The sequence below is a fragment of the Polypterus senegalus genome, chromosome 11, assembly GCF_016835505.1.
Source record: "Polypterus senegalus isolate Bchr_013 chromosome 11, ASM1683550v1, whole genome shotgun sequence".
In the NCBI taxonomy this organism is placed as follows: Eukaryota; Metazoa; Chordata; class Cladistia; order Polypteriformes; family Polypteridae; genus Polypterus; species Polypterus senegalus.
Genome location: NC_053164.1, coordinates 151,432,732 through 151,554,627, shown reverse-complemented (window position 1 = coordinate 151,554,627; position 121,896 = coordinate 151,432,732). Strand labels below are relative to the sequence as shown.

The 121,896-nt window shown below is 37.8% G+C and overlaps 1 protein-coding gene across 2 annotated transcripts; it reads left to right on the top strand.

Moving 5' to 3' along the window:
* The first annotated feature begins 2,283 nt into the window (after nucleotides 1-2,283).
* si:ch211-102c2.8 (trichohyalin) lies at nucleotides 2,284-85,738 on the top strand. 2 transcript variants are annotated; one of them, XM_039769909.1, is made up of 22 exons: nucleotides 2,284-2,330; nucleotides 10,799-10,906; nucleotides 16,662-16,728; nucleotides 17,919-18,087; nucleotides 21,919-22,011; nucleotides 24,969-25,081; nucleotides 25,524-25,659; nucleotides 28,666-28,836; nucleotides 29,936-30,046; nucleotides 40,583-40,864; nucleotides 43,090-43,152; nucleotides 43,589-43,684; nucleotides 47,589-47,690; nucleotides 51,812-51,994; nucleotides 58,685-58,816; nucleotides 61,995-62,233; nucleotides 72,302-72,440; nucleotides 73,242-73,325; nucleotides 77,135-77,337; nucleotides 78,192-78,267; nucleotides 81,766-81,981; nucleotides 84,355-85,738. In XM_039769909.1, exons 1-22 carry the CDS (start codon nucleotides 2,309-2,311, stop codon nucleotides 84,418-84,420), a joined length of 2,871 nt encoding a protein of 956 aa, XP_039625843.1. In that variant the 5' UTR covers nucleotides 2,284-2,308; the 3' UTR covers nucleotides 84,421-85,738. The 2 variants fall into 2 exon arrangements, with proteins under 2 accessions (XP_039625843.1, XP_039625844.1); XM_039769910.1 differs by lacking the exon at nucleotides 21,919-22,011.
* The last annotated feature ends 36,158 nt before the right edge of the window (nucleotides 85,739-121,896 follow it).

Here is a 121,896-nt window from a genome sequence, read left to right as displayed (position 1 = left end):
TCTCAGACTGCTGGGGGAGGCACTTGCTTCTCTGACTATACTATGGATGTTTTAAGAACAGGTAAGTTTGTTTTTATGAAATTCCAAAGAGTTTTCTTTTTTTATCCAAGTGCTGTTTAGGAGTTTCATGTTCAATGAATGAATCAGTCAAACCTTATAGACCCTTTCACATAGCAGAATGTTAAGTCAATATAGATGGCACATAACAGTAGAATTCAAGTAATAAAGTACATTGCAAAATTATCCAATTTGGGAGTAAAGGACATGGAAACAAACTCAAGACAGAGCATTGAAAACCAGATTAAAAAAGCAGTAGAGCAAACTGTCAAGTGACGAGAAACAGAGGAGTGGAATTATATGGTGGGCCTGTAGGTCACATATGCTTTTTCCAAATTTCTTAGTCAAACAAAACAGAATGAGGTTGTGTTTATGTTAGTAAGTATTGATTTGTGTTGTAGAGCATCACTTATTTCATTAATACATAGGGTCACTTCTATTTATTTTGAAGTTGTTTTTTGATAAATAAAGCATAAGCCTGCTAACCTCATAAATATTCTAATTAATAAAAGAGATAATTGCACATAATAGAGATATGAGGACCCAGCCCTGGAGCCATGCTGAGGGATTGGTGTTTGCTAGTAAGAGCCTGGGGGCCAGGTGACCCACATCTCTCAGTTTGGCTCAGCCTCAAAGTTCTACATTGAGCTGCAGCACCCACAAGACAAAGGGTGAGGGTTAGGTACAGTGCAAGTTATGAGACCAGCAACTGCAGGATTGACCTAACTATATAAGAACTTGGAATTAGAAATCTTTTCTGGTTTGAAGTGGTAAAATGCTCTGTTTTTATTTTAGGGTCATTAAGCCCAAATCATTCTGTTTGCAAGGAAAATGAACTTTGTAGCAGCCACAGCATTCCAGAGGGTAGTGTCCTGTTTGAAAGAGAACTAACAAATACTCTTTCAGAAGATGAACTGACAGGTATTTATTTATTTATTTATTTAAAAGCTTAGCGCTTACTCTTTTCTTTTTCAGTGCTTTTAAACTGAGAAGTGAGGCTAAAGCAAAATTACTTTGGCAAATATTAATTTGTCTTCATTGTAATTCACCAAACATTTCCGATAACTCAGTCACTGTACCCCATATTATTTAGTCCCTTGGAGTAATTATGGTAAGAGTGCTTATTAATATTATATTAACTATTATCACTTGGTGATAATTGACCCTCAGCTCTGTGGCAAGCCACTTTACCATTTAGAGCTATCTTTTAGTGATTTAAAGATATTTTTAAATATTATAACATATCTTGTCCAGATTTTGTAGGCCCTGCCCCTGTCTTCAGACAGTTTCTTTACTCTGCATTTGCAGTGTTAAGCAGAAACCCCTTTAATACTTTAATTATTGGTTAATAATTATTCTAAACGACTGAGAAAAGCTATTCTTATTATTTGCAACACGTAAAACTGGAATACTTTGTAAAGTTGGCCAAAGCATTGTATTCAGAAATGCCCTATGGTTAGAGCAAACACACATTTAATAGCAACAGGATAAATGTCTCGTGCTGATCCCAACTGAAGTCTTACCTTTGTCAGTGAGAGAATGACCAACACTACATACTATCCAGAGAGTAAGATGTAATTAAACAGAGGAATTAAAAATATTATACATTTTATTGTAATAAGAAGAAATAAAACTTCAGTCTGACTAAGCTGTGGACTTACTTACCTGGGTTTTGTGAACTAACTTGGCAGCATCAGGAGCAAAGAAGCAATTCTGGACATAAGAGTCTCAAAATCCAAAAAGTCTTCTATTAGAATATACAGTACTGCATACATTTGTGGGATAATTTTATATACAGTATATATACAGTGTGGTATATACATGGGTGTACAGAATAAAATTATATTTATTATTAATTGATCATTTATATTTTTATATCATTTAACACATGATATGTAACCCAGCAATTGAAATTAGGTGGGAAATGGGGACCAGGGAGAGTTTTTACAATTCCTAGCAAACTGTTATTTATCTTGCATATGTTGTAATTCAGTGAAATTAACCACAGAGAAAAGAAAAGAATCCAAAATGAAGAGGAACAAAAAGCTTGAACCTGAATTTGATTTTTTTTTTTGATGAGCATAAACATATAAATCAATAGATCATTCTATTGAAAGAGTACATTTTTGTCTTATTGATTTGTATAAATATTTTCAGATAATAAAATGAACAGAAAACAAAGCAATAATTATGGATCCCAGTCTAGTGTAAATACCATTGAACAGAAGACTATGTTGACACATTTCAGGATATGATTGTTAAACATGTTGCAGGTAAGTGGACATTTATGTGTTTTGTAATACTATAATTACAGTGAAGTTTATCTAATAAATTGTTAAGTCATGTAGTAAAAAATAAGGTCACATGTAGTCCAAAATCTATATTTCCATAGACATATCCTGATAACTATCTTAAATATGGAAACTTTTAAAATGTTATCAGTTAATAGTCTTCAGTTGCCAAGGCAGTTAAACTAATAACTTGATTTATTAATTTAGCAGGCACTTTTACATGGGGGATTGCTTAAATAAAGCTTAAGATATATAGTACCAGCACAGTCACTCATGACAAAAAATGCTGGACAACACTTTTAGTGTGCTTATGGCGAAAAAAAACAGAAGACAAAACCTCTGTGACTTTTAAATAAAGAGAATAGTTGGGCACAAATTTGCAGGAGCTCCATTAATGAAAACGGATTAACTTGCTGAAGCTTTCATGAAAGAGTAGTGTCTGTGAAGATGTTGATGCGACACATGGCAAGAAGAACATTATCAGCAAAAAACAACTTTGGTCTGAAGTGTATGCTTTTGTATCGTGGTGCACATGCTATATTTTAAAGTGCAAGAATAAACACACACTTGACAGCTAATTTATTCCTGAAGTATTATCAAGCAGTTTATTCAAGAGTAGTCTTTTAAAAACTAAACAGTGCAGTAAACTGTATTTAGATTGTACTACAAACTACTCATTATACCTGGAAATACATATTTATGCATAAAATGTGTGAAAAATAAGGCACAAGTATAAAACTGATTGATGCAATGCAAACGCAATGATGCAATAAATGTCACTATGATCTTAACAAATAGGCAAATGTACATATGGTGGACACCAAAAAATATTCTGGTTTTACTCAAAAATTTACATATTATAGTCATTTCATTGTGGCTGGTATTGTATATGTTTAATCTGTTCAAACTCACGGTCAATTCTAATTGCTACTGAATGACCAGCTTCACCCATTGGTGCAGCATTTCTTTAAAGCAGTGAAAGGCAACCTTTTTCGAGATGCGGCGCACTATGTCCAAAAGTTTTCTTTCGCAGCGCACCTGAGGGACTGCCCATAAATAAAGTCGTGACGACACAATCTGGACAATCGGCAATTAAAAACAGTTAATTTTACAAGTTTGAAAGACATTTTATTAGTGATGGGACGCTCGATACTCAGGTTTCGACACTGTGTCGAGCTTTCGAAGCGCTGGAGATCGAAGCACCGCTTCGAGGCTTGCTTCAAATGCGCCCGTCACGTGATTTTGAGCACGCTAGCGTAATGACGTCATTATATCCGCGCAGTCAGCAGTCGATTTGGTCAGTCACTAGTCTGCTGAAGTGCTTTGGCTCAAAGCGTAAAAGCGGTTGTCTGTGCTATATTGATAAAATACGCTAACCGAGTTCAAATCCTAGTTGGGGCTCGCATATGTTGAAATAAGGATTTTGTATAAAACAGTTAAGTAGTACTTGTTTGAAAGTTAACAAATATATTTTGGAGACATTATGAACGATTTACATGGGGCACCTTTTTCCTCGGTGTGGAATTGTGTCCACCAAGAATCTGTAACAAATCGATGAGCATATTTTGCGTAAGGTAGCACGTATTGTAACAATCCAGAATCTATTCTACCCCATGTCGATCATATCACAGAGGCTAAGAAATGCTTCACTAAAGCCGACGTGGTCATTACACCAGTATATGCGCAAGACATTCCTCATTAAACGTTTTTACTATTCAGTGATTCCCAGATCTGTTGCTGATTTGTATTATTGATTTCCAAAAGCAATGTGAGTAAAAGCGTGTTCTGCATAACTAATCACAACTGTCTTTAAAACAGAATCAGCGCCATCAACAGTGTCTTCTGCAATTTTAGGAAAGCCTCAGGATTTCTGCGTTAATGAGACAAAAAAGTTGTAAAGAAACTTTGCAAATTCATCCAAAGGTGAACGTAAAGATCACTCAAGTACTGAGAAGAAGGAGCAGCTGGATAAGCACATCTGGAGCCAAACTTTCAAAAAAGCACCTGACTTTGTCATGAACATTCCTTTAGTTGTGAATTCATCTTATCAAAGGCTGCGCTGGGGGGTAAATAAGTAATCTTCCGAAGTGCAGCACAACAGAGTAAATAATTGATGTAAATAGAAATACTGAAAGACTAAGTTTTTGCCGTTTCTGTATTCTTAAACCATCTTCCAGTTACACAATCCCCCGCAGTCTCTGTCACATTCAATGTTCTCTGCTCCTTAACCTGTCTTGTTACCCAAAGCATCAACACTCAGTTTCATTCAAGGCTTTACCGTCCTTCCTTTCATAGACATAAAATAAAACACATTTCCTCTACATGTCCAATAATAATAGTAAACTTGCAGGAACGAGAAAAGCACAAGATGGGAATATTTATGACAAGAGCCTGGACATCAGGATGAGAATGTGCCTTGTCACCCATTACGTGAGCTCGTCTGCCATCCCTCGGTTACACTGGCACACGTTACACTCTGGAGCAAATGCAATGGAGAATATCAATCAATCAATCAACATTTATTTATATAGCACATATTCATACAAAAAAATGTAGCTCAAAGTGCTTTACAAAATGAATAGAAAAATAGAAGACACAATAAAAATAAACATAAGTCAACATTAATTAACATAGAATAAGTAAGGTCCGATGGCCAGGGTGGACAGAAAAAAAAAAAAAACTCCAAAGGCTGGAGAAAAAAATAAAATCTGTAGGGGTTCCAGACCACGAGACCGCCCAGTCCCCTCTGGGCAATCTACCTAACATAAGTCAAACAGTCCTCTTTGTATTTAGGGTTTTCATGGAAGGACCTGATGATGATGGTCACGTAGACTTCTGGCTTTCAGTCCATCAATGTTGGTGCATCATGATGCTTTGAGTAGGTGGTGGTGGCGCAGGCCACCGGAAAAAGAAACAGAAGAGAGAGTAGGGGTCAGTATGGATTTTAGAGCCACTGTGAATAGTTATTATGAAGAATTGAACATACAGAGTATCAGGATTAAGTTAAAGTGAAGTTATAAAAAGGCCATGTTAAAGTAATAACATGTAATAAAGTAATACCGACAATGTACACCTTCAGAAGTGGAATAAATCGACTGTATACGTAGAACATTTCAGATAAACGATGAATTTTGTTAATCATAAACAATGCAACATAACTATTATATGTGTTGTTACTTTTTATTTATACTCACCAAACGTTACAGATCTACATGGGAAATGAACACAGGTAATATGTTTATAATCATTCTCACTAAAAGACACTGTCAAAATATACTAATGAGAAAATTGAGACACATTGGCCTTTAGGAAATATAAAAAAGTGTGTGCGCTGTCACTTAGGACAGAATGCATTGTTAACGTGACGCACTCTCTACTGACACGATGTCACGAAAAAAAGAAACAGCGCAGTCCATGCAAACTCAAATCCTCCTTGATGTTTGATCTTATGATTAATTGTCAATATCAAATCAATAAAGTCATTTTAAGAAGATAACAAGTCTGCTATAGTCAGTTTAATCAACGCTACTTTTAAAAAGTTTCCTTATACAGAATATAAAACAGAATCTCAATGATACGGGACTCGCGAGTAGTAACGAATAATATGTGACACTGAGAAATTATAATTCCTAATAACGGGAACAAGTAAAACTACGACTTCCTAAAACGGACACTGTAAATGTAGGCATTTCAATAAATAATTTAGGAGACTTGTGTGTGCATTTCAATATCGATTTAAGAACTACGTAGGCCACCTGTTGTACTATAAACGGTAGCTCAAGCAGCACTTAACAGTAAATAGTCTAACAGGACAATGACTGACTGAAACGAAGATGCTGCGCCGCAACAATTAAGGTTCACACTGTCGTTCTGCATGTTTAGAAGGCGCTGGTTGGCTGAAACTGTTTATAGCGAATTGTCCCAAGTTGGAAGTGCCATATAGCGATCAGACACGAAAAGACACATTTAGGCATAATGGACAGTAGTTTATTTTTCTACAATACAAATTCAGTACGACACCTGGGTCTCCAAACACACAAATATGAAGCTTATTACATTTTACAGTGAAACTCTTTACATACACAATATAATTAGGGACGTGTGCCACCTGCCCGACTACGGTGGCCCAACCTTCCCTCGATAGCTCGATTCGCTCGCTATCCGTCCAAGCTTGTTAAATGGAGGAATAGAAAAAAAACTTTCACAAGAGGAGGATCAGCGACACGAACCTGAGCAACAACACCACTGAGCCACCTAATCCGGATAATTAACGAGCTCTGCACAACTGAACTACTACTACTGTTCTTACTGCGGCGGATGAAATATGTTGTTTGACATATGCACGTTAAAATGGTTTAATTGATACGAGAGTATCATTGTTGTATTCTCCTAATGAAGACGAAAAAATTATATGTATAGATGTATACTATATGACGACGGTTTGAACAAAATTAAGTGTTCCATAAAAGGTTGAACGATTTACCTAATCTTTTCATATATATATAAAGTTAATATATGACAATATATCTTTGACACTATGTATCAGACAAAGGAAATCACAGCAATCCACAAGAACAATAATTAATTCTCAGCAACTACCTGAATTGTAGCTTAACCATATCAACTGAAATGTGTAATGTCAATACGAATTACAAAATATAACTAGAGAGTTAAGTGTCAGATAGACTCTCAAAATTAAGAGGTCAATGCCTTTCAGTGTGCTGAGGCTTTACAAAGATTCAGTAACCAGTGACCATGTCTGCTCGAAGCCCTATCATGATCCAATCTCGGTACTACGCATGTCTGAGGCTTCTGTAGCCGCGTCATCATCTCAGTAGTACGCATGTCTGAGGCCTCGGTGCCCGTTCAAAGCCTGTCATGACGCAATCTCATTTGTACGCATGTCTGAGGCTTCAGTAGCCGCGTCATCATCTCAGTAGTACGCATGTCTGAGGCTTCGGTGCCCTGTTCAAAGCCTGTCATGACGCAATCTCATTTGTACGCATGTCTGAGGCTTCAGTAGCCTCGTCATCATCTCAGTAGTACGCATGTCTGAGGCTTCGTAGCTCCGTCATCATCTCACTAGTACGCATGTCTGAGGCTTCAGAGACTCGTTCAAAGCCCGTATGACGCAATCTCAGTACTTTGCGCAAAGCTTCCACTCATTATTTATTCAACGAGCTCCCGTTTGAAGTACATATGGCATCAACAGAGTTAAAAAACTCAACAGAATTCCCATTGAAATGAAAGTTTGTAGATGATCAATACATGTTAAATGATCGTGCCCGATAATACGTTGTGGCAAAAAATACAATTATAAATTATACATCATACAAACGCCGACTTGTTGAATGCATAATGCTGCAAAGAAGAGCTTTAGCAATACGGGTGACGACACATCTCTCACTATAATACTCTCCTAAATATCCATTCTTCGCCTCATGCAACGTTTTCATGCAACACTGAAGGTATGTCATATAGTATACATCTATATATAATTGTTTTCGTCTTCAGTACATACATACATGTATACATTAAAAAACATACATTATATACCACCCTCCTGAAAATAGTAGTAGTGCGCGGTAGCGTTACGCTTCATACTAAAGCATACGTGGGTTCGGGTCCCACGTCCACCCTCTGTAAATTATGACCCAAAAGAGTCTGATTTTCTTTTATTTTTTTTTATTAAACAGCAAATTTCAGCGTGGACCGGAAGCGAGCAAGGCGAGAACACTAGTAAAGATATATCAAATGGAAATGTGAATCTTGTTTTATGTCTATAACAAAAAAAATATTTGAGTAACGATTTCAACTGTTTTTGTAGTTGTTGATGGCGGGTTTAAATTTTAAATATTAAATTAATAAGGTGGAATGTGTTCTTGCTTTGAGTGTTAATGTGTTAGTAACTGGGATTGCGCCTCTATTACTGGAAGATTGCTTAGGAATGATACAGACTGGACAACTATGTGTTTTAGGAAATGTTTTATTATTGCACTGTGCTGTGACAAAAACTTTTACTGATCACCTGTCCGGACCTTGAAGATGTGTTCACGAGGGAGGGATGCTGTTGTTAAAAGCAAATGTTTTTCAACAGCAGGTCCAGATGTGTTTATCCGCTGCTTTTGTTGCCTCAGCACTCAATCTTTAATGCCGACCTTGATATGTGCACTGCTCACATTGGAGTGTCCCGTGTGTGTCGGTGTGCCGGTGACTGATCTGCGCCGTGTCTCTCAGCCTCTCTGATGTGCTCCGGATTGACGCCTTTGAATGTTTGGTGCAGCAGAGCAAATTCAACCTGATCTACCACAGTGGCTTTGTTATCACCTTATTCCAGCGTTTCTCAACCTTTAAGTATTTGCGACCCGAGTTTTCATAGCAGTTTTAATCGCGCCCCCAACATTTTTGAAATGTAGATGCATATTTGATTATACCTACTTAAGTTTTATCGACATTTATCTAACTCTATACAGTATTTATTGTTCTATTATCAGAATGTAGTTTAAGTTAATTTGTTTTGGTTCCAACAGATGTTTTCTTTTTTTCACATCTTCGCGCCCCCCTTTTTGTTACTTCGCGCCCCACAGGTTGAGAACCACTGCCTTATTCAATGGAGGGGTTCATGGACGTCAAATGGCAATGAATAGAAATGGATTAATATAAATACGTGAGCTGCCATCCGCAATTAGACATCACATTTTGATGATTCCCGAACAGATCTCTTATGTGATCCTTCCACAGTATCTCTCAAAATTATTTAGTTCAAATTGGTTATAAAGATTTCAATTCTGATCCTTTTTTATTATTGTTAATTTTGATGAGTCTTTAAGTGGGATCGAACTCGGGCTAGCACTACGTTCAGAATTTGAAAAGCAACCATCTTAGTTAATTGTGCCATTGACGGCGTCATTTCGTTGTAGCTAATTCGTTATTTTCGTGCTCCACAAAATATTGTAAAGTACTAATAAATGAAATATTTCAATACTTGATCGAATAATAACAACTGATTTAAGGATTTCACCTTTTCTTTCTCAAATGTGCTTACCTATATCATGGCAAAGTACAGGGATAAACCATTATTTTCCGTCTACTCCATTTTAATTAAGTCAAACCAAGGAAAACATTTAAGGCTATTAAATGTGATCTCAAGAAAAGATGAGGGTTAATTCTAATACTAATAACAGGAGCGATTATAATGATACAGTGCAAAGGTAAATACTAATTGAAAGAGCCGGGAATCCATGCGTGAGGCGTCTTATTTTAACTCTTGCTAGCGTATAGTGCATTCTGCTTGTCGGCGTTAGTTATTTATATATTGATATTTTTAGACATCAGACACTAGAAGTTGCTGACGAACCCTTCTCTTCGTTGTCAGTCTGTAGCAGCGAAAAAATAAAAGCAATAAGAGTTATAACAGACGTCATTGAAGTGGATCATGAGTTTGTGTAATGTTAATGAAAATGGCCAGGAGGGGTCACTAAAGAGGTGAGTGTCAAATGCTTCGAAGCTTCGATACGATTTCCGACACAATTGCTTCAAACGTTTTGATGCTTCATGAGGCTTCACTCCGCCCATCACTACATTTTATTAATAAAGGAATCAAAGGATAAATCTTAAATTTAATTAATGTGAACGTTGAGATTGTTTTTCAGCACATATGAGATTGATGCGAGGATCAATTTTCAAAAGACAGACGCGCATTTCCTTGTCGATCATTTGAAGTCTCTCGCGTTTCTTAGACTTAATTTCCGTAAGTGTTCTGTTATCTGTTTTTCCAACATAAAATATATATTTTTTAAACATTATCTTTTCAATCAACCAAAAATTCAAAAACACTAGCAATTTTTAAATATTTTACAAAAGTATTCGCGGCGCCCCTACAAAATTCCACGGCGCAGCGGTTGCTCGACAACGCTTTAAAGTATGGAAGAGTATCTTCCTTGATGTAAATGGCCCATACAAAGTCTCTGGAGTGCTGGTACTCATCTCATGGTTTCACTGAACGTAAAAATGCAGTAAACCTTATGTCATTGCTTCCTCAGTGAAAAGATCTGAAGTCAATTAAGCTTTTATTTTTGGCTTTAACTATGTTCACCACATCAGCTGAATGGTGGTTATTTGAGAGAATGATGTCAAAACTCTCAATACTGGTTGAATTCTGTGATCTATCTATTATTTCTCTATCTATTTATTATCTGTTAATAGATCTATTATGTGGCTGAATTTTGATGTTTTCTTGTTTTTGATTGCTAACTGAAAATGGCCATACTGTATATATGGATACATAATGTGTATGTGTGTACTGTGTGTGCGTACACACACACACACATACAGTATACTATTTTATGTATGTGTGTATAGTAGTAGTAAAAGTCATTGTTGTATATGGGTTTATAGTCTCCTATCAGTGGCATTTTTCCTGAGCATTTTAACTAATATTTTAATTTAAGGAGTGCCTTTGTTGCACTTTGACGATGTGACTATAGACAGTGACTTGGATTCAGTGAGGACAGAAAAAGTCCAGAAGCAGTTTCAGAAAGCTCTTACCACCAGAAATGGTAAAATATTTTCAATCTCTTGAATCTTGTTTTTATTTTTTCTTTGAATTTCTATTTTTCTATTGTTTTCTCTTTGATTTTGAAGTAAAAGAATGTATCTGTTATGCTATATTTGTTTGATTGAGTAGTATGCCTTTTTATTGTTCTGCTTTTTGAAAATAAAATAAAATGTATCATATATTTCTATACTGTATGTAAGATTATTATAAAAGGTTTTAATTATAATGTTAATTAATAAAACATTCTCATTATTTGGTGATATTATTGTACTTTCCCTATTGGTCCAAGATGCAGCCTTATCAGTCCCCTTCAGACTAGGATGGAATGTCCAAAGAAGCAATGTATTTTTTTCTCTAGGGTGTATTTTTAAAGTAAAAGTCGCAAAAGCAAACATAATTTATACACTTCTAATCCATGGTAAAGACTGTCAAGCTAACAGATTGTTTTGACTAGCCAGATTCAGAAGTTCACTCTATAACCCATGCCATTTCACATTTATCAGACCAAGATGGCCATATCAAAGATATACTGAGTAGGAAAAGTGATATTAAAGAGCTTTTAAACATTTAGACACATGCAAAAGGATTTGCTAAAATGATCAAACATAAAAATAGTTATTTATCTCTACTGTATAGAATTTAATTTGCTGTGACTGGTCAGCATTATTTAATTAGTCATGTGTACATGCTAATTGGTTATTAGAGAAACCTTTCCAATTGCAATAGCACCTCTGAAACCTTTTATTCTATTTTCTTGTGTTGAAAGGTACTGGCATTCTTAAAGTTCAGTTCTGGGTTCAAAACAGCCAAAATGAAACAGCCATTTCAGACTTTTTTTTGCAGAATAAATGCTATTGTATGTGACATAATGGCAAGAAATTGAAGATTGTATAACAGGTGTCTATTGGTGACTTCAGAGAAGAGGGTGAACTAGACCAGTATAGAAGAGATTGAGGAAGGCCAAGATGGACAACTGCATAAGAGGATAAGAACATTAGAACATGTTGTTTGAGAAACAAACACCATGGTGGTCTTCAGTTGACTTCTTCTTTAAGTACATAACAAATACAAAAAGACAATTCTGGAATGCTGGCCTTAGATGCAGAATTTCAAAGAAAAAAACATTTGTGAAAATGTCAGATAAAAAGAAAAGGTTAAAAGAACACAGATATCGGTCAGAAGATGACTGGAAAAGTGCATCATGCTCAACATCCTGGAGTCATTTTTTTCTCATTTGCCAACAACACTGATATTTGGTATGTATTTAGTGATAAAGAGAATGAGAGAGGGAAAGTCACTGACCAGTGGAGGTGTGCTGAGGGAGTTTGGGTCCCTAAAGAGGAGAATTCCAGGAACATCGACCAGTTCCGAAAGATCTACCTACTGTGTGTAGAAGGAAAGGTGTTTTTCTGCATCGTATCCAAAAGACTGACAGAGTTCCACCTCAAGAATAACTACATCGACCCCTCTGTCCAGAAAGGTAGGGGATTCCTGGAGTCCCTGGCTGCCTGGAGCACATAGGTGTGGTAACTCGGCTGATCAGAGAGGCTCATGAGAACAGAGGCGACCTTGCTGTGTTGTGGTTGGACCTGGCCAATGCCTATGGGTCTATACCACACAAGCTGATTGAGCTTGCACTACATAGCCACCATGTTCCCAGGAAAATCAAGGATCTGATCCTGGATTACTATAACAACTTCAGGATAAGGGTCACTTCTGGGTCAGAAATATCAGACTGCCATTGGCTTGGCAAGGGAATAATAACAGGGTGCACCATCTCCGCTATTCTTTTTGCCCTTGCCATGAATATGGTGGTCAAAGCAGCCGAGGTAGAATGCAGAGGGCCCCTGAATAAGTCGGTGTACGACAGCCCCCAATAAGAGCCTATATGGATGATTTACTGTAACCATCACAACAATATCGGTCCCAGGGAGCAGGTGGATCCTACAAGGACTTGAGAGACTCATCACGTGGGCAAGGATGAGTTTTAAACCTTCCAAGTCAAGGTCCATGGTGCTAAAGAAGAGGAAGGTGACTGATAAGTACCGATTTGCTATTGCGGAAACAGTCATCCAATCCATCACAGGGCAGCCAGTCAAGAGTTTGGGGAAAGTCTTTGACTCAAGTCTGAAAGACACAGCTGCTATTCAAAAATCCACCCAGGTGCTTGGGACTTGGCTCACCAAGGTTGATAGGTCTGGCCTGCCTGGTAGGTTTAAAGCCTGGATCTATCAGCACTCAATCCTGCCCAGAGTCCTATGGCCTCTGCTGGTATATGCAGTCCCGTTTTCAACAGTTGAGTCCCTTGAAAAGAAGATCAGCAGCTTTCTTCGGTGGTGGCTGGGACTCCCACACAGCCTCACCAGCACAGCACTGTATGGAACAAGGAACATCCTGCAGCTACCATTTAGCGGCCTCACAGAAGAATTCATGGTAGCACGCACCAGAGAAGCCCTACAGTACAGGGACTCCAAGGATCGTAAGGTGTTAGCAGCTGGCATTGAAGTGAGGACAGGCAGGAAATGGAGGGTGGAGGTGGCAGAGTCACGCCTGAGACAGAAGGCTCTGGTGGGCACTGTGGCAACAAGTAGAGCAGGTCTGGGCTACTTCCCAAAGACCCAGGTCGGCAAGGCCCAGGGCAAGGAGAGAATCCATCAACTCCAGGAAGAGGTCCGAGCAGGGTTGGAGGAAGAGAGAGTGAGCAGGGCAGTAGGACTCCGGCATCAAGGTGTGTAGACAAGGTGGGAGAGTACTCTCTAGTGAAGGATCACCTGGTTTGACATCAGTCAGGGAGATTTCTTTTGTGTCCGGTTCCTGGTGCAGGCGGTCTACGATACCCTGCCAAGCCCAGCAAACCTCCACGTCTGGGGAAAGAGCGAAACACCATCCTATCCACCTTGTTCAGGAAGAGGCTCTCTAGAACATCTACTAAGCAGCTGGCCTAAGGCACTAGCAGACGGCCGCTACCGGTGTCGCCATGACAAGGTGCTCAAGGCAGTTGCTGAAAGCTTGGCTGCAGCCATCAAAACAAGCAAACTCCTCCATGGCCCAAAGAAGGCAGTTACCTTTGTTAAAGCAGGAGAGCAATCCCAGGCAAAGGCAGTAATAACAGACCTCTTCCACACAGCCTCTGACTGGCAGCTGCAAGCTGACTTATGAAACCAACTTAAGTTTCCCACAGCAAATTATAACAACACTCCAGCCAGACATGATCATTACATTTGAGGCCTCAAAACAGCTGATCATGCTGGAACTGACAGTGCCCTGGGAAGAGTGTATCAAGGAAGCTAGCGAGAGAAAACGTGCCAAGTACCAGGAGCTGGTGGAGGAGTGCAAGGACAGAGGCTGGAGGGTACTCTATGAGCCCAACGAAATTGGCTGCAGAGGATTTGCAGGATGCTCAATCTGCAGAGTCCTCAAACGGTTGGGCATCACAGGAGCTGCCAAGAAGAGGGCCATTAAATCCGCAAGTGAAGCTGCAGAGAAAGTCTCGAGGTGGCTTTGGATGAAGAGGGTTGATCCGTGGATCGCTACTGGGATACAAGTTGGGGATTGATCAACCCCAGCTGGGTCGCCTGAGTGAGGGTGTATGTTTGCGAGACCCGAAACGCCCAATGACCTCAGGATACATCACTGATGATGTGTCCAGGTGATGTTTCTTATATATTACATGCTAGTTTTTCTGTGGTTTTCACAGAACACCTAGGTTGGGCCCAAACGATGGTTCAAGCCCAGGGCCCCCACCCTTGTTAGTCCTCCGCTGACTGCCTTACAGCTCAGGTCACTATTCGGCCACAATAATTGGTCTACTATAGTTGGCAGTTGCTTCCCTAGCCCAAAGGACACTTAAAGCACCATTATTATCCACTCAAAACTAGTTCAGTTTCACTGGGTTCGACAAAGTATCTAGAACATTTCCACAGCTTTGCTGAAGTCAAGGTGAAGCAACTTCAGTGGTGTTCACTCATCACAAATTGGTTATCGTTGGTTGAGAAGCATGCACTGGTAAAGCACATTGCTGCACCCACCACATGACAAAACAACTTAGGATCCTGGTTGGCAACCCCCCAGGCAAACTCGTGGTCCAGTCCCACCCTCTTGAAATGACCCTCTATCTGCCGCAGCCAGGTGTTAAGTGGGCGTCACCTTGTCCTGGTCAAGCCACTCGGGTCCTCAACAATAAGGATCATGTGAGCTAGGTCACCTGCGGGGAACTTCACTACTTGGCACTAGTGCCGTAATTTACACTTCCTGACAATGCAGGTAATGTGCCTCATTCAGGACTCCATAAGCAACCGCTCATTCGACACAAAGTCAAACCACCGGTACCCAAGGATTCTCTGAAGACACACAGTACCAAAGGAGGCCAGTCTTCATCTCAGACAACTGGATAGCGTCCATGTCTTGCAACCATTTAGCAAGACAGGAAACACCAGGACTCTAAAGACTTCGACCTCCGCACACCCCTTTCTAGTGACCTCATGAACCCCCATGCTCTCCCAAGCCGTCTACTGACTTCATAGGAAGAGTCTCAAGAGATATGAATGTCACTGCCGAGATAAGTAAACCTCTCAACAAGGTTGACACTCTCTCTGCAGACAGACACACTGCTGATGGCTGTGCCTAAGAGTTCATTAAAGCCCTGAATCTTAGTTTTTCTCCAGGACACTCACAAGCTCAGACACTAAGACTTCTCTCTCAAAAGAGCCCCGATCAGAGCCTCCATTGGCTCTGCAAAGATCACAGCATCCTTAGCAAAGTCAAGATCAGTAAATCTTTCTTTGCCAACAGATGCCAACACCCAGTCCATGCAAGCATGGAAAAGAGTAGGAACAAGAACACACCCCTGATGAACCCCAAAGTCAACTGGGAAAAATGCAGAGGTTCTGCCTCCAGTCTGCACGGCATTCACAGTACCAGTCTTCAGGCTGGCCATGATATCCAGCAACCTTGAGGGGATCCCATGAAGTCTCAGGATGTCCCACAGGACAGATTGATCAGCTGAGTCAAACACTTTATGAAAATCAACAAAGAAACTCTACCAATATTCGTGTTTGCGCAAATACCCTCAGTGCCAGAATATGGTTTATGGTAGACTTCTTAGGCGTAAAACCAGACTGCATCGGTTGCCGGTAGGTGAGCAAGTGATCACAGATCTTATTGAGAACAGTCCTCGCAAGGACCTTACCTGGTACCTGTAGTTGCTGCAGTCCAGGTGATCACCCTTCCCTTTCCAGATAGGAACGACAAGTCCCATTTTCTAGTCAGGTGTGACCCACTGAGCTGGCAGCATTGAGCAGCTATTTAAAGCTGATCCTCCAGGCTAGGTATGTTGGACATCTCTGGGTCCACGGTTCTTGAGACTGATCCTCCAATTAGTGGTAAAACACCCAGTATCACTGAGATTGCACAGGTGGTTAACTAGCTGAAGATAGGGAAAGCTGCAGGGATCTGTGGTATCTGGGGTGAACTTTTCCAGTCTGGTGGTAAGGCTGTCCTCCTGAAACTGCAAGCAATCTTTGCTTCCATTTGGGAGACTGGTGTCATCCCAACCAACTAATGTGTTATGAAAATAAAGTATTACAAGTTTGGTGATATTCATGCCTTCCATTACTTTGATTTAAAGCTTATATTTGCATGAATGCAGTATAATTATCTTTTTTACTTATTATATAAGTTTTGCTCATGTTTATATTGAACAGTGTTTTATTTATATTCATGGTATAAAATTGACAAAAATGTTTCGTCATTTAAAGGTGCAGTAAATTGCAGTGGCAGTTTGACCAGTCAATGGGCTCAAAGTCCTATGAGGGAAACGTCAAGGTAAGCATACTTATGTCTAAAATAGATTGCTTTTTGAAATCTTGCTCAGTTTTATGATGTATTTTGCTCTGTAGAGGTTGTGTTATTAAGCTTTTTTATATGTACTGTATAGTGTAACAGATTGCCTTGGATAGGTAGACATTGTCAGGGGCAGAAAGACGCACAGACTGGTCAATAATAGATACCGGACATGTTCTTCACACTGGTAACTAGAGAAACTGTCAAAGTGCCCTCCACCAAGGGGTAGTATAAGACATTTTGAAAAGGAAGTTACTACAAGAAAGAGGCAATGAGGAATTAGCAGTAGGCCAGGGGAATCACCCAACCCAAATGGTGACAGCAGTCATTCCATCTGGGAGTATATATGTTTTCCAACTGCATATTATGGAAGGAAGATAGTATAGGAATTGCATGATATTTAGTTATGAAATGGGTCCCAAGGATGCTTGAATATTTAGGGCTGCCAGAGGGAGCTCTGGGAGACCAGCTTCAGAGCAAGCTGAGGGTATTCCTAAACCTGGGCAACTTTAGAGATGATAGTATCTGTTTAACTTTTCAGCTCTGCAGTAATTGGTGCTCAGTTTAATTCAGTCTAGTTTGCTTACACTATAGCTCTTGTCCGTTTATGACAAATCCTCATCAGTTTTTGATATCATTGTTTGAAGAGCGAGGAAAGAATAGTTAGCAAAACTTTCACTCTTTCCAGTAAATCTGTATGATATTTGTGGTACATTCAGGGTAGTGTGATTTTTAAAACACTTGTATGTCACATTGCACTTGCCTGTTTCTCAAATTCGAGCTCAGATTTTTTTGCTACATCTACGCAGTATACTTGTGTAAAACCTTACATTTCGCTCAAAGACTAGTGTCAGTTGTACAAAACTAACAACAGACATTAAAAACAATACCAAGAATTAAAAGCAACATCAAATGATAGCTATAAGACAAACTGATGAAGACTGCATTCACAGTCTTGGCTTACCTTCAATTCTGAGTGTTCTCCTTACAACAAATTAAACAGTTATAGTGGACAGGCAATGAGCCTTGCACCAGTTTTCTATATTTGATCACAGACAGTTGCATATCATAAGGATCTCTCTTGATATAATACTGTACATTATAACTAGTAAAAAAAGATGTTGCCTTTCAGTCATAATACTACAGTTAAGTCCCCTTGTCAATCATTTTAGGTATGATTGTTCAGAAAAGACAATGACAGATGATGAAGGTGATGATATGTCTGTGAAAAACAGCTGCACATTGAGGATTCATAGCCCAACAAGGTGGAGCAAGAGCCAAATGCAAACTAATCAGCTGTGCCAAAATGAAGATTTACAAAATGTTACTCAGGCAAAGCAAGTAAGTGCTTAACAAAAATTGCAGAACTGTGGGATACAACTTGTTGTCTAGATTAGAAGTTATTTTTGCTGTGTACTTTTATGTACATTAATGTATATAGCATATTCTCATACAAAAATGATAACTCAAGGTGCCTTACAAGGTTTAAAATAGAAATAATTATAATTTGCAAAGAAAATAAATAAACAAAGGTTAAATAAACAGTACAAACAAACACATTATTATAAATGAAAATGAAATACATGGGATTGTGCTTAACTTAGATTGCTGTTAACTGTGCTCAGTTTTTATGTCTCTCATAGTTATAACTGTAAAAGTCAGAGTTAAATACAGTGGTCAAATGGGCAAGGAGAAGAGGAAAACAAAAACTCCAGCTGACAAGATGCCAGAAAAGATAAATCTGTAGGAGTTGTGGTCCCAAGGGGCTGCATCTTCCAAACTTCCAGCACAACAGGCTCGGACACAAGTTCTAGTGAAGTCATGAGATTTATTATGTGAAACTCTTATAAGTAATAGCTTCACACACCACAACCACAACTCTGCTTCTCAGTCTCCTTCTTCTCCGCTCCTCTCGGAAGCTTTGTCCTCCTCCTCCTGACTCTGCCTCTCTGAGTTGAGGCAGGCTAATCCTTTTATCCAAAATTCTGAAGTACTTCCTGAAACCTGAGACTGTGGTTTCGGAGTACTTCCAGGTGAGGCTGGACCCCACCAAAGCAGGGCTTGCTTGTCCCCTCAGTGCCCCCTGGCAGCACCAATGGAACCCAATAGGGCTGAACTCCAGTTCCCAACGTGCCCTGTGGGAATCCATGGTGGTACCATAACCCAGGAGGGCTGCCACCTAGCATGGCAAGACAATGGCCTGCACAAATTGTCTTACCCTGATACTTCAATGCCATGGGCATCCTGGCCAGGTTAGTATCTTATTACTGCTCTGGCTGGGATGCCAGTTCTCACCTGGCACCCCTCACAGGTTTCAAAGGCCAAATGACCACAAAACCCTACTGGGTCCTATACATTACATACATGTGGTAAAGGTTTTTTTTAATTATTGTTATAAAGCACAATCCCAGAAGATCAGATACTGCAAGTTTCATTAGTAATTGGAGCATCCTCATCCCTTCCAGCATCAGAGGTGACTGCATAGTACTTTAATTGAGTGGCAGTGGCCTTATCAGCACATGCAATATTACGTTATTTTCAGAAAACCCTTAGATGGAAAAAAATTATAAAAATATGTCCAAAAGTGATGCTTAAGGTTAATTTGTCAGGATGTGGGAACTAAAATGGGAAACTGCACAGCAAGAGGAAATGTTTGCATAAGCTAGTGAAATGTGGCTAGTGGAGAGTTACATTTAAAAAATTTTCCACTGGTTTATTAACTAATTATTGGACAGCACCTGGGTCAGTTCTTAGCATCGCTGCCCCGACATGTTCTCCTAATTGGTAACTCACAGCGATTGAGAGTTAGTTTGCCTTGCAGTAGACTACTCATGTGTCTAGGGATAATTCTCATCTTACACACGATATTATTAGGATCCACATACTGTAGCTTTTCATTACACTGAACATAAAAAACAGAAAAACTATAAACAATACAGAAATGCAATATTTTGTGCACGGTATCTCACCATTTTAGTGTTTCAAAGCTAACTGGAAAGGTATTCCACTTTATAGTATTACTCTGTTACCTTAGCATAGACACGGGAACTGTCTTGTCTGAAACTCTTCCTCCACCATATTTGTTCTATTTATTCTTAGTTCTAGCCATACTTTCAAGTCAAAGTCACAGTTCTGGGTGATGACCAGTAATTCTTTTTTTTTTGCAAAATGTAAACAAATATTATTTTAATATTGGACATTTAACCATAATTTTGAGTTAACCCAGCTGTAATCATTTATTTATTTACTTTTAGCTCTAAATCTGAGTGCTATTGTTAGATTAACAGTACTTTAATTGTGAGTCTTTTATGTTGCAGTGATGATATCAGTTTTGCTAACAAGAATGTTGCTTGACTCTGTGCTAAAGAATACTTTTTTATTAGATCAGCCAATTATTTCACTTCAGTGATTCCATGTGAATGACAAGCTTTAGCAGGTGCTGAAGGCAAATCTGATCTGATTCTCCTTTCATGCACAAAATTATTTTTTTGAAGTGTAATTTTAATTTACCCATACTTACAAAATAAACTGCTCAAAAAAATTAAAGGAACACTTTGAAAACACATCAGATCTCAATGGGAAAAAGAAATCCTCCTGGATATCTATACTGATATAGACTGGGTAATGTGTTAGGAACGAAAGGATGCCACATCGTTTGATGGAAATGAAAATGATCAACCTACAGAGCCCTGAATTCAAAGACGCCCCAAAAATCAGAGTGAAAAAATTATGTGGCAGGCTAGTCCATTTTGCCAAAATTTAATTGCAGCAACTCAAAATTATACGCAGCACTTTGTATGGCCCCTGTGTTCTTGTATACATGCCTGGCAACATTGGTGCATGCTTCTAATGAGATGACAGATGGTGTTGTGGGGGATCTCCTCCCAGATCTGGACCAGGGCATCACTGAGCTCCTGGACAGTCTGAGGTGCAACCTGGTGGCATTTGATGGGCCAAAACATAATGTCCCAGAGGTGTTCTATTGGATTTAGGTCAGGAAAGTGTGGTGGCCAGTCAATGGTATCAATTCCTTCATCCTCCAGGAACTGCTTGCATACTCTCACCACATGAGGCCAGGAATTGTCGTGCACCAGGAGCCACTGTACCAGCATAGGGTCTGACAATGGGTCCAAGGATTTCATCCTGATACCTAATGGCAGCCAAGGTGCCTTTGTCAAGCCTGTAGCGGTCTGTGTGACCCTCCATGGATATGCCTCCCCAGACAATCATTAACCCACCACCAAACTGCTCATGCTGAATGATGTTACAGGCAGCATAATGTTCTCCATGGCTTCTCCAGATCCTTTCACTTCTGTCACGTGCTCAGGGTGAACCTGCTCTCATCTGTAAAAAGCACAGGGCACCAGTGGTGCATCTGCCAATTCTGGTATTCTATGGCGAATGCCAATCGAGCTGCATGCTGCTGGGCAGTGAGCTCAGGGCACATTAGGGGACATGGGGCCCTTGGGTCACCCTCATGAAGTCTTTCTGGTTGTTTGGTCAGAGACATTCACACCAGTCATTTTGTAGGGCTCTGGCAGTGCTCATCCTGTTCCTCCTTGCCCAAAGGAGCAGATACTGGTCCTGCTGATGGGTTATGGACTTTCTATGGCCCTCTCCAGCTCTCCTAGAGTAACTGCTTGTCTCCTAGAATCTCCTCCATGCCCTTGAGACTGTGCAGGGAGACACAGCAAACCTTCTGGCAATGACACATATTGATGTGCCATCCTGGAGAAGTTGGACTACCTGTGCAACCTCTGTAGGGTCCAGGTATCGCCTCATGCTACCAGTAGTGACACTGACTGTAGCCAAATGCAAAACTAGTGAAGAAACAGTCAGAAAAGATGAGGAGGGAAAAATGTCAGTGGCCTCCACCTGTTAAACCATTCCTGTTTTGGGGTCATCTCATTGTTGCCCCTCTAGTGCATCTGTTGTTAATTTCATTAACACCACAGCAGCTGAAACTGATTAACAACCCCCTCTGCTACTTAACTGACCAGATTAATATCCTATAAGTTTCATTGACTTCATGCTATACTCTGATTAAAAAGTGTTCCTTTAATTCTTTTGAGCAGTATATTTAACTCAGCTGTTCAATATTAGATATTCAGTACTATTTTCTGTAAACTGTATTAAGTGTCTTATACACATTTATTAATATCTAATCGACAGGATCTTACTGTGATGGAAGACAGTCTGTTACAGAAGAAATACGAGTTACGAGATGCTGATAAAGCATTGAGCAGTGTTCTTCAGTTGAGAAAGGTCTGACAGAAAATAAGATTAATTTCTTTACTCTATTTGACAAATCTCCATATTTGGTCTCCAGAAAATTAATGTTGAACAATCAGTTTTGACTGCCCATGTTTTTTTATATTTTATAAACAAAATTATAATTTTGCTGGGATTAAATTATTTTCTACCTTTACTGGTATACTGTATACATATTTAAAGTAAATAGATTATTTTTGAAAAGTAATATTGCCATAAAGACATTTTATATATCTATGCATTTATTATCAATTCCAATTAATCAAGTTCAGAGTTATTGTGAGCCAGTCTTTAAGTAGGTAGCCTCTCCACTTCCAGTCAAATGTACTTTTAGGATATGAGAGGAAATAGAGTACCAGTAGCTAAACCGCTGTGGTGCCTATTAAAAATGTATAAAACAATTTTTACAATAATTAAAATGATAACTTCTAAGTTTTAAACTATTACGTATTTACTCGTATTTACAAATTTGTTTTTTGGAGTAGTAGGTACTAATCTTTTGAGATTTTATTCATTTGTAGAGTGCATGAGTATGTTTGTGTGCTTTTGTTATAGGGAAGAAAAATTGTGGCCACTCATAAATAAGGGTCATACATAGTTTTGGGGAGAGCACATAATATCTGAGAGTGCAATATTGTGTTGCTTCCTGGCAGCCCTAGCCATCACTATACAGCAGACCATTTAAAGAGTTAGGTACACATAAGCCACTGCCTTTATTTCCAAATGCAAATTTCACTCTTTCCCATTTTCACAAAGTCTAGATCTCACCAAAACACAAATAGTCAAAACACAAATAGTCAATTGTGTTTTGAAAACACTACCCCTTTGTTGCAGGTATGCATTACTCACAGTGAAAATGCTACCAAGCTTTTTGTAAAACGTCTATTGATAAACCGTCCAGGATTGGCTCTCCACCATTGGCCTCACCTTATTAAACACATTTATCAGGTTACACTTTACCCAGCAGCATTTAGAAGCCAAAAGTAAATAAACATTATGCAATTTTACCAAAGTAAATGCATTTACTTAATACTTTTAGTGTTACAGAATAAAAAATAAAATAATTTAGAACATTTTCATAAAAAATTTTGACCAGATATACCTTTAATTTATTTATCTTTATATTCTGTATAGGTAATATCTTAAAATATAACCTAAACATTGCAATGTATGTTTATAAACAAAGGTCAATGATTAAAAAAAGGGAAACCGCTTACCCTGTTAGCTGTGTATCAGTCTCCATTTAAGTATAAAAATGGCCATTTCTTGATAATATTTAATGCAATTATATTTCTGCTGGTTTTTGATTCATTTACAAATACTGCAACCACTAAATCATCAATTGCTTTAATTCCTAAATAAAAATTAATTTGTACCATTGACAAGATAAAAATTGAACATAAATGGACATACATTTTTGAGATATAAGCATATAATACACTGTAAGTATAATTCTGTTTGGTTTAGTATGTATCTGTTGGATAACAAGCAATATGTTTTACTTGTAGAATCCTAGTAGGAAACAAAGTTCTTCCAGACTCTTTAAAAGAAGAGATTATTAAGCCCACTTAGACCAAATTATATTTTAATCAGAATATTCTAAGAACTGGGAGCACAGTGCCCTGATACACTGTCCAACTTGCCTCAAAAAAAGTTTTCCAAAAGAGAACATTTATATACAATACAGTACAATACAATTAATTTTTTGTATAGCCCAAAATCACACAAGAAGTGCCGCAATGGGCTTTAACAGGCCCTGCATCTTTACAGCCCCCAGCCTTGACTCTCTAAGAAGACAAGAAAAAACTCACAAAAAAACCCTTGTAGGGAAAAAAATGGAAGAAACCTTGGAAAAGTCTGTTCAAAGAGAGACCCCTTTCCAGGTCGGTTGGGCATGCAGTGGGTGTCAAAAAGAAGGGGGTCAATACAATACAGTACAATACACAGAACAGAACAAATCCTCAATACGGTATAAAGATAAACATTTTAGAAGTACGGAGTAGAATTTAACAGTAGATGATATCACATAATATGATTTGGATTTGTTTAAAGTCCTGGAGACCTCATCCATTAAGCTTCCTCCCCCATTTGGCCATTCAACAGCTGAAATAGCGCTAATCCAATGAAAGGACCCCTCTTTCCCACGATTCCTGCGATCCTCCATTAGGGATGACTTTACCTTAGGCTGGCAAAACAACTTGGCAGGTCGGCCGTGGCACCAAGTGCCACATTTGAGTGCCGAGAAGAGAAACAGAATAGGTGAGGGTTAGTATCCAATTATAACTATCATGTTACTTATGTTTTAGTGCTAATGACTAACAATAGAGATGCAGTCTGTACAGTTAATCAGCAGCTCTAGTCAGGATACGCTAAACTGAAATAGTGAATCTTCAGCTGGGATTTAAAAGCTGAGACTGAAGGGGCATCTCTTATAGTAGCAGGCAGACCATTCCACAGTTTAGGGGCCCTGTAACTAAAAGCTCAACCTCCCCACTGTTATTTTATTAATCCTTGGAATCCTAAGCAGACCGGCATCTTGAGATCTTAATGTGCGCTCAGGTTTGTAAGTCATGATAAGTTCAGACAAGTAAGCCGGACCAGAGTAAAACAATTTGTCTAGATAAACAAGCTATTTTGTTTATCTAAATTTCTTATTGGTGCATCATCAGAGTATAGTCTTCCATTATAAATATTCTGAACAGTTTTTTAGTGGCTGCATTGGAAATATTTAATAAATAATTGTTTACAAAAAAAAAGTTCACCATGTTAATTAATGGTATTGAGAATGAAAAGGATTCTAGAATGATCTAGGGTGTATTGGATGCTTACTATGAATATGCAATGAAACAGAACGTTTATGTCTGCAAGAATTTCAAAAAAATGTAAAGTGGTTAAAAAGTGGTAGTTCAACATACATAATTTATAAATTTTAATAATATGTTTTTCTTCAGTATGCTGTCCAGGAGTTGGATTCTGTGAAAACAGCCATCGAGAGGAGTAAAAAAGAGGCAAGAATTCTTGAATCACAGTTGAGAGAAAGTAAAAGCCAAGTAGAAGAAACAAGGTATTTAATGTAAAGTGGTTAGTGTAATGCATTATTTGACTTTAGTGATGAGATGTATGTGTAAGAAAAACTGCATGTATAGTATATGTTTATGTCTGTTTTTTTTTCTTGAATTCCCATTCTTGATCAAACCCCTTCACCACCTTGCAATAGAATTGTTTAGCATCAGAAAGCACAAGCAAATAAGTATTACTGATATAGTTCTAGCAATAACCACTGGTTAAATGAAACTTGAACAACGAGGCTGGCAGACAAAAGGAGTACACAACAAGTGTGTTCCTTCAGATTTTTCTAAAAACTCAGCCCTCTCCAGTGATTGGCTGGGCTTACTGTGATTTAGAGTCTTTCAGAGAGAAAAGCAAATGTAGCAATTTGTAGCCATTTTCACACTAGAATGTCAGCAGAGGCACAACTGAATAATTTGACGATACATTTTCCAAAGAACAGAGCTGGTGTTCCTGGAATACAGACGGGACACATATCTAAAAGAGGTACAGGCTCTAGAAGAAGAACTGAAACTGCTCAGAAGAAAGTGTTCAGCTGCCCAGAAAAGCCAAATGGGTACCCATCAATATGAAGTGAGTATTTTTATGTGCATTTCCTTTATAAAGCAATGACAATTATTTATTTATTTTGAGCCTGAGCTTTCAAATATGTTTTAGCGTCTTCGCACTTAATATTACATTTAATATATGGTAAATATTATAATAATTTACTTTTTATTTTTGGATTTTGCATAGTTCAATAAAGAAGAAGAAATAATAATTACTCATGAGGCATATTATTTGTTAACTTTATCATTATGCAAAATAAAAGCAACACTTTATCCTTAACCTCTTTAGACTGAACTTGTAACAAGGAAGGGGCAAAAACCTCAAATTGTTTTAAGTTTCTTTACTTGTGCCCTAAATATAATTTGAATTTACAAATAACTATTTTTGTTCATAGGTTTAATTTCTGAGAAAAGATTATTATTTAGGAGGTAGATGGGGTGATGACACACAATTATATCTTTTTGGAGCATCAGCCTCTCATTTTTCCCTCTGATACATAATTAGGTTTTTTAGTTCTCAGAGCATCTGAGTTTTGTTGTTGAGTTATTGTCATAGTCAAAATTGCTTAATGTGCTGAAAGAGTTTACCAGCAAAGAACAACACTGTCACTGAGTTTGTGAGTTTCTGTGAATGTGTGTATTCATATGCATGTCCCTCTTGTGGTAGACAACATGGATCTACTGTAATTTGTTTATCAGACAAAGACTGTTCCACAAGGCTAATTCTAACCTGGACAAAGAAAATAGCACTGTGAAGGTTATGTTTTTTGATTTCTCCAGTGCCTTCAGTATCATCCAGCCATCCCTGTTAAGGGGTAAACTCAGATATGCAGTTGAATAAGCCTTTGGTTTTCTGAATAATGGACTATCTGTTGAGCAGACTGAAATTTGTGAGACTTAAGGACTCGGATATGAATGTGAGAAACACTGGAGCACCACAAGAAACAGTCCTGTCTCCTTTTCTCTTCACTCTGTACACCTCAACTTCTGGGCCAAATCCTAAATGATGGCAGCCCATTCTTGCATAATCAGTGCTTGCAGTTTGTCAGAATTTGTGGGTTTTTGTTTGACCACCCACCTCTTCAGGTCTGACTACAATTTCTCAGTGGGATTAAAGTCTGAGGAGTTTCCTGGCCATGGACCCAAAATTTCGATGTTTTGTTCCCCAAGCCACTTAGTTATCAATTTTACCTTATGGCAAGGTGCTCCATCACACTGGAAAAGGCATTGTTCATCACCAAACTGTTCTTGGATCGTTGGGAGAAGTTGCCCTCGGTGGATTTTTTGGTACCAGAAAACTTTGTGAAAACCAATACTTGTGTCATTCTCAAAACCTTTGGCTACAAATGTACTTTCAGGCAATTAATTATTCAGCAGAAGCGTGTCAAGAAACGCTGCTGGGGCTCCTTTATATCAATAGCAATACCCCTGCATAATGCTTCACTGTAATTTTCTTCCATTTTAGTAATTCTGGTATATGTTCAGAACATAGTGTGAGTATGTATGATTATCTATCTATCTATCTATCTATCTATCTATCTATCTATCTATCTATCTATCTATCATACATGTTGGGGCACTGTTGCACCCATGTAAGGCTGGTTTTGGTGCTAAGCAGTGTGGTGCATGATGTGACTACCAAAGTATCTACTAGTGAAAAAAGATAATTCAGGAAATGAATGGATGAATGATTGAATGCCATTGTTGTCTTTACCAATGTATTGTCGTTATAGCCTACTGTAAAATGATTAGTATTTGTCTCTAGTTCTACTTTGAAGAAACATAAAACAAAAATGAATGTTCTAAAATGACATAGTAGATACAAATTACTAAAAGAAATAGTATAGTGATAGTAAAGAAAATATCACTAAAACCTGCATAAAATAAAAATAATAAAAACTATAACATATAAATAATTTTTTTTACATTTGCTTTGCTAAATTGGCCCCAGTGTGTTCACACTATGATGGACTGGCATCCTGTCCATGATTTGCCTTCATCATTGCCTTGTATCTGATGCTTTCTGAAATAGACCCTGCTCAGCATAAGTGGGTTTGGAAAATGGGTGGATATAAACAGGCAACATTTATTACAGTAAACATGTGGTGATCACACAACACAAGTAAATGAGCTATTGACAGTCAGTAAAATTTAATTGACAGTATGTGTGCTTACATAATGAAGTCTAAGTCAAGTCACTGGTCAAGCAAACAACTGTCAGCAAATTAAGTTTAATGACCCAGTGGTAAAAAACTATTTCTGAATATGCTGGTATGACAATGAATGCTATAGTATCATTTTGTATGGGGTATGTGATGATGTAAAATGCTTTCTTTATGATTTATATGGTGTATCATATATATCTCAGCTTGAATTATATCAAAATAGTGACACATTGTTTTCACAGTGACAGTGCTTACACAAGAACACATACTGCATTGTTCATTATGGGACTTTTATTGTTCTACAAATGGACAAATAGGGGTTTGCTCTTTGTTAGTCCTTAGATACAGCGTCTAATACAAGGTTACTCTGTAAGCAAGAGGCCTGCTAAAACTGGATGAAACCATTAAGTTGTAGTAACACATCACTAGAAACTTTGCGGTTTGCTTTGTAGTTGTTGGTGTTTCTTTTATGGATAGTGCAATGTGTGGCAAAAGATTCAATTTTTAAATATTCAGTAAAAGGTGGGAGGTTGGCATTGTACACTGATGTCTAAGGAAATGTAAAAATCCATATAGAGTAGTCACTTTAGACTCCAGTTTGTGAGACAAAATGTGAAGTGTATATACCAGTTTACAATACCTAAACTGTACTGCAGTTAGCATAGTGTGAACATCACAAAATTATTCTGGCAGTGTGAACTGCTTTCGTCATAAAACTAACTATCAAAAACAAAAGGTAATTTGACGAGTGCCTTTAATTGGTTTATTTCTTGCAGCCAATTGTCGTGTAACCTTCATTAAATGAGTTATTGTACTGTATAGTGGTGCTTCTGGCTTGTATGTCATTGACTTTGTTATTAATGCAGGCAACAGCTTTCAGCCCAGAATGGAAAGAATCTAAGTTCTGTGGCCGGCAAAATGAAGTCAAGCAGACAATGCTTGAGATGCAAGAGTTGGAGCGCCAGCTGAACAATGCCAAGAGTGATCTTTTTGCTGAGCAACGCCGCTCCCGTGAAAAAATTGACCTACTACAAGAGGTAAAGCTTACACCAAAATATGTTGGAATACAAAACATGTTACAACTGTTAAAAATAAAATACCAATTCAGTAAATGTATGTTGTGCTTTCATTTACTGTTACTTAAAATAAAGGATTGTGGGATTGTGCTGTTCTGAAATGTTCATATTTCTGTATACTGAACACTAACTGATGCTTGTGCCTAACATATTTGAACACTATGACTATATCATATGATCACCATATGTATCATATAACCAATCATATGGTTAGACAGCATCTCTGTTAAAAATATTTCCTTTGAGATGTGTGCAGTTTACATGTTCTCTTTTTTTCCTGCATAGTTTTCTTTTTTTATCCAAAAAAATTTACAAATTGGGTTATTAGATGACTTTAAATTGATCTTGTGTGTGTGCAAGTGTGCCCTTTAATGAAATGATCATTAGTTCAGAGCTACTTTCTGTCTTATGGAGTATGTTTTAGGGATGGGGTTAATGGGTTGTCACAGAGTACAGTGAAATTCTTACCATGCAACATATTGGTACTCTTATCGGTACTCTGGTACTGATACTGTTTTTTGTCATGATTAGTGAGTATAAATTACTTTAAAGCTTCTGTCTTCTTTAACTGAAAAATCTCAGATCACATTTCACATCACGGCAGCATAACAAATGTACAGTATTAGTAAATGAAACACATTGTACATACATATAAAATATTAAATAGCAAGTTTTGAATTTTTGAAGTCAAATCAAAGCTGAGAAATGCCTGTCCTAAGGAAAACTGGGCCACAAGCTAAGAGAATCAGATCAGCAACAGGCTAATGGATATCTTTTTAACTGGGCAGTAGAAGTGATTTAATACTATTGACTTTGCTACCATCCTAACTTGAAGACTCATTCAGCCACCTTGTATTACATAAAATATGGCAGACCTTTGGAGCCCCAGAACAAAGTGATTAAGTAAAGAGATCGATGAAAGAATGTTACAGTCAATGTGACTGTTGCATAAAATTATATCACTACTTATGAAATTAGAAAGTTGACTTTTCTTTTTTTTAATATATTCATATATGTTGTTTTGTAAGGCACTCAGTAATGTGGTTCATTGTTTAAATAGCAATTGGAGGAGTGTCAGATTCAGCTTGAAGAACGAGTAGCTGAGGTTTCTGCTCTGCAAGAGGAAAACTGCAGAATGCAGACAAAACAGCAGCAAGAGAAGCAGACACAGGTTAGTTTGTCTTACCTTATTTTTCTTTAGTGGAAACACATAAGATAAGTGTACTGCTGCTCAAATTAAATTTATCTTTTGTTTTCTCTTGACTCTTGATTTTACTGATTATAAGTACCATAGGAAACTACCATCATCGGTGCTGATAGTGGTTTGTCATCATACATTCTACATGGGTATATTGCTATTTTTATCTCTACAATATTCACATCATATATGTGACAAAAGATGTACCAGTAAAACATACTGTGTATAACAACAGTTTGAATGTAACTAATAATACAATTTACATGAATGTGCTATATTTAAGGAATTCTAAAACCCTTTATGTGCCCAGTACCAGATGCAGGAATTTTGTTGTCTCACAGATTGGTGCAACTCAGCCCATGTAGTGGTATTCAGCAATGTTATTACAATGATTCAAATGTGATTTGTTCCAAGTTCATTTCAAATTGCTACAAATCGTGATGCTGTATTGGCACAAAACTCTAAAATTAGATATGATTCATTAAATGGATTTGAATAAATGTTTACCAACAAGAAACTAGAAGTTACTATTACTTTTACTCACCCAAACATTGTGTCCTCAGTTGTTTTCTTCCTACTGTCTTCTGAACAAATTAAGTGACTCGTCATGCATTATAGAAAAAAATATATATCGCTGTTTTATCATGGCTTGCCCATAGAGCATATTCTGCCTTTTCTTATCATGCACACGAACAAAATGGTACAAAAAGTGCATAACACTGAATGTTGGTTGATATTGTGAGCTTGCAATGTATGATGCCCATGCAGAAGGACAATGGCACTGTCTTTTTAGAATAATGTAAGGCACTGTTCATATACATTTGGTGAACACCTGTGCCAACTGGTAGTATCTCAGCTGTTTAATAGCCCATTTGATCCCTGGAGCCTTACTCTCTAGTATTGCATACATGGTCTTTCCAGCTCAGGGACAATACAGGGTGGTCAACACCATTGATACCTTGGCTTAGTACACCATCCAACTCTGTTTCTGAAGTATAAATCTGGAGAAAAAACTGGTAAAGAGAAATCAAGATAAATAAGGACTAATACTGACATAAAGGCTGGCCTCATCTGGTGGATCCAAATGAATAGCATTTGGAGTCAGGTTTCAAATCAAATTAGTCAAGGGAGCTGCTCTCCCAGAGAAACGAGTCAAAAACCAACAGTAGTACCCCGCAAGCCCTAGTAAAGCTTGTAACTGCCACTTGGAAACAACCTTAATGGGCTGTGGCCAGGCAACTCCTCCACCCAGCATTTTTTCAGATTAATTTGAAGTCCAGCTTCACAAAGTGAGTACAGGACTGTCATCCTGTACATCACCCATTCCTTCCAGGTGCTGTAGTAGATGACAATATCATCTAGGTAGGCAGAACTATAGGTATTATGGGATCTTTGGTCTTTATCAAGTAGGCATTGGAAGGTTGCCAGTGCCCTGTGTAAACCAAATAAGAGGACATGAAAATGCTAATGCCTGCTAAAGATGCTAAACATATTTTGTTTTCCTTGGGGGATTCTGTTAAGAGATTTTGCAAATACTGTACCCTTATGTCATATCCAGTGTGGTTAGCAAGAATGCTTTACCCAAATGACTGAGGAGTTCATCTACTAGCAGTATGTGGTATGCTTTAAAACGAGAGCCTTAGTTAAGCTGATAGAAATCATTGCAAAAGAGCCAACTTCCATCAGGCTTTGGTATTAACACATTTGAACTAGACCAGGGATTAAATGTTTTCTCTATAGCATTTAAGTCTAGCATTCTTTTAACTTTGACCTCCATCTCTGCTTTCTTTGTCTTTGGCAGTTGGTAGGAGCACTCTCTAACAATTACCCCAGGCTCACTAATAATGTCATGTGCAATCAATGTGATTTGATGGGTTTCTCATCCACTATATTTTTAACTGACAGTGTGGTACTTTTAAGCTCCTTCCTCTTGACTTATGTTAAATTGTCACTAAAATTTAATTTTCAGTGAGTCACAATAAAGGACCAAGTGAAGTTAGAGTTGGGAGATAGCTCCCTGTCCTTCCACAACATTAATACATTTACATGGTAGACACACTTTTGTGGTCTACTGAGTTGGCTGTTTTACTAAGTAATCTACAAGCCCTTTGCATTGTTTTAATTTATAGCAGGCATTTCAAACACGCGGCCCGCATGACAGATCCTAGTTATCACTAAACTTGTACAAAATGATTACTATCATTTGTGATTGAATCATTCTGCATCTTCAGCATTATTTATTGACTTTTCTTACTTCTGCCTTCTGACAAAAGCACGTTTTCCCATGGCATTACGGTACCGGAAACATCATCTGCTAGTATAGTTGCAGCCGTGAAGTTGCAACTTAAGTGCTAGGCTGTGATCTCGGCCCACTACTGAGCCGCGAGAGAACTGCCAGCAACGGGGACTCACTCAGTGAAGGGCTACAGCAAAAAGGCTACCCCCTTCACTGAGGACATTTTTCAGAACGCTAGGCAGACGGGGCTTTGCAGTGGCACAGAGAGAGGAGAGGCCGCGGTGAGAGAGTATTACAACAAAGTATTTTTATGTTTCTGGCAGTTTCTCCATATGACACGAGTCCACAGAAATCTCGTTACTACGAAGTACATTCAGCAGCAGATACTTTCATTACAACGAAGTGACCATGAAATGCTTAATTGAATCATCCACAGAGCAGTTAGTTCTGTGGTCACAGCTCAGTTGTGTACATTTGCTCAATGATCCCCAAACAGAAACATTGTAAAAAATGTTCTTTCTTCGAACATTCCTTGTACTGTTTTTTTGCTGTTTATGTTTTGTGTGGTTGTAAGTGATACCTTTTCCTTATTGCTCGTCAACATTTGAAAAACATCCATTGGAATTTAACTCATTGTCACCTTCTATAGAAACAGCATACTTGCTATATGCAAAAAAGAAGAAAAATCTCGGGTTGCAAACGTATGCGAACTGCTGCATTTGAAGACGCCAAAAAAGCCGTTTTTATGTGATTGCAGTGATGCTTGTTCAAGAAACATTCCAATTAATGCGGAACTCTTTCAAGAAAATATGAGGTTTTTAAACTCTCTTGGGACCCGTACAAACAATCTCACACGTGGCAATAGCGCTTCGGGATGCACTTCAGCGTGTCGTTCCCGTTGGGTGGGGTGGATCACAGATTCCAAAAGAGTTCAGAAACCTCATAATATGAAGAAGAAGAAGAAAAGGATAACTGTGCTGACCACAACCTGCTTCCACATTCAGATAATGTTCGCGTTGAATTCCTCCTGCCCAATTGCACGGCAGTGCTTCAGCCATTCGATTTGGGCATCATTTGCACCCTGAAAGTGTATTATCGCAAGGAAATGCTGAGAAAAATTCTAGTCAGCATAACTTGTAGATAGGAGAAGATTAAACTAACGCAAAAGAAGCTATTGAAGCTGCTTCCATTTCCAACATCCTATCTTTGTGATGCACGTTTTCTGCAGTGACAGCAACCAAAATGAGATTACGGAGTAGACTGAACATAAGCAACACACTTCGCGTGTCACTGTCTTCCATCCTCCCCAGATGGGATCGTCTGGTTGCAGGAAAACAAGCTCAGGGCTCTCACTGATTCTGCATTATGGTAAGCTGTATAATTTCTATTACTATGTTATAACTTAACAATAATAGAAATGTAATGTAAATTGTGTATAAAACTGCCCTACGAACCCTCCTATAATCACCCCACAAACTCCAACCTCCAACAACCCATCCGTCCTTGGAAAAATTTGCTTCCAGTAAAGCGGTCCTTGGTGTCAAAAAGGTTGCGGACCACTGGCCTACACTACTGGCTGGGCTGCTGAGACTGGCCACTGGACAGAACTGACCATCACGAGTAGTAATAGCTTGCATATTTTCACTTTTTTTTTTGCTATAGTTTTATGTAATTTTGTGCTAGTATTGTAACAAACAGTTAGTGCAGACTACAGCTGAAGATCTCAAGTGGACGTGAGAAGTTGGGGAGTTGTTTATTAACAGATTTTTGTGATTTTGAGTTTGTATAATTAGTGTAGGTCAGTGGGATTTTTGCATATTGGCTTATTTTACAATATTAACTTTGTAAAACTTAGTAAAGTAAAATTTGAATTTTAGAGGATTTGTTTTCCAACATGTATTACTGAGCAATGAATTCAGTGAGCGTTTTCGCAATTTCAGTTCACATGAAGAGGACTTTGTGCTGTTTACGTCACCATATTCTTACAGCGTTGAGAATGCGCCTGAGAATATCCAAATGGAATTGATTGAACTGCAGTCAGATTCTATTCTGATGGCAAAATACAACGAAGTTGGTGTGCCAGGCTTGTATGCTTACCTGTCCCCCTCGTATGTGCAGATCCATAAGTTGGCATCGAGAGTATTGTCTATGTTTGGAAGCACTTACCTTTGTGAGCAATTGTTTTCGTTAATGAAAGCTACCAAAACACCCTTCGCTCAAGACCTTTCATCCCTCATAAAAGTTGCAGCTGCAAAATATTTCAAGCCTGATATTGACGAATTGGTTACTAACAAGAGATGCCAAGTGTTGGGACAAAAGAAATAGATCTCACACTGTAAGACTCCTATATAAGCAATGAATATAATATAATGAATATAATATAATAATATCAGGACTTAGCTAAGAGGCTAAGACTCTAATTGCACACTGTTGTACAGAGATTGTATGGAAATAAATTGCTTTTCTTTAAACTTTAAACTTTAAGTGTTACATTTTTTAAAGTTTTCAGTATTGGAAAGAAAGCTACAGTAACTTTGTATAATAGTATAATAGTATTTGTTACAGTGCGGCCCGCTGACGCACATATGGCAGTCGAAGCGGCCCACCAATGATAGTGAGTTTGACATGCCAGATTTATAGAGTCTTTGGCAATAGCCTAACAATTGTTGTATAATTGAGTTTGCATAGCTTGTGCAGGCCCTTAATGTTCTTTTAGAAAAGATTGGATTTTGACATCTCAATTGTGTAACTGCTTGATTTATTCTAATATATTCACGGAGGGAAGGGTCTTTTCCTCCTACCACTCCATACAGCAGTTAAAAAAAACACATAGAGGCTTGCAGGACTTTCCGGTATGCAAAAAGGACAAGATCCCGGTCTCCCACGTATTCACTAACCACTTTCTGCGACATCTGTTTAAGGATTTAAATGAACCTACACAACCAAACCATCAGTTTGACCATGATACACTGTGTTTTTTAAGTGTTTTCTTTTGAGTATCTTGGCAACTTCACTGAATGTATCCAAGGTAAAGGGTGTTCCATGGTCAGTAAAGATTTTTTAAAGAATGTTAAGCCATGCAAAACTCCTACAAGTTCCTGTGTAATGTTCATAGAGTTGGCCGGTGTCGATGGGAACGCCACGGGATATCAGGAGGCATAATCTACAAGGAACAGAATCTATTCAAGTATTTTAGCCATGAGTTCAAGCAGCCTGATGTTGTCAACGCTGATACACTCAAAAATGGGCAGTAAAATCAGAGACTGATTCTTTTGAGTGCTTTTTCAGTTCTGCAATGGGCAACTAAGAGGTGGGAGTGTGCTATCTTGGAAACCTCCAAAGTGCAACTGAGTCATAGGACCTGGCATGATCTCCGTAGGTGGCACCTCCTCCTGTTATGTCTCATTGGAGGGTTTTGATGTAGATTCCAGGTGATCGTCAGCATCATACTATGTAGGAGCATTCCATTCCAGAGCCAGGGCAGTGTTTTCAACAGGTACAAGTTGTGCTTTTTCGACAGATCAGTTCTGCCCCAGAATAACTGAATGTGGACTGCAAATTACAGATTTCTCCTAAGTATTTAATTATGTAGGAGGCAGACCTATACCAATGGGTTTCCCTGTAGATACAGGTAAGACTGGTCTTTCCAGAGGTCCATTGTTGCAGAGAAAGATAATGGCAAGGGACAATAGAATTATTGCTGCTGGGAGTGTGAGAGGTTTGGTGACTGTCATATTGCAATACTTCAAACCTTTGGTCCATCCATATTCCGTAGGCAATTCCAGTCGAGTGCAGTGTGGCACGAAGTGTCCTAGTTCCACACACTTGTAACAATGTATGGGAGGAGGAAACATTTCCAGTTTCAAGGCATATTTTGTTTTCAGCATTCCAGGGCTTCAAGCAGGCTGTGCATATTCTTCCAACTTTGCCTTTGGACCTATTGGATGAGAGTCTCAGGCAATGATCTCAACTATTTTCTCAGCAATGTTTCCCCCCCAGCTCTACCCAACAGGCTAGCTTACACTATAGGTTGTATGTCTGGGCACATGATTGTCACTCTTTTTGAATTTCCACTCCCTACATGTCCATGCTTGTTGTTCAGCCATTACACTGTACCTTGCAGGCACCTTTGTCTTTAGCTGATCATAGTTAGAGAAGGCCTGCTCATCTACTGTAGTTTAAACTAAGCCTTTTGAGCTTCTGCCATCAGAAAAGAGGCAGTAACGTGAGTCCAGTCTGATGTGACCAGTGGTGTGTAACTGCTGTCCTTTCAAAGATGAGCAAAAAGATTTCAATATTGACTTTTGGACATAATGGCATTAGCACTTGGGAGGGGCCAAGAGCCCTTTCTACTCAGACTGCCTCCTGAGCTGTCCTTTTTTCCTCCACTTCACCAAATGAGTTCCCTGATTAGCAACTTGTACTTTAAGGGTCTGTAGCTGTTCTGTGAGAGCTCAAACTACTGTGATGAGGTTGATGTATTCAATCACCTTCCATTACAAATCCTGCCGACTACTCCACTGTAAATAAAAAGACACAACACCGATACATAGTTAGAGTATCAGCCAGCTTTCACAAGACATCTTTGCAGACAGGAGTCCATAAGTTAGACTGCAGAATGGAACTGGAAGTGGATCCTCAACTTTTGGAGCCTCTGATCTGCAGATGAAAAAGGTGAAGATGTCAATAACTGCACCTCTCTTTGACCCGAGTTGGAATTACTGTCACTTCAGCAGCTCATATTTATTCAGTAATTGTAGAAACTCTTCAGGTCAAGTTATACAGGTATTAGTGCTTAATAAATCTGTGGACCCTCTGATAGCCTGAAAATCAAAATTGGATGGTGGTTAAAGAGAAAAAGAAATTCTATAGTAGAAAAAAGTACTCATTGCCCACTCTGCATTTGCAATAATATATTATAACAGTGTACATAGAGTTGTTTATAGGCAGGAGTAGATGGCAGCTGTCTGTCACAGGCTGGATGGGGTGAGATATGTGTGTGGCAGCAGGTTGGGTATGACTAGACGTTTGACTGGCAGCAAATCACTGGTAAGGTAGGAAAACAAATCTTTTAAATAAGAAGAGTCTGACAAAGAGAGCAGAGACAGCCTTAGAAAACGAATAAATCAGAACCCCACTGAGGCATTAGTGTATCTTGTTTCCGGTTTGTATCCATTTTAGATTAGATTCCAGTGACCTTTAAAAATGGAAAATTTTGTTAGCCTACCATTGTGTAATTTGACTGTATTTTGTTGTTCAATAAAAAATCTGTTATTTGGATGAACCTGTGGTAGCACTACTGAGAGTACTTCAGTTCCCAACAGTTAGCAGAAGTAGGCAGGGACTGACAGAAGTACAGCATGCACTTCAAGAGTGTTAATATTAAGAGGGACATGAGAGTCAAAATTAAGCTAAAATGGTCTTTGACAGTTGCTTGTGAGTGCAAATACTGTATGTCATGAAAAGTAACTTTTTTGCCTAATGCAGGTGTGGGTTTTATTTGAACCTTTTACTAAAGTGAATTTCACACACTCCTTACACGTATGGGGAAAAGTGCCATAATGTATAATGTCAGTCTTGGTTTTGATTAACCTGTGTCAGAAGGAGAGTGGGTAGATGATGTACATCATGCAATGGGTTGGATAATCTCTTAGTGAATTAACATTTTTATCTATAACTGTAGAGTATATCTACAGAAGGATGGTGGTAACCAATAATTTTAAAAGTGGTACACTGCACTCTCTGCAACTGCTTCCTGTATTTGGTATTAACCTGTGATGTATGAAGTTAAAGCTCTTTTATTAACTGACCTGAAGAATATGGTCATTGAAGCTTTTTAAAGTCTCAGAAAAAGCAGTCTTTGGCAGATTTTCTTAGCAGTGACTTATGTGTTGTTCACCTCAAAATTTTACATACTGGTGATTGTGATGTCCAGGGGCCTCATGTATAACGGCGTGCGTAGAACTCACACTATAACATTGCGTAAGCACAAAAGCCGAAATGTGCTTACGCACAGAAAAATCCAGATGCAGGAATCTGTGCGTACTCCAACTTCCACATTCTTCCGCTAGATAAATCCCGATCAGCGTGAAAACTAACGCTCGTGCGCGCTTTATGTAACGCCCCAACTCCTCCCAGAATTACGCCTCTTTGAATATGCAAATGAATATAAGTCGCCCTTAAACTCAGCCTTCTGTGAAAAGACAATGGGAAAAGCACAGGGGAAAATATAAGAATTTCAGCGAATACCAAGTGGAGGCAAAGGAAAAACATACTATTTGTTCAAATAAACCGTGGTATAATCAACAAAAGGAAGTTGATCGAGTGACATAGCGTGTTGGAGAAACTTGAAAGCTCACGTTCACAAAATCGCACAGTGCCGGAAATAAAAAGAAGTCACATATCAAAGATGCCTTGAAAAGCCGAGTTGTAGCCCACTGTCTGAGTGTCATATGAAAGCTTATTAGGGTACAGAGAAAAAAAGGCACACAGTAGGGAAAAAGCACGAAATGTCAACTTCAATCTCGACATTTCCACTTTAATCATGTAGTTTATTTTGTCATTAAAGTAGAACATCATAAACTTCATCTAAAAATCATTTAATTAACCAGTTTCTCAAATCACATCATAATTTAAGTAGCACATTAAATGCTTTGTTTTGTATTTGATCTTCTATGTGCCTATGTGTGTGAATCACTACTTGCTTCTTAAACCGGCTCTCTTCTTCCACCTGGACACAGAATCCATTACATTCGTGATATTACAGCTCTCTGAATAACTAAAATACTGAGATGTATACGTGATATCCTTTTCATGATGATAGGAGTTAAAGCACGTTATTAAACATGTGTTTCACTTCGATGAAATAATTTATTGCAGCAGTACTCAGCGGCGGCTCTAGGCTTGTGGTGGCACTGGGCAGAGGAAGAATCAGTGGCTCCTTCGCCCGCCAATGTCAGTAAGGTAGCTTATGCACGGTGGATGGCCACGTCCGTTGCAGACCCTGCATAGCCGCCTCGTCCTCATGACACAAGCATTTAACTTTTGCTGAAATTTGTCACTGCGTTTTTAGCTGTGTTGTTATTTTCTCTTTCTGTTTTATATTCAATATATATTGGCGTAGCCGTCACTGTAGTCAGTGCTTTTCTTTCCCCAAGTAACCGATCGCCATACAATCAGCTCTGTAACAGAAGTTAAGCCATCTGTAAGCTTAGCGCTGATTCTTCAAAACGTTTAAGGAACATTGAAATATCTTCGTAGTACATGTTTAATTATTCTATCCTTAACGACACTCCCAGTGAAGAATATAGATTATTTAAATGAAGTTAAAGTTTTATCTATATAATTTAATAAACCTATTTTGCTGCATTTCACCTTAAAAATGATATCGTAATCATATGTAAATACGCGCTTTATAAAGTGGCTCAGGTTGTGCGATATTATAACTATAGTGCAAGTTTACAGTGGGGTGATTGTACTTATAAGTACAAACAGTTCTACAAGGTGCAATTGATTGAGTGCATTTAAAGTTCTTGGGATGAAACTGTTTCTGAACCGCGAGGTCTGTACAGGAAAGGCTTTAAAACGTTTTGCAGTGGCTGAGATCTGGGAACTGTATACCGATAATTCTCTTTCCGATCAGCTGCTGCTGTGATTCACACTCAGATACAGTGATATAAATACTCCGAGTGGTGCAGTGAGAGTAATATGGAAAAAGATGATCCACTGTGGCAACTCCTAACGGGAGGAGCTGAAAGAAGAAGAAGAAGAAGAAGGAGAAGTGAGAGTAACAACACTAAAGCAGTTATGGTATTTGGAATACTATGGCTATTCCCTGGACCATTATATTGTTACAAGTTAATTACAATCAGATGCGTTACACTAATAAACAATATGCGGTTAGTTTCAGTGTATTTATAAAGCCACGTCAGGAAAATAATGAGTTACCACACAGGAACAGTACCATTGCTTTGACGTGGGGTGCCGCCAGTCTGCAAAACCGAGCGGAGAACTTGTGAACGACAAGGCATGAGGTACCGTGGAAAAGTGTGTGGCTTTACACCAAGTGTAGGTTTTATACATCGTGATTTGAACATGGAAAAGTTTTTACGCAACATTTCTGTGCGTACGCACCATTTATACATGAGGCCCCGGGAATTTCAAATTATCTGAAATCTGCCATTGCTTTATTGATATATAAAATGGGAATGATGCCTCAAGCGAAGCTTGGTTTTGATCTTCTGTTCTCTATTTTGTTTGCTACTTTTCTATAGAAGACAACTGAGCATATAAGTGCCCTGGAAAGCAAGAATGAACATTCCCTTAGTAGCCAGGATCAAGATAAACAGTTTCAATTTCAACTGGATGAGCGTGATAGTAAGATTGCTGGCCTGGAGAAGATTTTATCAGAAAAGGAACTTAAAATGCTCAAACTACGGGAAAACCTATCAGCCATGCAGACTGATCAGGAGACCCTGAAGGCTGCCACTGAGAAAATTAAACAGGATTATGAGAAACAGCTCCAGCAACTTCAGCATGATAAAGACAATGAGAAGGTATTCCTAATAAACTCCTTAATATTTCAGAATTTAGAAAATCTGGTTGGCTCTGCTGATCACTGCCCAGTTGGCCTACTGTACATCACAATTAACTCTTAGGAATAAAAAATTGTAGAGTGATGCCTGGGTTGCCTGCAACTGGCATTAGCTTCTTGAACCTGGGTCATCAATAGTCAGAGACTGAGCTGGATTAGAGGATACAAACAAGCAGGAGTGGTGCAAAAATTGCATTATACTATTTATTTTCCACAATGTTCAAAACAAAGTGCAATACTTAAATAAATAAATCCATAATAAAAACAAGTGCTTTTTAAGGAAGTTAAAATAGCATATGGGATGACCAGTGTGTTAGAAGAAAAGAGATCTCAGACTGGCTGCCCTGTATGTTAATCAAGTGGCAAATGCCATTTTTTTTTAATGCAACGCGATCTACCTGCACTACCTTTGCAATCTACCGGTCGATCGCGATCAACGCGTTTGGCACCCCTGCTTTACCCCTGCCTCAGCAAGAGTTTGGATTATATTTTAATTATTTTAATTAACTTATCCTTAGTGTGTTTTAACCTTCAATTTAACCAATTTATTGAAGTATTTATTTAAATTTTAACCTAGGTGAAAAACTTTTTATTATGGATTATTTATTTATCTCCAGAAGAAACAGCACTGCACTTTATTTTGGACACTTTATTGTGTGAAACAAAGCAATTTGCACCAATCTTGTTATTCATGGCAATCAGTGCCCCGGGTTCAAAGAGTATACTAGGTGTGGACAAACTAGGCATCACAAGAAGACATTTATAAGTAGCATAGGGCATGCAAGAAGACACCTTCTCAAAAGACCTCATGTGGTAGATTGAAACAGAGGTTTCTCAGGCACTTTGTATTGTAATTTTTGATTTAATGGAAAGCTATCAGAAGCAGCGATATACACATTGTCACCTTCACTTCCTTTCTGTTACCCTGGCAGTAATTATCTCTGAAATAATATCTCCCGGAAAAGAATGTTTTCTGAAAAGATTTCAAATTTCACTGCACAAGTCTGTTTACTTAATTAATATAAATTACTTAACTTAAAATGTGAGAAACACATAGTGCAAACATGTGTCTTGAATACAAAATAATTGAATTGCAAAGTGTTTTAGGTATTTTATTTCACATATGAGGAATTGAGAAATCACTGTTAAGCAAAAATGAATGCATTCTTGCATTTTTATGAATAATACATAAAGCAGAGAGAGAGAGAGAGAATTGATTCAGTCCAGCTCTTGTAAGTGGAGTGGTCTTCAAACTGATTGTGCAGGTTTTTAAAGGACTTTGCATTACGAAATAATCCTGGCAACCTTTTACACAGAATGGATTTTAGCTTCCACACATAGCTTTGGGTTTGTTTTACAGCCAACGTCTTTGTAAGTATTGGATTCATCAATAATTAACATTTTCTAGCCTTCATAGTAATACTAACTAGAGTTTTATTTTGAGTCTGTCTTTTGTCATTGCTAAACTAAAGAATGCTCTTTTACATTTCTTATGTATTATTTTTTTGCTTAATCTATAGAATTGTATTGCTTAAGTAAAATGTAAAATAAACACATATTTAGACATTTCTTTACGTACCATAGGTATAGGAACTAATTATGGCGGTCATATGATGACTGTTTTTTGAGGATGAATAAGACAATGTCAATTGATAGTCAATTAATTTAACATACTGTAAATAGTTTTCCTTTTATTGCTAACAAATTAATATACAGTTGATTCAAAGAGATAACTCACTGCTTGTAGAAGTCAATAAACAGTATATACTGTATACCACAAGAAAAAGTGAAATATCTAATTGGGGTTAAAATAGTACTGTATATCAAATTTAAAATAAATCAACATATACATTTGTGTATAAATTAGTGCATAATTTATGCTACAATTTTAGAGACACCTCTAATAACAGCTGTAGAGTTAAGTTGGTCATGTATATATAGAGATTAAAAATGTAAACCTGTGAACATGAAAGAAACTCTGAATTCAGAATATGTATTTTTAAATAATCAATCTGAATAAGAGTGTTCAGATATGGATGGAGAAATAATAAACTGCATTTACATTCTGATGAATGTTCCAAACGTTTTACCGTGAGAACTGTTAGCAGCCCATACTTGTTGCTCTTAATTAATTTTGTATTGATTACTTTTATTATAAGTTTGACTAAACAGTATTTTTATATCTAGGAGCAAGATATTGAACATATCAAAACTGAACTGAACTTGCTGAAACAGCACGAGATGCAAAAGGTTTGTGCATGTGATTGATTCACATGATGCTCTCAATAACATAATAAGCTTGAAAATTGCCTTTTTATCTATAAACCCAAGGAAAGTAACTGATTTCAGTTTTTTAATCCTTTAACTTCCATTGATGGCTTTTGATGGGGCAGGCTTCATTGTTCTTACACAATCTAAAGACATGTTGCCAGTTATGTGTGTGTGCAAGTGGGAAGCATGATGAACTGATGACTTATCCAGGGTTGATTACCCACAATCCTGACCAGGACAAAACATGTTCTGAATAGTTTTGATTTTTTGTTTATCACTGTGTTTATCAGGGTGTTGTTTGTATCATTTATCATTGTTAAATGGTCACCTCCAAAACACTTAAATGTTTCAATTGACTTGTTTTCTATTTATTTTTATGGATCTTAAATAACTTTTTTTTTTTAAAACTTCTCAGCTTAGGGAAAATTCTGAACAAGAACGATTTGCTGCTTTGAAGGAACAATCTGCATATTTTACTCAAGAAGTTGGCTCACTAACACAGAAAGTTCAAGTAATTTAGCAGATTTTTATTTTTAAAAAACTTTCATTTATATTTACTGTCATCTTGTTTTTGTTATGTAATTTTCCTAAATAGACATGCCATTTTTAAAATAATATCTCTGAAAACACATACTAGAACATGAATACGCTGTGTAAAGTGTCTGAAATATTCAAACTCAGGATTCTGTAGCTCTGAGATGGCAGCACTAACCACTGTGCAAATGTGGTGTCCCATTTTCTTTTTAACTATAGGATAGTTAATATAAAGCACAACATGAATTTCAATGAAATATAAAAGACTATACAAAACAAATTTATAAGTGTTCAAAAATCTATTTATTTATACATTTTTAAATTAGGCTCCTAAACCTTTTAAATATTAATAAGTAATTTGTAGATTATTAGGCTAATAGCAGTATTAAGAAGAATTTTACTGAACAGTCTGCCCGGGTTCAGAAGAGGGAGGTCATATTTTACCAACGTACTAGAATTCTATGAAGAAGCAAAAAAAAGGATATGATCTTTGTGGACATTATTATTTATCTGGACTTTCTGAAAGCATTTGACAAGGTGCCACATCAAACTAAAAGAACTGGGAGTTCAGGGTGTGGTGTGTAGATGGGTAAAAAATTGGCTCAGACACAGGAAGCAGAGGGTTATTGTGCAAGCAACCTAATCAGAATTTGCTGATGTTAAGAATGGTGTTCCAGAAGGTCCAGTGTTAGGGTTGCTGCTATTTTATATATATATATATATATATATATGCTAGGGGCTTTGCCCCTGCTCGATTCATGAGCCCTCTCCCTCACCCCGAGGTGTGCCACGTGCCATGTGCCAGCCACTTCGTGTCTCTGTAGTTTGCGTTGTAAAGGGGGTGGCTGAATGCATTAATTGGAGATGCGGACGGATCACCTACTTGCTCACAGCTCCTCCTGTCGTTCTGTGTGTTCTGCTTCTTGCGCTACGCGTCGATCATTTCAAAGCCTGTACAGCATCTGTCCTCGCTTTGCTCGCTTACCCGATTATGGGGTGCGATAAGCACCTGCTACTTCATGCCTCTGCCGCTTGCGTTGTCGCTGAACACGAGTAAAGGCCAGCTTCTGTCTTTCTGCTGCTGAACTGCATGTTCTGCTTGTCGCGCTGCGTGTCGATCATTTAAAACCCTGCACAGCAGCTATTGTGCACAGCAGCTGTCCTTTGGTCTCACTGCTTTGTCTTGCAGGACATTAAACTGTCTCTCACGGGATGTCCGGGCTGATTATTACTTTCCTTATTTTCTGAATTTGCACATAGATTATTATTGTTCTGTTGTGCATCCTTTTTTGCCTTCTTTTCTCTCCAACGCTTTCATACCTCTTATCGACATGCTGCTGTTTCTTTTTCGCTTAGTCATTTGTTTAGTCGTTCACGTGCCATTTGGAATGTATAACATTTGTAAGAGCTGGGAGCACATGAAGTGTGTCTGCCAAAAGCATTCCAACAACTGAACGTGAACTTGTTTTAAATTGTTTGTAAGTAGGGCACGACGTGCAAAAGTCATCGTCTCACGGGCCTTGCTTCCTAAGGTTGTAATGTCCAGTCTCGCGTGACATCAAAGTGTCTCTCCGATATGATTACGTCTCGACCCAACATTTTTTTTTAAATTTTAATTTTATTGTAATCATTCCATACAAATAGATCAATTTTTACAAAAAATAGGATTGAAAACAAGTCAACCCCGACCCCTGAGAAAGAGAGTATATCCAACGAAGTAAAACTTTAAGCTTGCAAAAATACATAAATTGATGAGTTTAATAAGCGGATAAAGATAAATGGAGAAGAAAAAGAAATGGGAAGAGAATCTACTTCCTCAGTGCTTTAAGAGCTTATTCTAAAATAGTATTGATTAGATCCTGCCAGGTTTTGAAAAAGTTCTGCACAGATCCTCTAACTGAGAATTTGATTTTTTCCAATTTCAAATAGTATAAAACATCGGTTTCCCACGAACTTAAAAGAGGAGAGTTAGGATTCTTCCAGCTTAACAAAATAAGTCTGCGTGCCAATAGTGTAGTGAAGGCAATCATAGTTTGTTTGTCCTTCTCCACTTTTTTTTATATAATAGATTTTAGAGACTTTGGAAACTAGACTTGATGTTATTTTAGAAGAATTAGGTGCATACGAAGGCAAGCTTTGTTGGGCTGGAAAGCCTGTTCTCGTCTAGATTGTTCTAATGTTGTTATGTGCAGAGATCACAGAGAAAATAAACCCCTAATGCCCATGGTTGTTAGGGAAAAATCCCAAACCTGCTTAATTTAATTTAAGATTGTGAGAGCCCAGAGGGGATAACTTGACAATGTCAGTTGATAAACAGGAACCAGCCCTGGACAGATTGACCAGTCCATTGCAGGGCCCTCTCATGCATATACCCACATGGAGTCAGTTGAAAGTAACCTGCATGCCTTTAAATATGTGAGAAGAAAGCTTGATGAACCGGAGAAGAACCCAAGCAGATTGAGAAAATACATGAACTCCATAAGAACATTGCCAGGTGTAGAATTTGAACCCAGGATACTAGATCAATGATGAATCAGTGCTAACAACTGTGCTCCCCCAAGTATAAAAGTCAGGTTGAGTCTTGGCAGTGCATCCTGACATTCAACTGCCTACTGAAATCTAGGAAAATATTAATACATTTGTCAGAATATGAATGAGGTCTGCCATTTGGATGTCATTTGTAATGCTTATCAAATGAACTCAAGTGCCTTAGCAGGAAACATATGACAGCTAATATTCTGTAATTTTGATTATATAACAAGTAATGTGACCTACTGGTAAAGTCTGTTGGCACTCTGGTTGACATCCAACATCTAAAGAGGGATGCGTTTTAATTTGCGACTTCAGATTAGCTTGGTATGAGTTAGTGTGGGTATTGACTGTTATCCAATTCCAGGCTTGTTCATGACCTTTAAACCATATAATGGAAAGAGCATTTTCAAAACAGATGGCTGGTTCGATGAATGAATTACGGTTCTAAATTTGAGAAGATCCATTAAATTCAATTCACTTCAGTTCAGTTCATTTTTATATGGCTTTCTTCAATGGTTACAGACACAGAAAGCTATGACATGTTCACAGGTAATGTGCAAGTATGAATTTTACAAATTACTAAATACAGAATTAATGCACATTTAATGGTATTTATGTTATATATGTGTGGTTGCCTACACTCTCCACAGTTGAAGATTTAGTGGCTGCTAGATAGTATTGGAGGATCAAAATAATCATGACATTAAAGTTATGGTGCTTGGCTTACTTTCTGAAGGCAACAGCTCACACCAATATTTAGAGACTAATTTAATCTGGTGTTTAGTAACACCTATTATGACACCTATCAAAATTAAGCTTCTATGTCAAGTATACTCCTGGTGTCCTTACAGATATCATACCTCAAGTGCAGAGATCTACATTTGCCCTCTAATTGTCTTATTTAATCATCATTTCCCTTTGTAAATGCTCTTTAGCACAAATGTGAATGTAGATGAATAAGTTGCACTTCTTTAGGAAAATTGGCCATTTGTTTAATTTGCAACATTAATGTCTTTTTCTCAAAAATTACAGTTTTTTGGGAGATGAAAAACCTCTTACCATTCTCTTCAATAGGATGATCAGTAAATTGTTTAGATTTTGTAAATAATATTTGAAACACACCTTAGTTTATCTAAATTTTTAGAAAACACGCAAATGTTCAAGAGTCATTTTAAATTTACTGGGAATTATGGAACTATTATTAAACAAGAAGTCAGGAAAAATACAGTGTCACATTTATAGATATGTTATTACACATTTAGTGCCTCTGTTCTGTACATTACTTGATTTGTTTGTCCACTATCTAGATTTAAATTTTAAACTTTTAATTTTAAAAATGTTTATTTAAGTTAAAAGAAGAAGAAATTTTGAAGCTGATGGAAATGATTCGGAAGCATGAAGAGTCTATGAAAAATCTTACTGAAGATCTGAAAAAGCAATCCAGACAGCTAGTAAGTTGGATAAATCTATCTTTAGTGGTGTAGAGTTCAACTTTAAACTGTACATTTGGACATCCCAGTATTTATTAAAAAGCTGAATGAAAATGAGTTGTTTTAAGTTCTGTCGTTACATTTTGTTTCTGTTCAAATGGCAGTCATCATCTAATTTTCTTTTTGATAAAGTGCTCTATTTTGAGCCATAGTTTTTTTATTCAAAACATCATTATCATAATTATATTTAATGGGCTATTTTAAATTTTACTTTTTAAACCTTATAATAAGGATGTGCATTGTCACAATGTCATTAATAAGTTTAAAAAGCAGTATATCCACTATTGATGGATAACAGAACTGCAAATAAATTTTGTTGGGGTAGCGATTTGTCTTTTGAATCCTGGCTCCAAGGGTTGAGTCCCATACTTGGTCATTGTCTGTTTGTATATTCTATCAATGTCTGTGTGGGTTTTCCTCTCAGTATTTCACTTTTCCTCCCACATGCCCAGAGAATCACGGATTCAGTTAATAGACTATTTCAAACTGGCCTAGTGTGGGTGTGTTCATAAGTGAGCCATATGATGGACTGGAACTTGTCCTAGACTAATGTGACTTTGAGCCCCATGCTGACAGCATTGACTCTTGGCTCCCAATGACCCTAGATTGGAATAATTAGGTTTGTAAATGTTAAGGTTTATTAAAGTGTATGAAAAAGAGGCAGTCTCTCCATTATTTAAGTGTTAGTCTTATAATATATTTTCTTGGATGATTTCTAGTGTCATATTCCATATTCTTGGGAGAAATTTGAAATATAATTTTCCAAAAATTACAAATCTAGAGGCATTTGGCATAATCCAAGTTCATACTGAGATGTTTGCCATGGAGAGGCTTTGTTAAGATTGTGTTAAATGCTGAACTAAAATCCACAAATAAGATCCCAGCATAAGTACCTGGTTAATCTAAATGCTGCAAAATTTAGCAGAGAGCAAAGTTTACTGCATGTTCAGTTCAAGTCAAATTGTAAAGGGACAAAAACAGAATCTGTGACAGGTTTGAGAAGCGGGAGAATTAAACATTCAAATTCATTATTGTAAAGGAATAAGTTGCTTCTTGGCCATAGTAATGTTTGTTAATTCTTTGAAATTGGTAGAACTTTATAGGAACTGGTTTTGAGGTGGTCCATAGGGCTCCTCACGCATGTAAATACCTCAGAGCTTTCCAAGACACTGTCCAACTCTGCATGGACCTGAAAATGGTTTGATACTTTCAGTTTTGGGGTTGATGCCCCTGGACAAAATGCCACCTTTTACTTGTGCCTTGTGACCATGACCACGTATCTCTACCTGGCTAGTCTGGAGTCTCATTTTCCATGTTGGAACAAATGACAAATTTAAGGTAAGGCTGTCAGTCCTGCAATCCAAATTTAAAGACTTAGGAACAGAACTGACAAGGTAGTCTTCCCTAAAGTTGTGCCTGTGTCACTTGCCAGTCCTGGTAAGATTCAGGAAATTAGAAGGCTTAATCCGTGGTCAGACCTTGGTTTAGGATAGAAACGTGTAAGTTTAGATAGATACATAGATAGAAAGATACTTTATTAATCCCAAGGGGAAGTTTATGGGGCATTAGGACTACTTTTGTAACCCGTGACAGGTTACATTTCAACCAGAGGAGCCCCAATAAGTTGATAAGGTGTATGATTAGGCTAGTTGAGGATTGTTTAAACTATAGAATAGAGTGCAATTAGTTTGGGAAAAATCAGGCTTAGAAATTGAACTTGAAGAGAAAAGCAATAGTGTAAAAAATTAATATCCATATCACTTTAAAATGTAAGTTTAAGTGTAAAAGTGAGATAGGTAAATTTAAAAACCTTGCCTTAATGGCTGAAACATCAAAAATAAAAGTAATTTGGAGTTGTATGTAACTGAGCATAATTATGTTATAGCAATAACAGAAACCTTGCCAAATAACAAAGATGGGGATAAGTATAACATACATGGGTACACATTTTTTAAGAAGGATAGGCAGAATGCAAAAGGAGTTAGGGTTGTTGTTTATGTTAAACAGAATTTAAATGCAGGTCTTCTTCAGTTGGATGATGAGCCACGATGAGGATGTCTGTATTCGTCTGGAAAGCCTTAGGGAAAGGGGCCTTATTTTATGAGTGTGTTATAGACTGCCAAATACAGACAGTAATTTCAATGTGCATCTTTTTAGTAATATTAAAAATCAAGTTTATGTTGGCATACTGTAGTCACGGGGGACTTTAACTACCCAAACATTAACTGAACTAACCGTGCAAATAGTGCAGTATAAAACCAAAAGCTTTTAGGCTTAATCAGTGTTTGTTTTTTAATATGATATGCTAAAGCACCAACACAGGAGAAACCAGTTTAGAGTTAGTATTTTGTAATAATCTAGATAGAATTCAGAGTGTAGATTGATCCACTATTGTCAAGTGACCATAATTTTGTATAGTTCTTTTTTGTTTTGGAAGAATGCAAATACAAACTGTTAAATTTAACTTTGGTAGGGCAAATTTTGAACAGATGCAGTAAAATCTAAAAGGATTACTGATATAAGCTTTTAAGTGTAGAAACAGTCAAGGAGCAGTGTAGCAGGTTTAAAATCATTTTACATATAATGCAGGACAGGTAATATCCCAAAATTTGGAATTAGTAGGAAATTAAAAAAGACTCTGCAGTAGATTAATAAAGAGTTGAAAAAACAGATGAAAGAATGAAGACAACCATTAAGAAGGATATTAGGGAAGGTAAAAAGCAGTCCGAGAGGAATATAGCAGATACAGCAAAAGATGACCGAAAAAGATTATTTCAGTATTTTAGTAGTAAAAAAACAGTCCATGAGGAGGTGAAGTGCATCTGATATAGTAAATGGGAATTAAAATATAAAGACAGTGAAATAACAAATGCTCTGAACTTGCACTTTCTGAGGTCTTCACATGTGAGGAAGTGGATAACCTCCCACTGGTAAAAGGGACTACAAAGGAAGTACTGAAGATTTAGAAATTGTAGAGGGAGAAGTACAGCTTAAATTAAATAGGCTGAAATCAAATAAATCACCGGGACCAGATAATATTTAAGGAGGATAGTGAGTCTATATATAAACCCTTGACGCATATTTTTAGGAAGTCACTGTGCACTGGTGAAGTTCTGAAGGACTGGCAAATGGCAAATATTATCCCGTTATATAAAGGGTGATAGGCCAGATCCAAGTAATTATAGGCCAGTAAGCTTAACGTGTATCACAGGTAAATTCATATAAGAAATTATTAAGGATAAGATTGAGCAGCACATGACAAGAACAAGAGTTTTACTGAACAGTAAGAATGGGTTCAGACAAGGGAGGTCATGTTTTACTAATATGCTGGAATTCAGGATGTTGTTTACAGATGGATGCAAAATTGGCTTAGACATAGGAAACAGAGAGTTATGGTGTGAGGAACCTTATCAGAATTGGCTGATGTTAAGAGTTGTGTTCCACAGGGGCCAGTGCTAGTACCAGTAAGCTTAACCAGTAAGCTGGTTAAATTTTCAGATAATACCAACCTGGTGGATTGGCAGATAATCCCACAATATAGGTTGGCCATCAAACTAAAATAAATTGGATTTATGTGTGTAGCATGTAGATGAGTGCAAAATTGGCCAAAGCACAGGAAGCACAGGGTTATATTGCGAAGAAATATATCAGAATTGAGTGATGCTAAGAGTTCTGTCCCTCAGGGTTTATTGCTAGGGCCATTGCTATTTTTGGTATGTATAAGTTGTTTGGATAGGGATATAAATAACAAACTGGTTAAGTCTGCAGATAATACCAAGTGGGTGGATTGGCAGATAATCTGGAATTTGTTGAATCATTACAGATGGACTTGGATTTAATTTATTCATGCAGAATGTACTGATTTCAGTTCATTTTTTTTATTTCATAGTATTTTGGTATTGTGTGCCTTAAGATATCTATTACATACACAGCATCTGGAAAAGCAGAATAAGAAATTAAACCTTAATAATAATAACTGAGATCAGATTCCAGCAAACATTAGCTGAAAAAGTTTTCAGTTTGAAATTCTCTTGCTGCCCTTATTTCTTTGTGATATGATGGAGCTATGCTTAACCTATTAGGTGCAGGATGCTGTACAGAGTGAGAAAAAGAAGTGGGAAGAAGAGAAGGCCAAGGAACTTAAACACCAGTATGATCTGTGGGAGAAAGAGAGAAAAAGAACTTTGACTGATATGCAGGAGGATCAAGAACGAGAGAGGAGGAATGCCTTGTCCCTGCAAAATAAAATCATTGAGTTGCAAAATGTAAGTTCATCTTTTATTTTTCTGATTTATACAGAAAATATCAAAATGTTGAATATTTTTAATAAGAAGCAAAGCTCAGCTATCTTCTTCTAGAGAACATGTAGCTTGAGTGTTGAAGTTTTAACCACAGTTTTTTCAATTTACTCACCAATTCTAATTCATTGTATGACTTTAAGCAGACACTTAACCTGCCAATCCTCCATCTACAAAAACAAAAAAAAATTAAAAACAGTGAAAGATAAAAATTATGGACTCTGGCACAGCACAAACTATGGATATCTGTCTCTTCAATTATGTGTTATAACAGTGATTGACTGCTACTTTACTTACTTTATACTTTAGAATTCATAAACTGTTGCAATCAAAGACAAAGTAGATAAGCAAAAGACCTCCCGTGAAGTAGCTCATCATACTCAGGCAACATTGTTTTTCAAGTGCTTTAGGCACATCTTTTGGTTAATTCTTGATTGCTCAAAAATCATCTGTGCTCAAGATGAAACAAAGCTCAGAGAATGAAAGAATGCAAATATCTTTAAAAAAGTACAGTTAGTGGATGTTAGACATTATACACTTGATGTTATTTTGGGGGATTTAATGGATAGGACTGGTAAGTTTTGATAGGCTGAATGGCCTGCTCTTGTCTAAATTTTTCTAATGTTCTAATCAGAAGATGTTTTCTTCATTGTTAACATGTAACATTTATCAGTATTAGAGAACTGAATAGTACTTAAAACATTTTCCTTTGATATGAATTAATCAGTTATCGAGAATATAGTAAGGTAATAGATGCTTGTAAATTAATGCTCTATAAGGAATTGTCTATTCTCAATTATTATTTGACAGCCATACTATGAACTATCACAAGAAACCACTCAGATCTAAGGTTGCAGGGTATTCTGATGTTTATATTGGCCATAGCAGCACTTAATTAATGGACAGATATTGTTGCTTTCCATTTATGTTAATCAGTTACTGCTTTGTTTTCTGGGTGTTTTAAGAAATTCATATTTAGTAATTATAAAATCTATAGCTGCATTTTTCCTGAGAACTTGTCACAGCATTCAGTGCAGAGCTATATACAAAAATAAACTGAATTTAATTGAATTAACAACCTTTGGTTGTCAGAGATGGAGGAATAAATTCAGTCACTTTACACCAGACTGCTGGTGTGGCCCTAAAAACGACCTTTGGCTTCTGAAGTGACTCCTCCACCACATCACCCGTTCCTTCTGCACCACTATACGCTCCCAGCTGCCTAGGCCCCTTGGCCCACACACTCATGCCCGCCAACTCCACCTCACTCCACTCACCTGTGGTCAGTGGCAACCTGACTGCCACACTACTCCCAGTTATGTGAGGCAATCCAAGGCCAGAGTCCACATCTGAGGCTTGCTAACAGTCACATGCCCAGGCAGGTAGATTTCAGCAGACTGAGATGTGGAATAAAGTGCTTAGTCACAGTTCCATGTCTGCTGCCCCTCTTCTGCTGTTCACAGTGTTTCTTTTATAGCCAGTTTCTTTGGGTGTCCCCACCCCCTTTGATAGTCGGTGGCCTCCTGAAAAGCATGTCTGTCTCATATCCAGACCCAAGGGTACTATATTGTACCATAAATAGGTATTCCCAGTTGCTGTGGTAATTGCTAAAATGCACTCACCTAAAGGATTATTAGGAACACCATACTAATACGGTGTTTGACCCCCTTTTGCCTTCAGAACTGCCTTAATTCTACGTGGCATTGATTCAACAAGGTGCTGAAAGCATTCTTTAGAAATGTTGGCCCATATTGATAGGATAGCATCTGGCAGTTGATTGAGATTTGTGGGATGCACATCCAGGGCACGAAGCTCCCGTTCCACCACATCCCAAAGATGCTCTATTGGGTTGAGATCTGGTGACTGTGGAGGCCATTTTAGTACAGTAAACTCATTGTCATGTTCAAGAAACCAATTTGAAATGATTCGATCTTTGTGACATGGTGCATTATCCTGCTGGAAGTAGCCATCAGAGGATGGGTACATGGTGGTCATGAAGGGATGGACATGGTCAGAAACAATGCTCAGATAGCCCGTGGCATTTAAACGATGCCCAATTGGCACTAAGAGGCCTAAAGTGTGCCAAGAAAACATCCCCCACACCATTACACCACCACCACCAGCCTGCACAGTGGTAACAAGGCAAGATGGATCCATGTTCTCATTCTGTTTATGCCAAATTCTGACCATTTGAATGTCTCAACAGAAATAGAGACTCATCAGACCAGGCGACATTTTTACAGTCTTCAAGTGTCCAATTTTGGTGAGCTCGTGCAAATTGTAGCCTCTTTTTCCTATTTGTAGTGGAGATGAGTGGTACCCGGTGGGGTCTTCTGCTGTTGTAGCCCATCTGCCTCAAGGTTGTGCGTGTTATGGCTTCACAAATGCTTTGCTGCATACCTCGGTTGTAACGAGTGGTTATTTCAGTCAAAGTTGCTCTTCTATCAGCTTGAATCAGTCGGCCCATTCTCCTCTGACCTCTAGCATCAACAAGGCATTTTCGCCCACAGGACTGCCGCATACTGGATGTTTTTCCCTTTTCACACCATTCTTTGTAAACCCTAGAAATGGTTGTGCGTGAAAATCCCAGTAACTGAGCAGATTGTGAAATACTCAGACCGGCCCGTCTGGCACCAACAACCATGCCACGCTCAAAATTGCTTAAATCACCTTTCTTTCCCATTCTGACATTCAGTTTTGAGTTCAGGAGATTGTCTTGACCAGGACCACACCCCTAAATGCATTGAAGCAACTGCCATGTGATTGGTTAATTAGATAATTGCATTAATGAGAAATTGAACAGGTGTTCCTAATAATCCTTTAGGTGAGTGTATGTGAAATCAAATTTCACAGTTCTAAAAAAAATGAGACATTGAATTAAATTAATGGTTTTCTCCTTAAGTGATATTGACACATTTTTGTATGTGGAGGTATGATTTCAGCTTTAATTCAGTCAAATAAAAAGACTAAAATAACATATTACAGACATGGCTTGCAGTGCTTAATATTTTAAAGCATTAAAAATGAATTATAATACTACCATATTACTGCCTATGTGGACAAAACTATATTCTGGGGTCCCAAGCAATTCCCTTCTTAATGTGGCCACATACAAACACCCAGTAAGTGACTGCTTTATTAGATGCACCTACCCTTGTCACTGTCATGTGACTGTACCTCGTTATATATGTAGCATGCAGACATGGTCAGTACATTTAGTTATTGCTTAAGCTGTATGATCTAAGTAACTTTTATTGTGGTATAATTGTTGTTGCTTCCAGCATGGCTGAGAACATTCATACACTTCAGTCTCTAGAGTTTACAGTAGATGATAGTAAAATCATCAAAAAATACAGTAAACAAAAGTTATTTGATTGGAAACACCTTTTAATGGCAAAGTTCAAAGAAAAGGCTTCATGAGTTGTTTTTAAAGTACACCATTGCATGTTTTTACAATTCTCTGATTGAGTTGTGTTCTGTTATTTTGTTTTATTTCCAAATAAAAGGAATTAAAAAGTAAGAAGACAAATACTTTTGCACTTATAGAGATTGCTTTAACCAAGTTCCTGTGAGAACAGAATTACTAAGGCTCTGTGTATTCTTGTCGAAGTTACCAGTTTAACATGGTTTTATAATCTTGTCTTTTCCTATAATTTGTAATAGTAGCCAGTTGAAGGTAATGGAGGGGGTGAACTTGGAAAACAACATGCACAACAATTAAATATCTACTACAGCTCTTTATAAATTAAACTGTTTTCTTTATCAAAAATTTACTATGAGGCCTGTAATAAGTAACTTGTGGCATGTATAATGTTGCATTTGAAACTGTTATGTTAAGGGCAATACAGACATTGGTTTGATTGTTTTTATAGAATTGTTAAGTCTATGAATTAGAAAGCAGTCCTGTTGATTGCTAACATGCATTATGCCTACTATTTTATTGGTTCTCTTATAGCACATTTTTATTATTAAATTGCAGAACATCTTCGTAGTGACAAAAACAAAGAGTTTCGTATGGGCATAATTATAACAACAATAGGGTTGTTTTTTTGTACAGTATAGTGTAATAGTTTAACTTTTATATGTTTTTCCAAGAAATCAGATATTAAAGCTTTGATGTGACAGATACAAATTTTCACATAACACAGAATAATTGGCAGACTTAAATTTTATGTTTCAGCAGTCCTCAAGGTCAATAACCAAAATGTAGGTGATAGAAGGGAAATCTGCTACAGTAGATCTCTTCTTCTCTTCTTTCTCTTTATCTTTTCCCACTTCTGTTTGGGGTTGTCGTGGTTGATCAACCTTCTCCAAACGGCTCGGTCCTGCACCTCCTCACTAGTCAAGCCATTTCCCTTCAGATCATCTTTTACTTTATCTATCCACTCCCGCTTTGGTCTCCCTCCCCTATACTTCCACTCGCATGACACTTTGGCCCACATATTCATTGTCTGTTCTCATCACAAGTCCATACCACCTCAACCTACTTTCCTGTACTTCCTTAGATATCTCTCCCACTTTTGTTGTACTTCTGATTGTCTTGTTTCTTATTCTGTCCTTTTTTGTAACTTTACATATTCATCTCAATATTATAATTTCTGCCACATCTAGCTTCTGCTCCTTCACTCCCTTAACTACCCGTCTCTCAGCTCCATACATCATTTATTGGTCTTACCACTGTCTTGAAAACCATACCTTTAACCTTTGCTTTAATTTTTCTGTCACATGATACTTCTGATACATTCTTCCAATTATTCCATCCACAGTGCACTCTGTTTTCTCTGCATCTTGTTTTGTACCTCGGGTTATCATTAATTCTAGATATTTAAATGTATCCACTCTTTTCAATAGTCTCCCAGCTGGCTAACTTCCGAATCCTGATCATCATTAAACCTCATATATTCTTTCTTTTTTCTATTTATCTTCACCCCTCTATCTTTCAAAGTCCTTCTCCATTCTTCCAACTTCCTTTCAACTTCCCCTTTTCTGGTGCAACACAATACAATGTCATCAGCAAAAAGCAGACACCAAGGATATTTGTCTTTTATTCTATGACTCAAGACATCCATAACCAGATCAAAGAGGTAAGGACTTGAAGAAGATCCCTGGTCTGGACCTAATCTAACTGTGATCTTGTCTGTTAACCCAACACTGTTTTTAACTCGAGTCTTCATTCTCTCATACATATTCTGGACATATCCTCACATACTTCTTTGGTACTCCTTTTCTCTCATGCCCCTCCAGACCTCTTGCCACATACTCGATCATAGGCCTTCTCTAAATCAATAAACACTATATGTAGTCCTTTCTGTTTTTCTTGATGCTTCTCTATCAATTGCTTCAATGCAAGTACTGCGTGTGGGAAAGTGAGGTCCGCGGCTGATTGCCTTTTTAAACAAATAATTGCCGCACTCACAGCTTTAAGGAGGGGGCATGGTAGTGTGGCAGGAGCGGTTCCTGGGCTCAATGTGGCACATGTGTTTCTGCAGTTAAGTGCACAGGGGAGAAATCATCTATGTCTGTAATTAATGCCTGGAGCTGCTAATCGCCACACTTGTGCCACGTCCCCATATAAAAAGAGAAGTACGAGTGTGAGGGAGAGGAAAATAAAACGAGTAAAAGGTCAGAGGTTCAAATGCAGTGGAAGAGCAGTCTCAGGCAGGAAAATCCGGCCACCTAGAGAGAAAAGGCAGCATGAACAGGAGCCCTGCGAAGGAGCGTAGGTCATGGTGTTCTAGGGACTGGTTTGCCCCACTGATCAAAGATGTGGATTGGGGCGAGCTTGGCTGATGACCTCCCCAGGGATCCGAGGTACAAGTGTGTTTGCACGAAGGATGACAGGAGGAAATCCAACCTCGGACGGTCTGTCAGATGCCGGCGGAGGCAGCCAAGATGGGGATCAGAGGATGAAGGTCATGGCTGCTGCGTCTCTGCCGGCTGCGTGAGCTAGGATTATTCGTCATGGAAAAGAACATGATAGAGGCAGTGACTGTGTTTTTAACCTCTGGTTTTAAAGGTATTATTTATTGTGATTTTATCCCCCACTTTTCACCTGCTTTTATGGATTATTTATTTATGGATGTTTTTGAATCACTGCACTATTTATTTCAGCACTGCTTAGGTTTTTTTGTTAATAAAAGCACTTGAGATTTGCACCTTCCCCTTGCTCCAAGTGTGATTTGTCCTCATTTGCCAACTCATTTGGTTATGTTATCAACGGTGATGGGTTCAAGAGGCTCCCAAAACTGGAAGAGGGAGCATGAAGCAGGACCCGCACAGTCACACTGCATCAGTTATTGTTCTTCCTGGCATAAAATCAAACTGCTTCTCCACTATGGTGGTCTCTTCCCTAGGCCATCTCTGTTTAACCCTTTAATTGTGTGTGATATTAGCTTTCTACATTGTTTCCACAATCCAGAATATCACCACTCTCCTTATAAATGGGTGCAGTCACACACTGAATGGGTATACAATATGAAAAGGGTGTGAGCAATTGTAGAGTATGCCCCCAAGAAAAATTATAACAAATAAACAAATTGAAAAATTAGCAATATAAACAAAATATTTGGACAGTTGCCTTTGGGATAATATTTAAGTCACCTATCTTCTTTAATTGTTATAGACACATATACATTATGCCTTCTCTTATTTCTACAGAGGGTTCAGGAACTTGAATCTGAATGCAGGACCTTGCAGAGGGAGAAGCAAGATGCAGTAATGGAAGTCCGCAGCTTAATGAAGGAAGATAAGCAGCAAGAAGTAAATCGTATCAAAACAGAGATGGAACAGGTGAGTCTGTTTTTGTCTGCATTTATGTTGGTAAGGAGTCATAAAGAGAAAGCTGTGCCTGGTGGGAAGAAATTACACACTTTTTTTTATTTCTTTTTTACATTTTAAATGTAAGCCTAGAGGTGTGAAAAACTGCTAAAACAATAAAAAAATATGTGTCTCAATAATGTAAAGCAACAGTTCATAAATGGTTGCTGTCGGTTAATGCCCATCCCAAGGGTTACCACCTAGCTAGTAGGCTGGCAGTAGTATTGATATTGCAATTTTTTTGAGCCCATTGGCAGACCCTAATTATTCAGTGGTTTGTTTTTACTCAGACATCTGACTTTATGGGACTTGCAATTGTAACATACACACCCTTCCCCTGATGAGTTCTCATATTTGCGTGACATAAATGAACACAGCCAGACTTTTTTTTCCTTATTTTGTATTAATTAAACATTTTGGTTCAAATACAAAAGTTACTCACATATCACTACTGTAAGGCAATTTTATATGTATAAAAGTCACATTGAGTATTCTTTTTTATGTATGTTTTTAAGAAGTCATACTGATAAACAAAATTACTTGCCTGTCCTCCTCATAAAAGATTATTTCTAGACCTAATTGCTAATATTTTGTTGCATGCCAGGCTCAAAACAGGCATAATAATGATGTTAATAGTTTAAAAATGATCCAACTATTTTTACATAATGAAATGACAAATACAAAGTCAACAAGAATTATAACTGACATAGGTTTTGAATTTTGAACTCAGTCTCCTGGGGCCTCATGTATAACCAGTGCGTATGCACAAAAATGTTGCATAACAACGTTTCCACGTTCAAATCATGATGTATAAAACCTAAACTTGGCGTAAAGCCACGCACATTTCCACGGTACCTCATACCCTGGCGTACGCAAGTTTTCCACTCGGTTTTGTGGGCTGGTGGCACCGAGCGTCAGAGCAGTGCTACTGTTCCTGTGTGGTTACCCTTTCTTTTTCAGCTTTATAAATACACTGAAATTAACTGCATATTGTTTATTAGTTTAAGGCATTTCATTGTATTTAACCAGTAACAATATAATGGTCCACGGAATGGTCAAACTATTCTAAATACAATAGCTGCTTTAGCGTTGTTACTCTCACTGCACCTTCTTCTTCTTCATTCAGCTGCTCCTGTTAGGGGTTGCCATAGTGGATCATCTTTTTCCATATTACTCTCACTGCACCACTCAGAGTATTTATATTACTGTATCTGAGTGGGGTGTCAAAGATCTACAGAAACTGAGAAAGAGAAATATCGGTGTACAGCGACATGCACACGTTGTCTCAGCCATGCTGCCTATATGAACTGTTCTTACACAGCAAATGTTTCAAAGCCTTTCCTGTACGGACCTCGCGGTTCAGAAACCGTTTCATCCCAAGAACTATAAACACACTCAATCAGTCCATCAACTGCTCCTTGTAGAACTGTTTGTACTTATAAGTGCAATTACCTCACTGTAAACTTGCACTACAGTTATAATATTGCACAACCTGAGCCACTTTATAAAGCATGTATTTACATATGATGACGATATGATTTTTAGAATGAAATGCAGCAAAATATGTTTATTATATTATACAGATAAAACTTTAACTTCATTTACCCTGTAAATAGTCTGTATTGTTAATAATTAAACATGCCAGGACACAGTGCCTCAGCACTAGCGAGGAGCCTGTGCACCCTTAATGGATTGTTCCTGCCACGCACTGTATTCTTGCTTGTGCAGGCGCAACATTGGAAGGATAGATGGGTAGAATAATTAAAAATGCACTACGAAGATATTTCAATGTTCCTTAAAAGTTTTGAAGAATCGACGTTCTAAGGTTACAGAAGGCTTAATGTCTATTACAGAGCTGATTGTGTGGCAATTGGGTATTTGGAGAAAGAAAAGTAAGGACAGGAATTAGGGGTTAGTATGACTGAAAGAGACAGTACTGCTACAATAAACTATTTCATCAAAGGTCGCGAATGGCGCAGCAAGCATCCATCTTGTGTGAGACATGGACAATCACTGCGCCACCGTGTTCCCATGTTTAATAATTTAACTCCTATCATCATGAAAATGATATCATGTATACATCTCAGTATTTTAATTATTCAGAGAGCTGTAATATCATGAATGTAATGGATTCTGTGTCCTGTCGGAGGAAGAAAAAGCTAGTTTAAGAAGCACATAGTGATACACACATAGAAGAGCAAATACAAAACAAAGCATTTAACGTGCTACTTTAGTTACGATTGGATTTGAGAAACTAGTAAACAATTTTAAGATGAAGTTTATGATGTTCTACTTTAATGACAAAATAAACTACATGGTTAAAGTGGAATTTTCGAGATTAAAGTTGACATTTCATGCTTTTTTCCCACTGTGTGCCTATTTTTTTTGTCTGTACCCTAATAAGCTTTCATATGACACTCAGACTGTGGACTACGACTTTGATATCTGACAAATTCTTTTTTATTTTGGGCACTGTGCGACTTTGTGAACTTGAGCTTTCGAGTTTCTCCGACACTCTGTCACTCGATCAACTTCCTTTTGTTGATTATATCACTATTTAAACCAACAAATAGTACGTTTTTCCTTGCCTCCATTTGGTATTCATGCTTTTCCCATTGTCTTTTCACAGAACGCTGAGCTTAAGGGCTATTTATATTGATTTGCATATTCAAAGAGGCGTAATTCTGGGAGGAGTTGGGGCGAGACAGCAGGCGCATGCACGTGCGTTACTTTTCACGCTGAGCTGGATTTATATAGCTGAAGAACATGGAAGTTTGCGTATGCACAGATTTTTACATTTGGAATTTTTTGTCCGTAAGCACATTTCTGCTTTTGTCCATACGCCATGTTATATTGTGAATTCTACGCACAGCGTTATACATGAGGCCTCTGGTGTGTGCCATTGCATGTAAAATGCTTTGAAGGTCTAGAAAAGCACTGTATAAATGTAATATAACTATCAACCATAATTCAGATAAAAAAATCAGAGAGGATAAATAAATTAGACATGAAAAAATGATTTACTGATTATGCTTTACAAACAAGACAAAAGCAAAAAATATGAAAACAGTCACCTTGCTTATCTTTAATTAAAGATGATGCTTACTTTTTAATTTGACTGTTCCAACTCAGTGTTTATTCATATTTGCAGGAAAAGGCACAAGAGGCTGATCGGTTCAAACTGAAGATACAGCAGCTGCAAGATGACTTGCAGATGTTACGGGCTCGTCTCAGTGAAACAACTCGTCTAGAGAAGGAGAAGGAGGTTCAGGCTGAAAGGCAGGAAAGGAATCTTGCAATGGAACTCCAAACGGAATGTGAGCGTATCAAGGATCTTGCACTAAGTTCACGGGGTTGTGCACCAACTGGATCATCACATTTTCGTCAAAGGTTTATTTTTAGCATTTTTTTCATCCTAACCATATCACAGATATTCATTGAATGATATATTAAAAATAGTTTATGTATTTTAGTAAATGTGTAATAGTGTCAGATAGGAGTGTCATAGTGTTTGAAACTTGAAAATATGGTTTATGAGAATGATCGAGGAGTCGGTGGACTCATCATTATCTATATCCACAAAGGTACAGAAGCAATCAAGAAGGCTAATAGAATGTTAGGTTATATAGCATTATGTCTACAGCACAAGTCAAGGAAGACTAAGATAAAGGTGTATAACTCACTTGTGAGACTTCACCCTGAGCACTTAATTCATTTTTGATTTCCAAAAAGAGTGGCTAATTTTAGCACTGCAAGGTTTGAGCTGTAAAGAGAGTGACTGAAGAAGCTGAACCTTTTGAGTTTAAGCAAATGCAAATGAAGAGGGGTCAAGATTGAAGTGTTTAAGATTATGAAGGGAACCAGTACAACGGAGCTGAGCTGTTATTTTAAAATAACTTCTTGAACAAGAACACTTGGACACAGATAAAAACTTCTAATGATTCTTTTTTAACACAAAGAACTATAGAGACATATAGAATAAATTACCAAGTAGTGTGGTGCAGAGTAGGATTTTAGGAACTTTTAACACTAGGAGCACAATGGCCCATGCCAATTGGCATTGTATTTTTAATCTAATCATGTCATAATAGTGTATGTCACACTTCTGTCTTTCCTTGACTTTTCCTAATTTGCTGCACTTCAAATACCTGTGTTGTTGCGACTCTGAAATTCTATTTAGAAAATGTGAATTGTTCTTTGGTTTTTACTTGAAACACCACCAACTAGCAACACACATTGAACATTGTTTCCCAAATGTGAATTGCTATTTACTTCAGCAGACAACTATACTATCAATGAGAAAATATCACACTTATAATCACTCACATTGTTCCACTAGGTGTGATGAAGATAAAGAAAAAGCATTGTTGGTGCTCTAGTTAACTTAGTCAGGTTAAAAAAATGACAGTAAATTCTCGTGAAACGGCATTGCATTATTTTTACATACTGTTGAAAACGAAGTATGCAGGCAGCATGAATTCTACTTGGAGAAGGGAGAACATACAAAGTGAGACATAGTAGATGAAGTGATCAATCTATGAGTGAAAAAGGCCACAGTGGATGCTGGCTCACTCATACAATTTTCAGACACTACAGACTAACATTGAATGCAAATGCAAGAATAAATGGTGATCCTTCTTTTTGAAAATGGATGGACTGAGGCAGCATGTTATTTGGCTGCAAATGAGTCACCTTTAAGAATTATTGGAGTGCATCTAATTGTGATTATAGAAGAAGTTGATGTATATATATCAGCACATGTATATATCTTACACAATTACATATGAAGGAGGAGGGGGATGAAGAATTCGACATAACAGGGAGTACCAATGGTTATTTTATTTAACTTCAAGTGCAGACTTTGAATGCCAAATAAGCTGCTTGCTCAAAAGACAGCATCTTCTCTCTACTGAACTGTAAACTAAATGAGACGGCAGCTGACAGACCAACTTGAAAGAACACAACAGATGGTCAAGGAGAAAGACAGACACACTAATGACATGCAGAAGCAGTGCCCTGCTATCATGGAATTTTGCCTTAATATATCTGCTTTATAGCACCCCACATACAGTCTTATCTGCACATGGACAGCTTATTTAAGCAAAGAGACTTACTAGCTTGCATAAGCAGACCAAATGGTTAAGCTTCGCCTGTGCCAATCACTATAGCAGGTGTCCACTCACTGCGCTACTACTACCTACAGCTACTTCCCTGTAGAAATATGGCAAGCACATACACCAGGTGCTCTTATAATTAACGTTGAATATATTATTATAAAGATTCCTGTGTTTGTTATTTTGGTTCGCCTACAGTACAGTTACTGTTAACTAAATTCTTTATATGTGTGTAGGGTATCTGCTTTATAGCAGCCTATTTGTACAGCCTTACCTGCATGTAGACAGCTGCCTCAATTAAAGAGATTTACTAGCTGTTCACAAGCAGACCAAACTGTTGTCTTCAGACCTACTCCTGTGCCAATCACCAAAGCAAGTGCCCGTTCACCATGCTGCTTTTATTGAAGACATTTTGTCTCATCTGTTAACTCCCTATGGGAATATAACAGTCACCCATACTAAGTGCTCTTAGAAATATACATTGAGCCAATCAAACAGTGTAAATTTAATATTATCATTAAGCAACATTAATAAAAAGAAATAAAAATCGATGGTAACAAGAGTAGGAAAGACTTTAAAGGTTAAGAAATGTATTTGAAAAAGATTCTTATTGAAAATACTTATGCAGAAAATTAAGGTAATAGAAGAGGAGTCTTTTAAAGTCTGGGTGCAGAGTTGCTTCAGATTGGTGTTCAGTTCGCAAAGGTCCTTGTCTGTTTCTTTGGGCTGTTCTCCTTCTCAGCTCTCCTTGCTTTTCTCTCTCCTGCTCTGCCTGCCTTCCGTCCTTCCCTAATCTGCCCACCATGCATCCAAACTTAAAGGCCTCACTACATGTTGAATTAACAAGAGAAATCAATCAGTGTTTGCTTTTCTATTTAAGATTCTGAAAGAATTATCTAAAAGTACAATTGTCAAAATTGATATTGAAATACAAAAGTCAATAAAGATGCAAAATTTAAAATCAATCTAAGGCAGTTGTTTGTCTAACATGAAATAAGAGTCCAGAGTTAAAAAGTCCAAAGAGACTAATTTCAAATGAAGTCAAACTGTGCAGGATTTCTAATTGCTGGCTGTTTACTCAGGTGCCCTTATTGTTAGCTCACACAATTCACATATTAAGTTGTTTTTTAAAGTCCATTTTCTTGTTTTATTTAGTTTGTTTTGAACACTAAGATGCCTTAGTTTTAAGCCAATTCAAGTGCAGAACACACAAGCAGCGAAAGAAAAAGTGAATCCCTTTTGGTGCACAAGCCACTCAGACTGCAAAAATGATAGCAGACTAGTGATGTGCACAGGATTATACTCAGTCCGTCTTGCAGCAGTAGAACAAAGTGGACATTTGCAATTCTGATAGGCTTTAGTGGCACACCAGGCCTGTACCAAACCCCCAACTTACATTCCAAAGTAAGTGACTGAACTCTTCATACCAGGATCAGCCTGTACTCCATCTGATAAGAGAGGCGTACTGTAAATCTGAGTTGAATGGACATCTTTGCAGAGCCACCTCTGAAAACTTCTTAAGCCAGAAAGCACAAATGGACTCCAGCAAGTACAAAGAGTTATAAATCAATGAATGACAGCTCTGATGGACAGAAGAACTCACCAATGTGGAGACATTGAATTTGTAACTGAAAGTGACTTTAATCCAGTCAGGAGAAATGATATATTCCCTTAATACTCACTGTACCATTCAATACATTCTCTCTGGTTCTCTCAAGGGAACTCTGAGAATCTATGAGGGGATTCCCTGGAGCACTCAGCCTTGGGTCACTAATGGGCACATGCTCCAAAAACGACTGAAAATCTCTATAACAACTTCTCTCTCTGCAACCAAAAATCTGATGAGCCACTGCCTATTTAAGGAGCTGAAAGATGAGATCCAACCTGCCAGGCCAAGCACCGAGCCCAGTCTGGACTTTAGCTTCTAAACTATTGTGCCAGAAAGAGTAATGCCATTCCCCATGAAGTTGCATACAACACCACAAAGAGCTTAACTGAAAAAAAGTATCAGCACAGCACTGACAAAGGAATCACACAGCAGAATGAAAGCGTGCACTCTAATGCAAGAAGAATCCTTCACTTGAACCAAGAGCAACAACAAAGTAACATCTACACAAAAGAAAAATCACCTTTTAAAGACTTATCTGTGCCAAAATAAATTAGAACTCAAAATAAGTAAACAGCCAGCTTCCCTGTTATGTTTGTCTGTCTAGACTGTCTGTGGCCTGTCTTACTGTATATGTCGACGTACAGTTGTGCTTGAAAGTTTGTGAACCCTTTAGAATTTTCTATATTTCTGCATAAATATGACCTAAAACATCATCAGATTTTCACTCAAGTCCTAAAGGTAGATAAAGAAAAACCAGTTAAACAAATGAGACAAAAAATATTATAATTGGTCATTTATTTATTGAGGAAAATGATCGAATATTACATATTTGTGAGTGGCAAAAGTATGTGAACCTCTAGGATTAGCAGTTAGTTTGAAGGTGAAATTAGTCAGGTCTTTTCAATCAATAGGATGATAATCGGGTGTGAGTGGGCACCCTGTGTTATTTAAAGAACAGGAATCTATCAAAGTCTGCTCTTCACAACACCTGCATGTGGAAGTGTATCATGGCACAAACAAAGATTTCTGAGGACCTCAGAAAAAGAGTTATTGATGCTCATCAGGCTGGAAAAGGTTACAAAACCATCTCTAAAGAGATTGGACTCCACCAATCCACAGTCAGACAGATTGTGTACAAATGGAGGAAATTCAAGACCATTGTTACCCTCCCCAGGAGTGGTCCACCAACAAAGATCACTCCAAGAGCAAGGTGTGTAATAGTCGGCAAGGTCACAAAGGACCCCAGGGTAACTTCCAAGCAACTGAAGGCCTCTCTCATATTGGCTAACGTTCATGTTCATGAGTCCACCATCAGGAGAACACTGAACAACAATGGTGTGCATAGCAGGGTTGCAAGGAGAAAGCCATTGCTCTCCGAAAAAAAACATTACTGCTCGTCTGCAGTTTGCTAAATCAGATGGCTATTGGAAGAATGATTTGTGGACGGATGAGACCAAAATAGAACTTTTTGGTTTAAATGAAAAGTGTTATGTTTGGAGAAAGGAAAACACTGCATTCCAGCATAAGAACCTTATCCCATCTGTGAAACATGGTGGTGGTAGTATCATGGCTTGGGCTTGTTTTGCTGCATCTGGGCCAGGATGGCTTGCCTTCATTGATGGAACAATGAATTCTGAATTATATCAGAGAATTCTAAAGGAAAATGTCAGGACATCTGTCCATGAACTGAATCTCAAGAGAAGGTGGGTCATGCAGTAAGACAACAACCCTAAGCACACAAGTCGTTCTACCAAAGAATGGTTAAAGAAGAATAAAGTTAATGTTTTGGAATGGCCAAGTCAAAGTCCTGACCTTAATCCAATCGAAATGTTGTGGAAGGACCTGAAGCAAGCAGTTAATGTGAAGGAACCCACCAACATCCCAGAGTTGAAGCTATTCTGTACGGAGGAATGAGCTAAACTCCCTCCAAGTCGGTGTGCAGGAATGATCAAAAGTTACTGGAAACGTTTAGTTGAAATTATTGCTGCAGAGAGGAGTCACACCAGATACTGAAAGCAAAGGTTCACATACTTTTGCCACTCCTAATGTGTAATATTTGGTCATTTTCCTTAATAAATAAATGACCAAGTATAATATTTTTGTCTCATTTGTTTTACTGTTTTTTTCTGCAGAAATATAGAAAATTCTAAAGGGTTCACAAACTTTCAAGCACAACTGTATACAGTATATGCAGTTATGAGCTTTGTCGTATAGGGTCCTATGTGATCATATTTTCCCCTTTTATATTCTTTATTTGTGTAGACCTTGCTGAAACGCCTCAAATGCCATACAGTATACTTAACACCTTGTGGTCAGGCACTGTACTTTAGCACTTCCTTTCTCTTTCCATTCTTTATCTATGACCTCAGGCAATTCGATAGAGTAAAGGAACAGGCCAGAGATAAGTTACGCATTTAATTATGTGTTTTGATAATATGCCCAAAATATTAAAGAAGCAGAGTACAATGTAAGTGTTGGCAAACCATAACATTACAGACAAAATAGCAGTACATCTTGAGTCCATAGGGGGATATCAGCTTATCTTCAGTCTAGCTTGCTTTTCTACCACACCTCCTTTAAATGGAGTATTGAAACAGGCCATATGCCTGACTCAGTATAGCTTGTGAGATAGAGTTGTCTTCATCATAGTCTTCTCTTCATGGCCAGATGGTGAGAGAGAGGGGTAAAGGTGGGATAACCAACTTTCCTGTCCAGATCCTAGACTAATGGATGCAGGCTGTTCATCTAATCCCATTTCAGCCACAATCCAACTCCAATGACCAATAGAATAAGTATACCAGTCCCTCCCCGAGCCATTTACCAATGAAAGCGCTCAGGTACAACCCATCCCCTATCTGCTTTCTTCACTTGTTGCCTGTCCCTGCCAGCTAGGCAGTTTATGACCTTCCTGTGAGGGATGGCTTTTAGGCTTGTGTAAGTCCAAACACAGTCTGTCTTGCCAAACCAGTTTGATACTCACATACTTACATCCCCCCTACCTTAAATTTCACATCCTGCACCAGTGCTTAATACAATCTCTTAAAGACTTGAGGGAGGAAATTATATTGCCTTTTCTAAAACTATGGGAGAAGAAGATTACAATGAATTACTTAAGGAAAACTGCTTCTTTCTTTAAGTCACTAATACAAACCTATTATTTAAAGACACAATACATGCGATTAGAACTATGCTCTTAAACTTAAACACCTTTGTGCAGTCCTTAAATCAGTTTATTTCTCAATTTCTGACCATTTTTAATGTCTATTACATCGTGTTTATATAATCCTTGTGTTTATCAACAAATTGTATCATACTGTCTCTTAAAATGAGCATGCTTCAGCAATCTATACTAATAAAAGGCAAAGCCCTCACTGACTCACTGACTGACTCACTCACTCACTCACTCACTCACTCACTCATCACTAATTCTCCAACTTCCCGTGTAGGTAGAAGGCTGAAATTTGGCAGGCTCATTCCTTACAGCTTACTTACAAAAGTTGGGCAGGTTTCATTTCAAAATTCTATGCGTAATGGTCATAACTGGAACCTATTTTTCTCCATATACTGTAATGGACAGTTCAGCTCGATGGCTGTGGGGGGCGGAGTTGCGTGTGACATCATCACGCCTCCCACGTAATCACGTGAAATGACTGTGAACGCAGTACGTAGAAAACAAGGAAGAGCTCCAAAGAGCGCTGAACAAAAAACACCATTTCACAATTGAGAAGGCAGCAAAAGATTATGAAGCCAGTGATGCATACAAGCATATTCATAAGTGCAGCTACTGCGGAAACAAAGCACGGTGTGAACCGTAAGTTTAACTTAAGTTTATAGACACACTCCCACTGCAGTTTGTCATGCCTACAACGAATATGGTATTTGCGAGATACAAGTTTAATGAGAAGACACAAGGTATAAACGAGACTTTGGATCACTTTGTAACGGAGTTAAAATTGCTGTAGCAAGAAACTTTTAAGTGCCGGGTCTTAGCTAACATTAAATAAGCCGTTGACATCACAAGATCGCACGAGCACAGCTGAGAAGCTTCGATGCATGTACTCCGAGCGGCTCACGTCAACTGACTTTGCAGGACTGGAAAAGATTAAATTAAGTTCATACACACGCTACCGCTAAATTATTCGCAGGCAATTTCCACAACTTAATACCGGGAATGCCTGTTGGAACATCTTACATTCACGAGTACCGATTTGGGTGGTGAACACTTTGATGAATGAAACCTGTTATCTTTACAATGGTTGACAAACACGGAATATAACTTGAACACAACACATCCTCCAAATACGAACCTGATTGAAAGAAATAATGATAATCAAATCCTTGATGACAGCAACACTCATAACGGTCAGAAAACTATTACATTGACAATCATGTTACGTTATTTTTAAAATGTTTCCTTTTCTTAGCACAAGCACAGCTGAGAAGCTTCGATGCATGTACTCCGTGTTAAAAAAAATAACGCATTTAATCACACTTTGTATTCCAAGCAAAGGGGAACTTTTATCAATGCATGATTTCCTGGTACATCGATTACATTGATACACACATCAGAGCTACACAAATGTAAGAGTTGGAAGAAAGCGCGTTGCTAGGACTGATCGGACGCAAATTTCATTTCAAAAGACTACCCGACGGAAGCCTTGATAAAAGCGTGGTTTTGTGCAAACTGTGCAAAAATGAGTTTGCATACCACCGAGGCACTTCAACCTTACGGTACCATCTAAATGCAAAATATGTTACAGCGAGCACAGAAACTGTGTATGCTGTTAGCACTAGCAGTACGAGTTTAAGTACCAACAAAAGGTGTCGGCAGCCCAAACCTCATGAAATGACTGGCTTCAGGACCAAAATTAGTAAGTCAACATCTGTCAAACTTACAAATTCTCTTGCAAAATGGATTGCTTTGGACTGTAGACCACTAACAGTGGTGGAAGATAGGGGGTTAGAAAATGTGCTACAGTTAGCGTCAGGAGATCCAACTTTACAACTGCCATGCCGATAGACTATTTCAAGTAAAATTCAACAGCTTTATGACACTGAAAAGCAAGCAAAAATAGATGCATTACTGAGAGCAGACTTTGTGGCTCTTACTGGGGATCATTGGACTTCCATGACCGTTAGTAATTCTAATTACATCTAATTACAAAATGTTCAATGATCACACTGTTTTAGCCTAATGTACAAAATAATTTTGGCTAAGGTTATTTAGAGTTTAAAGGTGAAGCTGGTCAAATTACCCTTTATGTTTCTGACTTATTTTTTTAAGAAGAAAAACTGCACTTTATGTTGAAATTTTTGTTATTATTATTCAAAGACAATACCATTCTGAAAATGTACTTAAAGTAATTAAAATACCACTTTATTTTTAAGTCTGCCCAATTTTAGCCAGGGATGATATTTTTGTTTCTTTTTTGAATTGAAATGCAGTTTAAATGCATTTTTTTTTTCAGAAATTAAAAGAGCTTGAGTTTACAATATTCATGTCCATGTCTATTATTTGATTCTGTCGCCCACTAAAACCTTTTTAAATTAAAAACAACATTTGTGATTTGGGGCAAATTTTCTTGTGTGATTACATACGATTAATCAAGATTAATTAATTACACAACCTAATTAATTAGATTAATTTTTTTAATCGAGTCCCACCCCTAATATATATATTTATATGTAGATATGTATATATATATATATGTGTATATATATGTAGATATGTATATGCATATATATGTGTGTGTGTGTGTATATATGTGTATATGTATATATATATGTATGTGTGTATATATATATGTCTATATATGTGTATATATACTGTATATGTATATGTATATATACGTATATATATATGTGTATACATATGTATATGTGTATATATGTATATATTTGTATATGTGTATATATATATATATATATATGACAACAACACTCATCACTCACAACAGTGACAAAACAATTACATTGTCAATCATGTTACGTTATTATTAAAATGTTTCCTTTTCTTTTTCATTACTTCTTTAACACACTACTTCTCCACTGCGAAGCGCGGGTATTTTGCTAGTACTAATATAAATCTACAGGTCTTGCATCCAACAACAGTGAAAGGTAAGGTAAATAAAGTAGGAGCCTTTAATAAAGTAGGAGTGTTGCCGCCATTGCTGAAGGCACGACCAATAATTGATTAACCAAGTTAAATCTCTTCTCCTTCCCACATTATTATGACTGTTCCTAGGTGGGCAAGTTAAAATACATTTTTCATTCTTACACTGCCTGCCTTTTACTGACCTAATCCATGAAATATGTAAGTAATGCTGTAATTTATAAACTATTTACTGTATATGTAAAAATGTATTTTTGACTATTATATTTTAAATAAATACTGCTGGTTTTATACTGAATTGGGGAAACCTGCTTGTGTTGCAGCATCCCTTTTGTTCATTCTTGCTCCCAGAAGCAGTGCAAAACTACAGAATGCACACACAATTAAAACAAAGATAAATTACATTATCTAAAGTATCACCATGAAAAGTTTCTACTTCATATGCCTAGCTAATTGAATTATTTCAATTTCTTTATTGTGAGGGGATATTGCTATGTTATTGCAGCCTAAACATTTTAATGTCAGTCATACATACACAAGTGCAGACTTTGTTTCTCCTTATGTCTGTAAAACATTCTGTTCATGAATTACATTCTTTATATTTTGGTCATTTTCCCTTTCAGTACTCCGTCTGTCCTGACAGTTCCTCAGGCCCTGCAAGCTTTGCGAGGGGCTTGTGAGGAGCTTTATCAAAATATCATGGACATTCATCAGGAGCTAGAAAGAAGAGGAATGGCCATTCAGCATGTCCACAGAGACAAGGTATATCAAAACTCACTGTTGTATGACCAAGAAATCTTTTCATAAACTGTTACTGTCTCATAATATTTGCCATCATCATGTTAAGGATTCTGCTAAATCAGCTCCCATTTTATTAGTAAATTGGTTTACTCTGCAGTTGATATTCTTCTATTTTCTAGCTCTGGACATTTGTTGTTTCACATCTTTGTAATGTTAGCACAGCAGAAACACACAGCGCACATTTATTTTAATAATGTTAGTAGATTCCATTGTTTTTCTGAGTCTTGCTTCTGCAACAACTCTAAAGGATTGCATGGCATGGAAAACATTTTGGTGATATACCAGTATTTATAAATCATCTGCAATATAGTATGCTGAAAATAAAACACAAACACAAATTTCATACTTCACTTGTGTGAGGTTATTTTAGTATTTCTAAAAAGCAGGTGATTTCTTTTCTTTTTTTGTGTTACCTGTCACAACATATATTATATTTAGTATTGCCTACTCATATCAGGGCCAGTTTAGAGTTGTCCCTCAGCTTAACCTTCATGTTTTTGGAAATTAGAAAAACAGAATATTGGGGAATGGCAGTGAAGAATATGCAAACTCCAACATTGACATTGCCTGTGCTGGAATTTTAACCCTGGTCCCTGGAACTGTTAGCCAGTATAACTAACCTGTATGTCACCATATTGCCACCTTAACAACCTTATTAATAAAATGCAAATAGCATTTAACTATTATAGAACAATTGGAAAACTCCAGTGTTCATATGTATTTAAATGAGGTTTAACTATTTAAACTGGACTATTATTTCAGGACAGGGAAATGAAACAACAGCGTGAACGACTACTTTTGGAAAAGGAAGAAGCATTGATGGCTCTAAAGGAACGTCTTATTCAGGTAACAAACTTTAATATAACCATTCACTGTGGCTTTGACTGTAATGCATTAAATCAAGTCATTTAAGTTAACTGAAATGTCATTTATACTATAGTCATGTCAACATTTCTGTTGTGAGAAGGGCTTTGATGATAATAATCACTTTATACCTATCAAAAGTATAAAGAAACTCTTTAATGAGAACTAATGTCAATTTATGTAGCAGAACATTAAAACGAAACATTCCACCAGGATAACTTATACCGCATGTGTCATGAAATTGATTCTTTCAGCATGTGGAACATTCCTGTTGATCTGATGAAGAATACTGTTTTAGTCATTGCTGCCACATCTGCCCTAAATCCTTGAATAAGTTCAGCTATAACTACTTCAGAAACCTTCATTTCTTCATTGCCATACTCATTTAACAACTTAGGTGATCGCATATCTTAGTGGTACTGTCATTCTGGAAGACATCTTTCCTACCAGGAAAGCTTTTGAAGCCTGTGCTTGGCGGTTATCTGTGTGATATTTGCACATTCTCCATCTGTCTGCATGTCTTTTGTTCTCAGTGTAACTCCCCAAAGATGTGCACTTCATGTCCACTGCACCACACACACTTAATGACTTAAATATTTTTATTAATATTATCAATAAATAGTATTGTTTGTACATTTTCCTTTTAGCCTTTCTTTTTATTCCTTGATATTGTTTTTCATAGTTACAGTGCATCCGGAAAGTACAGTGATCCCTTGCTATATCGCGCTTCGACTTTCGCGGATTCACTCCATCGCGGATTTTAAATGTAAGCATATCTAAATATATATCACGGATTTTTCGCTGGTTCACGGATTTCTGCGGACAATGGGTCTTTTAATTTATGCTACATGCTTCCTCAGTTGGTTTGCCCAGTTGATTTCATACAAGGGACGCTATTGCAGATGGCTGAGAAGCTGCCCAATCAGAGCACGTATTACATATTAAATAAAACTCCTTAATGATATACAATTTGCTTCCCGCGCGGTGCTTGATTGTTTGCTTTTCTCTGTCTCTCTCACTCTCTCTGACTTTCTCTGCGCCTGACGGAGCGGGTGTAAGCAGAGGGGCTGTTTGCACAGAGGCTGTTTGCCTAGAGGATACGGACACTCCTCTAAAAAATGCTGCTTTATCGCGGTGCTTCGGCATACTTAAAAGCCCAAAAGCATGTATTGATTTTTTGATTGTTTGCTTTTCTCTCTCTCTCTCTCTCTCTCTCTCTCTCTCTCTCTCTCTCTCTCTCTCTCTCTCTGACATTCTCTGCTCCTGACACGCATTCTTTGAAGAGGAGGATATGTTAGCATTTTTTTAATTGTGAGAAAGAACTGTCATCTCTGTCTTGTCATGGAGCACAGTTTAAACTTTTGACTAAAGGGTGTTATTTCATAACTAGAGGGCTCTAATAATGTTAACAGTGTGGGAGAGTTTATAAAGGCTTCAAATATATAAAAATAACCATACAAACATATGGTTTCTACTTCGAGGATTTTCATCTAGCGATCGAGGAGGGATTACTGTATTCACAGCGCATCACTTTTTCCACATTTTGTTATGTTACAGCCTTATTCCAAAATGGATTAAATTCATTTTTTTCCTCAAAATTCTACACACAACACCCCATAATGACAACGTGAAAAAAGTTTACTTGAGGTTTTTGCAAATGTATTAAAAATAAAAAAACTAAGAAATCACATGGACATAAGTATTCACAGCCTTTGCTCAATACTTTGTCGATGCACCTTTGGCAGCAATTACAGCCTCAAGTCTTTTTGAATATGATGCCACAAGCTTGGCATACCTATCCTTGGCCAGTTTCGCCCATTCCTCTTTGCAGCACCTCTCAAGCTCCATCAGGTTGGATGGGAAGTGTCGCTGCACAGCCATTTTAAGATCTCTCCAGAGATGTTCAATTGGATTCAAGTCTGGGCTCTGGCTGGGCCACTCAAGGACATTCACAGAGTTGTCCTGAAGCCACTTCTTTGATATCTTGACTGTGTGCTTGGGGTCGTTGTCCTGGTGAAAGGTGAACCGTTGCCCCAGTCTGAGGTCAAAAGCGCTCTGGAACAGGTTTTCATCCAGGATGTCTCTGTACATTGTTGTAGTCATCTTTTCTTTTTTCCTAACTAGTCTCCCAGTTCCTACCGTTGAAAAACATCCCCACAGCATGATGCTGCCACCACCATGCTTCACTGTAGGGATGGTATTGGCCTGGTGATGAGCGGTCCCTGGTTTCCTCCAAACGTGACGCCTGGCATTCACACCAAAGAGTTCAATCTTTGTCTCATCAGACCAGAGAATTTTGTTTCTCATGGTCTGAGAGTCCTTCAGGTCCCTTTTGGCAAACTCCAGGCGGGCTGTCATGTGCCTTTTACTAAGGAGTGATTTCCGTCTGACCACTCTACCATACAGGCCTGATTGGTGGACTGCTGCAGAGATGGTTGTCCTTCTGGAAGGTTCTCCTCTCTCCACAGAGGACCTCTGGAGCTCTGACAGAGTGACCATCGGGTTCTTGGTCACCTCCCTGACTAAGGCCATTCTCTCCCGATCGCTCAGTTTAAATGGCCGGCCAGCTCTAGGAAGAGTCCTGGTGGTTTTAAACTTCTTCCACTTACGGATGATGGAGGCCACTGTGCTCATTGGGACCTTCAAAGCAACAGAAATTTTTTGTAACCTTCCCCAGATTTGTGCCTCGTGACAATCCTGTCTCAGAGCTCTACAGACAATTCCTTTGACTTCATGCTTGGTTTGTGCTCTAACATGAACGGTCAACTGTGGGACCTTCTATAGACAGGTGTGTGCCTTTCCAAATCATGTCCAATCAACTGAATTTACCACAGTTGGACTCCAATTAAGCTGCAGAAATATCTCAAGGATGATCAGGGGAGACAGGATGCACCTGAGCTCAATTTTGAGCTTCATGGCAAAGGCTGTGAATACTTATGTACATGTGCTTTCTCAATTTTTTTATTTTTAATAAATTTGCAAAAATCTCAAGTAAACTTTTTTCACGTTGTCATTATGGGGTGTTGTGTGTAGAATTCTCAGGAAAAAAATTTATTTAATCCATTTTGAAATAAGGCTGTAACATAACAAAATGTGGAAAAATTGATGCGATGTGAATACTTTCCGGATGCACTGTAACTGTCAGTAAATAAGTGTAGTAAAAAGGAGTAAAATAAAATATTAAAATATAAAAGTCTGATGGGCAGCACGGTGGCGCAGTGGGTTGCGCTGCTGCCTTGCATATAGGAGACCCAGATTCGCTTCCCGGGTCCTCCCTGCGCGGAGTTTGCATGTTCTCCCCGTGTCTGTGTGGGTTTCCTCCAGGTACTCTGGCCTCCTCCCACAGTCCAAAGACATGCAGGTTAGGTGCATTGGTGATCCTATATTGTCCCTAGTGTGTGCTTGGTGTGTGTGTGTGCGCCCTGCGGTGGGCTGGCACCCTTCCTGGGGTTTGTTTCCTGCCTTGCGCCCTGTGTTGGCTGGGATTAGCTTTGTTTTCTGCCTTGTGCCCTGCGTTGGTTGGGATTGGCTCCAGCAGACCCCCGTGACCCTGTGTTAGGACATAGCGGGTTGGATGGATGGATGGATAACAGTCTGATTTTTCAGAATAGCTTTCTAAAATAGAACATTATGCCTGTTAAATGGTTAAGCTTCAGTGTGGAACACACAGCTTTGGAAAAATAACCTGACATTCAAAGTTATTCTTTCACATATCTGAAAGATTATACAGCATGTAACACATTATTTTATTATTATTTTACAACGAAAACAACATATTCTTTTTTGGGCAGGAACACATTGATGAAATAAGCATGCTGCAACGGACCCAACTGGGTGATTCGGGTAACAGTGAAAAGCAATCCCTCCGCCAGCAGCTCAGGGAGAAGAACAATGAACTGAGAGCAATACAGAGGAACATGACCAAATGGAAAGACGAGACCGCTACAAAGCTGGCGTGCAAGTTTGAAGAACAGCTCAATGGAGAACTTGAAAAGTAAGAGTCTGTAGCTTAACAGTGATGGCAGTGACTCCGTTTTAGTTTTTTTATGTACTGTAGATCATGTTTAAACATACTTGTCTTAAGCATTATAGAGTCTGTTGCTCTACCATGTTAATTACTTAGACTGACAGAGTGACATGTCGATTAGTAACCACCATTCATATGTTACTGGTTTACAGATATTTAAGAAAACACAAATACAAGCTTTAGTGGCATTATTATTTTAGTAAATGTATTTCAACCAAAGATGCACAGTAAGTTATGAAATCAAAAATGAGTCTGTAATTTTCTGTAGATAATAGCCTTAATATATGTTTACATATCTTTAAAAGTAGACTAGCTTGTTCTGATATGAACAATTTTGTCAGCTGTTGGATGTCTCTTCAGTGTTCTTGCTGCCAGGGACAGTAGCACAAGGCCTATTCTTGACCACATAACTTCTGGATAAACTTTGTCTTCTGTCATTTTAATGTTACTTTTTAATTACATTCTGGACATATTTATTTACGTTATTATTTCACACTGGGTGTACTCTATAAACTCGTATCTGTCTCTATTACCCAGAGTATCCCTTAAAGACATATTGATAAAGGGCTACCCTGACATTTAGGTGATCCCAAATCAAAATCTGCATTTCTGTCACCTCTCTAATCTATGTTTTAACTACTCTGAATGTTAATAATGATAGTCTAAGTGTTAGCATAACTGTCTCCATAAGGTGTCAGCAGAGTAATAGTTGAAACCAGTTCAGCAATTGATGGCACATTACTAATACTGCTGAATTATTCTGTGCCACAGCACTATGTTTAATATCAGTCACTTCACTTTTTTGCTCATTTTTCTTCTAGGCGACTGTCTCACAGTACATTAGAGCACCAGCAGAAAATAGAAAAACTAGAATCTGAAATGAGGTGGCTTACAAAGGTAAGAATTTCAAGCAAATGCAATAGTTGTTATTTCTTAAACTGTTTCTATCATTGTTTGCGACATTTTACAAACAAATATGTGTTAGGTGTATGTACAGTATTAGGCATGAACATATTTTCTGTTATTAAGCAAATTACCTTGTGATGCAGTTGGGTTTTATGTGTTGTGGGGATTTCTTGACAGCATACTTCTTCTAATTCATTATGCTTGCTAAAGCAGGAATCATTAGAAATAATAATTTTGGTTATCATGCTTCTGAGTTGATAGTTCTGGTGATGTTCTAGATACAAGGTATCACAGCACTGGTGGGGCTCGCTATGCAACGTCTGTGTAGTTGTCTCCCACTTATCAGCTCTGTGAAGCCATGTGGCAGTGTTACTTGTAAGGGTTAGTGGGTACCATGCACATAACACTGTTTGAAGGTTTAAACCATGTCTGCTTCATCAGTTGGATAATCACTCAATTTTTGGTGATTTTTATCGGAAAGTTCAACTTAAGGTTTAAGGTTCCAAATATCATTTGGAAAAAAGTTTTTTACAAACTGCCAGAAGAAGGAGCCTGAGTTGCCTCAAAAGCTTGCATATTGTAATCTGTTCCAGTAGCCAATAAAGGTGTCATTTTCTTGACTTCTCATTGCATTTATAAACATTAAAATAACAGTGGCTCTAGCACTGACCCCAAGTGAAACCACTTCTAACGTCCCCCAATTCTAATAATAATAATTTATTTTATTTACAGGCGCCTTTCAAGGCACACAAGAACACCTTACAGAGCACATTAATGACAGTCGCAACATGAAATTAATAAAATATTACAGTACAATAAAACCAGAATAAATACAACAATAAAACTGAATTTAAATTTATCAGCTAAAATTATCAGACAGAATAAGCCAGCTTAAAAAGATGTGTTTCAAGATGAGATTTAAAGGTAGGAAGAGAGTTGATATTACGAATGTCTTGTGGGAGAGAGTTCCAGAGGCGAGGGGCCACTCGACTGAAAGCTCTAAACCCCATGGTAGTCAAGCGAGCAGGAGTTATAATAAGATTGATAGAAGAAGATCTAAGGATATGAGAAGGAATGGAGATGTAGGGATGGAGAAGATCAGTAAGATAAGGAGGTGCCAGATTATATTCTATGGAAGGGGTTCTGGTTATATTACGAGCTGCAGCATTCTAAACCAATTGCAGTTTGTAAAAGAGTTTGCGAGGAAGACCAAAAAGGATAGAATTACAATAATTATTACGAGATGTAACCAGAGCATGAACAAGAATAACAGTACTGTTTGCTGAAAGAGATGGACGTAAATGGCTGATATTACATAGATGGAAATATGCAGACCAAGTGGCATTATTAATATGTGCTTCTAATTTTAAGGTGCTATTGAAAATAACACCTAGACTCCTAACTTGGGAGGAAGAAGAGATTAGAGAATTATCAACAGTCAATGAAATATTATCACATTTATCTAAAACAGATTTAGTTCTTACCAGAAGAACCTCATGTTTTATCACTATTTAATGTAAGATAATTAGCAGACAGCCATGATTTAACTTCCTGCAGACAGTCGGAGAGGGAAGAAGGTGAAAGAGTAGAATCAGGCTTAGTAGACAGATATAGAGCTGGGTGTGATCAGCATAACAGTGAAAATGAATATTAAATTCCCTAAAGATATGAGCAAGGGGCAGAAGATAAATACTAAATAGAAGGGACCCAAGACAGAGCCCTGGGGAACATCACTAACAACTGGGCAAACTTGTGATCTGAAATTTTGTAACTGTACAAACTGTGTGTAATCTGAGAGATATGATTTAAACTAGGCATGTGGAGTGCCAATAATACCAATCGATTTAAATCTCTGAAGAATATTAGGCAGAGCTCAGATCAAGGGGCATAAGTATGGTTAACAACCCAGAGTCAGCTGCCATCAGCAGGTCATTGGTGAATAAGGTATCATAACCCTTTGCTTTCTGTGTTTTACCCAATTTTACACCCATCTGTACAGTACGCCATGAACTTCCACATCTTTTTAGTTTGACGCCAAACCTCTCGCATGTGACCTTCTGAAAAGCAAGATAAATTATATCATATGCATCTCTCTAGCTATATCCTTTTGTTTCTTCCTCATATAATTTCAGCATCCAGTGGATTCAGAAAGTATTCAGACCACTTCACATTTTTTCACATTTTATTTTCTTTTAGCCTTATGTTAATATCATTTAAATTAATTTTCTCCAGATCAAGGAACACTCAATACCCCAGAATGTCAAAAAGAAAACAGAATTTTAGTGTACAGAGATTTTTGAAAAAGTATGTGTCCAGAGTTTATGTACGTGTTCAATACCTCCATACACATTGTTCTCCATATTAGTTATAAAAAAGAGAAAATGTGAGAGGGGATGCTTTGGGGGTTGTGGGAGCCACCATTTGTTCAGATGTATACACTTAAATTAGGTAAAGTTTGAATGTTCAAAGACTCTGTAAAAAGGCTTGAAGGAAAATATTCAGCTCTTACTTGTGTTGGCAGCCCAAGGTTATGGTATTCTGTTAGAATGAAATGTGTTAGTAGAAGGCCGTTTTATGATATGTGTTTAATATTTATACATGTTTTAACCTGTAGGAGCTATGGAGGAGTTAGTGTGGCAATTCTTAGAATGATGATGATTTTGGTTAAATGTATATAATTATAGTATACATTATGTAAGCCTTTCTAACTCCTACAAGTGCTACAAAGATATTTTCCCCCAGTAAGCCTAGAGTGTTGAACACTGCCTTCTTGGCAGAACACTACCCAAATGGGAATGTGTTTGGCACCATTAAAAATGTAATCCAGTTTCACTTATGTGGTGTGCAGCATCAACTTAGGAAACCTTGTTGGTCTTTGAGGTGATGAAAAGAATGAGGTAGAAATAGTCTTTTTAGTTTTGCAACACACGTAGAAACGTAACTGACTTCTGTCCCTTGAAAAAAGGTCATACAATAGGTTGTAATGTCTGCAAAATAAAAGTAAAATACTGAATCTGATTTGTCATCACTAAATAAAGACTGTGCTGTGTTTCAGGTTTTCAGCCATGTTTTATTAAAGCTATTGTCACCTTATATTTTAAATGAAGACCCAATAGTTCAGGGTTTATACTAAAAAAACTATACATAACAACAAAGAAACATTTCTCATGTCCTGGACCATTGCAGCACTCTTCTAATGTTAGGAATGTTCTTACGTCTATCCAACGATCTTTTCTCAAATATGTCAGTGCAGTGCATATTGCATGTTATTGTGCTCCATTGCTCTTCCCTGTTTGTTTAGACCAATCTCACTTTAATATTTATTTCCTTAAATACTTCTATAGTCATCATGCAAACTAAACCAAACATGTTCTGTGTAAATTTGGCAGGAACATTTTAAACAGTAAATATTGTATATGCTTGGGTCTGTTATGGGTGATTTGTTTTATATATGTGCTTCTCTCATCTATCTTTGTGCTTATTTCCCAGAAGCAAAATAAAAACACCAATCTGAGATCAGCATCTAGTCCTTCTCTCACTACAACATCATCCACAGGTCATCAAGAATTTGGTACTTTGAAGCTCCTGCAGCATCTGAAAAACAGAGTGAAGCAGCTAAGAGCAGAGAATACATTGTATCATGGCAGCTCCTTGGATAACTTAGCGTCAGTTCATGAGGATTTTTCTGGGACCTACCGTGAAATGGTAAGTCATCTAGGTTCACCTTAGATGAAAGTTTTGCTGTAGTTACCCATGATCTTTGGTCACACACTTGACATTGTAAGGGTCGAGGTGGGCAGCCCTGGACCTGGACGGCTGCTGTGGCTGCAGGCTTTTGTTCCCATGAATGTCTTAATTGAAATTCATTCTTGTTAACTGCTTGTTCTAGCTCTCTATCTGCACTCTCAGAAATGAACAATAATGTGATTTTGTCTTTCTAAATTTCAAAAAACAGATACCTTACCAGTGCAGTGTTTATTAGACAAAAGGCTCTTGACTGTCTAATGTTTTTGCATCATTTTCCTTCAGTTTTTGTCAAGAATTTTAAGCTCTTGATTCTTTAGCCATGAGTTTCAGATAACAAGGAAGACAACAAGTAATCGGCTAAATTAGTTCCAGTTTTATCTGTGTATTTGTTCATCACTGAACAGCTCCTTTAAATAAAATATTTTGAAAATCAACACAGTAGTTGAAGGTTCGAGAGGTTTTAACCTTCCTCAATCCATTTAGATTTTTCATAGACTTACACTTCCATTATCTCTAACCTGCTCTGCATGTGTATCACGCCAGCGTTTTTGAATTCTTTATGACGTTCTACTTTGTCATCTACTCTTTGTCTTTTATTTCCAGCCCCGGGTGTAGTTAAATCACTTGGCACAAAGACTTGTCCCACGGTATGTGAAAGTGTCCCTCTGAGAAAATCATGTCTCGTCTCCTTCCAAGATTTTTTTTATAATAAAGAGAAATGTAAAATGTAGGCTGAAAGCAGTTTCAATATTGACAGCTAGAACAGTAAAATAATAGCAGCTCCAAGTGATAGAATGTGTAATTACTGTACATGTCCCATAAACCAAGTTGGAAGAAGGATGACTGTAGCCACAACGGCCTTCTAGCACCAAGAGTGTCCACTACTGCTCAAGGAGGTGGAGTAATTTGATCAGACAAAATTTTCATTTTTGCAATTTGCCATGAGGCTTGTCTCTGAGAGTTTGTGTCATCAGTGTTCCGTCAATGACCCAGTGACTTTGCTTTTTATTTTCTCTTTCTTGTCCTGTATCATCATCTTCTATATGAGAATCACACTTTGTGGTCTCCCCTGACATCTGCATACTGGTAGACATATTTAATCTTACACTCAACTCTTGATAACTTAAAGTCATTTCTTTGGGTACCATGACTGATAAATCTGAATTAGTCTCAAGGCAGGAGACTTAAAAACAGTAACAGCACATTCTCATTCCTGACTCCTCTGATTTCACAGTTTATCTTAAACTCTGTACCTTTCAGATTAATTACTCACCTTCACAGACATCTTGCTCAAAACACCTTCTGATCCCTGTGGAAGAAACCCCCCTGAAGGAAAACAGGAATAGCTCGATCAATTAGATTTTTATTCAGTCAGAGATGAGTACCAGGATTCTACGTTGCAAGGCAGAAAAGCAAAGTTTCATTTTTTGATTGCCTTTTTATAATTTCTTCTTCCTTCCCCTTCCCCTTACTTAATCAAAAAGCATAATATTGTTTAATTAAGCATTTTATTTTATTATGCTAATGGGCCATCTGTTCTTATTTTTTTCACTTGTCTGATAGACCCTAAAGAAGGAAAGGTCATCTTTCCAGTGTCAAATAGACGCATTCCTAAAGAAACTGAAAATTTTCCTAAGTCTTATGATAGACGCCTGTGTGAATAACCTGCCGTTATAGCAAAATGGCTTTGTCAGCTATTAACCCTTAGTAGCTTGTAAGCAGTTCATTTTTCTTTCACTTCCCAAAGCCTTAACCTTGTAAAGTACAGTTCACAAGACATCGTGGAAGACGGCTTTTTTTGATTGCATCTCCTTTTCTCATCCTTAGTTTTTAGCATATGATTAATTGTCACATAACTCTTTTAATGTAGGCTTGGTGGTGGTGGCTGGGAGTACACACGGACTATTCCCCAGCTTGCTATAAATAAGGGTATGTTTTGAAAAGTGTGGCTAGGTGGAGATGTCTGTTATTTGAGGTTTTATATCTGTACTTATTTTTGGATATTTACTTATTTTCTCACCTATTGCCTTTGTGAAACTCTGTAGCTCTTACCTCCTTTGTTTTTTAAGAATGTCAGACATCAAAAGTCTCCAAGTGCAATAGTAAAAATGTGCAAATGTAAATTCATAACCTAGATATCAAAATATTAACTATCCTATAAAATATCCTATAGATACAAGCAAGCATTTTAGCCAACATCATAATAACTATAATTGTCTGTTGAATTTCAATTAAGATTATTTAAATAAACACTAATAGTATAAATGACCTGAACTGCCATTTTTGTACTATGTAATGGTTGCCACAAGCTTTAACATCTTCCATTAACAGATGCAAGCTCCAGCAGAGAGGATGTCTTCCAGATTCAGATCAGGCAAAGGAAAGTCTCATTTCTGAAGGCAGCATATGTGAGTTGTTCTTTTTCAGAACAGAATCCATTTGCTTTTGAAATATTCTCAGGATTTTTTTGGACAACCTTTTTATTAGCCATGACTGAAAATGATCTTATCCTGGCTAGTGAGTTGGACTTTCAACTGCAGATGTGCCTCAATGTAAGGCCGTGACGAATGCTGGGTTTGTGTGCAATGGAAATATGGAGAGTTGGGCCTTCCCAATGAGAAACTTCACCTCAATCCCTTTTAAGAATGTGAATATAATTTTATCACCCACATTTTGAGAATTGTGATACAGTGCTGACACCATTTCTCATTTCATATAAAATAAAGAGATAATGATGCGATCTGCCAGAAGTGGCATTTTGTAGTCCCATTACATTTGGTGTAAAGTGACACCCACTTAATGTATTTTGCTTGCTTTTTATTTTCACATAAAATACATAATTTTTAATTGTTTTTGTGCTAACAAAACCCTGTGTTTCTCCCAAAACTTTGTGCTTAAATACACATCAATTAGAACAAAGTGAGACAACAACAAATGTTAACCTCAGAAAATTGTCATAGCATAAGATGGCCTCAGCAGTTACTCAGCCTGTCTGTGCTCTAATTACATGTGTACAGTACAGCATGTACCACTGCAAATGGCACTGTACAGTAAAATTGCTCTGGGGTGGCTTTCACCACAAAAAGGAAATACATCTGCAGTGAGGGATTAAAACCAAAGAGTAACCATCCTTCATTGTGACACAATATATGAATATTGTATATGAATATTTCTTTTCTATCAAAAATCTCTTTAATGTAAATAATGTACAAACAAGTTTATACGTAGCTTCAATTAATGTTGATTATTTTATTCCATGCAGACTTAGTAATTGAAAAGTGAATACAGTATTTCAGTTTCCTGGATTATGCTGAGTATGTGAAAGCATGTAGAGTAATGCAAAGGCTTCATGGGGCATGTGCCAGAAACTTAAGAAATACGTCAGCGTTAACACGGGACTTTCAAACACCTTTTGTCCCCAAGTCAGTCTTTGCAGTGAGCAGGCTGAGTAAATGACATATTTTTGTTATACTTTTCTATACATATGTAAAGGTGCCTTTAATTTGTTGTACTTTTTAATATTTATCACAGTGTTATTAACTGCTAAGAGTTTATTTTATAATGTAATGGTAAATACATTCCAATGATTTTGTACATGTAATTAACTTAAAATGTGACTAGGAAGACCCAAACTAAACATAATGGATTTTATGTCTATTTTTTAGCATTGATTTTTGAAAGTTTTGGTCAATTTTTGCACTCTTGTTGCTTTTGTTAAAAAAAAAAAAAAAAAAGTACTTGAATGAGTATTAACAAGTTGCTTGTGTGTTTTTTATTTTTAATTTTTTGTTATGCTGTTACAATAAAATTCGGAATTTCACACAAAAACATGTTTCTTATATATTGTATTAAAATGGATCTACAGTATATATGCATTAATGGTTGCAATCACTTTAAAATGAATTATTTATCAGGATCCCAAAACATGACAAAGAGTTGGTTGAAATTGTGTATGTCACATTTTTATCAAATACAGGATTACTGCCGCTTCTGTGACTAACAAGGCAAGCAGGTTAAAAACAGTGTTTTTAAATGACTTGGAAAATTAATTTATTCAAAAGGTTACATGATAAAACCAAATGACAAGCAGCTTGCCATAAGGGATGATTGATGGTCAGCCAAGCAGAGGCTACAAAATTTCCTGTTGGATTACTAACTAGATGAACTACTATTACTACGTTTATTAACTAGAAAATGTTGTGACTCCAGAGACACAAGGCGCATGTGGCCGGGATTTAGGCCTAAAAGGACTAAAATAACACCACAGGTTGAGGTCATCACTGCCTTCATCCCTTCCAGGCTGAATGACATGAATGGCAGCATTGATGCACTGAATTATACACCAGGGAATAAAACCACATCGTCAGTGGTGATCACTTGTTTAGACTGCGTAGAGGTGATGCGAGGAGGACACTGAGTAGTGTCAATCCACATAAAGCTGCAAGACGTGATAGCATGCCTGGTCAGGTGTTAAAAGATTGTGCTGCTGAGTTGGCCGGTATTTTTACAGACATGTTTAACATCCCTCTCCTGCAGTCTGTTGTACAGACATAGTTTAAGACTGCCACCATCATTCCTGTGCCCAAGAAACAACTGTGACCTGCTTCAGTGACTACCAGCCTGTGGCACTGACCTTTGCCATAATGAAATGCTTTCAAAAACTAGTCATGGGTCACATTAAAGCTAGCTTCCCACCTTCACTGGACCCCCTGATAGTTTGCGTATTGTGCCACTCAGTCCACAGATGATGCAGTCACGCTTGTCCTACATACCTTACTACCTGACCTGGAGAAAAACAACAGCCATGCCAGTATTTTGTTTATTGACTTCAGTTCAGCCTTTGATACAATTATCTCACAGCCGCTAATAATGAAACCCTGTCTGCTCAGATTGAACACCTAACTTTGTAACTGGATCTTGGACTTCTTTTCAGAAAGACAACGGACAGGTACGTGTTGGATATAAGACATCATGCAACTGAGCACGGGGACCCCTCAGGGATATGTGCTCAGTCCATTGCTCTTTAATCTGCTAACACATGACTGTTCTGCCAAATCCAGCACAAATCAATTCATTAGGTTTGCTGATGATACAACAGTAGTGGGAGTCATAAGTAATGAAGACGAAACATCTTACAGAGCAGAGGTGGAACTGTGAGCTGGTGTGGGGACAACATTCTGTCCCTTAATGTCAATAAGGAGGATTAGATTCAGCATAAGCAAGTCAGGACTTCAGCAACCCCCCAAATCATGTGCTTATGAACCCAGGGTCACCAAGTCAGTAAGCAGCACCTTATCCAACTAAATTAAAAAAGAAGACGGCTTGATCTTGGCCTTGTTTCACTCACAACCATTCCAAACTCTGAGCGAATCAAGATCAATTTGTTCAAAGCAACATCCCTCCTTAGTCACTTGTCCTCCTTGTTTTATATGTATTCAACATCTATCCTGGACTGCAGTTATTTCATTGTTAGGGGCTGTGCCTTAGTGATGTGAATGTAGGATTATTGTTTTGTATGTGGTGGAGATTAAGGTTGGGATGAGTTTATGTATATTCATGAAAGACTTCATGTATTATTTGCACAATGTTTTTCATTTGTTTAACACACACAGATGGATCCTTCTGTGCCGATTAATGGTCTTTTCTCTGCTGTGCACCTTTCCTGGCCATTCACGCCACCAGCTCCACTTCACATCTCTCACTTGGGGGCAGAGGCAACACCATCTGTACTCACTTTATACCAACTCTTTGAACGGATCCAAGCCAGGATCATTTTTGCGACTTACCGGCAGCCATTTAGTCAGGCTAGTGAAGCAGAGGAGTGGGGATTGTGAGTTCTGCTCTTTCTCACTCCCTCTCACCGTCCGTATAACTTCTTAGGATGGCTCCACACCTTATGACAGCATCTGTTTCCCAGGCCCATCTGGCCCCACCAAAACTGTCATGCCCAAATCACCACTGTCACCAACCCATTCGCAGTATCACTTGTCAATTCTTCAAGATATCAGTATGGGGTACCCAGCCATGAAATAAATCATTCTCAAGAGCAAGCAGTCTTCCTAGAAAAGATCATTTTAGGTTACAGCAGTTATTGGACATATGGTCCATGAGAGCTTAAATGTACTTCCCTGTCTGCCACTGTCATTTTTTTATCTTTATAGTTTATTAATATGCTGTAGCCTTTTCACATTAGCAGTTAAATTTCTTGTGTCATTTCACTCTTTGACAATTCTGTATTACAGTGCGAGTACAATTTTGGCTAATGCTTTGTTTTTTAGCATTAGAAGCTAATGCAACTTAATAAAATTAAAACAAGCAACATTTTTTTGTGTTTTCACAGAAATCATATAGTTAAGCCCACTGCAGTTATGCCCCATCTTTTGCTACTAAATTAACTTCCCCACTGCTAGAGCCATGGAAAAATTGCTCTGAAACAGCCCAAATGCGTCCCTCTCCTCATGTTCACCCTGCCTGGCCCACTCCCTTTATCTTTATCCAACCCAGCCAATGTCTGTCACTGTGCAGGGCTTTCTTCTAAATTCACATCAGTCTGGAGAGCCCATCTTGGAGACGCACACCACTTCTGCTGAAATCAGTGCTGTCCGTCTGCCTGCCACCACTGTGTCCTGAAGGCTAAGTGCTTAGAAACCTATGGATGACAGCTTCCAGAATTTTTGAATTTGACTGTTGATAATTTTCATGAATATATGTAATAAAATAAATATGGCAGATATAATGTTAAATTTACAATAAGAATTGTCTTTTGACTTTAGGCATCCCACTGTATCTTTGAATTTAGAAAAATGGCCCGCGGTCCAGAACACTTTAAAAAGACACTGATTTAGCTCTAGTTCTGTCCTGAGGGCACTTCTATGTTTCTATGTTCCAGCCAGTTTCACAATCAGTGAGTTGTTTTACTTGTAATTGTTTAATCTATCAGTTAGCCATTCTTTCTCAAACACATTTAATCCGAGGCAGGTAGGAGACTGGTGGTCCTAGTCAGGGCACTAGACCCATGGCCAAACATTTGGGCCAATTTAGAATCCACCTAACCTGCAAACCTCTGATGATGTGAAATTAAAACCCACATAGACAGGGGAGAACATGCAAATTCTGCATGGACAACATCCAGTCATGGGGTTCAAACCCAGACACTAGATATGGGAAGCAGCAGCTTTAACCACTGCATTACCGTGCCATCTTTATTTCTCTTATGCATTCGGAGAGCACAGTAGGGTTAGATTTTGTATTTTTGCTTTAAATTCCTAACTCACTTTTGTCATTTTTCCATTAATTTTTGTTTACTATTGTGTTTGCTCAGTTAAATCTGTCCTAAGAATGACAACTAGTGATGAGGAGTAGATGTGAACTTCAGAGCCACCCATCTGTTTGGGCAACAGTAGGAAATCTAATTGTGGAATAACCAGGTTTGGAAATGTAAGCACTTTGCTCTCAGTAAAGACATCAAAACGTCTTATAAAGGTAGCTTTCACTTTGTTATTTTGTTTTTTATGCTTTAGTGTTAATTCCAGTACTAGTTTGTGAACCACGAGCCAATATATTTTATTACTTTAAAATTTATTTTTAGTACAAATGTTGGTATTTTACATGCAAAAGGTCATAAACTAAATGTCTACTTTATTTGTATTTTACTTTTAAATCTGGTAAATTGTATGATTTTGTTATCATATCTTGTCTTCGTGTCCGGGCCCTCTTGTGTTGAGAAATGGAATGTATGGAAAAGACAATTAAATGTATAGCAGGTATAACAACTTCATTTGTTTTTTTTTTGAAAATGGCTATATAACCTGTTAACATGCAGTTAGGGTTAAAAAACAAAACAAAAAAAAACAGCAGGCCTGCTATTTGGTGTTTGCAGACTGCCAGTATGGCTTTTGATCAACACGATATTAAGATTGGTGCTATCGCCGGCCCCAACCTCTCCTCGAGGACTCCGATAGTGGCATTCGTCTCCAGCTCTCTCCATCTTCTATGTTCATTTTCATTTTGGAACATCTTGGAATAAAATTTCAGTGGATTCAGAAATAAACTTGGTATTTCTGTATGTCTCAACTTCAGACCTTTTGCCAGACTTATAACCTCCTTCGCATCTTTATTTTTTGCACACTGATTGTGCAGTTAGGTAAGATTAAGGCAGAATGGCACGCTGATGTCTTGCAAGCTCCACAGGCTTGAGCTCCCACTGTCCAGACTTCACACATTGTACAGTACAGGCACCTGCAGGTTTTGTGTGACAGATTTAATGGTTCAAGTCAGACTGCAGTCGTCATTGCTTACCAAAACACAACCTGAGGTTTACTTGCACTTTTCTAACTGTGGTTTGGTCAGCGTTATTAGAATGAATATTTTTTAGGCCAAGAGTATAAACTCGTTCCATGCTGAACTGTTAAACTTGCAAAATTGCATCACATGCTTATTCATTTTAAATTCACTAAAACAATGAACTGGGTTAGGCAGATTTGATGATGGAGGTTTGGAAAACTGTCAAAGTGTAATTAATGGGTAGAGAATTAAATACAGAAGCCTTCTGGATTTTCACATTAGACACATTCACATCTACTGGCCAGAACAAAGAGAATTCTAATCTGTTAAAGAGCACACTCTTGTTGGGGTGTTTTCTCTTAATTTAAAATATTTATGTATTGTACTTGTTCTATACAACATTGCTGCATTTCATTTGTATGTTGGATCTTGATAAAGGACCACCTTGGTCTCAAAATGCATAACAAAAAGAAATACACCTGCCCGTCTGTCTTCTTTTAGTTTCTGGAAGGTAGTACTTTGCACTTGCTAAGAAACTTTTACTGCATTGTGATTTTCACGCTACATAGTAGAGGATTTATTTGACTGTATTTTTCACATAGGGGATATTGATATGTTTGGTACTGAGGCCAGCAGTGGGAGTTGTCTCCTACTATTTATGTTCTCAGGAGGCCATGGCCTATGCCTAGATCCTACTTGTATTTTTTTTTTACTATAACCAGTTATGTTTGCCTACTCAAGAAATGATACTGATTGAGGAGTTTAATATTAGTAACGTGTTTATCTGTGACAATGACTATTATGTACACAGCTGCGAAAATATTGAACTCCGTTGCTTCTTATTTTTGAAGTTACTTTCTTCTGCAAGGATGGTTATTTAGGAGACTACCTATTTCTTCAGCACATACGCTCCTTTTATAACATTTGGATCAGAGAACACTGGTGAATGCTACAAGTTACAATTCACACAACTCTGTAGCTCAGTCGGACATTCCCAGTATACACTACAGTGATATAACAGTCAAGTGAAGACTCTTAATTTACTAAGCTGTTCCTTTGCTGTTCCTTTGCTGTTTTTCTGCTCATACCTAAGCACACCTTCCTTCCTTCCACTCTTGTTAGTGAGGGATGTACTGGGTCCTTCATTAAACATCTGACGATCATCTCTACCTATATCTATACTACTACTCTTGTAATCAGCTTCAAATCAAAATGAAATGTTTGTTGACAAGCGTGTAATATTCTTTCACTCTGGCTCCATGTTTTTCACTATTACAGTGGTAAACCAGCTTGCAGTGAATGAACCAATGAAGAAATGGACTCCCTCCACAATTCTTAGGCCACACCATGTTAGGCTACTAAATTCCCATATAATTGTGTAAAGAGTTAAAAGCCCAGCAAAGTGACACTGACTATGGGTTTTTACGAATGGCAGGTTTACTCTTTTCAAACAAAAGCAAATAATCAGACACATTCTACATTATATAAATTAAGACAATAATAAATTCAATGAAAAAACAAAAAAAAGTAATGAAATTACACAAAAAATTGCAATAAAAAGTTATATTGACCAAGTAATATAAATGAGAACATTCCAGACACTCAATATGAATATCTAACATAATGTTCCCAAGTACTAACAGAACTGAAACTGACAATCAGCCATGTATATTACAAGAACGTATAATAGAAACTTCCATTTCGAAACATCTTAAGATTGTAATAAAAAACATTTATACATTTGAAAAGTAGATTGTGGAGTATTAATATTTTGCCTACTGTTCCATTTCATCTTCTGCATGGTTCTTCATGCTCAAGTAACCGTAAACTGTACACAATTTGTTATCTCCTGGACCACTGACTCTTTGCCTGAGTAATGCAGAGGTGTTCCCAAACTGCCCAAAATTGAAGTTGGCTTTTCGTCTCTCCTTCACCATAGAATCTCTGAGGTTCTTAGGCAGAATTTCTTCTTGAGGTTTCCATAGTGCAAGCTCCATACAGGAATGATTTCTAAAGATTTTGGGGCAGAAAACAAAAAAAAAAATTCTAATTATGGTTTTTATAACAACAATGCTAATATTAATGTAATGTATTAATTATTCTTTGACCTTCATATTTTTCATAGTTTTCTTATCTAACGATGACAGCAAAACTGGATTTAGTTTAAATGTTTATTAGAACATTACAAAAATTGTGACAGGAGCAGACCATTCGACCCAACAAGCCTATTTCAACCTATTTAATCCAAGAAGTACCTCTCCCTCTACAGTTTCCGAGTCACTAAGTACCTTCTTCGTAGCCCGTGTTACTTTTGGGAAGTTACCGATTTCTTCACATACAGTATATAACCGTCAGTAAAGAGAAAGTAGAAAGTATGTGATATTTCACTGTTAGTATACTCTAACTCACCTTTACTGTTTCTCTTTAGGTTATCTTTCACCCTTTCTGTGGTATTTCTTTCCAACTGGCTTTTAGCCTTCCTAATATCCCTTTTAACTGTTGCTCTCATATGCCCTTTGGTCAGCACTGGAATTATTAGTCTTATGTGCCATATACACTTGTTATTTCCATAACAAAATCAGTTTTAGCTCCTTATTTATTAACTGTAGTTTTCTTTAAATTTCTTACAGCTTCTAAATTTTGAGCTGTACTTATCCAACATTATATATAAAACACTTTTAATCCTGCCCCACATCTCCACACTTCAAAGCTTATTCCAATTTATCTTTCTGTTTTTTTGCTGCATTTGCTTAAAATGTAGCTTGCTAAAAGTTTATACTGATTATTATAGAATACTAAATCTAGAAAGACCCCACCACCACCACCACCACCACCAATGTTTTTGTGCTCCACTATGTGAAAGGCTAGCTCAGTTAATACTTGTAGTGTTTCCCAAGCTGTGTGTGTAAGTGGTCAATACAGAGTTGAACATAACTATTCTAATAGATAATGCATGTTTTTACAATGTTTATCATTTATGTTCATCTTTAGTTTTATATTATCATTCTAGCAATCACATCTTTAAACATGGTATGTGGCAGCATTTATAACAGGGAGTTTATCCATGCTTAATAAAAATTGGCCTGCCTGGTAGTTAAATGCAAATGACTTTACTATGAGATCTGCTGATAGATTTGGTTAGTAATTCTGTTTCAACAACTGTTACCTTTTTCAAAACTGTTAACTTGAGCTGTCAAACCACTAAACAATTATTGTATTTTACTCATCATTTGGTGTAATTTAACTGTTCCATTGCATTATTTATTTTAGACCACACAAAGAAATAAAGAACTGGACATTTTTATTTACACAATAGGAAATAAAAAGATTAGATATATTATCCCCAACTGTGCACCATTCTGTGACTTTATGATTGTAGTCAGAGAAAAATCACATATATGCAAATGCATAACTTAGAAACATTACAAGTATTTCATAAAAAGTGTATGCACAATATGCACACGTTTTATGATCTATGATTTGAGCAGCAATGAACCGAGAGCTTTGTCTCCCTTTATATAAATCAGTCAGTATGGCACACAAGGTGTTGAACACAATACATAGAATGGAAACTTAAAAAGAACTAGAGGAGACAAAACAAAAATGGCTGGATAAAAACATGTTGTTTGAGATGTTTCTTTGCGGCATGGCTATTTATGATTTTCTCCCCTCAAAATGTAACAGTTTCTTTGCTAGTATTTCATATTAATATTATGAGATAATATACGTTTGGATTTTGTATAGAAATTGTGTATAAACAACATGTCTATATGCTGCTGACGTTCAATCTTTAAGGTGTTCTGAGACCATATCCAGATGTATCAAATATCACATTTTTAGGTCAAAATAATCACAATATCAACTGAAGTCCATACAGGTCAGCACTAATCTAAATGGGGCCTTTCCTAAACTCCCTGCTCCCTCCCCATTTCCTACTCATCAACTAACCTACTCATCCACCTCCTCAATACACCGGTACCCCTCCTGTTTAAATGTAATGCATCACGATGGAACAGGAGCCTTCTGTTCCGAAAGGAGTCTCAATGTCCCATAAACCTATGCCCCTCTATACCACACCAAGCATTTAGGTTTTTGCATTTGAAATTACTTTTACAGCTTGATAGGTAAGGCCATCACAGAATTTGTAATTTACTGCAGTTACTGAATTATTTTTCATTAAATAGACATTACAAGATAAAAAACTGCAGGATAAAATTTTCTCCCTAAATTATATGTATTTATTGAATACCACTTCTTGGTCTAAGCAAACCTGATCATACTTATACAGTTGAGGTTAACAGCACTGATGCTGGATTGAAGAAATAATTTACAATACTGAGATATAGCACTTATTGAAATGTGAAATTTATTTTCAAAGATGCCAGCCAAAGTCTGGATAAACTGGAGAACAGCACACCAAATCTATATATATATAATTCTTTTTGAGTTTGAAATGGAAATTACGTATGACCACAGAACATATACAAGAACTAATCACTTCGTTTGTAGACGCCATTTTTATATTGTCTTTATGAATTGTTATTATTTGTGTGAGAGTTACTTTACTGATATTGAAAAGAAGCAAACACATACACGCCGATCTGTCCCATAGAAGTGCGCCCCGCATCGCCCTCTCCCAGCCCTCTTCTCTGGACTCCAGCACTGAGCCGTTCGTCGCCAGGCGCGTTCTGACAGAGAGGTTTTATTTATTCGTCCACATGACTGTCGGGGAAACTGCCACATTATAACTATTTTTTAAATTGGCAGTACTTTATAGTAGAAGAGTTTTTCTACTTTTTAACTGCACCGAGCTGTAAACAGTGTGAAGATGACACTGCCTTCAGCGGCGAGGGGTCGTGAGAACAAAGTGGACGCTCGGAGGCATGGAATGTCGGGCTGCTCTGCCGGGTCGAGAGCTTCGCAGTTTCAGGCGGCGTCCTCTCTTCTCGCACTGTTTGGGACACTTCGAGTACCCCATTAGCTCCTGGGGGAGTGGAAATCATTGCAAATGAGTGTGATCGGCGCCATCAAAGCAAAACTCTCTTTGTAAATTGTGCTTCACAACTACTTACTGTCCCTTAAGGTGAGTTCAGGTCACTAAAACCCCACAACATTCAAGGTTGCTTTTGTGATAAATTATTTTAAGAAGATGGAGGGTGTACATCTAAAAAGATGTACCGACCTCTTCATGTTAAGTTTTGGACTTGGGAAATGTTTGGACCTTCTGCCCATTAAGGACGGAACGGCAGCGTCCACATTTCTCAGAATAATGTTTCTCTTAAATCATAGGCACATAGTGCAAGGTTGTCAGGCAGAAATTTGTAGGATCGCATAGAAAATGTAATTTATATACCACAGTGGTCATGTAGCACCTTTCACAAGGGATCTCCTACCGAGAGATGATCCAAATACATTTAAGCTGCTGTTAGTGCTACTTACCTGTTGTGTTATAGCGCCTTTAAAATGTACTTTACCCGAAAGCACTCCAGTAATGCTCAATGTATCTTTACTTCTTACATGTTAATGTTGTACTGTTTAATAATTTATATACTACATTTTATTCTTATCCCTTGCACCCAGTGAGCGAAGCCACTGGGTAATCAGCTAGTAGTTAATAAACATGTTTACCATAAGCTACATTTCCATCTACTGAATGCACATTTTAAGCAATATATAGAAAATGCATTAAATAACTTTACAGGACATTCCCATGAACATGACTTTTAGTGATAAAAATGACATTTCCTGGAACAAAAATGTCACACATTTTGCTTTATGGGGTTGGTGGGAAGGTGTTACTTTTTGTGTTTCAACCTTAAATATGTAAAAAAAAGTATGCGCACAATATGCACATGTACAACAGCTTCAAGCACAGCTTAACAGCAGTCAAATAAAGCAAGCCTCAGTTTCTGCTTTGAAGAGGAGACTTTGTCCAGGCTGCAAGTAGTCCACGGCTGGTATTTCAAGGCCTTGTTTGTCCTTTAAGGAATGGCTTTCTTACTGCCACTTGCCCTGTTACACCTACAGCATCAAGTCTCCTCTTCACTGTAGAAACTGAGATTTTATTTTTTATATTTTTTTTTCTATCACTTTTGAGGTGTGCTTGAAAGTTGTGCTGTGAGGCACCTATCACGCAAGAAACTTTTTCTGACTGGGTTGTGACTTTGGGTCTGCCAAATCTCTTCCTATCAGGGTTTTTTCCAGTTTCCAATTGCCTTTGTAATTTGTAGGACACCACGCTCAATGACACTTTGATTTTTTTTGCAATTTCACTAAATGAAAGCCTACACTTCTAAGGGTAATAATACTCTGTTTAATGTGTTAACCACCATTTTCTTGCCATTATCACTGGAATATTGTCCAAGTCGTACTTGAGAGGGTGTAGTAACATAGTCTGTTCCAACTCTGCTTTAAGACAGACACAGTGTTTTTAGAAGCTTCTGTATTACAAGAACGAAAAAGGATTAAGGCAAAATGTATTGGTGGCACTAAGGTCTTTCTTAACTAACACTGGTTAGTGTTTTTGCTTCTTGTTCTAAGAGATTGCTTTTGAGTCACATTCCTGTTTACAGTCTGCGTGGGTGTTTCTGCAAATACTCCAGTTTCTTCCCATATACTATACTTATACTTTGTTTGAAGACTCTACACTGGGCCAAAGTATTTCACTTAATACATAAGATTGTGCCTTGTAATGAATTCTTATATAAAGCTGGTTATTGTTATGCATCCAGTGCTGTAAGTAAATGTCCCTGCTCCTTGAAACTAGAATATCTCCCATAGTTCAAAGATGAATAAGCATTAGCAAAATAGAATTCAGCATTGTCTTGTGGCAAATGATGTATTCACTATCCAACTCTGCAAGAGCTCACATATTGGTCTGAGCAGTCCCTTTTCATTTACCTTTCTGATTCACCAATTCTGAAATGTGCTGTAGCTGGAATAAGTCTGGGATAGGTTCTGTATTTTTAAAGTCAAAGTTATGTATTTCTCAATCATGGTATAGATTAATGTGCCACATAAAATTATGTTTTAAAGTGAAGAGTTTTTTTAAATACATTTAAAAAAAACCTGCTCTGTTCTTGGTACTGTACAATAGGGCTTAAAGTAATATGGTTGTAAGCATGAAAATAGAGGTTAAACTTCCTAAATACATCCACTTTGAAGCAGCAAAGATTTTAATTTAAGAAAACATACTTTCTGTGTTTATGAAGAATCCCTGTAATAATAAAAGAAAAAACTAGAAATAATTATGTTATTACTGATTCTTAGAACTACTTTCCTTGACATAAAAATACATTTTCTCTTTGTTCGTCTGCTCACAGCTATCATCATGGGTAGTGTTTAAACATAAATAAGGAAGTTGATCAGCATAAAACCAGTGTCTGAAGCTGCTTAGAGTAACTTTGTCTTTCAAGAAAATAGTCTGAAAATGTACATGCCCAGGATGTGAACATAAATTTAGAAAACAAAGCATTTGCAGCTTTCATTGACTTTCTTTTGGTAACCACAATACCTTAAAGTTATGGCTTTTACTGCTTAGGTTGGATGTGAGCATTTGACTAGAAGACCTACAGAAAGAGGACCTGCAAGTTTGCAGCATTTATTTCTCTGCAAAGCCAACTGCAGCGTCACCCATATTTCAAGGGATTAATTTCACTGCAATTGCAACTGAAGCATCCGGAAATGTAGAACCATAAAATACAGCGGTACCTTGGTATACATCCGCTTTGGAAAAAGTCCAACTTGGTATACGTCCTGTTTGTACGCGAACAATTTTGCTTGGTATACGACCTTTGTTTGGAATACGACTTGCGTGCTAGAACACCGTGCGCTACCCTCTCTCGAGACAAAGCCACGACTGCCCACGAGCATCAGTATGCCAGTTGCTAGCATTCAGTGAACAACCCGCGTGCTACCCTTGTCTACCTCTCTCGAGACAAAGCCACGACTGCCCACGAGCATCAGTACTCTCTATAACTCTCTGTGAATTTTCACGTGATTTTGTGTTTTTTTGCGTAAATTTGAATTGGTTGTTAAAAAGTATGAAGGTGGCATGTGTATCCGGGACTTGGCTGCTGCATACCGTATGCCGAGAACGACAGTGTCTACGATTGTGAAAAACAAAGACGTTATTAAAAAGTAAAGTGTGGTTACATTTTCATTTATTTCATCTAACTGCTTTTGTATTTATGTATTTTAGTATTAAGCAGTGTTTAAATTATTTTTTACAACCCCATCAATGTATAATATGCCAATAACAATAGGATTTGTTTTCATGGGAATGGATTAATCATTTTCCCTTTATTTCTTATGGGAAAAATTTGTTTGGTATACGTCCTGTTTGGTATAAGTCAAAGGATCTGGAACTGATTAAGGACGTATACCAAGGTACCACTGTAATAACAATGGCAAGGTCTTTCACTAGCAGACTGAATACTATATAGATGAGTAGTTCATATGTGGGATGGAAAGGTGGAACAATCGTTAGTAGAGATGCTTCAAGGATCTAGTATCATGGGTATGAATCATAAAATTGGTTGTTGACTGTGTAAATAATTAATAATAATCTCGATATAATTACTCCAATCTGTCATACTTTAATGCTAAATAACTATTTAAAACTGTAAAAAAAAAATAATTCTGGAAAGTGGAAAAATATCTCCAGAACTCAGTGATTTTGTCTTTTAGTAAAGAGAATTTGCCTCCTCAACAGAGACATTTTGTGAGGTAAAAAGATCATAGGAGAAGGAAGGCAAAACACATGTAATTGTGATATAATTACTGTTAAAGATATTTGAAGGATATGAGTATTTGGCAAGCAGACTTTCCCCAGAAAAGCATTCCATGTGGCACAATAAACAAAATTAAACTTACAGAAGACTGACAGTACTTACTCAGCATTACAATCTGTCTTATGCTTTCTTAAGAGTCTTCTCTCTCTGTTCCTAAAACAAACAAAAAAATATTTTTCCTGGCAGTTGTACATGTGAACTAACATTTCAATAAAAAGCAGAAAGTTTCCTAGCAATTAAATTGTTTTTACAAAGTCAAAAATTCAAGACTATTATAACAATGAAAATAGCAAAACAAAGGCTGTTTCAGAAATATAGGATTAATGTACATTTTCACATTTCCTGTGTGAAATCATTCTTCATTCTTATCAAAGTTGGGCCAAATGCACAAAAAAAAAATAGACCAATTTGTAAAATAAAAGCACCATGAGTTTTTGACATTTGAAACATGGTATTACCAGACTTTAAAAGCATACTGTTACAAAAACAAGAAGTTTAAATGGAAATGTCTGGCATTATCTTAGAATTTATTAATTCAACATTAAATATATTAAAATGTTTAAAATAGGTTTTAAAGCAGTATTTTTAATTACTGGACAGAAAATGTTATAACAAATGTAAAATGTGTATGTGCCAAGATAAATCAGGGATTTCATTATAAATGCTGAAATCCTGCTAAGATTATAAACTCCCCATTTGTTGTTACACTTTGGGGTCCTCATCTCTGTCACACATTAAAATTCTAGCCTGGCAATGTATTTTGATATTTATGAATGTCAATAGTAGTTTGCTTAAATGATAGTTAGGCAAGTACTTGATTGATATACTGTTACTGTTAGTATTTGTATATTCACATTGTATTACCGAAAAAGGCACATTGTTCACTTCAATACACGAGGAACCTTAAAAAAAGTTACTGAATGGGATCACTGTTTTTGCTGTGATATTGAAAATTATCAACTATCATACAATTTCACTGGTATTGCTATCAAATACAAAATTCTGGCATTGCAATATCCCTATTTAGTACTTAAATATTGTAAGTACTGTAAAGCTTTCTTTTATACAACTTGCTTGACAGTTCACCTGATGCAGAGAACCCCAGGTGCAATAATAAACTCTGGAGACAATATGGTCCCATCAAGGGCAGCTTGACAAAAATAGTACAGGAAACGCTTTATTAAAGAAAAATGTTAAACTGAATGGCCAGGAATCAAGCAGTTTCCTTGGTGGAATGTATGGCAAGCATCATAACCAGCGTGGTGCCATTTCTCTGTTGATTCATCACACTTTCATATTTCTTGCATCTTGATTGCAAGGAAGGGTATAGTGGATGTTAAGATTTATAGATCGATTGCTGCTAGAGCTTAAGGTCTACAGGTCACTGGGCTTCATATTTGTGCTAAGGATGAAGCTTCGCATCGCAATGTGTGCATGCACAATAGTCACATTTCAGGACATGCAATGTTATCTACTTATTTATTACTTTTAGCAAAGTCAGTTCACAAGAATAACTTGTACAAACAAGTGACTCATAAACAAAATGCTTAGTTGATTAGATATATGAAAAGAATTTAAAGAATAAAAAGCAAGCCACATACAGATACTTATTGTCAGGTGTATTGTCAGGTAAAACAAATTAAAAACCAAAAAAAAAAAAAAAAGTCATGTTAGAACCTTTTTGCTGCCTGACAGAATGGTTCTCATTTCCCAACTTATAAGTTTGTGTGATATACCATAATTTACACAATTATGGGTTTTTGGATACACAGAGCTAGGTAATGAGCATCACACAGGCAGCGCATGAACTGAGAACCACCACTCACAATCATCCTGGAATAAACAAAGCAGGCCCTGCCAGTCGTCAATCACAATGGACCTGAAAATGAGCAATGAATAGGAGAAAAGCCACATCAGACATATGGAATTATTTTGTCCACAGAAAGGATGATGTAGACCAAAAACGACCCTGCAACTGCTGCCACAACACAAGGCAACACGATTAATTTGTTTGATTATTTAAATCGGCACCACAAAACTCTGTATGACAAGTGCAAAACCAGATCTGAATGCTGTCCAAAGCAAAAAAAAACAGTTTCAGACACGTTTTACTAATGTTACACCACACAAGAGGGGTTCAAAATGGCAGAGAATTCATTGAGGCAGTAACATTTCACCTCACAAAACACTTGGTACCAATTAACACAGTTAACAAAGAGTTTTAAAAAGATGATCCAGTCGCTTGACAAGCGGTATGTAATACTATCATGCAACTATTCCAGAGCTGTATGAGAAGTGCAAGACACATGTTCAATCAGACCTATGAAAAGTGCAATATTTTGTAATAACAATGGATTTGTGGTCCAGTCGGACAACAGAGACCTTCATTAAGTCTGACTATCCACTTTATTAATTAGGACTTCCAACCAAAACGTCACTGTTTGCAAACAGCATTTTCCCTACAGGATCATACAAGCAAGAACATCACAACAGGCTTGAGAGAAGCATTGGCTGCTTTGGGCCTGGAAGAAAGATAGACAACGTTTCAAACATGGTGAAAGTTGCAACCCTTAACAAGTGGCCCAGGCTGCAGTACTTTGGCCACAGACTGCATCTCGCAGTTGGTAAGTTTGCTATATTTACTAAGCCATTTTACTAAACAACTTGTCCCAAAATTAAATATAATTATATCAGATTCATAACGCTATTGTTATAATGTTTATATACAGAATGTACGGTATTATACTTTTACGACTGCTAATTGCAGATATTGTCTTAGCAATATTGTTAAAAAATAAATTTTCACAATGACACTGTCTTCTAATTTTGTGTTTATTAGCTAGTTCAGTGGTTCCTAAACTCGGTCCTGGATACCCCCTGTGGTTGCAGGCTTTGTTCCAACCAACTTCCATTTTTCATTGGACTCCTAGCCTGATTAAGTGAGTCACTAATTCCCAGTTTCTGTGTTCCAGGCTCAATGCAGAAATTACAAAACTTAAGTTTGGTAGATTTTTATTAAAATGTATTAAGCATTTACTGTATATGGGGAATGTGTACTTTTTTTTAGTTGTTAACATTATTTCAATCCTAATTTTCATTCAGGTATTCTGGTTATTTCCTTGATTATTTACTATGAATCCGACTCTCTTGGTTCACTGACCCAATGTCTTACTTGTATTTCTGAATGGATAAGTAGTAATTTTCTCAAACTAAATAAAGAGAAAACAATAATCTTAGTGATTTGAAAATATTGATATAGTGAGGTTATTAGAAATAAACTTGATCTATTAGGCTTAAAAGTCAAGACAGAGGTAAAGAATTTAGGGGTAATTATTGACTCTGACCTAAATTTTAAATCACATATTAATCAGATTGGGGCGGCACAGTGGCGCAGTGGTAGCGCTGCTGCCTCGCAGTTAGGAGACCCGGGTTCGCTTCCCGGGTCCTCCCTGCGTGGAGTTTGCATGTTGTCTGCGTGGGTTTCCTCCGGGCGCTCCGGTTTCCTCCCACAATCCAAAGACATGCAGGTTAGGTGGATTGGCGATTCTAAATTGGCCCTAGTGTGTGCTTGGTGTGTGGGTGTGTTTGTATGTGTCCTGCGGTGGGTTGGCACCCTGCCCTGGATTGGTTCCTGCCTTGTGCCCTGTGTTGGCTGGGATTGGCTCCAGCAGACCCCCGTGACCCTGTATTTGGATTCAGCGGGTTAGAAAATGGATGGATAGATATTAATCAGATTACCAGAACAGCATTTTTTCACTTACCAAATATAGCAAAAGTTAGATCCCTTTAAACTTTGCAAGATGCAGAAAAATTTTTGTTTTTAGTTGACTAGATTACTGTAACACACTCCTCCTCAGGACTACCCAAAAAATACATCAATCAATTACAACTAGTGCAGAATGCAACTACCAGAATCTTACTTAGGAAAAGAAAATCCGAGCAAATCTTTCCAGTTTTGATGTCACTACTTTGGGTAACCATGCTATTTAAAATTGACTTTAAAATACTGCTTATGGTTTACAAATTCTTAAATAATCTCACTCCATCCTATATTTCAGAATGCCTTTCACCTTACACACAAAATCGTAACCGTAGATCTTCAAATGAGTGTCTGCTTATAATTCCAAGAGCTAAACTTAAAAGAAGTGGTGAGGCGGCCTTCTGCTGTTATGCACTTAAAATCTGGAATAGCTTACCGATAGACATTTGCCAGGCTAATACATTGGAGCACTTTGGAGAAACTGATAAAAACCCATTATTTTAACATGGCTTCATTTTAGTGTAACCCTGATATTCTGTATATGCATTTAATTATTTTTATCATAGATTTGCACTCCATACTAACCCCTACTTTCTATGCTGTTCTTTTACCGGTTTTCTGTGGTGGCAATCTGCGACACCACCACCTGATCAAAGCACCGTGATGTTCCTACATTGATGGATTGAAGGGCAGAGGTCCACATGACCATCATCGTCTAATTCTTCTAAGTGAAGCCTGAAAACCATGAAGACTGATTTATATCATTTATGTTGGGTAGAATGCCCAGTGGGGGCTGGGTGGTCTTGTGACCTCTGGACCCCTGCAGATTTTTTTTTTTCTCGAGCCCTCTGGAGTTTTTTTTTTTCTGTCCTCCTGGCCATCAAACCTTACTTTATTCTGTTAGTTAGCATTGCCTAATCTTATTTCAATTTTTTTATTTTTTTATATACTTTTCTTTCTTCATCTTGTAAAGCACTTTGAGCTACATCATTTATATGAAAACGTGCTATACAAATAAATGCTGTTGTTTTCTGACTGTGAAGTAGTTGCAGCTTTCATCATCCTGGGTGTCTGCTCAAGCTCTGCCTGTTATTCATTTTCACTATTAGGGTTAAATGAAGGAAGCAAACTACACAAAAAAATGGGGAAAATAATAGGAAAACAGCAAAAGAGAGATAAGCATTTATAGCCTAAAAAAAACCAAAAGAAAACAAACAAATATTTCTAAATATCTTACAAATGTAAAAATCATAATGTTGTGTTTTTCTGAATCTGGAATAAGAGAAGAGAAAAAACACCAGCTAATTAAATGAGATAGATGTCATTGATTACTTGCATTTCACTGCATGTTGTACCTGTATGTATGTTCTACCTGTGTGTGTATGTGAAAATTTTTTAATCTAGAACTGAATTTTGAAATGTTAGTTTCATAAACAATTATTTTATAAAGACAAATTAAATTGAAACTGGAGGGCACGCAACTAATGTAAAACTCATAATACTGTAATATCCTTTGAGAGTGATTGGGTTTTCATTAATTAAATTAAAACGTCAAGAAAGCAGGCAGAAATTATGTACTGTATTTCATCTTTAAATAACCTGCAGTTTATTCAGTTACAGAAACAGTTATTTAGTTATTTGTAGTGGTGCAACGGATCACTGTTGATCCGTGATCCGAACCGATTCCTGTCCACGGTTCGGTACGCACGTGATCCGAAGATCCGAGAAAAAAAAAGTTCCACTGTATTGTGCGCATGTCTCTCGGACACTCTCTCGACCTCTCTCGCACACTAACTCTGTCTCTCTCACGCACTAACTCAACCTCTCTCACGCAATTTTCGCTCGACTTTTGTCCACTTTGCCGCTTCATACGCGTGGTCATGGCCAGCGGTAGCAGTTTAAGCAGAGGAGCTCGACAAACCTCCAGCATCATTTAGAAAAAAGTTTTAATCAATAATATAACTTTCCCTGCAGCGTCAATTTGCAGCACCAACAGGAGCAGACACATCTCCTCCTCAAAAGAAGTCGGCAATGGCGGAGCTTTTTGGCGAGACCTTTGCACAGAAGGACATGGTCAGCAAGGCTTTTGCTGACACCATCAAAGAGGAGGTGGTATCATAAGAGGCAGCAAGTGGCATTCCAGTCGATGGTGATCCACTGACGTGGTAGAAAATCAACGAATGTAAATACCCTCAACTTGCCACAATGGCAAGACACCATCTTGCTGTGCCTGGCACTTCAGTGCCTAGCAAGAGGGTGTTCTCAACAGCAGGGGACATAGTTACAGCAAAGAGATCTACACTTTCCCCAGAAAATGTAGACATCCTCATGTTTTTGAAAAAAAAAATGAACAAAAAATGAAAAAATTATAAGCTCAGGTCTGCTTTGCTTTCTTCTTTTTTGATGATGTGGACATAAGCTAGTTTTTATTTCTCTCTCCATGTTTAAAGTAAGAAGCAATGATGCCTTAAATTGCATTTAAAGTTGTTTTTTATTGTATCCACATTAAAGGAAAAAGTTATCAAGCCCTATATTGCACCTTAATTTTTATTTATATAATTGAGTGGAATGAGTCTTGAGTTGAATGTTTTTTAATGGGCAAAAAATGCTTAACTAAATAAATGGAGAGTTAAATTTGTCTTGTCTTTTTTTTTTTTTTTTGCTGATCTGAAAATTGATCCGATCCGTGTCTTAAAACCGTGATCCGAACCGTGAGTTTTTTGATCCGTTGCACCACTAGTTATTTGTACTGTATGTATAAGCACTTTATTGTTTAAATTTAAATATAAATGTTTATACTATTTAATGTGTACATTGAAAAAGCATGAACGCCACCAAATGTGTACCATTGGTCTGCCAGAAGCTGGTGCGTCACTTCTCTCACAGCTGGAAGGCTAGAAGTTCTTTGGAAAAAGCCCAAAAGGAACTCAATCTAGTATTAGATTCCCTGATTTAAGAATGCCAAGCAACATTGGGGTCCAGACAGATGATGATCGGCTGGATTCTAGAGCAGCAGAAAGCTTTAATTCTGGTCTGTCTGCAGACAAAAAGGTGTAACACCTAACCTGGCAAAATATAGATGTGTTGGAGGCTATCAACAAGTCACTATGTTAGTGTCACCTATGTGAAACCAGTTCTTCACGTCTTTAACACTCTAATGTTATTAATGCAAGAGGAAGACACAGACCTGATAAAGAAACTGAAGAGAGAGATATTGGACTACCTTAATGAGAAATATAAAGATACGCCACTCATAAACTGCTAGGTATGGCATTTTAATGGAAACCCTGGTTCACAATGGACTTTATCAGCGCAGACAGCATATCAAAGTCAATGTCAGAGTGACATCAGAAATGATTGAATGTCAAGAGTCCTCAAGCTGCAGCACTGAAGTTGAGCCAAGAAATCCAAGAGGTCCTTGGGAAGTTTCTTTAAACAAAGTGGAGCTGCAGCAAAGGGCGAATACTCTCTGACCCTTAGGGAAACTGTGGAAACTAAATTAAAAAATATCTGCTAACACCTTTCATATCCAAAGAAGAAGATTCACTTTCATGGTGCAAATCGCACAAGGCAAACTTTCTATGACTAACTAAAAGAGGTTTAATTTTGAAAAAAAAAAAAATTTAAATGGCGTATTATTACTCATGTTAATTTGCTATGTGAAAATGAAACTTACCCCTTAGTTTAATGCTCTGTTTTAACCAGGTGTACGGATATATAGCCGCCTGTAATGTACTTTATACTTCCTAGACAACATCCTGCTTCATTGACAGATGGGTGGTGATGCTTATGATGCTTCATGAAGCATCTGCTGTATTTTCTGATTTCACATAATATATACAGGTTATATAGCATTAGAGATAAAGACAGAAATGTCACACAATTAAAGTCCCCAGCCATTATATTTTTATGAGTGTTCACATTGGGAATAGATGCAGATACATTCTGCATGAATTCCCTATCATCGACATTGGGTGCATAAACATTTATCAAAATCACTTTACAGTTAAATAAGTTGCCCATGACAATCCCATATGTCCCTTCAGGATCAGATGCTACAAATGAGACTCTTCTATGTATAAGAATTCCCAAACCTCTAGTTTTCTTTGTAAAGCTGGAATGGAGCGTTTGGCTACTCGTCTTTGTGCAGCTGGAACTGATGAAATTAACCAACAGTTGAAGTTAATCTGAGCTAAGTTCTTTTTGTATGTCAAAGTTGTTGTATGTCATGGTTCTTTTCCATAATTCAACCAAGAACTAATTAGTATGCATGGGAGCCTATCCCAAGATTTTGTTCAGGCTTTAAATAATCATTAAATGTCACCAGGAGTCTGGCTCAGGATAAGTGTAATTACATGGAATTCTGAGCCTGAGTCACACTTGGGGTTAACACCAAGGAGGTTAAACACATAGTAAACAAACCAATTTCTAATTAACACAAAGTGATTCAAACATTATATGTATGTATTATTGTTGAGATATGGCCGGCTGATAACAGAGATGAGGGAAGCAAAAACTCCAATCAGTAGCATCCTCACAGAAAATAAAATTTCGGGGTCTACAGTTGGTTATAAGACAAAGGCATAGACAAAGTATGACACAGTTACAGATTTAGAGACCAACTGGCCTCCCAACCCTCCTGGGCATTCCACTATATTACCTTAGATTGTGGTTCCTAATGGTATTATAAGAAAATAAAATATATGTATATGTGTATTGTGGAAAGCAGCAAAAGTTCAGAAACACACACTTTTATTTACAAATGGTGTGCTCTTCTTCCTTGCTCCCTAGAATAGTACAGTACAAGCACCTAGTAGCATAATAAATAAGCACACAGTCTACAGCAGAATCTTTCTCCTCTTCACCACCACTCCTCCTCCTCCTCCTCCAGCAAGCTTTGTAACTCTTCCTCCCGACACTGGCTCTTCGAATGGAGTGAGGCGGCTCCTTTTATGTTACACCTGGGAGTGTTCCAGGTGGTTTATCAGGATTAATTGGAACTATTCCTAGGTGTGATGAAAACCTAAAGTAGGGTTGTACAGACCCCCTGGCGGCCCCCACCGATCCCAACCGGGCTGTGCCAAACTCAAACTCCCAGCGTGCCCTGTGGGAATCCATGGTGCCACAGCCACCCAGGAGGGCTGGCTACTTGCATGGCAGGAACTGTGTTGAGTTGTAAAAGTACTGTTGATTGGCTGAGTTCTCTCTGAATCTTCCATATTTTCAAACAAACTCAACAAATCCTGTAAAGAATGTGACATTTCTACACAAATGTAATCTGGTATTTGTATTGAAATTTTATCAAACTATGATCTGAAGCAGCCTTAAAACAGAAATGTTATGAAGGTAAGAACATATATTTTACCAATTGTGCTATTTTGTGTTGTGTTAATTATCTAAGGTTTTAAGGAAGTTGTGAACTGGCCAGACAACAATATGCAACTGTGTAGACCGATGGAAGTGACTTGCTGTAGTTTGATAGGTTATTCTAAAAAAACATGTGTGTCAGAGGATCACCTTCTTGGCCATTTCGAGGTATTAGGTTGATTGGAGGAGAGAGATGTTGATTGGAGATTGTGATGTACTGAGGTGCTGACGTCATCTTTGCAAAAGAAGGAGAAGCTGATAAAGTTTGTACTCTGTGGTGTGAGAGTTAAATAAAAAATACATTTTGTTCCTAAAAACTTGTTCTAGTTGCAGCTAAGGAGCCATGTGGACATTTTTAATGCTTTTTTTCCTTTAGAAACATATTTTGCTTTTTTTTCACCTACACAGAAGCAAAAGCAGCTGAGTGCTTGGGGAAACTTTTGAAAGAGTTTCTTGTTACTTGTACTTTTTATTTGTATTCAGATTAGTGAGGCAGGCCTGTAAGCATCAGTAGCTGACACCTGTAAGTAAATAACTGTCGTTGTAATTAAGTAACAGAAACAACAATTCCTTAATGGGAAAAGAAAGGGCAGTGGCTGACTTCAGAGCATTAAAGTGAAAATCTTACCTGTATGTAGATAAGGCATTAAGGTCCTAATCAGGCACAAGTGGCTGTAGAAACAGAAAAGACAGTAAGAAATTAAGTAGCAGTGGATATTCAGGAAAGTATATCCACCATAAGAGGGTGACAGCATAAGGATTCATTAATACAAAATAATGCAGAAAGTGCAAGAGGAGAGCTTTTTAGTAAAGAATAAGAGGCTTGCAAAGTTTGGAGATCAGACAGACATAAGTAAAGTTAACCTCATAGAAAGAAAAAACAGCAGGCAGTCAAGGGGTTGGAATATTACAGGAGCTTAAGGGGCCAGAACATATACTGTACAATATATGTAGTGATTCTTTAATGTAATTCCTTTGGCTTAATTTTTAAGTTTTACCATTTAAGTTAAATCATTTCATTTTAATTTTCTTGAACTATTTTAGTAATCCTAGCTCAATTTGTAATAATGAGGCCAGTGAAATGCAAATCCTGTTGGATGTTGGACTTTCAAGAGCAAGGCTTAGAGAAGTCATTCTTCTATGAGGGCTACATCTGCAGAAGATGGCAGCTGTTCCAGCACCATGAGCTCAGCATCGCTGAACTAGAAAAGTTGGCTGACCTGCGTTGTTCTAGAAAATTGGCAGATCTGGCCTAGGTGTCCTTTAGGGAGATAGTGTGCACCCCTAAAGTGGCACGATAGGAGATTCCAGACTAGACAGATAGAGAGAGGTGGGTCACAGTCACAAGATTCAAGGTGAAGGGTGCACACTGTCCAGTGGCATCAGCTCCAGGATTGGAAGTGTCAGAATAATTTCAGGTCCTTGCAGAGCTGGACGGTGTCTTGGAAGATTCTGAAGTGGTAGGCAGGCATGAGGAGCCCCAACGGGCCATTTGAAAAACAGTTCCCAGAAAGAGACAGGTAGTGATAGTTGAGGATTCAATCATTATGGGGATTGAAGCACAGGTTTACTCCAGGAAGAGAGAGTCTTGCATGATGTGTTACCTTTCAGGTGAACAGGTGGGAGACATCTCTGGAATGGTTGATATGCTCTTGGTCAGAGTGGGGGTAGATCCAGTGGTCTTTGTACATTTTGAACAGGAGCAGAACTAACAAGGTAGTTTTCTCTGAAGTCCATATAGGACTGAGATAATCAGAAGGCTTAACCCATGGCTCAAATCTTGGTTTAGGGTAGAAGGGTATATGTTTATGGGGCATTGGGAGCCTTTTTGAAACAGATTGGACCTGTTGTGTTGCAACGGGTTACATCTGAACCACATGTGCACCAATGTGTTGGAGGGAGGTGGCGTATGAGTTGGTTATTCAAGAATTGTTTAAATTAGGGTATGGGGGGGGGGGTAGGGAGGTAAGGAGAGCTCAGATTTAAAACTATACATGAAGGAAAAAACATTAGTGTAAAAATAAAAATACATAGTGACGTAAATTCTAACCCAACATTTAAAAACAAAAGTAAAATGAGTACCACATTAAAAATATCTTGCCTTAATGTTAGAAGTATCAGAAATAAAGCAAGTGAGTTGGAGTTGTATGTAGCGGAGCATAATTATGATATTATAGCAGATGAGGTGATGAGCATGGGAAAGGTGCTACATAAATAAAATGTATTATTATTATTATTATTAATAATAATAACATAGAGGAATACACATTGCTTAGGAAGGATAAACAGAACAGAAAGGGAGGGGATATATCTTTTTTTTTGTCAAACAGAATCTAAATTATCTTCATTTGGACGATGAGCCCTCTCTTTGTGAGGATATGTGGCTTCACCTGGAAAGCCTTAGGGAAAGAGATATTATTTTAGGAGTGTGTTATAGACCACCCAATGCAGACAATAATTTCAATGCATATCTTTTCAGTAATATTAAAAAGGCAAGTTTACAGGGGGATATTATAGTCATGGGGGATATTAACTACCTAAATATTAACTGGGATAACCTTGTAAATAGTGGAGCACAGTAGAAGGCTTTTTTTTAAAGTAATCATTGACTGTTTTTTAACACAGTATAGTAAAGCACCAACGCAGGGTGAAGCTGGTCTAGATATAGTATTTTGTTATAATCAGGATAGAATTGAGGGTGTAGATTGAACCATTAGGGTCAAGTGACCATAATATAATACAGTTCACAGTGTTTTGGAAGAGTACAAATGCAAAGACTGAAACTGCTTAACTTTGGTAGGGCAGATTTTGATTAGATGCACAAAGTCTAAGGAAGTTAGACTGGAATATGTTTTCAAGTGTGGAGACAGTTGTGGAGCAGTGGAATAGGTTTAAACATGTTTTACATATAACGCAGACAGGTACATGCCTAAATCTGGAAATAGTAGGAAACTGAAAAAAAGTTGCAGTGGGTTAATAAAGAGCTAAAAAAGAAACTGTAAAAAAAAACAGTTATATAGGGCAGTTGATGACCCAAAGAGATTCTTTAAGTATTTTGGTAGTAAATGAACAGTCAAAGAGGTGGTAAAGTGTTTCGGAAAAAGTAAAGGGAGATTAAAAAATACAGGCACCCAGTAGCATAATAAATAAGCACACAGTCTACAGTAGAATCTTTCTGAAACACCACATTTTTCAAAATCTTCACATGTGCGGAAGTTGATAACCTTCCACCAGTAAAAGAGACTACTAAGGAGGTACAGAATTTGGAAACTTTAGAGGAAGAAGTACTGTTCAGATTAAATAGGCTGAAATCAAACAGATCACTAGAACCAGATAATATTTACCCTTAAGTTCTTAAGGAGGCTAGTGAGTACCGTCCATCCATCGATCCAGCCCACTATATGCTAACTACAGAGTCAAGGGGGTCTGCTGGAGCCAATCCCAGCCAAAACAGGGTGCAAGGCAGGAAACAGACCCCCAGGCAGGGCGCCAGCCCACCGCAGGGCGCACACACACACGCGCACCCACACACCAAGCACACACTATGGACAATTTAAGGTCACCAATGCACCTAACCTGCATGTCTTTGGACTGTGGTAGGAAACCGGAGCACCCGGAGGAAACCCACACAGGCATGGAGAGAACATACAAACTCCACACAGGGAGGACCTGGGAAGCGAACCCAGGTCTCCTTACTGCAAGGTAGCAGCGCTACTACTGCTCCACCATGCTGCCCTGCTAGTGAGTACCATTGACACATATTTTTAGGAAGTTACTGCACACTAGGAAAATTCTGAAGGACTGGAAAATGGCAAATATTATCCCATTACATAAAAAGGTGACCAAGCTGATCCAGGCAACTATAGTTCAATAAGCTTAATGTGCATCACAGGTAAATTAACGGAATGAATTATTAAACATTTAGATTTAGCAACACATGGCAAAAACAAGAGTTTTACTTGACAGTCAGCATGAGTTCAGAAGAGAGAGGTCATGTTTCACCAATATGCTGGAATTCTATCAGGAAGAAACGAAAGGATATGATCAAAGTACAGCATATAATATTATTTATCTTGATTTTTGGAAAGCATTTGAAAAGGTGCCAAATGAGAGATTGGGCATCAAACTAAAAGAAGTAGGAGTTCAGGTTGTGGTGTATAGATGGGTGCAGAATTGGCTCAGACACAGGAAGCAGAAGGTGTGAGGATCCCTATCAGAATTGCCAGATTTTAAGAGTGGTGTCCGTCAGGGTTCAGTGTTAGGGCCGCTGCTGTTTTTAATGTACTGTATATAAATGATTTATACAGTAAATAACAAGTTGGTTAAGTTTGCAGATGATATCAGGATAGGTGGATTGGCAAATAATCTGGAACCTATTTTATCTTTACAGAGGGACAGAATACAGGCTTGGGCAGATACGTGGCAGATTAAATTTAATGCCAGTAAATGTAAGGTTTTACTCATAGGAAATAAAAATATTAAGTTTGAATACACAATGGAACATCTTAAAATCGAAAGTACACCTTATGAAAAAGATTTTAGGAGTCACTGTGTAATTGACACTATCAACTTCCAGACAGTATTCCGAAACCATTAAGAAGGTTAACAGAATGTTAGGTTATACATGCTGAAGTCAACATCCACATGTTGACTCCAGTTACGGGTTTATACTTCACATGACACGATGCATGCGGCAGCGGACACTCCTGCTAAGCAAGCGTTTTACTGTTTATATTTGCTCGTGTATTTAACGTAAATCTGGAGGAATCCAGCAGGTGGCAGTATGAGATATTATCACGGTGAGAACAGGTTTGGGGTTTGCCCGGGGTTTGTTTTCTGCCTTGCGCCTTGGCTCCAACAAACCCCCGTGACCCTGTAGTTAGGATATAGCGGGTTGGATAATGGATGGATGAATGGAACAGGTTTGGCATCGCTGTGTTGTGAATTGCCTGGAATACCTGTTAAATTCCTATGACACCTTACCGCAATATCTCTGAAAAGGATGTTTAATGATTAAATCCATCAATCCAGGGATGTGTTCATTCCAGCAAGCACTGGGTGCGAGGCAGAAACAATCCCTAGACGGGACATCAGCTCATCGCAAGGTGAATACAAGCACTGGCGTCATTTTAGTGTTACCAAATCTGCATATCTTTGGAAGGAAACCAGAGCACACTGTGAAAACCCTGCAGGAAAACATTCAAATTCCAGGCAGAGCTGCCGCTCTGCCACAGTCACCTCTATGTGTGTAATTGTTAACAATATTCATTATTTAAATGAAATTAACAATTTATCTGTAAAATGTAACTTACATACTTTAATGCATTTCATCATGAAAGTGATATCAAGTATAAATCTAAGGATTCTAAATGTGCAGAGAGTTGTAATATCTTACATTTAATGTGCGTAGTGTGGCGATTGCTGCTGTCTGGTCAGGAGGAAGCCCCAGACAAAAAAGATGGCACTAAAGATGGTATGTGAGACTTTTAAAATGTGTCGTGTCATTATGATCTGGAATATACGACGCTTGAATATAAAAGCACCATGAATGCATCTGTATGTAGGCATTTTGCTTCACCACATCGAACCATTCATCAAACATCGAAGCGCGCACATCAATCTCGTAGGATCCACAAAGCAGCTTTCTGTCACATGTAGATAGTAGACAGAGACTCTGATGTCACATTCCAATTTTAGCACACTGCGCCCCCCCAGCTGTTTGCTGGTACTGCAACTCACGCACGTGTCACATTAATTTCTGCGGACCTGCTCAGATGACACGTCAAATGAATGCTGGGAATTCATGGTAGCCATGATGTGTGCGCATACGCTTTCCCAGCGTGAAGTATAAATGAGCCCTTAGGATAATTGGTTATCAGAATATAATTGTCTAATTGTCTAAAGCCTTGACATTATTTTTGGGAATTTTCCAAGCTGCTTAAAAGCACAGATAACAAAGTGTATGTAAACTTGTGACCCACTGGGACTTTGATACAATGAATAAAAAGTGAAATAATCGGTCTGTGAGGAGGAGGAGGAGGATGGGAGCATGTGCTAATTACAGGGTGTTTATTGGAACGCTGTTGCAAAAAATTACTTTTGCCCTGCACGAAGTAGATATCTTAAATGATATGCCAAGTTTATAGTTTGTTAGTATAAAATCTGTACGCGGTAATAAAATTAATTTTAAAGAAATCACCCTAAGTGTATGAAAACTTCTGAGTTCTAGAGAGTATGATGTGTAGAGTACAAGTCCAAAGAAGTTATGAAGAATAAGAATGAAGGAGATAAGGAAAGATTAAAAGAGATGAGCCTTTTCAGTTTAAGCAAAAGAAGCTTAAGAGAAGAAATTATTTTAGTGTTTAAAATTGTGAAGGGAATTAGTACAGTGGATTGAGACTCTTATTTTAAAAAAAGTTCATCAAGAACATAGGGACACAGTTGTGACCACATTTTGTTAAGGGTAAACTTTGCACAAAAAATAGGGAGTTTTTCTCTACACAGAGAATCATGGACACATGGAACAAGCTACCAAATATTGTGGTAGACAGTAGTACTTTAATGACTTTCAAAACTAGACTTGATGTTTTTTTAGAAGAATTAAGTGGATAGGACTGGCAAGTTTTGTTGGGATGAACGGCATGTTCTCTTCTATATTATTCTAATGTTCTAACGCTCTAATGTGATTCTCTTCTGGGACTTGAGAGGAGTGGTTGTTGGGGCGATGAGAGCTGTTGCTAATGGTCTTATCTCATTTTGTTTTTCTCATAGTGCTGAGAAGATGTCTAATGAGGGCAACTGAGACAGAGAAGACCACCCTTCATAGCCAAACAATATAAACAGTGAACATCCCTGAAAGGTGGTGTCACATTTTGCTCCCCAAAGCCTGACTCAGCCTTTACACAATCCTTCTCATGGCCAATTTTCTAGCTAATTGCCTTTATTTCAGTTGCTGCATGTGGAAGCACCTATTTCTTTTGTCCCTATTGAATATTTTTGATTTCTCAATTAAAAGGTGTTTTGTCTTGGTAGAGTTCTATATTACTCTACTTTCCCCTTTTGTATTATTTAATGTGTAGCTTTTATCAGAATGTCTCAAATCCCATAGACTTACCACTGTTTATGAAGCTTTGTACTTTATAACTTCTCCCCACCTTCCGTCCTACATCTATAACTTCAGGCAACTACACAGAGTAAAAAGACAAGCAGGAGTTAAGTTACAACTTTAAATAATGTATTCTTGATATTATTCATAAAGTAATAACAATAAGCAAATTATATGTGAATTTTGTCAACCATGCAACCTGATAAATGCTGATGTGTAGTTTCAGGCAGCACACAGACTTGTAGTTTAAGTGTCTCTATTTAAGTCATCATTTCTAGCTTTCTTAGGGACAGGCTACATGCTTGTCTCAATGTGGCTGCTGAGCTGTGCTCTTCATTGTGTTGTCCTTTTCTTGGTAATGGTGTGAGGAAGAGAAGGAAGGGTAAAGCAAACAAATCTATACATCCTCTGTCCAAAATCTTACACCAATAGGGTGTTGTGGTACAGAATGGTCTCTGATTCAAGACCAATCCCAAACAGCCATACATCAGACTAATGGGGGCACACAATACCTTTCACAACTGCCCCCAAAACCATTTGTTGAGCTAGGAAGTTAGGCCTCCATGAGGGGGTTAGCAGTTGCTTTTTTATGGCTTTTAGGCTCTCAGTCCAAACATATTCACTCTTGCCAAAGCTGGTCTGAAGCTCCATCCCACACACTGCCTTTTCACGTTTGCACCCAAAACCGTTTAATAAGCTGAAGCTTCCCAACTAGGTGTCCTGTCCTGCAGAGAATCATATGCCAAACCAATCTGAGCCACTTCCCCCAACTCTGACATAAAATTCCATAACTTGACTCAGTCCTAAAGGCCTTGGTGGAGTGGGGGGTTCCTTAAACATTAAAGCATTGCTGTTTTCATGAATAAAACATTAATGTTACTTTTGCTTTTACTGACTTACAAATAAAGACATACAAAATATTTATCAACTTATATATAAAATTTCACACCACAACATTCCACTCCTGATAAATCTTTTGTACAATGTCTTTATGATGTGATTAAAAAGTCTTAATTGTTTGAAACGTCTGTTGCACAACTTGTGTTTTGTGTTGCAGTGATTGCTTTTCCTGTGTAAAAATTGTGCGTGACCATTTTTTCATTACATATCTTCTTTATTTCAAAGACAATCTGAAGAACTTGGATGCGCTCCTGATGACTTTTATATGACTCTGAATTGCTTCTTCTGTTTCTTTAGCTTTCTGCAGTCATCATATGTCCACATCTTCCATTAAACTAGCCCATTGCCATTTAAACCTATTGTGTGATATATTTTCTTAATGTATGCTGGTTTTGTGTCTAACTGCTAAATTAGACCAGTGTCCCAACTATTTATTTAAACATATGCAGCTGTACTATTAATATCAAAATCTGAAAGGTATCATACCACAGGTACCAGTGCCAACCAACTCTGCCCAAGTCTCTGCATAAACTGTTGTGAAGGAAACTGGGCCAACAATGAGCCCCAAACCCCAACACAAACACACCTGATTCAAATAATGGAAAGTTTAAATTTAATATTAACCAGAATTCCTTCTCACAATACTTCAAAGTAGCACAAGCACGTGTTTCTCTCTCACCACCACACTGCCCTCCACCAGCTGAGTGTTGCCTTCCTACCTCCCAGCTCCGACTCTCCTGGACAAAGGAGTGCGGTACCTTACATTACAGCCACTGGTACAGTAGTCCACTAATGGCACATACAGGAACACCTATTATAGTTGGAGCACAGACTACACTTTAATGTTCTGTTAACATTTTCATTTGTCCGCACGTATATTAAGTGTATTAGTGTCACACATGCACAGTACAGTGGCATGCACTCTTGGGATAGTCTCTCGCTCTCATTGATCAATGACTTGCTTCGCATTCCAGGTTACAGATGTGTCTTCTGTGGTAGAAATCAACACCTTAATTAAAGAAAGAAACGTTTCCTCTAACAAAACAAATCAGTAATCTGGCAGGAGAAAAGCATGTCCATCTGTGCCATTTATTACTATTTAACTAATGCTTGAACAGGGAGAATTCTTTAACAGCATGATCATAATGGTCAAATATTAAAGTGTAGGGCAATTTTATGAGCAACTGAATTTACCTAACAGTGTTAATCAATGCATACATTTACTCTGGTTGCTTTGTTGGTTTACACCCAAATGATCTATATAAAATAAGACTATTAAATTATATTCTGGGCGGCATGGTGGTGTAGTGGTAGCACTGTTGCCTCACAGTAAGGAGATCTGGGTTCGCTTCCTGGGTCCTCCCTGTGTGGAGTTTGCATGTTCTCCCCGTGTCCTGCGTGGGTTTCCTCTGGGTGCTCTACTTTCCTCCCACAGTCCAAAAATATGCAGGTTAGGTGCATTGGCAATTCAAAACTGTCCCTAGTGTGTGCTTGGTGTTGGTGTGTGTGTGCATGTGCCTTGTGGTGAGCTGGCACCCTGCCCGGGATTTGTTCCTGCTTTGCGCCCTGTGTTGGCTGGGATTGGGTCCTGCAGACCCCCGTGACCCTGTGTTAGGATATAGCGGGTTGGATAACGCATGCATATTATATTCTGGTTTCTTCTCATACCTTTTGGGATGAGCCACCACCCTTGAGATTTCTGTGTATATAACAATTGTTCAATCTGGTTGTTCACAGGACATTTGCTGACTTGTTAGTCATCTCTTAGTTATCTTTCAGTACATTTTGTTGATCACTTGATCAACTTTATCTGGTTTCCTGACACGCCTGAACAGGTTGCTGACATTTATTAACCCTTTATGCTATTTCTTTAAGATGAATGCTATATTTTAAACTAGCAAAATACCTGCACTTTACAGGGGAGAAGTAGTGTGTTAAAGAAGTGTGTGTGTTAACCCTAACCCTAACCTGATTGTCAATGTAATTGTTTTGTCACTGTTATGAGTGTTGCTGTCATCAAGGATTTGATTATGATTATTTCTTTCAATCAGGTTCATATTTGGAGGACGTGTTGTGTTCAAGTTACATTCCGTGTTTGTCAACCATTGTAAAGATAACAGGTTTCATTCATCGAAGTGTTCAATACGCAAATCGCTACTCGTGAATGTAACTTGTTTAACAGGCATTCCCGGTTTTAACTTGTGTTAAACGTACCATGGTGTGACGTAAGGGGAGCTGACTGTAAAAAGGCAAGGAGGTGCGTATTTTGAACGAAAAGGGAGAAGACAGCGAAGAAGCGGAAAAGTGAGAAGGAAAACTGTTTAAATAAAGAGCTAGGAAGGTGAATGGAAAGAAGCAGCCAACGGTAAAGCAAGGAAGACTCTGTAATAAAGACGGTTGGGTGCACGTAGAACGTGTAACAATAAGATTGTTAAGCCTTATGATAATGTTCCCGAACGGAGGGTTTAGAGAGACGCACTGGTAGAAGTATAGAATGGGGAAGCCCGTGTGACTGTTCTGCTGTTCTCCTTCGACAGATCTGTGGCTCTGCATATTTGTACACCTCTCTAAAGTCAGTTTGTCTTCTCTCAGTAATCTTTGTTGCAAACTTGCATCAATGGTTCCGCACACAATTCGGTCACATATAAGGGAACTTTTAATCTCCCCGAAATTGCATGTGCCTGCTAACACTCTCAGATCTGTGACGTAGTTGTCTATATTTTCTTCCCTTGCCTGATTTCTTGAAAAAAATCTGAACCTCTCTACAGTTTCGTTTATTTTCGGGTTGTAATGTTCAGCAAATTTACGTATCATCAAGCTCATGATTAACTCATCAGGTCTTACATCACCGGTCAGCACCTGACACAATTCTCTGCCGCTCTCTCCAATAAGATAACGGAATAATCTGACCTTACTGTTTTCCTCTGCCTCCGGCATTGCAAGTTCTGTGTATAATCTGAACTTGTCCTTCCATGTTCTCCATGACTTCACCAGGTCTTTAGCATCGAGGCTTTATACCCTGCGTCTTCTCATTAAACTTATATCTCACGAATATCTCATGCGATCTTGCGATGTCCACGGTTTTATTTAATTTTAGCTCAGACCCGGCACTTAAAAGTTTCTCTCGAACTTTCGCTGCGTTTGCATAAGCACAGCACTTCACCAGCAATTTTAACTTCATTAGGAAGTGATCAAAAGTCTCGTTTATACCCTGCGTCCTCTCAGTAAACTTGTATCTCGCGAATATCGTATTCGTCTTAGGCATGACAAACGCCAGCAGCAGCGTGTCTTGATTGATGAACTTAATTTAAACTTAAGGTTTACACCGTGCTTTGTTTCCGCAGTAGCTGCACTTATGAATATGGTTGTATGCGGTACACGCTTCATATTCTTTTGCTGCCTTCTCAATTGTGTAATGCGTTTTTTGAACAGGTTTCATTCATCGAAGTGATCACTACCCAAATCGGTACTTGTGAATCTAAGATGTTTAATAGGCATTCCCGGTATTAAGTTGTGGATTTGCCTGTGAATATATAGCGGCAGCATGTATATGAACTTAATTTAAACTTGAGCTTTACGGCTTGCTTTCCTATTGATATGTGTACAAAGGCTTGTTCAGCATCAGAGGGTTTCCGCAGTAGCTGCACTTATGAATATGCTAAGCACAGTCCTTCACCCGCGAATATTTACCTTATATGGGCAGGCACTCAATTATGTGGGAGGCGTGATGATGCGGGACGCAACTCTGGCTCCCACGCCGACCGAGCTGCTGGCTATGGCTGTATATATGGACGAAAGTAGGTTCCATTTATGCCCGTTACGTGTAGAATTTCAAAATGAAACCAGCCTAAATTTTGTAAATAAGCTGTAAGGAATGAGCCTGCCAAATTTCAGCCTTCCACCTACACGGGAAGTTGGAGAATTAGTGATGAGTCAGTGAGTGAATGAGTGAGTCAGTCAGTCAGTCAGTGAGGGCTTTGCCTTTTATTTATTAGTATAGATTTGTCATTCAAGATAAAGTGTTTCATGTACTTTCTATGTGACCCCTAAGTATAATTTTTCTTCCATACCTCACACACTCCACGGAACACTGAGCTATGGCTTAGTGTGGTCACCTGTTATGAAGATATCTGTGCCTCATGGAATTCAGCGTCCTTTCTGATTTGGCAAAGGCGCACTAATATACGATTGTCATGGATCTACTTGTGCTTGCGTATTTTCACATACCTATTTTGTTTTGATTTCATGCATCTTCTGTGCAAAATACCATCCCTTCCTTCAGTAAATATGAACTACCAGCAACACATGTTATTGTTATTTTACCTTGACAGCGGAACTTTTTTATAATGGTATTGAAAAATGGCACTTGTTAGCTGTTACTTGTGACACCCCGGGTAAGGACCCAGTTGTACAACTTCCAGCTTGGGGTGTCAGTAGACGAGACCGAGCAACCAAGGGATGGAGTAAGAGAGACTCAGACTAAAAAAAAATAAAAGAAAAAAACACTACTCACAAAATCAGGAATCTGTTTTATTCCAGCAGTGTCCATACTATTTTACAAAGAAATGCCCTGAAAAAAAATTACAAAGTCCAATGCAAAGACACTTCCAAAAAGAAAAAAACAGTGCAGGTATTATAATATTTACAGTGGTTTCCAAATCAAAACTGAAGAACAAAACAGAAAAAACTCCTCCACCTCCTTCAACCAGCTACAAAACGGATCATGAAGGAAAGGCAAAAAAAAAAAAAAATAACCAAAGCAAAATGAATAAACTAAGCACCTAATACACTGTATATATTTTGTGATAAACCCCGGGTTTATCCAGGTGTCTTCCTGTGCATTCCCTGTGCAGAGAGAGAGACAGACACACACACACACACACACACACACACACACACACACATGCGCGAGACAGACACACACACACAGGTGCGCACACGTGAGACACACACTCACACACAGGCGCGCGCGAGACAGACAGACAGACACACACACACAGGCGCGAGAAAGACAGACACGCACACAGGCGAGAGAGAGACACACACACAGAGGCACGCGCTTAAGAGAGACACACACACACACGAGAGACAGACACACACACAGGCCTGTGAGAGAGACACACACAGGCACGCGCGTGCATTGTTGCAACGTTACTTTTCTTGGTTGTTTATTAAATTACGGCTTTTTCAAATGTTCATTTTTTTCCCTGTGCTCAAAACTCATTAAAAAAAAGTGTCTTTAGCGAGCAGGTCGTAAGGCTATACCGCAAACTCTTGCTGTGTTAGTTTTCTCTGTTGTTCAAGGTTTTATTAGTGTTATTCAATGTTTACTATTACGCTGTGCATTCAATGGTATAATTAACTATATTTGTGCTTAAAACTTAAAAAAATATATATATTTACATACAGTTCATATGGTCTGGAACGGATTAATTGTATTTACATACAATCCTATGGGGGAAATTACTTCGGTTCACGACCAAATCGGGTTACAACCAGAGTTTTGGAATGAATTATGGTCGTGAACCGAGGTTCCACTGTATTACTGTCTGACAAAATTACAGGCATTTTCCGGAAATACAAACCAGTATTACTGAGAGAGAAAATTAAAGGCACACAATACAGTGACACATATTACAGCCACATACAATGTTCCTTGCCATTTA

What these genes read in the sequence shown, in the direction of transcription:
- si:ch211-102c2.8 (XM_039769909.1), top strand. Translation starts at nt 2,309, where the DNA reads ATGATTGTTAAACATGTTGCAG. An exon ending in AACAGCACGAGATGCAAAAG is followed by an intron (nt 43,153 to 43,588) that starts GTTTGTGCATGT and finishes AAAACTTCTCAG; the next exon opens with CTTAGGGAAAATTCTGAACA. An exon ending in CACTAACACAGAAAGTTCAA is followed by an intron (nt 43,685 to 47,588) that starts GTAATTTAGCAG and finishes TGTTTATTTAAG; the next exon opens with TTAAAAGAAGAAGAAATTTT.